The 144,179-nt window shown below is 40.5% G+C and overlaps 3 protein-coding genes across 3 annotated transcripts; all 3 read left to right on the forward strand.

The window, feature by feature from the left end:
• Positions 1-29,073: 29,073 nt before the first annotated feature.
• Positions 29,074-73,748, forward strand: DCN (decorin). The gene is made up of 8 exons (XM_073327563.2): positions 29,074-29,273; positions 32,847-33,087; positions 54,052-54,164; positions 61,855-62,068; positions 62,302-62,415; positions 63,696-63,789; positions 69,018-69,156; positions 72,196-73,748. Exons 2-8 carry the CDS (start codon positions 32,883-32,885, stop codon positions 72,388-72,390), a joined length of 1,074 nt encoding a protein of 357 aa, XP_073183664.1. The 5' UTR covers positions 29,074-29,273; positions 32,847-32,882; the 3' UTR covers positions 72,391-73,748.
• A 19,174-nt stretch (positions 73,749-92,922) lies between these two features.
• Positions 92,923-106,007, forward strand: LUM (lumican). The gene is made up of 3 exons (XM_073331041.2): positions 92,923-93,146; positions 96,008-96,917; positions 104,986-106,007. The coding sequence occupies exons 2-3, from the start codon at positions 96,026-96,028 to the stop codon at positions 105,138-105,140; spliced, it is 1,047 nt and encodes a 348-aa protein (XP_073187142.1). The 5' UTR covers positions 92,923-93,146; positions 96,008-96,025; the 3' UTR covers positions 105,141-106,007.
• Positions 106,008-136,270: 30,263 nt separating this feature from the next.
• Positions 136,271-142,781, forward strand: KERA (keratocan). The gene is made up of 2 exons (XM_073331055.2): positions 136,271-137,156; positions 142,612-142,781. The coding sequence occupies exons 1-2, from the start codon at positions 136,271-136,273 to the stop codon at positions 142,779-142,781; spliced, it is 1,056 nt and encodes a 351-aa protein (XP_073187156.1).
• The last annotated feature ends 1,398 nt before the right edge of the window (positions 142,782-144,179 follow it).

Genomic DNA, 144,179 nt, shown 5'->3' on the forward strand with positions numbered 1-144,179 from the left:
CTTCCTGAGAGGTCCTTGAATGGAAATTGATGGACTGCATACCTGGCAGGAGGTATTAAGAGCCATGCAGGATCAGTCCCTATGTGCTCCTGTATGCACTCTTGGGGTGAAATCCTAGCCCCATTGAAATCAATAGCAAAACTCACATTGACTTTAATGATGTCAGGATAACATCCTTGAAGATTTAAAGCATTGAAGAAATGACAAGAATAATTTTACAGCTTCATGGAGCTGAGGAACCTGAACACCTTCCAAGAGCATCTTGCAGAATGAGGTCTGTCAAGCAAGAATTGCCCTTACTCAAAGGGCCCATGGGCCTGATAAAAATCCTATTGAAGTCAATGGAAAAACTCTGCGGGCTTTGGATCAGGCATTAGTTAACAAACCCCATTTGGGAAAGTGCCTGAAATGGAAGTGAGACAGACGTAATGTCATTATTTAAGATATACATTCAGAGCTAGCAGAGTAATAAAAACTTTCGAAGTCATAACAACTTATTCTTGTAGCAAAGTTAAGTAGCTTAGTGAAGCAGTTTTGAAAGAAGGATTCTCAGATTCCCAGTCTTGTTTTAAGAAACAAGCTAATATTTGTAGGGTTTTTAAGCTTATATTTGGTTTCCCGGAAAGCGTTTTGGAAGGTTGTTTTAAAAAAACAAACAAACAGAAAAACCCCTCACAATACTTAGAGGTATATTTGCTAGGGAAAATTCAAAAATATAAGATAAGTGCAGAGGTGTCTGTGTCTTATGTGACCAACCCAGCACAAATCACACAAAAAACCCCACAGCAACATAAAAAATATTAACCAGGCCAAGTGAAAGAAACAAAAAGGGTGTAGCCTTAAGGAGGACGCATATTTCTGCCTTGAATGATGCCATTTTTTAAGAATGAAAGAAAATTGTAAGCACCCCTTAGAAATATATAGGGTGAAATCCTTGTGCCACTGAAGTCAATGGGAAAACTTCGCAGTTAACTTTGGTGGGGCCAGGATTTCACCCACAGTACCAAAGAAAAAACAGGTTATGTGGAGAGGAGGGGGAAACAGTACTTCACTAGAGATGGTTGAGTACTACAAAAACATTTCCCAAATATTCAGTAAGATTTTTAAACAAATATACTTTGAACCCTTTAATGTTAGCTTTCCATTAATATTCTTGAAAACAAGGAATGAATTCTAGTAGCCAGAAACTTTAAACTTAAATGCTTACATATTGCAAAACAAGCAAAATGTGAAATTATGTAATTAACAATGCAAATTTTCGAATTTGTAACTGGAGGATGTATAGTAAATAAGATGCTTCTGGTATGAATACATGAAACTTGGGATTTGTGAACATTTATGAATACTTAACAGTACAACCTCATGCATAGCAGTGAATCAAATCTGTGCTGTTTATTCATGAATACATTTACACATCTGTATGTTTCCATTATTTGACCAGCTGTATAAAAGAATAAATAGCAAATTAATGATATGGAATACATCTGTGCTTGAGTGAAGATGTCTACTAAATACCATAATGCTCTAACTTACTTTCTATCTCTAGTGACCTAGTTCAAAACTTGCTCATGAAAATGAGTGTTGTAGAGTATCCTATTCTCCTTCATACATATCACAAACCCACATCTGGTAGTTCCTGCTCAGAAGATATGTAGGTTTAAAATGATAATCTTTGGACTGAGATGTTTTGTATGAGCTATGTGAATAGTATAGTCACTGCCAGCACTATGCCTTGCACAAGGCAGTGCAAATCTGTGCAATCATTAAACTTTGTGGGCACTAATACTGATTCACTATATATAGAGAGGCAGTATTTTATGAATGGGTAAAGAAAGGAAAATAACTTGTGTTTAATTTACTTGACACTTCCATAAAAATCAATTTTTTGGACTTTCAAGTGTAAACTAATTTTAAAAACTGTTGTTTTGAAAAGAAAATGTTGCACTGACTAGTTCTTTTGATGAAGTTTTAGTTCAGCTACCAGCCCTAAAAGGAGAGTCTCAGACTAAATTAAAAAGAAAAGGAGGACTAGTGGCACCTTAGAGACTAACAAATTTATCTGAGCATAAGCTTTCGTGAGCTACAGCCTCACTGCATCGGATGCATTCAGTGGAAAATACAGTGGGGAGATTTATATACACACAGAACATGAAACAATGGGTGTTACCATAGACACTGTAAGGAGAGTGATCACTTAAGGTGAGCTATTACCAGCAGGAGAGCAGGGCTGGGGGGAGGGCGGGAAACCTTTTGTAGTGATAATCAAGGTGGGCCATTTCCAGCAGTTGACAAGAACCTCTGAGGAACAGCGGGGGCGGGAGGGGGGGAAAGAGGGGAGAATAAACATGGGGAAATAATTTTACTTTGTGTAATGACCCATCCGCTCCCAGTCTTTATTCAAGCCTAAGTTAATTGCATCCAGTTTGCAAATTAATTCCAATTCAGCAGTCTCTCGTTGAAGTTTTTTTGTTGAAGAATTGCCACTTTTAGGTCTGTAATCGAGTGACCAAAGGGATTGAAGTGTTCTCCGACTGGTTTTTGAATGTTATAATTCTTCACGTCTGATTTGTGTCCATTTATTCTTTTATGTAGAGACTGTCCAGTTTGCCCAATGTACATGGCAGAGGGGCATTGCTGGCACATGATGGCATATATCACATTGGTAGATGTGCAGGTGAACGAGCCTCTGATAGTGTAGCTGATGTGTCCCCTGAATAGATATGTGGACACAGTTGGCAACGGGCTTTGTTGCAAGGATAGGTTCCTGGGTTAGTGGTTCTGTTGTGTGGTATGTGGTTGCTGGTGAGTATTTGCTTCAGGTTGGGGGGCTGTCTCTAAGCAAGGACTGGCCTGTCTCCCAAGATCTGTGAGAGTGATGGGTTGTCCTTCAGGACAGGTTCTAGATCCTTGATGATGCATTGGAGAGGTTTTAGTTGGGGGCTGAAGGTGATGGCTAGTTGCGTTCTGTTATTTTCTTTGTTGGGCCTGTCCTGTAGTAGGTAACTTCTGGGTACTCTTCTGGCTCTGTCAATCTGTTTCTTCACTTCAGCAGGTGGGTATCGTAGTTGTAAGAACGCTTGATAGTCTCTAAGGTGCCACAAGTCCTCCTTTTCTTTTTGCAGATACAGACTAACATGGCTGCTACTCTGAAATCAGACTAAATTAGTTATTTTAGAAGGTTGGTTTTGGTGGGATATAATTTTAGCAAAAGAAATTAAATGATGATAATACACGTGAAAAGACTGATTATCACTAAGAATAAGATTTTGTCATGGAGGTCACATTTATTCACGCAATGGCACATAACAATCAGAGAAAACAACAAAAAGCCAACATTTCTGAGTCTTAACTAAACTTTATTCTTTCCTCGCAAGTTTTGGGCAAGTTCCACTCAGTCCAGATGCTCTGCTCCTGGGCTGCGAGCATCAGACAGCCCCTGAAGTATCCACTGGGTCTCTCTCTGATAGAGACTCATCTCCAGTCGCTGCTGCCCTACCAACACCCCTTTCATCCCTAGCCACGGACTTTAATGGTTTAGTATCCCTTTGATCCCAGGCTCAGGCCTGGGGAATATAAACCTTGCTAGCTTAGCTAGGGCCAGGCAAGTGGGCATTCCCCAGTTAAGAACTTCCCCAATGTTTCCTCAGTGACCCTTATATTTTTTCTGGCAATACCTTATCTTTGCTATTGTTTCCTTTCTTGTTTGTTTCCCCCAACAGCCTCTTTGGATTTAATGTAGTCAGCTGGGATAATATCCAGCTGGCAAACTGAGGTGCACGTGATATTCATAAAAAAATGCAGATAATGTGCAACAAAATACAAATAGTGTGCAGCAGGGTTGAACCCAGCAACCAAACCCTAACAACCATACAATCCACCTATTTGATGTGCTGAATGAGTGCACAGCTGATCTGGCACCACCTGCTCTCCAGTCAGGACAGTCCATTTTGTGGGAGTCATAGATTCATAAAGGCCAAGGCCAGAAGGACCATTGTAATCATTCTAGTCTGACCTTCTGTGTAACGCATGACACAGAACTTCCTCCAAATAATTCCTAGAGCACATCTAATAATTTCTGAAGCAGCCAGCCAGTGGGGATATGCCAGCCAGCTCTAGATCTTCTGGCAGAGTGGGCTAACAAATTTATTTGAGCATAAGCTTTCGTGAGCTACAGCTCACTTCATCGGATGAATGGGGGTTCTGTAACTGCACTCGTCTCCAGAGGGACTTTCTGCCTCCAGAAGCCTGTCACTTGAATTTGACCCGTCATATGCAGGGATCAGAAGACATTTTCATCTGAAGCAGCTTTTTCATCCAAAGAGTATCACATTACCCCTTACAGCATGGTTTCCCATAGGCTCTTCAAACTACAATGGCTCAGAAAATCCTACTAGATCTAGGACATTCAAAAGAATGAATATTGTTCTCATGCTATTAAGACACAAAACATCTTTGTATGGCAACAGACAATTGTTAAAACCAACAAACACCAGGCAGAACATGCACAGTTAAGGTTACTGGTCTATCCTGAGTTCCCATTTTTTTTTAAACAAAGCAGAAGTGTATGCTATTTTTCTGTGAGATTTTTTTCCAAGTGGATGTGTGATTGTGAAAGTTCAGAAAGGCAGCCAAGAAGAACCCAAGTTCCCTCTCTTTTAAATCACAGTCTAGGTGAACACAGAACTGCAGTCATTTCTGCCTGAATTGTTATCCCCTTGTTGACTCTAAAACGCCTTCAGCAACACCCACAAGGAAGTACATGGACTGTCAGTGAGTGGTTTAGAAAGGCAAGATGAGTGAGGTAATATATTTTATTAGACCAAGACAGAAGTTGGTCCAATAAAAGATATTATCTCACCTACCTTTTCTCTTTAATATCCTGGGACCAACACAGCTACAACACTGCAGAGGATGAGTGGTTTACTAACTCAGTTTCCATGGCAATGCAATCTTGGGCCTCTTATGAGCAGCAAATGCGAACTGCCAGATTCTGGGGAGTGGCTCTATTATTTTGTCTTCCTTTCTACCAAGGAAGAAATTGAGCTTGTGACCACTATACTCATTTGGAACATACTTGAACCGAAGTTTGTTTTCCACTAAATTAACCAGTCCTACTTTCCCTCAGTTAGTTGTATACCATAAGGACAGAATGTTAACCTTAAGCAGTGGTTCCCCAGGGAGATCAGAGCAAGGCAGTTGAGACTGGCAGCCTGAGCCCTGCCCCCGTGAGCACGGGAGCCAGCAGCTTGAGCTGCAGGGAGAGCGGGGCCGGGCAGTTGGGCCTGGCAGCCGGAGCCCTGCCCCCGTCAGCAGGGGAGCTGTCCACCCAGCACTCCACACGGGGCTGGCAGCCCAAACCCCAGGGAGAATAGGTCCAGGCAGTTGTGGCTGGCAGCCTGAGCCCTGCCCTTGTCAGTGAGGGAGCTGGCAGCCTGAACCCCAGTGCTCCGCAGTCAGTGGGACCTGCAGCCCGAGCTCAGTGGAGCTCAACTGACTGGGGCAGTCAATGGGGTCCAGAAGCAGGAGCCCCACAGAGTGCAGAGGAACTTTAAACTTAAATCCCTGGAAATATTCATTTTTAGGAGGGGGTTCACGAGATTTCACAATTTAGTGAAAGGAGTTAGCAGGCTGTTAAAGTTTGGGAACCACTGCCTGAAAGGGGTACTATTAGCTTAAAGTGTAATCACTTTCAAAAAATTAATGGAAAGTTTCAATCCCAACCAATTTTTTATGGTTTTGTAATCACATTTTCATATATTTTAAAATTGTTTCTTTCTCCTCCATTTGCTATGAAGGAAAGACTTTGATAACAACACATCAAAGGGAAATGGGCTCACTATACAAGGGAAATAGGGAAACTGACTATACACAAAATGATATCAAATACCTCCTGAGGTCCCTTCCAACCCTGATATTCTATGATATGCATATGCTTCATGTGCCCAGAATCAAATGCACAGAATAAATACATTGAAAATCATAGAAAAATATTTTGTCTACAATCTAGTCATAGTAATCTTGGGTGTGATGTGTACCACTAGAATATAAAATATTTACAGGGAGAGGAGTGATATTTAAATTGACACTGTGCATTTGAATATTAAGCAAAGAACTTTAAGGCACCAACAAATTAGCAAAAGTGGTTAGCATGTGCTGTGCAGCAATTACCCACCAAGGCTTCAGTCCTTTAGTTACAAAGTGTGGGCAGAACCCTGCATCTGTGTGGACCTAAAGTCAGTCAGTGAGGTTCACACATGTGTAGCAATAATTTCCCATCTGTAAAATGGTAGATAATATTAATTCCCTACCTCACAAGGTTGTTGTGAGGATGAATACATTAAAAGATTGTGAAGTGCTCAGATAATGCAGGAATGAGGGCCAAATAAGTACTTACTATAGATAGACATAAATATTAATATTGTGGCCTACATTTTTTCTTAATTACCACTTTACGTTGAAGATTTGAGAGTGCAAAAAGGACTTTTCTGGACAGAGCTCTCTAGTGTGGGTTTATGCATCAAAGAAAACTTAACACAGAGATGAAAGGACAGGTTCTAACAAAAGCTAAATAATCCTTTTTAGACTCTGCCTGAGTAAAACATTTATTTCATTTAGACTTCTTTTAAGGTTAAAGTATTTTCCCCCATCCCACTGTGTACAATTATAAATCCCTGAATGCAGTCACATTTATACAAAGGAAACACACATAATTGTAGCTTTGTGATAAATATTTAAACAATTGTCATAATGTTAGTTGTCAAAATTCCTTACTCAAATATTTTAACAGTTCCTTATTTTTAAGCTTTACCTTTAGATTTCCAGCTGTCTGCGTTCTATAAATATTTTAAACAAAAGCACACAAAAATTCTAATATATTTTATACCTGTCCACTAAACCCAAACACTTTCCTTCTATGGCCATTTACAAATGGTGTCCATATGAGTTCACTGGTCTTCACATCAAACATTGCCAAAGGCAGCTTTTAGAGGCAACATTAAACAGAACAATGTTATAAAGGTCTTAGTCCAGACGTCTTGTTATCCTTTATGATTTACCTACAGCTTTATATAAAGCATAATATTTTCTATGAAATCCATTTGAATGTATAATAGTCTTACCTTTTGGTTTTTCACTTCATCCAGTCTTAAAGATATTGGGGTTGTCTATAAAATATGTAAAGACACAAAGTGATAAAAACTAGCATATCATAAGTGAACTATAAAACAATCTAAATTTGTTTGTTAAGAGTAATGACTGTCTGGAAGTTGGGAATTAAGGCTCCCATACTGCAGATACTTACCATGCACTTTACTACTCATGCAAGTAGTATCACTGACTTCAAGGAACTCAGGATCATGACTCAAAGAATCGTTGTTTTCAGATTGAAAATTCTAGTAATTTAAAACTTTGTTCTTTAATTTAGTTCTAATCTGGCCTATTCTTTTCAGATTTAGATGTCTAACATTTAGCAACTGGGGCAAAATTTTCAAAAGTATCTAAGTGATTCAGTAGCCTAAGTTGTATTTTCAAAAGTGATATAGGGTCAGATTTTCAAAGACATCTAAAGATGCACACAGCACTTAGTGGGATTTTCAAAAGTGTCTACAGCAGTTTAGGCACCTAACTACCTTCGAAAATCTGACCCTACATCACTTTTGAAATTGTGTATTTTATATATCTACCATTCTCCCATCTCCATTCTGCTACTTTGCCTGTTTGTTTAAACTCTTCCAAGATTTCACCAAAGAAACCAGTAGCATTATACAAGGCAATAAGCCTAAACTAGTCCAGATGTTGTTGTCAGTTCATTAAGAAAAGACTGAATGAACTGTAATAGCGATTAAAGAGATTTGTATGGCTTGTGTCAGATATAAGAGAAAGAAATCCAGGGAAGGCCTAACGGGTGTTAGAAATCGAATACATGGAAGTACAAGATAAATAAGCACTGAGAGTTTGTTGCAGTTTGTCCCAATTCCATTTGGATTTGGCTATTAGATCTGAGCCCAGATCCAAACTGTAAATTTAAGCATGTCTAAACTTGTAAGAGTTCCAGATCCAAATCTTGATCAGAACTTTGCAGGTAGCCCCTCTTTCAGTAACAGGCCAAATCAAAACCCTGATTATGACCTTTGCTACTCAGGGTAACATCTGAGTCTTACGAAGAAAGAGACATGTCTTAAACTAACCAATGCTCAGTTCCTAAGGTTTTCAATACAAGAGTTGTAGAAATCCATTGGCAGGACATTTCCTTTGTTAAGCAGTCTCTGCTTCTGATAAATAGCTAAATACCAGACAGGCCGATTACAGTGATGAATTGCAAAATGAAGTCAATATGGACATCCATGGGAAGAATTAGGTTAAAGTGGGATAGAACTGGAGGCTTTCACAATGAACTCCTTATCTCTGGCCCTCATAAATAATTCAATGCATCTAATGCATCCCTGGTAATGGAATTACATCGGGGATGTATTTGGCTGTGTGTAGGCAACAGGAAAAATGCAAGTCTACGTTACAATTCCTTTTGTGTGCTGGCCTCTTACATTCATTGGTACTGACAGTTGGAGAACAGGATTCTTGTTTTGTGCTGTATTGGATTTGGCTTGCCCGTTATCGAGGATGATCACAATGACTTTTGTAATGACTCTGAATCAGTGCCAGTCCTAGTCCATTGGGGAATATTTTTGCCCATCCGCACTACACATACTAAAAAAGCTAACAGGGGGCCCCCTTGAGCTGCTCGGGGCCCTAAGCAATTGTTTAGTCTGTTTATGCCTAGTGCCAGCACTGATTCTGATAAGCAACGAATGAAGAGCTATCCCCATCAACTCCTGTCCCATTGGCCTATAACTTTCTAGGGTGGAAGAGCAGACCCAGTCCCCTGGCAGGAAGCAGAAACTCTTTGAAAAGGGACAGACCCAGGAATAGGCCTCTTTCTCTCTCTAGGAAGACAGCAGTGAAGCAGGATATGCTGTAGCTGAGCCATGTGGCAAGCAGGAAGTTGAGTAGGGAAGATGGAACTGAAGAGCCACAGGAGGGGCCACCTCATCCATGGCAAGCTGGGAGCAGAGAGGGGAAGTTGGCATTGATGTGAGGCATGCAGAGCAGGAAGCTGACCAAGGGAGCAGAAGCTGAAAAGTCATGTGCAGAGCAGGATGTGACTAGCATACACTGCAGCAGGATTCAGGCCTGTGCAGAGCCTGTGGCAAGTAGCAGAAACTGAGCAGGGGCCCTGCAGCCAGTGGGCTCCTAGAGAGGGACTGGAAGAGAAGGGGGAGGGATAGCTCAGTGGTTTGAGCATTGGCCTGCTAAACCCAGGGTTGTGAGCTCAATCTTTGAGGGGGCCATTTAGGGATCTGGGGCAAAAACTGGGGATTGGTCCTGCTTTGAGCAGGGGGCTGACTAGATGACCTCCTGAGGTCCCTTCCAACCCTGATAGTCTATGATTCTCAGGGTATGGCTACTCTGCATCTGAGACCTAGTGTCCCAGACTGGGTTCACAGACTTGTTTTAGTGAGGTTTGCAGTGGCTCTTTAAAAAGAAGTCATGCAGACGTTGTGACTCAGGCTGTACTTGGGCTCTCAAGTCTGGAGGAGGGGGAGGGGAATTGCGAGCCTGAGCCATAGCATCTACACAGATATATTTACCTCACTAGTGCAAGCGCCACTAGCCCAAACCTGTGGGCCCAGGTTGGGAGGCTCACCCCCAGATGTAGCGTAGGCATATCATCAGGGACACAGAGCCAGTGCCTAGCCCAGTCTTTAAAGTGGGGGAGGGATAGCTCAGTGGTTTGAGCTTTGGCCTGCTAAAGCCCAGGGTTGTGAGTTCAATCCTTGATGGGGCCATTTAGGGATCTGGGGTAAAAATTGGGGATTGGTCCTGCTTTGAGCAGGGGGTTGGACTAGATGACCTCCTGAGGTCCCTTCCAACCCTGATATTCTCTGATTCTATGAGAATGAAGACGGCTATTGCAAAGAAAGTGATCTGCACACTGGGGATTAGCCTGGGAAGTGCTCTGACTGGACATTGGACTCAAGAGGAGGGGTTACTGTCCTTGCAGAGATTATACACAGCCAGGAACTGTTGGGGAGGGGTGGGGGGAGGCTTCCAGCCTAGCTGTCACTACAGTTGAAGCAGACTGCAGGCAGGAACCATTCAAGAAGCACTGCCCTAACAGCTGGGGAATAACACAGAGATCAGGAAACCTCCAAGCTACCTACTTGCCTTTAATAGAGGGCTGGATTGGAGAGGGCACCCCAGGCATTAATCAGTAGGGTTGCTAATTTTGGTTGGACGTATCCCTGGAGGTTTCATCACATGACAATCTTTAATTAAAGATTCATCTAATTCCTGGAGACTCCAGGACAATCCTGGAAGGTTGGCAACCTACTAATCAGTGGAGGAACTGCTGTGTTTTATCATGAATTGTAACAGCTTAAGCTACTGTACCTGGGGTACTTCTAACCTTCCCTTTCTTGGTAGGCCTAGTGACAATGCCCTCTCTCTTTGGCCATGTGTCTGAGTACTTCTTGGACACACAAGCACTAGAGCCTCTGCGGCCTAGTAGTTGTAGCACCTTCAGCACTTGCCTGCTAATTGTGATCTGCCTGGCATGCTGCTGAGTCCTTTAAAAGTTTTGATGTATCATAGCACTGAGCAACTGTAATAATTACACCTGAAAGAAAAGATATAGATTACTTCAATTCAGTATTATGGTGCACTTCCGTTTGAAAAATAGCAGCTGTGGAAGGTCAAAGTTGCCTAAAGAAGGATTCTGACCTCTTGTGTGAAGGGAACGGAAAAACTGTCCATTGAGCAGTGTATCTACCCCAGGGGAAATCATCAGTACAAGTAACAGGAAGACACCCTACTTAGAGTAAAACCAGGACTTCATGATTATTAAAACTATAGGATACTTTGTCCTTAATTTAGATTCATGATCTGAGAGCCATGGATTATAAATAAATGATTAAGTTTGGCACTGTTAGGTAATAACACCAAAGGGATCGGTACAACATGGTTCTGCAGATGAAATAATAAATTATATTTAATTTTATTCCCATTATAAGTGATGCCAGTAGGAAATTGCTCATTCTTCACACTGGGAGTCCCAGGAGGTGCTCTTTTCAGTTTTCCCGAGACAAAATGCTTCCCAGAGATTCCTGTGTAGCATTGCAACTCCACCCCTGACTACCAGCTGTCCTAAATGGCACAACTGAACTCTAGTTAAATACTTCAGGATTTGGCCCTGAGACATTATTTAGTAATGAGGAAAATTAAGAACTGAAGCCACAGATAGGTCACAGCATCTGACAAAAAAGTATTTCATGTTTCTAGCCATTTTCTTTGTGGAACAAAATGGTTGTTTTTTATTTAAAGACGGTCTTTCCTGGCTCATATTTTTTGGTGTATTTCATCTTCAGCTCTATCCACAAGGTGTATCAAGAATTATGAGCATACATGGTGACCAGTATGTTTAATAATATTTACAATGTCATAACCAACATGTTGACTAATATTTATGATCCTCTTATAGGGTGTAATTTAATTCAGATAAAAGGAAGCAGTAATTTCCCCCCTAAGATTTTAGAGATTGCATGTCTTCATGATTCACATCCACAGTCCCTAACAGCTGTAAAAAAAAAGTAGAAAATATAAGGTTCTTTTGAGAATACCACCCACACCTGTCCATGCTTATGTATGTGAGAAAGCAGCATATGAGTGAGGGGGACATTTTACATATACACTCTAAGTAAAAAATATTTAAATTGGAAAGAGTTCCAAATTACCTCTATGACTAGATGAATACTAGGAAAAAAATATCTGCAAGCAAGAATTATAAATTACATTAGTTTTGATTTTGTTCAACCCCCTTGTAACGTTTGTGCATGTGTAGGCTTTTTCCATGTGAATTTTTGGGAAATATGTATATTCACACTGTTATATGTCTCCTCAGTTGGAAGCAATTCAAACAATGAATACATAAATAAACCTCACCATTTCTTTGGGGACAATTCATGAACAGAAATACAGATAAATTATTTGCTACTAAGAAGTCACCCAGCCCTATTTATTCCTATTATTTTCCTAGCAATATTTCCATCAATACCATTTTCCTTTCCTGAGCACAGCCTAAGAGGCCAGTAGAATAATCTTTCATAAAGATCATTTGGATGGAACATAAAACTAAAGTCTCTTGATCACTTGTGGCCATTAAAACTTCTATGGCATGTTATTTATTATTTGTAGTACTGTAGTGCCTAGGTGCCCCAACTGACATGGAGCCCTTTTTTATTACTGAATAAATATATCATAACAGACAGTCCCAGCTTCAAAGATGTTACGATCCATAACACTATCGATTTCAGCTAATGGATAATGTTGGCACAAGAACAAAAATAATGGCCATGAATAAACTTAGGCTGGAAATTGGAAGAAGGTTTCTAACCATCAGAAGACTGAGATTCTGGAACAGTCTCCCAATAGGAGTAGTGGGGGCAAACAAAACTAGTTTTAAGATTGAGCTAGATAGGTTATGAGAAGTTGTACATGATAGGGTTGCCTGTGATAGAGAGGACTGGACTCAATGACCCAAGACGTCTCTTCCAGTTTTATGTCCTATCTTCCTATGTCCCTGCTGATTCTAGTTTTTAGATTGCCTAAAAGTGTCCTTGAATATATAAACATATTCTGCTTGATTTTAACAAGAATACCAAGTGTATAGTGAAAAAGGAATGTTGCCAAGGAATTAGTGGGTGTACTGTTTGGCTAATGCACTGATATTTTCACACTTGCTATCTTGGGCTCAAAGCAAGAATAAACATGCCCAGTTTTTATGTACTTATCTTATAATAATTGAATCAAGACCATAGACATTTCCCGAGTTTGCTTATGAGAATGTCATGTGGGACTGTATCAAAAACCTTACTAAAATCAAGATATATCATCTCTATAAATTCCCCCCCATCTATCAGGCCAGTAACCATGTCAAAGAAGGAAATTAGGTTGGTGTGGCATGATTTGTTCTTGACAAATACCTGTTGCCTATTACTTATAATCCTATTGCCTTCTTGGTACTTTCAAATTGATTTGTTCCAGTATCTTTCCCAGTATCAAAGTTAGACTGACTGGTTTATAATTCCCTGGCTCCTCTTTGTTCCCCTTTTTAAAGATAAGTACTATATTGCCCTACTCCAGTCCTCTGGGACCTTTCCTGTCCTCCATGAGTTCTTGAAAATAAATCACTAACAGTTCAGAAATTGCTTCAGCTAGTTCCTTAAGTACCGTAGGATGAATTTCATCAGGCTCAGCTTATTTGAATACATCTACCTTATCTAAATTTCTTTAACCTGTTTTTTCTCTATTTTGGCTTGTGTTCCTTCCCCCTTGTTAATATTAATTGTGTTAAACAACTGGTCATGATTAACTTTTTAGTGAAGATGGAAACAAAATAGACACTAAAAACCCTTGCTTTCTTGATGTCATCTGTTATTGGCTCTCTTCCCTGCTAAGTGTAGGACACCCACTTTTCTTCTTTTTCTTGCTCCTAATGTATTTATAGAATCTCTTCTTATTTCTTTTTATGCCCCTTGCTAGGTGTAACTCATTTTGTGCCTTCGCCTTTCTGACTTCGTTCCTACATGCTGGTGCTATTCTTTTGTACTCATTATTCACAATTTGTCCACATTTCCACTTTTTGTAAGATTCCTTTTAGGTTTTCAGATAGTTAAAGAGATCCTGATGAAGCCATATTGGGCTATTACTGTTCTTTCTATCTTTCCTTTGTGTCGGGATAGTTTGTTATTGTGTCTTTAATGCTTGAGAAACTGCCCGCTTTCCTGAACTCCTTTTCCCCTTAGATTTTCTTCACGTTGGACCTTACCTATATGTTGCCTGAGTTAGTCAAAGTGTGCTTATTTGAAGTCCTGTGTCTTTATTCCGCTGCTCTGATGCCTTCCTTTCCTTTTAGAGTCATTAAATCTATCATTTTATGATCACTTTCACCCAAATGGCCCCCAGCCTTCATATTTGCAAGTAATTCCTCCCATTTAGTCTAAAATGACTGCCCCCCTGGTTACTTCCTCCACTTTCTGAAAAAGAAAGTTGTCCCCAGTACATTCCAGGAACTTACTGGACATTTTGTGTTTTGCTGCATTATTCTTCCAACAGTTGTCTGGGTAGTTAAAGTTCCTCATTACTACCAGGACTTGTGTTTTCAATATTTCTCCTATTTGTTCTAGAAATGCCTCATCCACCTTGATTTGGTGGTCTGTAAAAGACCGCATCATACCATAACCCCTGCTTTTTCCACCTTTTGTCTATACCCAGAGATTTTCATCTGATCTGCCTCTCACCTCTTTCTTGATCTCAGAGCAAGTGCATTTATTCTTGGCATATAATGCAACACCTCCTCCCTTTTCCCCCCTTGCATGTTCTTCTTGAACAAGCTATACCCCGTTCTTGAAGTCTTGAGATTTATCCCACCAAGTCTCTGTGATGACAGTTAGTTTATGTATTAATACTTCCAGTTCTTGCTGTTTATTCCCCATAGTCCTTGCATTTGTGTAAAGGCATCTAAGATGTTGAGCAGATTCCCCCACTGTTATCCCTCTTCTTGCTCCCATATTACTGCAGCTTTCATTCATCACCAAGCTCACCAGCTATCACCATGTCATGATCTAGCAATGGCATCCTACTGTGAGAAGATGAGAGACAATTGTTCCAGTTAATGGACATGACGTTCAGTTTACATGCCACAAAGTGTTACCAAACTCATCACATCAAATATCATGTCAGGTTCAAGGTTGGGTTTGCAACACTTTGTGTCTATAACTTGAACCACAACTTTTCTGAGATCACCCACCTATAAAACACACATGTGCATCAGACTATGTTAGCACTAACTAGTATGTTTTGTTTATCCTGAGTTCATAAAGAGATTATTATACTGAATGTCTGTCAGCCAGTGTTCACTGGGACAACAGCGTATCTATTGTAAATAGCTGACTAGTTAATAGCCCAGATGTGACTAATGTAGATGGGGGTCTCCCACATATGGCATTCTTATGGAAAAGTTCTATAGAATATAATAAGAACACAAACTTCTTGGTTTTGTAGAAATTACTCTAAAAACCTTGAGAAGATGAAACAATGAATGATACAGAGAAAGCCAATGAGTAACCCAACCAAGAAAGTGTCCAGTGACAACAAAAGACACCACAAATAAAATATTGTTTTGTTCAGAATCTAACTAATGGTAAGAACTCACTATCATGGAAGATTAGTGAGGTTAAAAGGTCATTTTTTTAATTTGATTGAATAACAGCAGCCACTACACTAGTTAGAACAAAAAACATATAAAAGGTATCAGGTATAAAAGGTTCTTGTGCTTCAGGACATAAAGTGATGGCTCCCAATGGTAAAAGAATGAATAATAAGTTGCATTATGGATGGGGTTCAATTTGCCATGGAGTGTCTGGCACTGACCATTTTGAAAATAGGTAACCAGACTGAAGGACCAATGGTAGGTTTGATTATATTAATTCCCAGAATCTAACTTTAGGGAAGATTTTTATGGTCCAGTGACTAATTACAAATCATTTTGGAATACACCAGCGATCTAATTTTCTTGCATAGTAACTCAGACTCCACAGCAATTGAACATGGTACAAAACCCTAAGACAGACAGACTGAGTTTTTAATTCTCTGATTCTACCTTGAAAGCAAAGCTAAATCTCAAGAATATTGTTATGCCTTGCTATTCTTTCCCGGTTTGCCACCTCCAGTTACTCTTCTTTTCACTCCTGCATTCCTGAAGCAGCCTAAATTCCCATAGGAGTCAGTACAATTTTTAATTCAGAGAATGATGCTACATAAAGTGGAGAACTGCCAAATTGAATAGGTTTTTCATTTTGGAAAATGCTATGTGAAACGTGAAAATCTTTATTTTCAAAGCATTTCATTTAGAAGTTTTTGCAGATGTTTGCTTGGAATCCAGTTTTAATAAAAGCGTTTGAGACTATAAATATATTGAGTCAGATCTTCAATGGGTGTAAAAATCAGCATAGTTTCATTGAAGCAAATACAATTATGCTGAGTCTCATTGACATAAATCTGACCTATTGGATCTACTGGTTCATCTTTATCTGCTATTTTCATAACTTTTTCAAGGAAATATAAAGTTAGATACAATTACCTCTGGAAGAAATAGGCCAAGATTTTCAAAAGTGATCAATGATTGTGGGTGTCCCAATTTTTGGATTCTCATCGTCAGATACCTTAAACAGGTCTCAACTCTTTTCACAGGATGGGTGGTCAACAATTTCAGAAATTCAGATTCCTTCAAGACATCTCAAGTTGGGCACACAAAAACTGAGGCACCCCAAATCACTAACCGCTTTTGAAAAATCTGTTTAATATACTCTGATTAATCAAATCTAATTTACATACAGGTTTATATGGGATCACTTATGCAAAAACCAAAAAACACCCCTTGCAATCTCAAAGGGTTTTTGTTTAGACTGGCAGGAAAAAATGGTAGTGACTGCTTAAAGAGTCCCTCCTCCCTTGGGGATTGGGAGGGTGTGGTGGCCAGGAAGGCATCACCTGGGTAGGTGGGAGGACTGGTGGGGCTGAGGTAAGCCCTGGGCCCTGTACAAACAGAGGAAGGCATGTAATTCCTGTCCTTCCAGCCTGTTTTTCCTCTCAAACCCAGATTAGCAGCTTCCACCTTCCCACTCATGGGTTTAACATAGGGCCAGGTGGTTTGGTCTGCTGTGGACATTTTTCTAGTCGTCTTATTTAGGAATGGGAAGGAATTTCTCCCTCCCCCTCCCCCGCCACCACTCACTGCCAGATTGGTCAGAGGGAGGTGGGGGAGTTTTGCTTTCCTCCATTGCAGTCCAAGGATATGCTGGGATAGGTCAGGAGGTGTCATAAATATAAAGGGAAGGGTAAACCCCTTTAAAATCCCTCCTGGCCAGAGGAAAACTCCTCTCACCTGTAAAGGGTTAAGAAGCTAAAGGTAAACTTGCTGGCACCTGACCAAAATGACCAATGAGGGGACAAGATACTTTCAAAAGCTGGGAGGAGGGAGAGAAACAAAGGGTCTCTGTCTGTCTATATGCTGCTTTTGTCGGGGATAGACCAGGAATGGAGTCTTAGAACTTTTAGTAAGTAATCTAGCTAGGTATGTGTTAGATTATGATTTCTTTAAATGGCTGAGAAAAGAATTGTGCTGAATAGAATAACTATTTATGTCTGTGTATCTTTTTTGTAACTTAAGGTTTTGCCTAGAGAGATTCTCTATGTTTTGAATCTAATTACCCTGTAAGGTATCTACCATCCTGATTTTACAGAGGGGATTTCTTTACTTCTATTTACTCCTATTACTATTAAAAGTCTTCTTGTAAGAGAACTGAATGCTTTTTCATTGTTCTCAGATCCCAGGGTTTGGGTCTGTGGTCACCTATGCAAATTGGTGAGGCTTTCTACCAAACCTTGTCCAGGAAGTGGGGTGCAAGGTTTTGGGAAGTATTTGGGGTGACAGACGTTTCCAAACAGCTCTTCCCCAGTAACCAGTATTTGTTTGGTGGTGGTAGCGGCCAATCCAAGGACAACGGGTGGAATATTTTGTACCTTGGGGAAGTTTTGACCTAAGCAGGTAAAGATAAGCTTAGGAGATTTTCATGCAGGTCCCCACATCTGTATCCTAGCGTTCAGAGTGGGGGAGGAACCTTGACAGGAGGTAAGGTTCAAGTTGTCTCAATTTAGCAGGTGTCCAGTGCACATACTTGTTCCATAGGAATCTGGTGCTTTGATAAACCAAAACTGGGAAGAGGACTTTAGGGAAGGCATCCCCTAGTGGTGGGGAATCAGGTTGGGGATCCTAAAGTATGGTACAGTGAGAAGGCAGCCCCCTTTCCTCAGCCCTGTGATGTTGCACTCCATATGTTTTATGGAAATATGCTTATGAGTGTGAATACAATGTAACTGGAATATGCTTTATGCGAAAGATCTCTTGTAAGGTATCATTACAAAGGTTATAACCTACTGAATATATTCCTCCTATTTGTATTCATGTATCATTCTTGTATCTGAAGCTAAAAATATGAAGTATAGCTCTGAGGCCCTATTGTAATTACACAAAGTGTAGGCCATTGATGGTGGGTTAGAATCTTGATGGCTCCCATTGAGTAGGTAAATTGGCTGTAAATTGTTTATTTACCTGCAAACCTTCCTGTGTACATGTGGGCCAATCCAGGAAGAATGGAGATTAGGAGCTTTACAGTGACATGTGACTATGTCACATGATACTGGAATCCAACTTAATCCATGTACTTTTCCATTGATGAGGCCGGGGAAGTGTGTGTTTGTGTGGGGGGACAAGCACAGACAAAAGATTCTGCCTTGTGCCAAAGCTATAAAAAGGGGGTGGTGCAGGACAAAGGGGCTGCCAGTCATGAGAAAACCCCTGCTTACCACCTGAGATGTCTTCTGGATCTAACAGAGACCATACCGGGGAAAGAATTGGGCCCAGACTAGGAAGGAGTCTAGTCTGTGAAAGAAGCTTATTAGAACCCCTTTGAGGGTGAGATATTACCTGTAATAAATTTCTTAATGTATTAGGCTTAGACTTGCTTGTTTTGTTTTGTTTTATTTTGCTTTGTGACTTACTTTGTTCTGGCTGTTATTATTTGAAACCACTTAAATCCTACTTTTTATACTTAATAAAATCTCTTTTGTTTCTTAATAAACCCAGAGTAAGTGATTCATACCTGGGGGAGCAAACATCTGTACGTCTCTCTCTATCAGTGATATAGAGGGCGAACAATTTACGAATTTACCCTGTATAAGCTTTATACAGAGTAAAATGGATTTATTTGGGGTTTGGATCCCATTGGGAGCTGGAGACAGGTAACCTGCTGAGCTGTTTTTAGTTAAAGTCTGCAGTATTGGGGGCGTGGCCCAGACCCTTGGGTCTGTATTGTCGCTGACTAGCATGTCTGGCTCAACAAGACCGAGTTCTGGAGTCCCAAGCTGGCAGGGAAAATTGGCTCAGAGGTAATTTCAGCACATCAGGTGACAGTCCCAAGGGGGTCTCTGTGACTGAACCCGTCACAAGCCCTTTAACTCCCAATACCAGGGGAGGGCACTGGGTTCCTAGCAATTCCACTGTTGGTCCCCAGATCATTGCTAGGAACCCAATGCCCTCCCCTGGTACTGGGAGTTAAAGGGCTTGTGACGGCAATGATTAAGGATGGTCTGCACTGTATGAGTATGCAAGGATGACTTGCACTGTATGAGTTACTGCTGGACCATTTTCAGCTGAGGTAAGTTAATAAAAGCTGTGACCTAATTAAACCACATCCCTTGCATCCTGTCTCTCTTTCTATTTGTCCGGAACGATGAGTGCAGATGTCTCAGAGTTAGTGTAACAACATTTCTAGCTTTGTCTGTGAGATGGACACCTTTTATCTGAAGAGTCCTGTTACATGTTTGGAAGAAAAAACACTATTCTGTGACTTGCTTCAGAGGGATAGCCGTGTTAGTCTGTACCAGAAAAAACAACAAGGAGTCCTTGTTGAGGCCAATTCAATCATCTCTAAGGTGCCACAAGGACTCCTCGTTGTTTATTCCGTGACAGTTCTTCATTTAAAAAAGAAAAGAAAACCACTGACAATTACATCTTGAGACTTGGACACAGGGCCACGGCCATTTGTCATCATGTTAAATGTTCTCCACCCTATTCCTGCTGTCTGTCTCTCCTCCATGTTGTCTGAATCATCTCCAGTGGGAGATGTTTCTCCCAAGTTCTGCTTTCAGTGGGGCAATTGCACTGGTGTTCATGTTCTGCAGAGTGGTTGCAGCAAGTGTTATAACAATTTAAAATGAGAAAAAAGTCAGGGGGAGGAGAGATTGAACAGGGTCACAGATGTGAACAGCTGCTTTAAAAAAAATTGATGGTGGAGGGAGGGAGAAGGGTTTAAAATATGTAGGACTTTGGAGTTCTGTAGAAACGTTCACAATCACAGGCTAGTTTAACATTTTCTAGGTTTTGGCTTGTATTTTTGTTTATATTGCAGCCTGGAAGTTAGATGCTATTTAGTTCGGAGTTTTCCTGTAATGTCTGCATTGAGTGTACCTACAGGATAGATGCTTCTTTGTTTGCAGACAGTCCACTGTGCAGACATTACACTTACTCTGGATCCTAGAGATGTTAAATTGTCCTTTTACCAAGAAATGGAAACCTGTGTCCTACTAAACACTGCATTACAGCAGGTACCATAGGGCCTGACTCTCAGTTATATTAAGGATCCTTTTCCCACTCTGGAAATGTAAACGTGCCTTAAAGAGGGTGTAAATTACATTTATCTGCCAGAGCCCTGTAAAGGTTTGAGTGTATAAGGAAAAAAAACCCAACTCTCTTCTAGGGGAAGGAATAAAACACAAGCAGCAGGCCTGTGTCAGCTGACTTGGGTTCACAGGGCTCATGCTGTGAGGCTATAAAACTGTAGTGTTGACATCCAGGCTCAGGTTAGAGCCTCGGCTCTGGAATCCTCCTGCCTCACAGGGAGCCAGACCTAGAGCTCCAGCCTGAGCCTAGGTGTCTACACTATAATTTTATAGCCCAGCAGCCCAAACCCCATGAACCTGAGTCAGCTGACACCTGCCAGCTGCAGGTGTTTTATTGCAGTGTAGACCTATCCTAGGGAGCCTTAATCCAGAAAAACAGTTGTGCCCATGCTTAGTTTTAAATAAGTGTGTAATCCCATCAAAGTCATCAGGATTGCTTATATACATAAACTTAGATTCATGTTCCAGAGCATTCTGGGATCAGGATCCATATGGTGTATACTTTATGGGCCTGATCCAAAGCCCATTGAATCAATGGTAGAGTCCCATTGATCTCAATGGACTTTGAATCAGGCTTCATATTCGTGAACTGATCATTGTCATGGAGAGAACTGATTAGAGAGCTTTCTTTGACTAGTTCTCAACTCCTTACTCAGAGCAAGTAGCTTTTTTATATTGTTTCTTTTTTAAATAGAAACTTTCAATGTATGTGTTTCATATTAAAGAGGAGAACACAACTGGTAGTGCTATCAAAGTACAAAATGTATGAAATGTTTCCATCAAGTTTGTTGGAGACAGTGAGATGTTTTTATATTTGTTAAAAATACTCTTTAAAACTTAGAGGAAGGTTCAGTTAGTCTGGGATGATTTTTTATGGATTATTTTGTGAAATTATCTCTGAGCATATTTAATAAAAAAATGAAACGACAATATAAACTTAGGTTTGTAATTAATGGTGGCGGGGGCTGTTAAAAATGAAAATTTACATTCTTGGATTTCAGGTCTAAATCTATTTTTAAAAAAATATTTGCAAATATTTTTCAAAGGAGAAATAGGATCATATTACTGCTTTGTAAAAAAAGGTTTGTACAATATTTGTTGGAATTTGAGGCTAGATTGAATAGTTGTCTTGGAATTGTTTGGCCTATTTGAAAAAAGTGTGAATTCTATCCCCTTTTCTCCATAAGAAATGATCCTGCCTGGTTAAATATTGCTGTACAGACAGAGGTCTGCCATCTTATATTTTAAAAATCAGGACTAGGGTTTTGTATGTGAGGAGAGACAAGCAGTGCAGTGGATGCTGGTCGAGACAACCGGAAATGCTGTGGAACCCTAAAGATCCCTGTGGTTGTAAACATTGAGTGATGCCAGCTGGCAATTGCAATGAAGGAACCAGCTTACTATAAAATGTAACTTAGTTTAATATGACCTTTCAAGCTATCTAGATGTTTTTCTTTTTTTAGATTACATTTTGTGAGCATTAAAGATTTTGGAAGGTACAGAACTTACAGCCCTGGAGACCGAAGCTTTTTACTTACTCAGAAAGCTGATACAACACATGCAGCAGCACAGCAAGTTGCTGACCCATTAGTGCGCCTCTGTCTAGATCGGCAGGACTAACCTGTAAAGGTAACAGGTTAGATTAGTCTCGGTGCTTATTTAGTTCTTGGCCTCTCTGCTTAGAGTGTAAGTTTTTCCCAATTCAGAGGTGTTTTTTTTGTTTTTTTTTACAATGCAGACACATGGCCACTGGAAACTGGGCTGAGACTACTCAACTCATTTTCATGTAGGGCACACAACAGCTATCCGATATCAAAAACTGTTGATCTCCATTTTCCACCACGCTGTGATGCATCTCCTTGCACAAATTAGAAGCAAAATGTTGTACATCTATTCCATTCCCAATACCCTGAGGCTTCCAGTCCCCCTACTTTTGGAAGTCAGTATGAGTTTACTGATACACAGCCTCTGGTGCAATTGGCAGGGTTCCTGTGGAGCCCCCAGGCAGAACGTAACTTTCCATGGTGGTGATCCTCACCTTACGTGCAATTACTCCTCACGTTGAGAGATGCAATTTACAAAAGCCTAGGCTCAGAAGCCCCTGGTTTTCATTTGAGCCTCAATGTACAATTTTGTTTCAACAAAAATTGCACTTGTGTCATCAGTGTCTGATTCAGAATTTTTTTAAATGAGCTCTGGTACCATAAAGAAGTCAAATAACCAGAATGAAAGCAGTAAGTTCAGTGATGGTATTGCTTACACCACCAAAGATCATGCCGTTCACAGGACTCAGTATAAGTGGATCCACTCCTGCAAATCATTAATTTCCCCAATAGACTGCAGCATGCACAGGTTATCATCCTAATATCTACCCACACAAGAACCCTACTGTAGGGGCACACTAGCTAGTCTGTTGGATTCAAAGGGACAGGGACTTAAGCATAATTAACTTCTGATGAATCAAGAAGTTTGCTATGACTAAAACTGAGGTCAGGGACTTGACCTATTGGTACAGCAGTTCACAGTTTTCATCATCTGAAATGAGGTTGTTAAACAGTGCATGGCTGCACAGGATGTGTGGCTCATTTTTGGACACTGGTTCATAACCCCTGACTCATAGAGGACACACAGGGTATGTTGCTTCAACAATTGCATGAAATTAAGTAACAGTCCTACAGAATGTATCTACAGAGCAGAGTTGGGATGACCAGGGATGTCTGGTTCAGGATCTTAATGTCACCAAAATTAAAAATAAAAGTTTTATTTTTAATCTGAACCTCCCTCACCCAGCAAGACCTGTTTGCCTCCGAAACCAGACCCTGAAATAAATAGCCAAAATCTCATGAAAACAGCTATTCTCCTGAGATTCTGCTCCTTTTGTCTGACCCTGACCTCTCGTTCTTTCTCTAATTCAGGCTCCCCAGACCTCCCTCCCCACCTTTTTTTCCTGGCTCCCATTCACCACTGCTGTTTCCTGATAAGGTGTTATCAGGTTTCCAGTCAGTCTGCCTGCTTCTCCCCAGCCTGCAGTGTCTTTTTGGGACAAAAAGAAAAGGAGTACTTGTGGCACCTTAGAGACTAACCAATTTATTAGAGCATAAGCTTTCGTGAGCTACAGCTCACTTCATCTACCATCCCCTGCTAATAGGGGATTTCTGAGGTGTTGACATTCACACGTGAGTCAGCTCAGAGAAACAGCATTCCCTCTGTCAGTAGCCCAGCTCACGGGAAACAGGGTACTACCTGAGCCCATATACAAGCAGCTATTTGCTTTCACATATGGATTCCTAGCTAACTAGAGAGTAAAGTGCTCTTTTGCTTGTCTCACACATACTTCTGCACTCTCTCTCTCTCTCTCCTGACACCACAGCTAGTAATAAGGAGAAACCTTGCTATTTGTGGATCGCTTGCTAGTCAAGGTTAGTTATACCTATCCACCCATGTTTTTGGAGAAGTGGCTAGGTAAGAGTCCTCTTAAAATGTGCAGTTGGGAGTTAAGTTATATTCTGGTAGAAGTATAAGGAGTGCATACTTTAGGTTCTCTCTTATGGGGCCAATGCTAAAATCAGGGAATTAGCAATCACAATGAGTGATGAGACTGTAATAGCTCCTCCTCAACCAGTGATGGCTGGAAAAAATAATCTGGCTCAGGAAAGAATCAGGCCATATTAGAGAGGGACTGAGGTGCCAAATACACTAGGGCCAGATCATGCCCTCCCATGGGAAAGGGTTCTGTCTTCTGTCAGGAGGAACTCCATAAGAGGCTCCTCCATGAGAAGGCCAGAGAAAGGATGATTTTCCTACCCCTCTGGTCCAGCCAGTCTCCACATGCTCCATCCACACAGACCCAAGACTCAGGGAGCACATGCTGCAGGGTATGGGGACATGCCTGGGGTTACAGGGAAATACCACGGAAAAGGCAGAGCCCCTGTTCCACAGAGGAGGAGGAAATCTTGGTCATAGTTTGAAAGGAGCAAGGCATTAGTTTCATTCAATTTTATTCAAAGTTTTCTCCATGGCTGCAGACAATACATAACCCTACTGTTGGCAAATGACCAAAATGGGAGACCTCAGCCATATGTGACCAGTAGAACTGTCACAACCTTCAGAAATATAGCCCTGAGATGACAGAACAGATGAAGGAACTCTTTACATCGAGAATATCCAATAATTGCAATTCTGTATCTTCAACTAACTTGTCATGCCATGCCTGGACAAATATATGTAACCCTTCTGCCCATCAGAGTTGGCAGCAACAAGGGCCAGGTTCAGTATCTAGGGGTTCCATTCCAATAACACAATGCAAAACCGGCTTGAGCCCCCAACCAGTGAGTGACCTGGGACAAAAATATACCACCCCCGCTGGGCGCCTCCAAGAGGCAATACTTCCCCTCTCACAAGCACATAGTCTGAGTGTAGCAAAAAGCCTTTTAATAACAGAGAGAAACAATGTGGCATTATGTTGGGGAAATACTACCAACAGGATTCATAACACAACCCATGAGCAAAAAACCCACCCCAGGCAAATTGGGGCGTGTCCTTTCCCTTTGGTTCTTGAGATTAGCAACCCAAAATCACCCAAAGTCCCAAAAGTCCAACGACCCAAAAGTCTCTGTTCCTGGTCAGGGCAGCCCCAGAATTTGAAAGTTTATCTGCAGAGTTTTACTTCCCAACCTGGGTGGAGATGGGGGGGGGGCAGGGTTAAGGGGCACCTTACACGGTCCAAAGCTCATTACCCCACCTTTCCATGGGGCTTCACTCTGCCAGCCGCCCCCATAAGCTGCACCAGGCATCCGGCAAACTGCTCTGCTCCACAAAGTGCTCCACCATATGTCTTCAGGTTCCCCCACTACTTAACACAACACTCAGTGATTTCAGCTCTTAGTCAGTTCAGCTCTTTGGTGATTTCAGCTTGTAGTAGGGGAGCCTCAGGGCTGTTGCACCATTAGCCCAAAGTGAATTCAGCTCAGTAGCCTGTAACTAGACTCCTAATGGAATCAAAATTAGCTCTGATATTCCACAGTGGAGGGAGGAGGAAGTGCAATTAGCATGTAAGGCCCTCACCAGGGGATCTATACCACCAAGTATTAATATCTATCCTCAGCCTTTCTCCATTCACTGGCTTTTGGAACCCATGACCCTTGCCTAGTGAGTGCTGCTTAGTTGATGGTGAGTCCCTCCATCATAACAAAAGGCCGAGTACAGTTCCACTGTCCTTGAGTCACATAATCAGGATAATAACAGTTTATTCCTGCCCCAATAACAGAGAAACTGGGGTGCCTACAGCAGCCAAAGTCACCATCTAGGCAGGGTGGGTGTGCCTATGCAAATGAGATCAGCCCCTGAAGTTCTTTTCCACAACCCACCATGACTCGCCACCAGATGTCAGGGTAGAGCTCATCCTGACTTTGCTTACATATAGAACCACATTTATTTCATAGGTACTTCAGTGACCATAGCTAAGAGCTACTTATTACACTGTTTGTAAGAAAACTTTATAGAAAGTTGCAGAACAGACAAGAGGAAGGGGCATATAGCTAAACCAGGAGGCAGAGGGGAGTGGGAAATCTATTCAGAGGTTTGACCATGGGGCATCCTTTTGGAACTAACTGACAATGGGAGAGGATATGAAATAAGCACCAAAAGACAATGCCCTGTTGTTCCTGCAACAGATACATAAAAAATATTCCCTGTCCATTGCCTATTCATTCTGAACCCTTTTGTTTATTGTACTCATAACCATTTCTTTGTCTTTTTAGATGATGTAAAATGATTTTGTTATAAGAAAATAACACTAAGGAATATTTGTCTAGAACCTTTTGGAAGTCAGTACTTAATATCTGAAAGTCTAGCCTCAGAGCAGAGCAAACTTAGCCATCTAGGTCTTTGGACCACTGACTCTTGTAAAAACCACTTATTCAAATCATGACCAAAAAATACTAAGCAGTGATTAACAGATTGGGAGGGGGAGCTCACAAATTCTGGTGGCTGTAGGTCATTATGTGTATTGATATATGGCAGTGACTTGACATTGCATCAACTTGTGTGATAGGACATGACACGGGGAAGAGAACAGTGATACGGAAAAACAGATATCAGAAAGGAGTCCATGTCCCCAGGTAGGCCCACAGCCAGTCAAGGAAAAGTGTGTGGTTGCACATCAGGGTATGTCTACACAGCACATTAGTGAGGTGTGTGCACGGCATGTGTATCTACATATTGCTGTGAAAATCAGGCTGCGTCCACACTGTGATGTGTAGCTACACATGAGTGAAAGGTTCTGGTTGGAGGAAGGTAGCAGGAAAAGGCTCCGACAGCAGGGAGGGACCAGCCCACTATCCAGGTAAAAATATTACATTGCTTGGGGATGGAGAGCCATGTAGATTCATACCCTAATGGTTCACATGTGTCGTTCTTTACTTGCGTAAGCCATGTCTCACCATCTACACTGCAATTGATACCCCTGCTGGGGGAGGTGTATGGAATCTATACAAAGCCGTAAGGAGTGTGCCGAGTAGATGTACTCTCAGTGTGGAATTGTATAATGGAGTGACTGTTGTGCTCCTAGCTATCCTCCCGACTCGGGCACCCCCTATGGAGTTCTAGGAGGGGAGAGGAAACTGGCATAGAGTCCAGAGAATGGCTGACTAGGAGAGAGGATGCCAGTATCAGGATTTCCATTTACCCCTGGAAGGAAGGAAAAACTGGAAGTGGTAAGCTCCCCCATTTTTTCCTTTGTGCTTCCTGGAGGGAACCAGCTGGGTCAGAACTTCCTGCAGAAGAAAGGAGGCAGATAGGGTACTCCCACCTTGGACAATTGTTTCTCTAACTGTGCCAGTAATACTCCACCTAAGGAGGCTTGGTACCCTATAAACTGTCCAGCCAGGTAACAGCTGGTCCTGCTACTCCTACTCTAATCTCCATTTCTCCAGCCAGTGAGGAGGACACAGCATGTTGCAGGGATCTCAGTTCCCCCAAAGCCTGGAGAGGAAAGGAAGGATGGGACACTTTGCTCCTTCACATCCCCCGCCTTCCGATAACAAGGAGAAAAGGCTATAACTAATTTAGTACCTTTCACCCCTCTAATAGTTATCAGAGCAATTGTATTAGGTTTTAGTAGGGGAGGGTGTAAGTTCACCCTAAGGCAAAATTTCAAGATAAGTTCAGTTGCCCCACTGTTGACCTGCTGACCATCAAAATCCTGCTTTGAAATGGTTGTAACTAGCTGATGCAGGTGGACAGAGATTTGACTAGTTAAAATTACTAAGATGCAGCCGAGATTTCGGCAAACCTAACAGTGACACCTCTGAACAGGATAAGGCTGCGTTATAAATGTAAAAAGCTGAGAGCAAAACTAATCTTGCATATCAAAATATTACAACTAAATCGTTACCAGTTATTGTGCCCTGTGGTTAATATAAGGAAGGAATTTGACTCCCTAAAGGTCCTTCACTGACTCAGATTTAGAAAGGGGATAAATGATCCGTACTTTACCAGTGAAATATGTAAAAGTAAAATATTTTAACATACAAATATCTGATTACTGCTGCTGACTGCAGCAAAAATCTATAAAGGTGAATTGTTCCCCTGTGTCTTTTTCTACCAAGAGAATGCAATTAGAAGATTTTTTAACAACATCTTCTTTTTCAATCAGGCCAAGAGACCGATTTTCAAGTGTTTATTGTGATTCTACAAATTCAAACTTCTTTTCAACATCTTTTCACATTTCACAGACTTTGATTTTAGATTTGCACCTGGTCACAGCCTAAGGGCAAACAGAGAGGGTACAAGTCAAAACACAGACATAAACCTGTAGTATTTAGACAGGAGAGCCAACAGTATAGTAAATTTACACATGTTCATGTTGCTTTTAGTTTACTAAATAAATATCAGTTATTGTATTTGGGCTCCCTTTAGTATATTGGAGTTTTAAAAACAGTACAGAACTGTATTTCAGCAATTGCTGTTATTTACATCAAATAAAGCTGCAGATTACTAAATCAACTTATAAATCTAAATAGTGAGCTGGACACATCATTAGTCACATTTGTGTTCTATTAAAGCCCCACTGTAGTACCAAAAATGAGGTTAAAGTAATTTCCTTTCTGGTGAAAATGCACTTTTAAATCTGTTTATATGAAACATTTCTGACCACAAATGTTAAAATCATTCCACTAATTAAAACAATAAGCAACAGGCTTTTCATATACATTCAGGAATACACTGCAATATTTTTAAAATGTATGGAATTATATTCTTTAGCTAAACTACTTGGTTCATGCAATGGCTGTACCATTTGCAGAGACAGGTTAGTATTTGTATAAAGAGTTTAACTTAAGGCTATTCATAGGTTTTTTTTTCTGCTGCTAATCTACATTTTGACTAACTCCAAGATTAATTTTATATCATTTCCTTGAGTTATACAGACTATAAACAAGAAAAATAGCCAAACTATTTTTTTCCAGTAAAGTCAATGATTCAGATAAGCAAGGATAAAACAGAAGAAAAAACTCTGGTAAATATATGTTTTAGGGAAGTTAAGAAAATAAGTAAGATGAATTACAATCAAGCTTCTGTGTTGTACTGTACAAGCAGTTTGGGATCCTAAACAGATGAAAAAGAAATAAAGCAAATGAAAAAAAAGGGGGCTGATAAAGATTTTGGCTACAATACAGGAGACATATCATTACCATATGATCTAATGTGGGTGTCAGCCTGGATTGTGTTCATTGAGGGAAACCTTATTTTTTAACTGTGCTGTGGAATAGAAGCAGGAGGGTTTTCCACCAAGTGACAGTCACTGAGCAGTAACCTACCCCCTCCTCCTTTCCACACCTGCAAGTCCTTTGCCGGGGCTGAATATTTAGTTTAATTACATCTCAGCTTTGAGAGCTCCTCTTGCAAATCCCTGGATTAAAAAGGTATGGCTTTCAATCATTGTCCTGAACTATGCTTCAGACTAATAAAACTTCAGTCAAGGCTAGAGCAAAAATGGTTGCATTTTACTGGGAGAAGCAAGAAAAAGCCTACTAAATGTTTAGTAATGTTAGTGTTGTACCCTGAGCTTGTGTTGTTTGAGAACATGAGAAGAAGAATACGTTCTCAAGGACTGAGTACATTTCCTATTGTTCATTTGATTTTTGCTGTCTTTTGTTTGATGTGTAGAAGTAATACGATATTGCTTTTTTCTTACTGTGAAATTTGGCAGCAGGATATTCTGTGTTTGTAGTCACATATTTAGAGTATATGATATAGTGTGTGGGAGAAAAATGTATGAGTAGTTTCAATTCTGGTTGGAAAAGACAGTGAAATTTTGCAGTCTTTCTTTCCATGTATTTTAAACTTTAGTAGGAATATTTTCAGTTTCAAAATAATGTGATGTACAGTTATACAGACTTGATGAATGTCTTTATAAAATTAGAAAGTGGTATGTTAACATATAGAAACAATGGACTACACCTCTGAGAGAAGGTGACTCTGAAAGAAAGAGTTGAAAAACAAAATTCCTAAAGAGCTGAAACTCCTGTCAGTGGACATTCGGGCTCTCTTTAAAATCCCAACTATTGTGTTCGCACACCTATTGTTTAGTATACAGAATAGGTAAGACACGTGGTCCAGGGATTTTTTTTTAATTGTACATTTCATTCAAGTAAAACTTTATGATATTATAAGAAACTCTTCGGACAGAAAGTGGTCATTTTTTCATTAGTTGTAATGTAGGGTAAAAAGACCACCACCAATACAGTGGTTTCTGGTGACGTGAAATGATGCAGCTTTTGTGGAAAAGTCTTCCTCATTGTGTACATATAATTAATGCAAATGTAAACAGTTTTGTGCTCTAAGCCCAAATACCACATCATAAACCATTACGAATTCAATTCAATCCGTCTTTCCCTCTTCCTTTCTAAATGAGGTGTGAACATTAATAGGACAATTTTCTTTTATATGATTTTTAAATGGCTGTTGTTTTGTTAGGAATATATATATATATATTCCTATCTTCTGATTATTTTTCATTAGTATGATTTTCCCCCATTGAGTCCTTAATGCAATATATATATATATAATCTAAGCCCCATAACATCCATTATGGCCCTAACCCTGCAGTTCTCACTCACGCAAGACTCCCATTGAACTCATTAGGGGTCTTGGCTGTGTAGTGACTACAGGATAAGGCCCTATGACAGTATTTAGTTGATATATGTCATCAGTATATATTAGTGTGCATGAGTAAAATATGAAAAGTGCCTCTATGTTGTTTGTCAGACAATTTATTTCCAGTAGAGGATCCTGACTCTGCTTTCTTTGAAACTAATGGACATTTTACCTCTGGGATCAATGGGAACAGGATCAAAATGTTAATGGGTCAAAAACAGTTTACTTTATACCCAGGAGAACCTCTTTAAATCAGCCATAGCATGCCAGTATCATGGTATTTCTCTTGTGTATCTGATTCACATGGCATCTCAAAGTTAATGTAAATTCAGAAAATTTGTCTTTGCTCTGCTAATATTTCTGTTGTTTACAATACAACATGCTAAGATAAATGGTAATAAATTATGACTTTTACCAAGGGACAGAATATTTTTGGAAACTGTATTGTCGTTTTACTACCCTCCACTCCAAAATTATCAGAGTGCTGAATTAGATGAAGTAGTACTAAGAAAATGGTAATGGATTAATGGCACTTTGTTATATTTTTCTTACTTTCTCTCATACTTATAATTGTGTAGTCTCACCACACTCAGTACCCCTTGTACCTGGAATACCCGCTATGGGGATAAATTGGATTACAATTGATGGCACACTACAGACTGTACAGGAAAAGAAAATGCTTCTAATTCTAATTAAAAGCCATATTGCAATACACATAATCACACTGAATAATACCTTTCTCCCGGTGAAGTCCCACTGAAGACAAAGGGATTATTTACAGAGTAAAATATCCTTACTCATATTTGATAGTATCACAATCTGGTCCTAGAATGGCTAAATTAGAGAGACTTTAGTTATAGTTTTAAAATATTTTAAAGTATGCCATATTTTGTATGGCAGACTTGTCATCTGCTTAAGAAAAAGGGTAAAATGTTTTGGGAAGTTGCATTCTGGGAGTTATTTTATGCAAATTATGTAACAGGCATAGAGCTAGATACATTCTAATCCATCTAGCCTTAGACAACCACCAGCTCTCTAACAGAAATTTGTAGATCTAATATTCTGAAAAGAGGCCTCAAAATTCAGTGCCTGGTTTCTAGTTAATTCATTTCAGAAATGAATTTTTGTATTGCTGAGTTACTAATTTAAACAATTAAATGAACATTTATTTTTGTATACAGTTATAACTGTACCTGGGACTACATTTACTAATGTAAGAAAAGGCTCCTAATGTGTCAACAACAATTCCCCTCTTCCTTTATGAAAAGGCCACCATTATTAATAGTTGAGCTCTTTAGACCCAAGAGGGATTTTTCAAGATAACTTTTTCTGTATATTGCATGTGGTAAAAAGAGAAAATATTCATGGTTAACTAATTTGTAATCATCTACCACAAAATATGAAAATTACTCTGAATATTGGGAGTTTGAATATTTCCCTCAACACTGAACAATGCGTGCCAGATACTCTAAACTTGCAGAAACTAACTTAGGGCCCAGTCCTAAAACACATATGTATGTAGCTTTCCTCTTTGAGTCCAGTGGGACTACTCACATGAGCAAAGTTGCTCCTGTGGAATAAAAATGTTTTCAGGATCAGGCCCCTAAGTCTCATTAGAAAATATGCTGACAAAAAATAAGTATAAACTCAAATGCTTATGCAGTGCAAAGCAAAAGATTTTTTTTAACACGACATAGTTATAAAATAACATACCCTAAGCCAAGTAATTGGAAAGGAGGCCAAGAAGAAACCAACATGAAATGAAGCTTCATAATGTTCTTTAAACTGGGAAATAAGTATAATTTAATCAGCTAAAAGTTTTTTGCCCAATCTCCAGATCTTGTTCCATTTCCCAATCAGCCTCGGTGGGCTATAATTTAGCACACACACACAACAGGCTGGCTCTTAAAAAAAAAATTACAAGACATGAAATATGCATTATGGTGGATTTGAGAATCTCAAGTTCATCCCTAAAGGAACAAACTCATAGCTAACAACTGGCAGTGAAAGCACACACTCAAACTGCTACGGTGGCTAAGTACTGACAAATGGAAAACGTGGCTTATTGTGTTGACTGTTTTGTTTAATAATGTTGACAACACTTCCTGTTCCTAATAAATGCAAACAGATGTGTTTACAATTACCCTAAACCTCCTCTGTAAAAAGTGTTTTTGACAAGTATTTAACATTCTCCTACCCATGTAATATAAGTGGCCTATCTGTAATGAACAGGAACACATTTATGTAATTGGTATATATGCTGTGTATCTCCTTAGGAAAGCAGCTTTGCAGGAATGATAGAATGCTACCATTCTTTAAACCTTTGATTTGAATCCTAGGTTCACTGGTTCTGTTCTGAGTAGATGAAGTAAACCATGAAGGTGGCTGTCTTCTTCCTCCTGCTTCTGCCAGTATGCTGGGCCAAACCATTCCACCAAAAAGGCTTGTTTGAGTTTATGCTAGAAGACGAAGGATCTGCTGATCTTCCTCCGACAGACAGTCCTGACATATACCTACCCGGAGCAGTATGTCCATTCCGCTGTCAGTGCCATCTTCGGGTTGTTCAGTGTTCAGATTTAGGTAAGCTGTGAAGTAGCTTCACAGAGAATCTGTCTATGCTTGTTTTATAGCTAACTGTTTGCAGGTACTTTAGATGGATGGCATAACTAGTGAGTCCTGCCACACTATAATTTGGTTGTTGTTGAAGACTCGCTTTATACAAAAAACCTTGCTAAGGTTGTTGTTAACTAGAATGAACTGTATGAAGGGGTCTATAAAGTCTAGGAAGCTGGAGATTTGTGGTGATGACCAGTGAAAGGTTTGTGCTGTATGTATATTTTCTTGCAAAACCACAACCTCTGCAAGCAAAATCACTTTTCTAGGCTCTATAATTTATGTATCTCAAATGAATCCAAGGGGATTAGATGGTAGGGATGGGAAAATCTTAAAAGGCTCTAAATTCTATAGGCCACTTTTTGTTATCCTTACTCACACAGAAAAACCATCCTATTTATGTTTATATGTAATAGGTGTAGGTATATTATAATACTTTTGTCTGTTGGCTTTATTGTATGGATGGCTGGGTGGTGTTGGTGGCTTGTGACATTCCAGAGGTCAGACAAGATGATCTGGTTGTACCTTCTGGCCTTATACTCAATGATTCTATGATGATTCAATGATTTCAATGGAACTGTGTGTGTAGTAAAGGCTTTATTCACTATGGATAAAACCGGACCCTTAATTAGACTGAAGCTATTTACTTGGAGAAAAAAGTTTACAAACATTTCAAAACATCAAAAAACTTTTAGAGCCATTTATAAAACATTTGGCTACGAAATTATTCAGGTCCAGATCGTGATACCTTACTTACAATAAGTAGCACCTTTAATGGCACTATTTATGGAGTAACTTTAATGGGACTACACATAGCATATTATTCAACATGAGTAGCGGTATCACAATTTGGCCCTGAAAGGAAATCAAAAGTTGTTTTCTCCAAGGCAGTTGGTTGGTTTATTGAGCTGATAATGATTTGATCAAACTCACTGAAGTAATAAGAAACACTTTCAAAACAATCAACAGCTCAGCTATTTCAGTGTATTGGTATGTTTTTATTGCTTTTCTATACTGCAGCTTTGTTCTTTATAGTTATCAATCGTTTCTAGTATGGAAGTGTACAAAGGCCCCACCCAGGATTGGGGCCCTCATTGTGTTGGGCATTGCACAAAGGTCAAAGAAAAGACACTCCCTTCCCTGGAGAGTTTTTTGAATTATTGAGCATGTCACATAATTATGAAACAGTGACAGTCTGGCAAAGAACCAGGAAAGAGCAAAATTCTCCAACCTAAGTTGCAGATGTGAGCACAGACTAAGAACCATCAGCATGTGCACCTCTCAGAGTACAGGTCCCAGCAGAAGAGCCCTAGCACCAAGACAACAGGTATCAAAAGTACTTTCTAAATTGGATGTTTCATGTGCCATGAAGACCTAAGGTTTCTCTACTGTTGTAAGAATGGTTAATATGAAGCTTGAATTTAGGGAATTTTGGGAACTGTGATCTCCCTCAACCTCTTCCTGCTCCATCTTATAAGGAGCCCAGGGATCTGCAGGAGGTTGGAGTCATTCACTCATAGGACCATGTCTGCACTTGTTCTGATGTCCTCCTGTCCCCTCAGTTTACTCTCTGGTGACATGGTTTCAACAGAGCTGTGCTACCAGGGACTCCCCTGAAACACAGCTGCTCCTGGGTCCTGTTTTTCTCCCACCCACCCCCAGCAGGTTCCTTGCTACTGAAGGATCTCAGTGGGAAAGGTAATATAGTCCCAGGACACATTACTTTTCCCTGATAATCTCAGCAGGCCTGATGGCAGAAGATGTGCATCCCCATCCCAGCTTGCAGCCCACATAGTGTAGATCCTGGGAAGGGTGAGATTGTGCTCTTGAGGTGGCTGACCCAACAACACACAACATCTTAGTTGAGAGGGAGGAGATATGCTCACAGAAGGATCCCTCTATGTGCAGAACATGGAGACAAAATCTGGCCCATTTTAGAGTTTAGTCCACATCCAGGGCTGGACCTTACCAGTGTCCAGGAAGTGCTGGTACAGCTGATGGGGAACTGCAAAGGAGCTGTATGCAGTTCTCCAATCCTACTACTAGATTTCCTCCATCTCTGTCCCAAGTGTCTTTTACAGCAGTCTCGCAGCCTCATCTTATAACAGCCCTTTAGGGTAGGGGAATCACTGAGCTTCGTGTGCACTGGCCATATCCTCTCCAGCTCCCTGTGCTGCAGGGAAAGGATAAGGGTGCCATAGTATCTGAGAAGCCCATTGTATGCTAACTAAGGAGTCCCCCATACTGGGAATCTGCCCTCAACTGCTCATTTATCTGACCTCTAATCTGTTCTCAGTCAACCAAGCCAATCAGCGGCTGCCAGATGAATTGGGTTCATGCAAACATTGAATGGAACTGAGGTCAGAGAAATAACGCATTGAAAAATCCACACTGAAACAATAAAACCTAACAATGAAAAATCCACCTCCACCCAAATCACTGTCAAAGAGTGCTAGTACTTATATAACAACTCTAGGCTTTTTCCCTAGTCAAATAAATTACCCTCGCATATTATCACATTTAATCATCTTCTCCAAAGGGAGTTTATACAGAAGGCCACAAGCAGTAATAGGATCTTTGGAAGAATATATTTAAGAATTAACCAGTTCCATCCTTGCCCACAGGGAAAGAGAATGTCTGGATCACATATACAACTAAATATTTGTCATGAAAGGAGAGCCATTAGAGAGCTCCAGGCTTGATTCATCCAGACCAGTGCACTAGCAGCCCTGCTGAGGAAAGTCTGCCCAGTATGGGAGTCACAGAGGCACAAAGCACTCCCAATCTTTGCTCCACCAGGAGATCTAAAATTTGCTGGGGGGAGAGCAGCAGTAGGTGCTTGGGGATGAACTGGTTGAGCTGATTTGCTGGATAGCCTCCATTGGAAGGCTCCTGTGGAACCTCGGGCAGAATTTAATTCCCCCCTCTCCACCCCCGACAGAATTTCTGAAGGTTGGCAAGGTAAATACTCCTGCCTGAGGATGAATCTGCACCTGCTGGGACAAGGCTTACAGCTTGCAAACCTCTGCCACAACAGGGGTTAAACAATCCCACCATCTGGATTAGAATATTGTTTTACACCTAAGAAGCAAGGAGCATGTATAGGGGAACTGTCAGAACTTGATCTATACCATATGGGATTCAGAGACCAACTCCGTCCTTTTTCCCAGTACATTTTGTGTCTACAGCTGAGCACATTTAAAACAAAAAATCCTAATTAAATAAATAAAACGACAAAAACAGGCATGGTGTTCCAACAACAATCGTGTCAGCTGTATTTTTTTTTGTTTTTTTTTTGTTTTTAAAAACCAGTCATGCCCTCATAAGAATATCCCCAGGAATTGATTTGCTCTGCCTCTGAGCCAAAAAGATGAACTGAGCTGTAAGCAGGTAGCTAAGTTTCCAAACTCAAAAATGGAGACGAGGAATGCACATCCATTTGTGACAAATGGCATATCAACAGTGCTGCACAATTAATGATTACCCAAATGCAACATGCCCCAGGGCTTTGAGCAGACAAGGCCATTTTGGTATCTCATTATATAGGCTCTGTACGCTCCAGAACCTGTCCTCTTGTCAAAAAGCAACCATAGCATTGCATGATAGAATAATCTTTGTCTCAATGTGTTGCATTCTATAAGACCTAGTCAACCTTTCCCCAGAGATTGGAGTCACCTTTGCAATTAGCATTTAATCAGGGAGAGAGGATTACAGCAGGGCCTGCTCTTTAGGTATCAGTGTGTGTGTATGTATATAGGTATAGAGAAGACATGCCTTTATCTATCCCTCCCTCCAGCTGGCCACTGACTAATACAAGATCTAGCAAGGGGGCCATTTAGAGTGTCACTCTCCAGAAGCTGCTGCAAGAGGAGTTCCTCGTAGGGCTCTCTAGTAGGCAAGGTGGCACACATGCTTATATTGCCCCCTCGGCAGGTACAGAATGGTCCACTAGCCCTTTCATAGGGGGACAGGGCCATGGCCCTGCATCATCTCTGCCTGTGTCTTGTACCCAGGTAATACATGGAAGGAGCAGTCCTTGCATCCTGAGAAGTACAGAAGATGCACTTGTGCCCAGCTGCCACACAGGACAAAACTTGCTCCATGAGCCCTCTCTCACACACGCCAATGGAGAAAATCTGGCCCTGAAATGAATAAGATGTACAAGGAATGAATGCTCAGTCAGTGGTTAAAGCACAGGAAAGCCTGAAAATCAGATCTCAGTTCTAATTCCAGCTCAGATTGTAGTGTTTTCTTGTACGCATCATTTAACCTTCCTGTGCCTCAGTTTCTCCATTTGTAAAGTGGAGATAATACCTGCCTCAAAAAGGTGTTGTAAGGCTTAATTCCTCAGTGTGTGAAAGACTCTCTGAGATCACTGGATGAAAAGCTCACAGAATTATAATTAGTATTGTATTTTTTTAAAAAAATATTGATACAGTTTCTCTCATAGAAATATATTAACTCTTTGACCTTCCAGTTTGTACCATAGTGCCCTGATACAAATTAATTTGTCTGCTTGTTTCAAGTCTTCCAGCAACACCTAAAAGTCCTTTCTATACTCATGGCTCAATGCGGGAATATTTACTCTGCTACAAAGGCTTCCAGCTGCATTGGCATGGATCTTGATTCAGACTTCTGTTTTCACTATACAATCTGTCATGAGGAATGATATCACCTTCCTTGGTGTTGAGCCGGAATCCGCTGTAATGGGAGAAATATTCAAATATGCTTTAGGTGATTCAAATCAAACAACTGCCACATTTACAGAATATTTCTAACTTGAAAAAGTTGTTTTCAAAGTCCAGATTTAGTTTGACTAGTTTAGGAGAAAATAAATAGGGTCATTTTCTGCCATGTATATTTAGCTTGAAAATCTCTACCTCTGTGCTTGAATTTTGACCTTCATTTCAGTAAAAGACTATTTCAAGACAAATACATAACCTGAATTTTCCCTGGGCTTTTAAATGGCATGCACACATATTCAGATAATGAGATTTTTTTAAAAAAAAAATATGGCTATTTTATTTATCTTCTAGCTTTTGAACTTTTAGGATATGCTTCCTTCCTGTTTTCAAGATTTTTTTTCCAGCATCAATAAGAGCTAGAAACTTACTCCTATTTTAAAATAAAGGCTGAAATTTTCACGCAATCCCCTGATTCCAGAAGCCAGGTTTTTAAGAAAAATAACAAATATGGAGAGATTCACAGTAAGATCATGAGAGTTGGCAGCACTCCAGGATAGTGATTTAATTGCTATCTAAATAGGTATTTGGAACAGACCACCAATGGTAGTGGTGGATTCATCATCTCCTGTGGTCTTCCTATTGAGACTGGATGCCCTTTTGGCAGATATAACTTTTGTTTGACCAAAACATTGGGGCTCAATACATGGGTAAATAGATTAAATTTAATGGCCCATAACATATTGGAGTTCAGACTATATGAGCTAATAGTCCAATTTCCTTCCTCCCTGCCCCCAGCCTTAAACTCTACAAATACGGTCTTGCAGAGATCTGTTGAACAATTGCATCGATACTAGAGACATGTCTGTGGGAGCTCAGTTTACCCTAAAACTGAAGAGCTACTCAGTGGATGATGAGAATTCACTGGAAAATGTGATCATGTCACGATATTTGTACAGCATGACTGGCATCACTAGCTGACCAGCACGTATCTTGCAGTAAATATACCATGGATTATATTATTTGTGGTGATAGCTCATAGAGATCTACACTGGGTAACAGTTTTTATGCATATCTTAGAGTTGAATAAACATAGAACTCAGAACATTCTAAAAGTTTCTGAAGTCTAGAATCCATGAAATTATAAAACTTCCTTGAAAATTGTCAAAACAATGGCTAGTGCTAGGCAAAAGTAAACTACGCCCACATTGCAGGAAACATTATCATCAGCAATGTCAATGTAGCTACAAAGCAGGTCTCATAGCTCATACATACTTGATTTGCTAATGTTCCGATTCTCCTGTTGATAAGCTTCTGCTTGAGAATTAATCTCTCTTTAAAAGTTAATTTTGTGTTAATTTTCTTGTTCAGACATGAGAGTTGCCATTTCTATGCATTTCCTGTGTCATACATGCGATTCTTGAGTTTTTTGTTTCAAGTTGGAAAATAGCGAACTTTTTCAAATATTAAGTAGAAGAGTGTGAAATCCCCACTCTACTGGGGTCAATGGCAAAAAAATCCCATTGACTTCAATGGGAGTCAGGATTTGACTTTTCCCAATTTAGCTGACAGTTTTTTGGATCACACTATATTAAGAATGTTTATAAAAATGTATATCACATTAAGAAATGTTTAATAGATATTTTAAGTAAAGGTTAATCAATTGTTATAGAATCCAACAGGACAAGTTTCTTATAGCCATGATTTAGCCATCAATAAGATCTTCTGTTAATAGTCTCATAACCATCTATAATGCATACTGCTCACGTGTGTAATATCTTACTGCATCTATTAATCATTTATTAACTCTTTATAAACTATATGTACTAAATATGAAGCATGACTATTTCTAGACTGTGCTACATAATGTCCTCCAAAGACTCCAAACCAATACTTTTAAATAGTCAAAGAGAAGCTACACTCAGAGAATCCATCTCAGTTTGTACACTGAACCCAATGCAAGCCAGGATGGGATTTTGAAAGTTTAGAGTCTTATTCTGGACCCACTGAAGTCAATGGTAAAGCACCCATTAATTTAAATGATGCAAGATGAAGTTTTTAGTGATTACTGGGTACTCACACAGCACGTAGGTCAGCAAGGTACTTAAACTGCGTAAGGTTGAGCACCAGATGAATACTGCCTTTGAAGGGAAACTCCGCACTTCCAGTATCTTCAAAAGGTGTTTGAACAAAGATGTTCCAACCCAGATATTTAGATGACAATTTGCTGGCTCATTGTATCCATTGAGATGTTTCCCAGAAAAGATCTTTAGGAGAGCTTGCTACTCCCACTGCCATTCAGCAGCGGCAGAACCAGGAAAAGACTATGCTAGACTAGGGGTTCTCAAACTGTGGGTCGGGACCCCAAAGTGGGTTGCAACCCCATTTCAATGGGGTCACAAGAGCTGGCGTTAGACTTGATGGGGTCTGGGACTGAAGTTTGAGCCCCACTGCCCGGGTCCGAAGCCGAAGCCTGAGCTGGCAGTGGGGCTCAGGTTACAGGCCTCGTGCCTGGGGCTGAAGCCCTGGGGCTTTGGTTTTACCCCCCCAGGGTGGTGAGGCTCAAGCTTTGGCTGTGGGCCCCTAACCTGGGATGGCCAGGCTTGGGCAGGCTCGTGCTTCAGTCCCCCCTGCTGGGGTTGGGTAGCAATGTTTGTTGTCAGAAGGGGTTGGTGTGCAATAAAGTTTGAGAACCGCTGATCTAGACCCACTGTTGCTCTATATGTCAGCTACTTTATTCAGAGGGCCGATATGCTCATGCCCACCAAGTATTCACAGGGAAGGGACTCAAAAGAGGGTAAGCAGGTAGTAGAGAACAGCTGTCTGTGTTTCATTACATCTGGTTTTGCCTTTTTCTGTAATGAAGTTCTCCAATAGTACAATGTTTGATTAGGCAGTTTTACCAATAAATACTTTTCTGTACACTCCATTTTTTTTAATTTAGGGTTTTCTGTGTTTGGCCTTGAAAACAGTGTTAAGACATGACAAAATTGCAACTCTCTCCAATTGCATCATATTTAAAGGTTTCAGAGTAACAGCTGTGTTAGTCTGTATTCGCAAAAAGAAAAGGAGTACTTGTGGCACCTTAGAGACTAACCAATTTATTTGAGCACAAGCTTTCGTCCATTCAGCGCACTGTATGTAAGAGAAAATGAGACCAGATTAGATGGAGTTGTTCTGACTTGATTGTCTAGACAGAGGGGAGAGAAATTAAGACACAGAACCCAGAGTACAAGGAAATCATTGTCTCATTCCAAGACAAATCATGGGGACTACATCACAGAGGCCCAATCCTGAGTCTTTTAGCGCCTGAGGCAGAATCCTTTATGCATGCACTGAATGGAGAAGGCACCTGGGAGAAAACTGTGTAGTTGTCTGTTTACTCTTAGATTGGATCAGTTTGGGTTGCTTTGATTTGCTAAAGAACTCTAATGAGTGGGTGCTGTCAGTTTCATTCCAATAAGAAGCAGAGCCCCATGGCCTATAACTAAAATGGGAAATTTACCAAAAGACAGGGAGTGTGAAAACTGAAAGCTCTTAACAGAAAGAGAATCATTGGCATATACATGGTATATAGCTACAGGCTGCTTCCATATAATCTCTAAATATATATATATGTGTGTGTGTATTTAGCACTTACCACCAGACAATCCGAGAGCCAACCTTTGCAACTCCCTAAGTTGTGGGAGTCAAGAATACCCTCATTTTTCACATTAAATGTGCTTGACTGTTGTCATTGTGAAGAGAGCCGAAAATATATACATTAAACACTGGGACAGAAAGCTTAGCAAAGTAATTTTTCCGAAAAGTTAAAATGTATTCAACCCTACCCGACAGAAAGGAAGAAAGAAAAAATGGTCTGGAGATGTATGGAACAGGACAGAGATAAGAAGGGAGAGGGGATAAAGAAATGGAAAATAGGAATAACCAAGAAAAAGAAACAACTTTCTGGTTACTGAGTTTATTTGATTTATGCTCCTTACATTTCCCAGAACCCCTGTAGCTAGAGTCCCAAGAGGATCATACCAAGGATGATCCTCCAGCAGCAGAGACCACCACATCTTAGGGAAATGACCCATCAATGGCTATTTTGAACATGTTTTCTCTGATATATTGTATATATCAGAGAAAACACCAGCTAATCTGGAGATCTATCATTAAATAGCTAAAAAAAAAAAAAAAAATAGCCCAACAACATACACAAAGCCCTCCAGCAGAAAAAGGGGAGGCTCCTAGTGGCTACTTACAATCCTCACTTTATTTGGAAAACTGTCTTTTGACATTTAGTAAAGTGTTGGTAAATGTGCCCATATTCCAGCACAGCAGTTTGCTTCCATTTTTCTTGCATTAGAATGGGCTGGTGATACTCCAGGGATCCTTCCCATTTTATGAACAATGACCAAGTTAAGTTTGGGAGCCCCTAAAAAACTCTACCAATGACATGCCTCAACACCTCGCCCCCCCCCCAAAAGTGGTCCTGTGCAGAGGAGCATGATCACAGCAGACAAAAGTCAGTGTGGTAGAAAGCAGAGGAGAACTTAAACGTTGTTATTCATGCCTGCCCCAAAATAATAATGCTGACTCTGGCAGAGCCTGTAGTAAAAGTTGCAAAACACTTTACAATATCTGTTTCCAGATGCTTAAAAAATGAGAGCTAAGCAAAGACTGGGAAATATTGTCCCAGCTATTCATTCCAATTTGGCAGTGCTCACATCCCAAACTGGAGTGCTCAAGCTTTACTAATGTAAATACTTGTAAGAAGGGTATTTTTACCTTTAACAAATGAATATTCTCACAAAATAACATCAACGGTATAAACCGTTGTCAAATTCAAATTGCACTGTCCTAGCTCGTTACAGGAGTCCTGTGATATCTGTTTCCTGAGTGGATAATTTATATCACTAGCTACCACCAGGCAAAATGAAGTACTGTCAGCTTTGGCACTTTTAACATGAGTCTTGTGATATCTGACTTTTCACTTAAAGCCCCAGCTCCTGGAAACAAATGATTTAAGGAAATCCGAGATTCTCATATAAAGTAAATTTCTAGCTCTCTTGGCTCTGGAGAAAACTTGAAAAATGCGACCCAAGTGAGACTCTACAGGATCAAAAGACAAAGAAAAATACCTCAAACCTTTTTTTTTTTGCAGTCTTATGATTTTTAATTTTAAGCAAATCTCATGGTCCCGACACGTCTTTTGAACACTGCAGCTGGCAATCCTGGAAGTGTGACTACTGTAATTACAGTTAAATATACATTCTGAAATGCACACCATGTTGGTTAGTTAACTCTCAGAGAAAAAGGTCAGGATCTGTCACGCCCTCACACCGGTGCATGAAAGTGAGAAGGGGCACTCAAGGCGAGACCCCCCCTCATTCAGAGCCTGTGCAAACGCCTGTATCAATTTTTATCACGGCAGTACCTGAGAACTTTGTATTTGACTGTGGCACATGTGCAGTTTCACCTTCCTCGGTCTCTGCGTTGGGAAGTAGCAACGGATAAGTAAATGCAGTATGAAAAAAAAAAAAAGAAGGGAATGCTATTGACAACTGCTTTAGCAGAAGGTGACGTTTAGTCTGTTGCACATGTTTTCCCATGGGGTGGCTCAGAGCCTCTATTCGTATTTTAAAAAATAAATCGGGAAACAATGGCTTTATTTTTGCCCAAACCAAAGTGGATCTTCGTGGACCAAAAGTCTCATAAGCTGAAAAGTGAACACACTTGAAAGAGCTTTGCTGGTCACCTTTACAAAGAAGATTGCTGGTAACACTCAGATATATTCTCAAGGGCGCGTCAGCTTTTTGGGTGTAAAACAAAACAAAGCCAATGGATAGTCTTTTTAACAATCACACTGTCCATTAGACTCTTAAGTCACTTCAGCACCTCTGCAGACATTACCCAATAGCACTAGTGACTTAGTAGCAGACAAGTGACATTTCACTTTTACAGTAGACAAGTATGGGAGGGGAGTTCTGGATATTCCTCAGAATAATTTCTTATTTCACGGATCACAGGAAGCAGTTAGTAAATTATTGCCATTTGCAAATGCCACACAGTACAGAACATATTTTCAGTACATTTTGAAATGCATCGTTTGTGAATTCAAAAATCATGAAGCAGACTTCCACCCCCAAAATAGCAATCTCCAAGTCCAACTATTTTTCCCAAGCTAGACATTCCACTCGCCTTGCTCCATTCCCCATCTCAAACTCTCAGTCCTCCAGACTCCACTTACTGCATCATTAAGGGGACGGGAAGTGCTGGTTAGCTCAGTGGTGCAGTCTTCCACATTCTCTCCCTGTTGTTTTTTTTTGCCAGAGCACTTATTGGCTGTGCATGTTCTCAAAGCCCAGAGCTGTGTGCACAGGAAATGCAAGCAGCTGCTGCAGAGACCTACTCAATCAGGAGAGCAGCCTCTGATGACTACCGCTGGGAATTACAAGTGGCTCAGCCCAAATTCCTCAGCTGTCTACAAGAGCAACATTTTAAAAGAGCCTTAAATTATGACTTTTGTGATAGTATTGTGACTGTTGGTAAAACTGACACCTGAACCACAACATTCATCTCTGTATTTGGATTTTGGCCTCTGCTAGAGTTCGTGGTAGAGAGTTTATTCAGGGATTTGATTCAGGCCCATCTCTGTTTACTATAGTGCAGTTTATATTATTAAATATATACAATGTAAAATACATCATGCACCACATTGCTCAGTTACAGTTGTAATAGAACTTTATGATCTGTACTGCCTAGGGTTGCCAATTTTGGTTGGACATATTCTTGGGGATTTCATCACATGACAGTCTTTAATTGAAGATGAATCTTTAATTCCTGAAGATGTCAGGACAATCCTGGAGGGTTAGCAACCCTAGCACTGCCTATATATTATTTTGAATATATGGTCTCAACATTGCAACAACAGAGTTTGCATTAAGACATTCATATACCAGAGAAGGCTCTGAACCCAAACTTCAGATATCAGTAATCCTGAACTTTGGCGTGTTGGAAATCCAGACCTGGATCTGGCTCTAATTGTAGCAAATAATGATGGTCCTTATCTTTATAATGAGCATAACCAACATCTTGGCTCAAAACACCCTGAATATTCAAAACCCACATGCTAACTTTGTTGCTTGAACCTGTTTCTAGCGTATCAGTATAACACACATACAATGTATATGATCTCTTATATACAATATATTTTTTGAAACATGCCATATGTCACATCAATGACTTCTGTGACTGCTACCATGACACACCCCTGAAAAGATGAGATTGAAGACCCTTTATAGAGAGAAAGGAAGGATGGTCTTGTGGTCAAAGTGCTGGCCTGAACCTTAGGAGACCTGGGTTCAGTCTCTGGCTTTACCACAAAGATGCTATGTGCCCTTGGGCAAGTCACTTAATGTCTGTGTCTTGGTTTTCTGAGCTGAAAAATAGAGTTAATATTTTTCAAAGCTCACAGGTGTTGTGAGGATAAATTCAGGAACGTTTGTGGAGTCCTCAGATACTATGGTGATAAGAAGTGTATATGTAAATAGGGGCCCACACAGACAAGTTGCTTGATCTATACCAACCCTCACAGACAAGAGCTCTGATCCCCTGTCCAGTTGTTAAGCCCTCCCCCCAGAAAATGATCCATATAGATTACTGAAGTGTCCATGGGGACTCACACACCTTTTGTTGCCCAGCACCTCACAAAGCCTAGGGTGGTCCCTGATGAGTTGTAGGAAAAGAATGCTAGTGATCTCCTAGTCCAGGAAAACATGCCTCAAACACATTTGATGACATTTATCATCACCAGAAATCTGTGATATCTTTAGAAAACAGCTGTATATTAGTTCCTCTGTTTACTTGTGTGTATAAATGTAATGTTAGGAGAACATGGGTGAAATGTAGTATGCAATGTTTGAGACCAGTTAAAAAAAGAAAGCAATTAGTGGTAGATAAACCTACCTATGACATCTTCCTAACGGTCACAAATTGGTGACATGAAAATAGAGTACCTGAGGTAGAACATTAGAACTTGCATTGCAGGAAAGTGGCTGAGTGGTTGCAGTGAAATAGGATTTTGATTTGACTGAGTTGTACTATATGCAGTACAACTGGGTACTATTTATTAGCAGTGCTCAGAGAGAAGGAGATAGGTTTCATAGCGCACCGCGTATGGCAAGCTGCATTGTAAAGAATGTACATATGTGCTGTGAGTGAGGCAAGGGGGGCTATGAAGTACTTATCTCATGAAAGGCTTAACCCTGCCAGTTTGACCCCATTTAAGTCAATGGGAGTTAAGGGCACTCTCCCCCCCAAGGAATTGCTCAGCACCTTGTGGCATCAAGTTCTCAAACCACATTGTGTATGGTGCACACAGAACGCACAAGGGCTCTACAGGATTTAGTCTCATTCACTGTGAATATTTTAAGGTAGGTTGTGAGATCTCCACCTCCTACGGATCTCGTAAATTACATGTGATGAGGGCAGACTAATGGTGTCTACCAAGTACTATATCGTTCTATAGCACTGAGTCAATTCTCATTGCTGAACAATTTAAAAGGGAAACAAAGTGAAGGTGGCACTGGTTACATGTGCATTACAATTTGGTCTTTAATTATACAATCATATACTCTCCCTCAAAGAAAAGGAGTACTTGTGGCACCTTAGAGACTAACCAATTTATTTGAGCATAAGCTTTCGTGAGCTACAGCTCACTTCATCAGATGCATACTGTGGAAAGTGTAGAAGATCTTTTGATACACACAAAGCATTTTTTCATGCTTTGTGTGTATCAAAAGATCTTCTACACTTTCCACAGTATGCATCTGATGAAGTGAGCTGTAGCTCACGAAAGCTTATGCTCAAATAAATTGGTTAGTCTAAGGTGCCACAAGTACTCCTTTTCTTTTTGCGAATACAGACTAACACGGCTGCTACTCTGAAACCACTCAGTCTTCAGCAATTCCAATTCTGGAGTCAGTAGTTGGCTGCTTCCTCAGGGTCCAGCGAGATAGGGAGTCTGGCTGTAGGACACAACTCAGTCCTGCATTATTCAACCATTGAGCCCATAGTGCTGCCTCCATCTTCCACTATTTATAGCCTTTTTTCCCCACTGTGCTCCAGCTGGCTGATCATGACCATGAATGTGTGGACCTTGGTAGTTTGCTTGCCCTTAATGAAAACCCTCTGCACAGCCCCAGAGACAACTATTCAGCATGCCTAGTAACTACCACCCCTCTAGGCATTCTGGGAACTTCTAAATGCTCTGTGCTGTTCTCTGCACATGCATACAGACAGAGGATTCAGCAAAAATCCCTGCTTCTTCCCCACTGTTTCTCCCCACCCCTTTAGGCTTTTTAAAGAAATAATTTGCTGCAGTAGAAGCATGTAGGTAACATACACTATACATTGTGTATACTAAGTTTAGTGTTTTAAGGGTGGGAATTATATATATGTCTATACATAATATATATGAAACAGACTTTTGATGTTACTGTAAATTTCTCTGTTTAAAAGAAAAGCATAGGAAACATTTACAAATTCATTTTTATATTGCTAGTGCCAAAATTACAAACAGATGTTTGATGATTGTACCAAGGTTTGCATCACATGTGTCACTTATGATTCATTTTAATTAATCCAAAACGATTTCCCATTTCTCATTCATATATGAAGCTTGAAGATGTGGGTCACAGATATTTGAAACTTGAAGTGTTCAGTCTAAAAATACACCTTGAGGTCTAGTCTCTAGCGAGTAACCCCTTCAGTGGTAATACAAGCATACATACTGAACATGTTCCCTGGGCATCAGATAATATTACAATTGTATTGTTTCTAGTGTGCCATACCTCCCTACCTTAACTGCTTAAATCACATACACTATTTTATTTAAAAATAAATAGAAGTCCTTTATTGGCAACTATAAGGTACAGATATTAATGGGAATACAAATGATTTAACCATTTTAATATTTGTGTAAAAACCTGATAAGCTCTTTGTTTTACAGTAAACCCCTCTTATGACAGAATTGTTTCAACTGAAAAGTGCTATTTTAGCACATGTTCATAGTCATCAGTGTTATCACAACCATGCCTCTGGCTGAAGGCAAATTTGTATATGAACCAAGTAACATGGCTAATGCACTGAGGCCCTGATCCTGCACCATAGAAATCAATATGAGTTTTGCCATTGACTTTAATGAGAGTAGGATCCAGCTCTAAGTTAGGGGTAATGTTTTTTAGCTGTGAAATGTGGAGAAGCTTATGCCATATCGGACAGTTCCATGCCCTGAACACAGATGGAAGAGTATATGATGCCAATTTGATTCTTACCAGTGTGACAGGGAGTGCTCACCTCCTCAGTGCCTCTTGTTGGCTGGGTGTGATGCTGGAATCTTTTTTCACTTACTGCTGGTGCCCTCTGTAGGTAGCTGACCTCGCTAGGCACATCTTCCGTGGCTCAGCCCTCTGGCTAAGTCAGACAGTCAAATGGATGAGCCCCTTGTAGGCTATTGAAGTCCAGAACAAAAGTCTTTCAAACCCCAGCTCAAGCTGGACTCAGCCCCTCCTTCCTGAAGGTGCCTTCTCTCTTCAACACCTCTAGACGCCTTTAAATCCAGTTCTCTGATCAGACTTCTAAAGGAGCCACTTAGGCTACTTCACTACTGCCAGTGGGGGAAACTCAGGCCCATCCACTACTCCAAGTCCCAACCCAGGGACCCTATATACAGCAGCCATATACCACTGCTTCCAGTTCACTGCTGCTATTCCCTGAGCCTTTTCCCACATAGCCCCTTTCCTTTCACCCATTAACTTAAGGTTACAGCTCTTAGGTTCTCTCATTCTTAGGGCCAGTAAATCAGCCCATCAAGCGTCCGGTCTAAGCCAAGCCCCCTTCCTCATCCCTCTTCTCCCAGTCAGAGACTGACATGCAGAGCCCCTACAGCTCCTTTTATCTGAGTCTACTGGGCTCTGATTGGCTGCATCTATGCAGTCTCTCTAGGCAGGCCTGGAGGACCCAACTTCACTGTTCTTTTCTTGGACTGGGGTGTAGTTGGGGCTCTCAAAGGGCCAGTTACAACCTGTCACAGCTAGTCATCTTGTTCTCAGAAGGTAGCACTCATAACTCATCTCAAGCAGGATGGTTCTGTTGTACAAAAGCTTTTGGATGTTAATGTAATTAAGAATCCATTGATTAAATGTATATTATGCTTAGTTTTGATAAATATCAGAGCCAAAATATTTAAACTTGGTTGCCTAATATTAGACAACTTTCATATGGATTTAAAAGCCTAAAGTTGAAAAGCCCAAATCTGAAAACTTTGTATCGGATGTTTTATGTTTCAGGTTGGCAATGATCAGACAAAGTCTTGATATATAACACAGGGTCTTTAAAAATAGTATGCTTAAAAGAAGACCAGGCTTAACAAAAATAGGTGCCCAAAATTAGGCCCCTAAATCCATATTTAGACACCTAAATAACTAGCCTTATTTCCAAAGTTGCTGAGCACCCAATAGCTGCCATGGAGGTTAGTGGGACTTGCTAGGTGTTCAACAGTTTTGAGAATCAGGCCACTGATGTCCCTACATATGGGTTTGGGAGCCCAACTTCAGGCATCTATTTTTGAAAATTTTGGCTAAAGTTTGTAATTAGTCCTATGTGGAACATTCATGGTAGTACAAGGATGATATACAGCTATGTGAGCCCCTCTATGATCTGGTGCATGCTGGATTTGTGAAAATAACTGACATTTTGGTTCATAGAGGCTGAAAGTGAAACATCCCTACCTTGTATGTTTGTTAAGAAGTAAAAGTTAGACAAAAAGGCACCTTTACCTGGAACATCCACAGGATCAGGGATTCCTAGTTCTTGTTGGCTATGATGGTCACCATTAACAGTCTATATTTATCCACAATTACTACAGCATTGCATAACCACAGCTTATTTTCCTAAGCTAAGAATAGGGAAAACTTGTTGTTTTAAGTTTAAGGAAATAATTGTGCTACCTCAGAAGGCACCGTTTGTGGTAACTAGTGTCTTTGTAACGGTGGCCACTCCATATGAATATCCATAGCTCATGTTCCATGCACTTTGGGACTGAGATTTGTGAACACATCAAACCCACACCAATACTGATGTGGAAACGCTGCACAGCCTTAATTCAAGAGTTAAAAGAGGAACATAGAACACATGAGATCTTCAATTATCTGAAACTCAAAAAAGAGTCCTAAAAAAAGTGACAGGTTTCAGAGTAGCAGCCATGTTAGTTTGTATCCGCAAAAAGAAAAGGAGGACTTGTCACACCTTAGAGACTAACAAATTTATTTGAGCATAAGCTTTCATGAGCTACAGCTCACTTCATCGGATGCATGCAGTGGAAAAAGTGGAAACTAGTCAAATTACAAACGATGACTATAAACAAAGAACACAAGTATGTAGGGACAAAATTAGAAAGGCCAAGGCACAAATGAGATTAAACTAGCTAGAGACATCAAGGGTAACAAGAAAACATTCTATATATGCATTAGAAGCAAGAGGAAGACCAAGGACAGGGTAGGCCCATTACGCAATTGGGGGGGCCAAGGGGGAGGGAATAATACCAAGAAATGTGGAAAAGGCAGAAGTGTTAAATGACTTTTTTGTTTTGGTTTTCACCAAACAGGTTTGTAATTATTGGACGTCTAACATAGTGAATGCCAGTGAAAATGAGGTAGGATCAGAAGTTAAAATAGGGGAAGAAAAAGTTAAAAATTACTTAGACAAGTTAGATGACTTCAAGATGCCAGGACCTGATGAAATACATCCTAGAATACTCAAGGAGCTGACTGAGGAGATAACTGAGCCATTAGCAGTTATCTTTGAAAAGTCATGGAAGATGGGAGAGATTTCAGAGGACTGGAAAAGGTCAAATATAGTTTCCGTCAATAAAAAAGGAAATAAGGACAGCCCAGGGAATTACAGACCAGTTAGCTTAACTTCAGTACCCACAAGGATAATAGAGCAAATAATTAAGCAATCAATTTGCGAACACCTAGAATATAATAAGGTAATAAGCAGCAGCATGGATTTGTCAAGAACAAATTGTATCAAACCAAGCTAACAGCCTTTTTTGACGGGGTAACAAGCCATGTGAATAGGGGGAAGCTGTAGATATGGTATATCTTGACTTTAGTAAGGCTTCTGATACTGTTTTGCATGACCTTCTCATAAGCAAACTAGGGAAATACAACCTAGATGGAGCTACTATAAGGTGGGTGCATAACTGGTTGGAAAACTGTTCCCAGAGAGTAGTTATCAGTGGTTCACAATCAAGCTGGAAGGGCATATTGAGTGAGGTCCCACAGGGATCAGTTCTTGTTCTGGTTCTGTTCACTATCTTCATCAATGATTTAGATAATGGCATAGAGAGTACACTTATAATAATTGCAGACAATACAAAGCTTGGAGGGGTTGTAAGTGCTTTGGAGGATAGGATCAAAATTCAAAATGATCTGGAGAAACTGGAGAAAAGGTCTGAAGAAAATAGGATGAAATTCAATAAGGACAAATGCAAAGTATTCCATTTAGGAAGAAACAATCAGTTGCACACATAAAAAGTTGAAAATTACAACGTAAGAAGGAGTACTGCAGAAAGGGATCTGGGGGTCAGAGTGGATCACAAACAAAATATGAATCAACAGTGTGACACTGTTGCAAGAACAGCAAACAATCAGGAGTGTTGTAAGCAAGACATGAGAAGTAATTCTTCCGCTCTACTCCATGCTGATAAGTCCTCAGCTGGAGTACTGTGTACAGTTCTGGGTGCCACATTTCAGGAAAGATGTGGACAAATTGGAGAAAGTGCAGAGAAGAGCGACAAACACGATTAAAGGTCTAAAACATGACCTGTGAGGGAAGATTTTAAAAAATGGGTTTGTTTAGTCTGGAGAAGAGAAGACTGAGAAGCGATATGATAACAGTTTTCAGTACATATGGTTGTTACAAGGCAGAGGGAGAAAAATTATTTGCCTTAACCTCTGAGAAAGAAGAAATGTACTAAATTACAGCAAGGATGGTTGAGGTTGGACATTAGGAAAAACTTTGTAACTGTCAGGGTGGTTAAGCATTTGAATATATTGCCTAGGGAGGTTGTGGAATCTCCATCACTGGAGATTTTTAAGAGCAGGTTAGACAAACCCCTGTCAGGGATGGTCTAGATATGAGTGCAGGTCCCCTCCAGTGCTACGATTCCATGAGGCTGTACATTATAGGATTTAGGTGTGTAGGGCACTCTAGTCTATTCTATCCACATATGCCCTCTGCCTCACCATCTCCACTGCTATTTATGCCTATGGTAGCTGGGTGTGCAGTGTGTGTACTCTACACATCAACGCAAGTGTAGATTTATACTATATCGGAATAAAGTCTCCACAATGGTTACATAAATTATTTATCTCTCCTTGGTTTCAGGCATGGTCACTCATTATCCAAAGTTTGGCAGGTAGTGCTGGAAATGTATGCAGTTAGCGAACAGAAACATTTTTAAATAACAGTGATAGTTATAAAGCTCAGTTAAATATATTACCAAAGGAATGCCTCTTTTGATAGTTTGCCATAATTCACCAAAGTAAACTCTCTCTCTCTGTGTCTACAGAGGGGGTTGGGAGTTATTTTGGTGAATTGCGGCAAACTATTAAAAGAGGCATTTCTCTCTATATAAAAAACAAGGACTTTTCACCCCAAAACTGGATTTCAGGATAGAAACACAGGCTCCAAACCTGCAAACATTTATGAATATGACTAACTTTAAGCGTGTGCTTACATGTTTACAGCATCAGGGCTTGATGTTGCAGAGTATTTTTTATTTTATTTTAAAAGAAAAAACATGAAAAGAAAAATTGTTCTTCATCAGTTTGCAAACAACATAATAGCCAGAATGTATCACCATATCGGAGACATACCAATAGAGTGACCTTTCAGAGACAACTCAGGACTGGGTCAGACTAAAAACATCCATCTAAGAAGTTCAAATCCTTTCTGAGGAGATTTCAAGTATATTTTATATTAGTTTACAGTATTACCGATAGAATGTCTGTCCTAAACAAGTCCAGAGAGTTCTACTTCTGTTCGTTGTGCATACAAAGACATTATTAGTATCTATAAATTATCTCTGCCCTCTCTCATACAATATTTTGCATTTTGTTAAAACCAGACTCATTAGTTAGGAAAGAAAATAGGTAACTTTATATCTGTTGTGAGGTTTTCATCAGACTAAGTCATAGCACAAAAGGAAAATTGGGCAAAGCTTGTAATATTCAACACTAAGTAATTTTATTTCCATTACTTCATCGGAGCTACATATCAGCTATTCAGAAAATGGTCCCAAAGAGAGTCTTTAATTTAAATTGTCCGATGTTCTTTTGGCATCCCTGCATTCTGACATTTCGGCATACTGAAACCCAGAGATCTGTTCTCCATAAAACTTGGATCTAGCTTCAGCTTAAAGAAAAATGTCTTTTTCTGTTTTGTTTTTTTAAGGTGGAGTTGAGATATTGTCATCTTTACTGCAAGTTTGTTCAAGTTTGTTCAATCATTCTCAGCTTCAATATTTTGTGTGTATATAGGAGTGATGGGGTGAAAATGAAAACTACTAGCAGCTTCTGAAGTTAAGTTCTGATTTTGTCGCCCATTAAAATCAAGGGGAGGTTTTGCCTTTCACTTGAGTGGGGGCAGGATTGGGCCCATCTAATATTTTTTGGAGACTTCATTTACTTGCAGTAACTGTAATTAAGCAAAGTAACTGTAATTAAGCATACCTCTAAAATCGAGCATAATCTAAGAGGTAGGAATGGTTTCTGTTCACAGAAGCCCTGTATGCAGTGAAAATAACAGACAGAAATCTAGGGCCTGATCCAGCTAATCTGATTCTTCAAGGAATTCGCTAAAGCCAGGGCAATAAATTGGATTAGAAAGGGTTTGCAAAATTGAGTCCCTTACACTGTATAGAATTATAGGTTTGAAAAATTCTCAGAAAATGGTGGAGTGGAAATATGAATAAATGTCTTTTGACATGACATGACAAAATGAAAAGCACGGCCCCCTTTTGACTGGATGGGGACTGAAAAACTCTAGGAAAGATCTGTTTAAAGCCGCTCAGAAAATTAATCCTTGAGAGGGCTGGTTTGTTGAAAAATTAAATGTTGCCAAGAAAAATCTTGGCCTTCTTCAAAGCTGGTTAATGCTTTTGGAGCTGATTGCTTCTCCTCTTCTCCCTCCACAGGCCTGGAGAAAGTGCCAAGGGATCTTCCCTCAGACACAACCCTGCTCGATTTACAGAACAACAAAATCACTGAAATAAAGGAAGGGGATTTCAAGAACTTAAAGGATCTCCATGTAAGTGAATAATGAATTGACAGTTGTTGAAAATGGGAGGAGGAGATGATGCATTTTAGAGCTGTAATTTAGAGAAAGAAACTTGAGATATGTTAATGCTGTATCTTCTACACTTCACACTTATACTGTGCAATCAAGCAGCAATACCCCCTTTGCTTCCCATTCAATAAGTTAGGAAATGCTGCTGCTAAGATCATATTCTTTGCCTGATCATGTCGGTGCCCCTCTTTGAATAACTGGACTGGCTCCCCCTTCTTCACCACATCAAGTCTGAGTTTCTTGTCATCAGCTTCAAGGCTCTTCAAAACTCTTTCTCCACCTGTTTAGCCAACATAGTTTCATTTCAAGTTGTTCTTCATCCCTTCTACTTTGCTAACAATGCCAGTGGTGATGCCCCATTTGTCCACAGCACCATCTCTGGGACTGCTTATGTTCCTCACAGAACACGTGTCTATGTGCTTTGCTGGATCAGGGTCTTACTGAAGTGCTCTACAAGACCCACTCCCTCTTGTCATTCGAGTTCTTTCTTACTACTTCTTACACTTCTGCCATGATGCCTACATAAAATAAACCAATGAACATATCCATTTAATAAAGAGAAAAAATCACTAGATAAAATCTTGGCCCCATTGACATCAATAGGGTCAGGATTTCACCCACCATCTTTGTTGCTGTCCCACGTTTTCTTGTAAAACCATCTTTATTTTCTTGTTTCCCCCTTGTTCCCACATGTCTAATTTAATTTGTAAACTCTTCAAGGAAAGGTTATGTCATCCCTTTAATTCTGAGAGCCCCCAGGAACACATTTGGGCACCAAAAGAAAAAAATACATAAAATTAATACTAACTATTACCTTAAATTGAGTTAGCTATTAATATAAAAGGTGGAGAACATTGTTATCCTTCCTGAAAAAAACAAACTAGTTATGTAATGTGCCTGCTTGAGCAGTCAGCATCATTACGCCCAATAAACATTGCTCCTCACCTTTGTTGGGCCATTTAGATTCTCTAGTTATAGATTTTCACCTGCTGCAATTACATATTTCTAAGGGTCTTATTAAAAAGGGTCTTATTAAAAAACACACTTGTCTACCTGTTGAAGTGTATCTCAGAGATTATGGTGATGACATACCTCTGTACAGCTTGTGGATCATCAATTATTTATATAGCCCAGATATTTCTCTAACTGTGATGTCTGGGATATACTGGTATTTGACTGGCTCTCGCCTCATACTTTATAGTGTGTTGTTCAAATGATGTTAGCACACTGCATTTACTGTATAGTAAGGACCCATATATACTACAGTCACGAGCTACATTGTTCCAAGGCCGAAGCAAAGCCACAGTCCCATGCAGACTACTGCATGAGCAAACCAGCTCTATTTAGATTGCAAGCTGTTTGGGGCAGGGCTGTCTCCTATTCTGATTGTACAGTGCCTAGCACAATGGGGCACTGTTCTTGGTTGGCTGCTCCAGAGTTAACAACTCTTGCAATTTTAACACAAGTCTAGGAATACTTGTTGCTTTTCTTAAAGCCTCAGCTCCTGGAGAGATGGAATTAGGTGAGGATCTCAGCATTCATTCAAAAAAAGGTTGTGAAGAAAAGTTTGAAAATGTGACCCGAGTGTGACCTGAAGACTTAAAACACAGAAGTCAGACAAATAAAACTCCAATATTATTAATTTTAAAAAAAACCCTCTTGATTTTGAAGCCATATCTCGTGATTTTTTTGGTGCCTGAATCATGAGTTTTGTATGCTTGGAGTTGGCAATATTGCATCTAGGCACCACCATAATGAAATAATCTAATAAATTGCTTAGGAAATTAAAGAACTTTCATCAACTTAAAAAACTGCTTTTACTTGTAAGTCCCCTAAGAAGGTGTTAGAGATTTAATATCAGATAAGGATACCATCATCAGCTGGCAAAAACAGCCCTGAATAATGTTATATTATCATTTATTATGGCTGATTATAATTTGAAGAACTTTTTACAGTCCACTCCTAATTTTAGTGAATAACAAAGAGAGTCTCTGAGATGGAAGTTTCTACATTGTTGTCACATCATATGTGTGCAGTTTGCTAGTCCACATTTTGAAAAAAAAAAAGGCATTACAAAAAATGAAAAATATTCCTAACATCTTAACCACTGCCTTCTTGCTCTGATCTTTCCATAACATTGCTAATAGAGAGGACAACTGAGTAATTTTCTTTGTTCTATTTCTGTGCTTTGTCAGAAAAAATTACTGAAGGACTGATTCTCATTTACATTTAAGACCCTTTACACCACTTTGCATGGTCCCAAGTATCAGAGGGGTAGCCGTGTTAGTCTGTATCCACAAAACCAATGAGGTGTCTGGCGGCACCTGGAAGACTAACAGATTTATTTGGCCGTGGGTAAAAAAACCCACTTCTTCAGATGCATCTGAAGTTTATGCCCAAATAAATCTGTTAGTCCTTCAGGTGCCACCAGACTCCTCGTTGTTGTTACACCACTGTGACAGTGTCCAGACACCCTAAAGTGAGCAGAAATGTAATTTACACTATCACCCATAAAACAGAGAAAATGGAAGTTTAAAATAAAAAAACTTTATGGGATTGCTTATTCTCTCAATGGCTGAGGTGAGAATCCAGCAAAACTCTAATGAAGTCATGGGAGTTGCTGTAGGTTTACATGCCCGTTCAATTGAAAACACATACTCTGTTTTTACTCATTTTAGGTTTGCTTTCTTTTTCTTGTTTCAGTGGACAGGATCATTATGAATGATTCATTTAGCTGTGACTACATTTAGGGAAACATAATACAGACATTGAAAATATTGTGTTTTTTTGATCCAATATCGGACATTGCACCTCACAACATTCATATTAGCATTGATAATAGCACTGCTTCCTACTGAAGTCTGCTGTTGGACAAGAAATCAATCTGCTTCTAGCTGAGCATCAGAAAGAAGAAACAATGAGAGGCTTTACGTATTATAATTAAAGCTAGATTGTCACCATCCAGCTTCCATTTTGTTTTCATGTAAAATTTGCACATGTGCACAGACTCAGTAACTGTTGACCTTATTATCTTATTTGTGTCTGAAAATTCCCATACATAAAGTGAAGGCAGTATAAGAATTTGGCCCTAAAGAAATAATGCACTCAAAAAGGTGCATGTTTGTTATCCACTCCTGAAGTAATATTACCTCCTTTCCTAGTTGGTAGTCTGTGCCTGCAGTGAAAGACAAAACCATCTCCTGCACCTACCATGGCCCACTAAATGGGAAAAGGGATTTATACAAGGAAGATGGTGATGGAAGCACACGGTCTATGACTTATATAGAGAACTGTTATAAATTGTCAGCCACAGTTAAATGGGTTTGAGGAAAGATAATTCTATCTTGGAAGTGTCTATGATACCAAGATTTATTTGTTCCTCTTTATTTTTTTCTCTCCTCCTGTCTCCTTTCGGCACTATTGATGGTCTGTGCTTAGGTATCCCAATGTCCATGCCAAGCCACTGCTCAAACTGGGCATTATGGGAAAGTAATGGTGTGCGCCAACTTTTTCTCTCACGTGTGTGTGTGTATGTTTAAGATTTATCTTTCTTTCAGACCAGCAATAGAAAGTGACAGTCTCACACAGATCTCACATAACCACCAATACCTCAACCTTGTTCAAGCGTTGCACTAATCAGTTACCTTTCTTTTTCCTTCCAAGTGGCTCCATGCTGGGCTAGAGTAGACCAGGGTCAGACATTTTCAGCACCTTGTCATGAAACCTGAAGTGTACCCATCTCCCTTCTAGCATTTTTGTTTCTGCACAAAACAGCAGAGTGCATTTGTGATTGTTTTTGAGCTAGATGGATATAATCCCCCATTGTGAGATTGATTCTTTTTCAGGCTACTTGGCCCATGTGGTGTGTGTTTGGACACCAACTCCCTCCCCATTAGCACTGCCTGCAGATGTTTTCCCTCGGCTTTTCTCCTTCAGTTCATGTTTTTACTGACCCCTAAACTCTCACTAAGTTATTTTTTTTTTAACTTTTGTTACAAGTAAACCATAGGAGGCACATTCAGAGAAAAGTCAACATTACCACTCCAAGGCTAATTACTTCTTTTTCTCTGAATCCCATGTATAATAGAGTTATTGTGACATGGAAAAAAACACATGGTTATGGCATTGCCAGGTGCCGTACTGGTATCTTAATCTCGGAAATTGTTGTTGCTCTGAGGCATGCCAAAGCTTCTGTTGCAGATTCTGTGCTGTGCTACGTAGTGAAAAATAACTTATGTTAAATGCCTAAGGCGGGGGTCTTCAATTGGGGTGCTGACCCGGCTGTCAGGGGGTGGTAACCACCCTACTTTTCCCTTCACTTATCATTAAATGGGGGGCACTAGTTAGTCTTTAAATCATGATTTGATGACTTCAGTAACTCAGCCAGGGGTTATGGGTCTATGACAGGAGAAAGTGAGTGAGGTTCTGTGGCCTGCGATGTGAAGGAGGCCAGTCTACCTGATCTTGATGGTCCCTTCTGGCCTTAAAGTCTATGAGTCTATGAGATGGGAGGCAGAGTCATGGTAGAGGAAAGGTCAAGAACCACTGGCTTATGGAATATACCTTCCACAACACCCATCTTCTTTCCCACAACATAAATTTTGTAAGAAGTGCCTTTTTATAACTAGTCTGATTTGTAAACTGAGAAGATTTTCTGAAAGTTTGCAGAAATTTCCCCAATAGAACATTGTCATATTCAGCACATCATTTTTGTAAGCAGAACACAGTTCGGCCGAAGCAATTTTGGCTACAGCCATTACTAAGAGTTCTGCTCCTTGGGGCTCTACAGATTCTGCTAATATCAACTAGATAGATAAAATCTGGGATAAAGAGAGTTACTGAACATTTTTGTAAAACTCGTGCCTGTCTAATTCTGGCCAAAACTACCTCCAGTACACTAACAGGGAATTTTAAAGAAGCTGATAAGGCTATAATTTAATTAAACAGCAGCAAACTTAAAACAGATTCAAAGAAGTATTTGACTGAGTGTTTTAGTAAACACATGTTACTCACTAATGTAAGGTAGGACTTCTGATAAACTTTTCAAAAAGCACCTAGAGGTACATCTTTACTGCACCCATCTTGTAGCGACAGGTAGTGTACATTCACCCATAGTCCCCTTTGCATGACATTAAACAGCAAGGTCGACTGTGAGGCACAGCTTCAATAAGTACAGTAAAGACATGCCTGACGGGTGTGGGTATATACTCGAGTACATACCCTACGTGGCTCTCTACTCGCCCAAGCTCTGCCTCCTTGTCTACACTATTTTTAGCAGTGTAGTCTCCTGGTGCCTCCCCACTTCTGGAGCCTTTCCCCTCCTCGGGAAAAGATTCCTCCAATAGGGAAAGGCTCTGCCAGATGGGAGGCAGCTGGGAAGGATTCCAACAGCTCCCCACAGCTGGCGCCTTTCCCCGCCGCAGGGAAATGCTCTGGCAGTAGGATGTCAGCTAGGAAAAGATTCATCAGTGGGGAGCTGCTGAAGCCATTCCCCATTGCCTCCCCTCTGCTGGAGTCTTTCACTGCCATGTACTACACACCACAGCATGTACTCAGCCTGCTCTTCACTACAGCATGTAGCCACACGTACCAGTGGTGTGTAGCGTAAACGTAGCCTTAGTGTGCCTTAGGGGCCTAATTTCCACTGAATGTCAATGGAACTTAGGTGCTTATACAAATATCACCATGGGTAAAAATCAACAAAAAGTGTACATTACTCACAATAGCCCTTGTAGTTACTCTGGTTATATTAAAAATGATAAAGGGCATTAAATCCTCATGATTCAGGGCATAACATTCACCACTAGCTGATACCAAGAAGTGTTGTTTCCCTTGTGCTAATATTGTGTTGTTAGCTGCATTATGCTGGGGATGGGATTTACAGCTTTCTCCAAAAATTGTGGCATTGGTTATTTTCAGAGAAAGGTCATTGTATTAGACAGAACATTGGCCTCTTCTACTTGCAGTTCTTCTGACTTATCAGTGTCAAGAGAGTAAGTGAGAATTATGACTATATCTTCTATATGACCATTAAAATTATTTTGGGAAAGGATTATTGTCAGTGAACTAGCCTGTTGAACTATGAGTGACCTCCTCCCAACAATCTGGTTGCTGCTGGTTAGTTCACAAAATTAAAGCAGAGATATACAGGTATGTGTGTACACTGTGGACCCAATATAAAATATACTACTCATTTTACTTAGGGTGAATTGAAAGGGGAATACATTAGGGAAAAATATACAGTGCACATACACACTGTTCAAAACTATCATTCCACTTTTCAACTTTCACCTTTCAATTTTCACTCAGAAGAGGTTGCTGCCACAGACACTTATATCCGCCTGGGCACTTATTTATTGCCTAACTGATTGATGAAAGACTCAAACATTCAGCTTTTCCCCATTAGATATACTGGTAGCTGACAGAAGTTTAACTATGGGAGGATTAAGAATTGGTAAGAAATATATTGGAATGGGACCAAAATATGTGGGCTATCAAAACATGTGGAGTGAAGGCATCTGTTTTTTTTTTTTACATTCCTACCAGTAATATGGTGCAGTAAGTGAACAAGAATGCCCTGGAACTGTGCTCTGCTAATAAATATAAAAATAATTATACTTTACATGTACATAGCACTTTGTATCCAGTACTCTCAAGGCATTGTACAACCATTAATTCGCTTAGCTTCATAACACTCTGTGAGGAGCATAAATAAATGTGTGGAAAGATGGAAGGAACCTCATGTGGATTCACTATAATATATAACATTCCTTATCCTTGATTTATTACAGTCCTCACATTAATGATTGGCATAGGAACTTCTTATCTATTTATTACATTATTGTTTGTTAAACTTCAACAGTGTGATCAGTGCTGTAAGGGTTACAAATTAAGACATGATCCCTGAACTATCGGATTTAAAAACCAAAATGCTGATCCTAGCAATCGTTACTAAAGTGAACTGTCCTTACTCATGTGAGTAAACCCATTGACTTCAAGGGCCACACTATGTGATTTGTGATTTGAGTCAGACAAAAATCTAACAAGTACAGACTGGAAGACCCAAAGGATAGTTATAATGTCAGACATTATTAGTAGGCTAGATTGTGCCCTTTCCTTATGCAGTCATCACAGATTTTCTTCCTTGGAGAGACTGGGTAGAATGTGGGGAGAATTGGCTGGCTGCATAGTGGTAGGGGCAAAATACTGCAACCCAAAATAGGTGTTACAAATTACTCCCCACTCCTATTCCCATCACATCCAGGGAGCCCTAAGTGACACGATTTGGCCTATTGTTATTATTACTACAGAGACTGAGGTGGTGATGCAGTTATGTTTATGTGAGTTGCCTCTTCCCCACTGGTGTCAAATGAAAGGATTATATTTTGTCCTTGGAAGTAGACATGAATCTTATGGACTCCAATAGGAGCTGCACATGCACCAGAGAGCAGGATTTGGCCATAAGTAGTTTTGTAGGTATTTTTGTAGTTATTTATCTTTTGCTATTATGATTTTTTGAAATTCTGCATTGCATTTCAACACAGCCAACACAGTAAATCAGTGTTTTTTTGAATTCTTCAGTCTTAATGCAACTTTACCCTAAATTTATGCCCACAATGGAGGTTACAAAATCTCCTTTATTATTTCACAGGCATTGATCCTTGTGAACAACAAGATAAGCAAGATCAGCCCTGCAGCCTTTGCTCCACTGAAGAAACTGGAGAGACTTTACCTCTCCAAGAATAACCTGAAGGAACTTCCAGAAAACATGCCTAAAAGCCTTCAGGAGCTACGTGCCCATGAGAATGAGATCACCAAGCTGAGGAAAGTTGTCTTTAATGGACTGAATAGTATGATTGTCGTAGGTATGCATCGTAAGAGATTTTTGCTAAAGTAACTTGATGTAGTATATATTTTCTAGATATTACTCTTAACCCACTGTACTTGAAATATCTTTTACATGGATAAGCCAAGAAGTGTCTTGATAGTCTACAGCAATTAGACAAATTATCCATGATTCACTGGAAAAAAATGCTCTTTTGTTTAATACTTATAAATGTAAACTACTGTACATGTCACAAACATGTTTTGTTTGCAGAACTGGGCACCAACCCACTCAAGAGCTCAGGGCTTGAAAATGGAGCCTTTCAAGGGATGAAGAAGCTCTCCTATATCCGTATTTCAGATACCAACATTACTAGTATCCCTAGAGGTAAGAATAGCTACGAGATTTTAGCAGATTCAGGCATGTAAAATACACTGATCAGTAAGACTTCAAGGCCACGGTAAAATTCCACCAGAAGACAATCAGAGCCTTTTGAGTTAAATCCGTGCACTTCCAAATCTTGACTGGACTAGTACAAGGGCGGTGCAATTTGATATTCCATTAATAGAGCTCTGCGTGAGATTCAGTTACAAAGGTAAACCAGTTTATTTGGGATTTCTTCCAGCTGAGAGAGGAAGTGGGAAAAATGTTTATGGGCCTGATTCTGATTGAAATTACAATGGTGTAGATCAGGAGTAACCCTGTTTAATTCAATGGTGTTAGATTACTGTAAAACCAATGTAAATGAGATGAGAACCAGGCCCTGTGACTGTGAGTGAGTGTGATCTTCAGGGTCAAAGAAGCATTCATTTGCAAAATGGAAACATTTGCAATTTTTTTGAGTAATTCATTGTATTCATTATACTAATAGATCTCTAGTGTAGCCTATGCAAAAAGGATTCAAAAATATACAAAATGGCTCCAAACTGCAGGAAATGATGGTAGCTATAGTAATATTTTGTCCAGCAAACTGTTGTGAAAATGCACACAATTTCAGAAAGTTAATACCAGAAGTTTTTTATTTAGTATTATTCTCCCACTCATTTTCTGTTATGGCTGTTCTTTTGTACATACTGCTTACGATAGTCAAAATATTGGGCCCTGGGTGTTTTTCTGTAATAAAAGGGATTTGCACACTAAGATTCATATTTAAATATGCTCTACACAAAAGTAAAAAACCCAACAGTAGTTTTCATTTTTAAATTAATTCTTTTGTCACTATTGCTAACTATCAAAGACATCTGGGTCCAAATTTAACACCTCCACACATAAATGTGTGCAGGCTGAAATTCACCTCTCTGCAGAGTCCCATTTAAGCTGTTTTGAAGATTTATGTGTGATTTAGTTGGTGAATATTAGCCCTCAGCACAGGGTTTCATTTCACTCAAAGTGAACTGCTATTTGAAAATCCATGCTTTTCAAGTTCTCCTCATTGTGAAAGTTCTTCTTTAATGTTTAAAACAAATACTTTTCAAAGTGCAAGTTGCAATATTCATGACTCTTCTCTGATGGGTCCATGCTCCACAATTAATTGGCCTGATCTCAGTTTGCTAAGGCTCTTTTATACCACTCTAGCAATATAAAAGACACATAATAGAACTGAGAATCAGGCCCATTTTTTATATTTGAGTTATACTGAAACTTTTTTGGGACATCTTCTATTTCAGGCCTTCCTCCATCCCTTACAGAGCTTCATCTTGACGGCAACAAGATCACCAAAATTGATTCTGAAAGTCTAGCTGGACTTGTCAACTTGGCTAAGTAATAACATTTTCACATAACTTACAAGTATTATGTAAAAAACAATAGCTGCAATACACACAATAGGAAGAAATCACTCTGTAGTTAAGAAGGGTGATAATCTTTTAGCTTGAGATGTGCCAAACCATTTAGCAGGAAAAGTCAGAGCTTGTCTACATGGTGTGGCAATGTCCATGAAGGGAGTGAGATTTCTAATGCACACTAATGTGTTGTGTGTTATTTGGCCCATATGGACCCTGCCGGTATGCACTCAAAAGTTCCCTAGTACACTTTAACATAGTGCTGTTTGAAAGGGTACTAAGTTGGAGCGCAATAGGGAACCATTAGTACGTACCAGCGGGGTCTACATGGGCCAATTCATGTGGAACATGTCAGTGAACTTTAGAAATCACACCGCCATAGTGTATATTACCCCCCATGTAGACAAGGCTTAGTGAGAACACCGGGACTTTGCCACTGAGCAACTCAAACAACTTTTTTGAAATCTAAGGAATTTACCAGGCAAAAACACTGCTACCTGGAATTAATTTTGAACAGACCTAGCAATAACCCGTTTTGGAAAATGGTCTCAAATTTTGAGGATTAACAATAAGGAAACTTTGGAAATTTAGGAAATCCAATGTTTGTGATATGTTGTGCAAAAATGTCCACTAGGGACTATTGCTATGATTCAGCAAAGCACTTACACCTGTACATCAAGGCTTTGCTGAATTGAGGCCTAAAGTAGGATGAGAGAAATAGATAGGAACATAGGAATTATCGTACTGGATCAAACCCATTGTCTATCTAGGCCAGTATCCTGTTTCTGACAGTGGCCAGCAGCAGATGCTTCAGAGGAAGGTGTAAGTAGGTTGATGTGGAAAAATACATGCCAGGACAATGACTCAGTGAACCGATTGAAAATATCATGTGCAATATTTTGAATAAACATTGTGCATATGATTCTCACCGCACTGTGTACTCATATGCATTGGTACAGACTGCATGCAAAGTAGGTGTAAAATGCTACACTTACTTATGGTTTGGTAACACTTTACACCAACTCTTCACTCACTTTACACTGGTATAAATGACTATACAAAGCTGAGAGAGTCAGGCACTGTGACTCTCATACTGATGCTGACGAGGGGGTTTGTGAGGTAAGTATTTTGCATTGTACTGCTCTGGGTCAACAGCACAATGCAAAAGAATCATACTCTGTGCAGGAAGGTGGGTTTTTTTCATCTTAATAATGGCATTTTGGGGTTCCTCTAGATGCAGGAAAATATAGGGTGATGTCCGGTCCTTCAGTCGAGGATGTTAATAAACCAGTAGAATTATTCCGTGGGTTACCTCTCATTAACCATCCCATCAGAGAGTAATATGGGCCCAGTAATGTGTTAATTATCAAACTGGGGCTTCTGAAGTTATAAGATTATGATATTTTATAATGCTTTATGAAGACGAATATTTAATTTATCAAGGCCTTTTTTTGTCCCTGAGATAACTTATATGTCTATCATTCGTCTGACTGACAGAATGCAGGCAGAGAAGAGAGACAGTTGGAAAACATATTAGAAGCTAATAGGAGCTGAATTTGCCTCTCTATTTACATTAGTTTGGCCTGGAATTAAATGCACTGAAGTAAATATAACTGGTTCAAATGAAGTTTCTTGGATATTTTAAATATGGATAGTCCCTTTATTCTTTCTTGGAATCGGTCTCTTGGAAAAGCTTTTGGGGGCTTGTAAAATCCAAACAGAACATTTCAGTACTGAAAATGTTCAGTTCTCTGCTATATGTCTCATTTTGTCACCATGTGTTATCACAGATACACCTTCACCCAGAAAGCCATACACAATGTTCTGATGCCTTATTTGGAAGGCTCCTGAATTTTTTGTAAGCATATGAGAAAAATACAATAACTTATGAATTAAGGACCAGGAAGCAATATTTTAAATGCAACCATTTAGTCTAAAGTTAGTGGCTTATGTAACAACCTTATAGAAATGAGGAAAAAGAACCCTTCCAAAACAAAAATCCTGATATTTTACTTTGAAGTGTGGGTCCTGGCATTCCCCTTTCTTCCCCACCACCGTTGAGCTTCCAAATATTTCCAGCCAAATCCAACTACACGTTCCAAATTCCTCATTCTGAAGAACTACCATTTTACCTCCTTTTCACACGTTCACTTCCGATGGGTGTGATTATGGCTTTGGACAATGAAAGAAGTGGAGAAGAGGCCACCACCACTTCATTAATCAGACAGCAAGAACTCTTATAGAGGGCAGATATCTTTAGAAAAACACTCAATTTTTTTCTGGGGCTCTAGATTAAATCTACTGGCTTGGGAAAAAGGTGGTGCCAAATTCATACTACGCAACAGCACGCTGCAGGATTATCAAACCATGAGGCTCAATCAACCTGCTTTTAAATTTAGATTAATTGCGAATTAGATTAGTGGGGATGGGGCAGAGAGAGGAAGGCTGAAGAAAGAGGAGGGAAAGGTAGGGCCATTGGGAGAGCAAAGGGGGAGAATCCCCACAGGTGTGTTGAATAAAATACAAGGGCCAAAAAACAACCAGAAAAAAAAAAAGAGCTACTTTCATTTAAGTGCCTAAATAAAAATGTAGGTAGCCACCCAGTTAGGCTAGAATTTGACTTCACTTCTGCTGGAACCTATCATGGTTAAGCAGTTTAATAGCTTCCTTAAGCTGCAGTTAATGTTTCAGACACAGGCCAGTTTAGTGTATGTCTGTGTTAGGACATTTTGGTACGGCACCTGTTCAGCATGATGCCTCTTCCTGGTTCCACTGTTTACGCTGTGGTGAATCCGTGACTACTACCGGAACAGCAATATGTTTTTTAAAGTTTACTTTTAAGTCTCCTAAAACACAGTTCACACAAAGCTACAGCAAAAAAAACCCTCTAACTTGACAAATGATTCTGTGGATTGTATATAGTATGGAGTTCCACAGGAGAGTGCGTGCATTAGGTACGTGACTGTACTAAGGGCTATCTCCCATTAAAAGTCAATGAGAAGTCTCCCATTGCATACAATGGAAGTTGTACCTGGGCCTAAATGCTAATATTCAGATTTGTGGTGTTTGTGTAGTCAATATGACAGCAACATGGGAAAGGGCCAGCAGAAGGGTTAGAGACTAAAGAAGCTGAACACATCCTTTTGAATTACAATATAGATGTTCATTTCTATTTTTATATATTTTTTCTTTCTTAGTCTTCACAAGTTATTCAGTGATGAGTCTAATACAGCTAAAACATCTGTAAATCATTTACAAATATAAAAAGCTATTATATAAAGAACCATTTCCCAGCTTCCTCCCCTTCTATCCCTACAGAAAAAAAGAAAGAAGATGAAAACCATACTGTGTTCTAACACTCTAAAACTATTGTATGCCACTTTTTCATCTCTGTCAGTATACAAAAATAAAAGCCAATTCTGCTGTTCCCATGGAATGCTCTTTATCTTAGACACGTCTGCTTCGATACTTGTATTTGTATCCAAATTATGTTTTAGATATGTGTTCATTTAGATTTTGTACAAAGTTTTGCCAAAATGACCATATTTTTGACACATCCCCAAACATCCTGTGTGATACACATTGCCAAAGTTTTCTAAATAATTCCAATACGTTATTTGCTCTTCAGGCCAAGCTAATTACATGAAATGAAATCCTGGAGTCTTTACTTAGTTTTTATGCACTGTAGTCATTGGGAACTTTGTTTAAGTAAGAACTTAAGTGAAGTTCTTAGGATTTGACATATTCTAGTAAAGGTAAGGGATCTTTTGAACTACATTAAGGTTGATTCTTATAGGAGTAATGTTACTGTCATATCAGTTATTTAGGGCTTAATCCAAAGCCCACTGATCTCAGTGGGAGGCTTCAATGGACCTTGGATCAGACCTTTAATAGTTTTGTCGTGTTATAGTAGTTTTGTTTGTAGTTTAAATCTAGTGAGTTGTACTAGATGTTAGCATTACTCTTTCTTTCCATGTTTATTTTATTAAAGACACTCTGCACAAGGGGTTCTAATCTTGACTGACATCAGTTCTGGGAACTTCTTTATGGCTGTAAAGTCTAATCAGATGCGTTCAGTTGTGTGGTTACATATTAGGTCCAGAATCTGACTTCTGTACCTGGTATAAACTATACAGCATTACCATAGCAGATTGTTGTGAAACTGCCAGTTTCTAGTAGTCTTCATCTATAATAAGTTGTACTGTTGTTAGAGGTTCTGATTACATCTATAAAATACTTGGGCTGTTGCTCAGAGTTGTAAAGTTAAGAAGTCCCACAACGAATATATTTTCCTGAAAATTAAAAAGCAATGCTTTAGGTTAAAGGATAAAGCAGACTCCTTCCCACTAGATATATTACAACAGATTATTTTACAGGATAGCATTCCTGCTGAAGAACAGACTGTTTTAACTTGGATTACCAGATCCTTTAGAGAAGGAAACTCATTAATTTTAGTGATTTCAGACATGAAGGGCAACAATATGCAAATACACATAGGACCAGATTTTCCAGGCTGGACAAAATTGTGCTAGTAAATCCAGAACGTGCATACTATTAAAAGGAAGGATGGTTATATGGTTACAGCCCTTGGCTGCAACTCAGGAGCTCTGGGGTCATTTCCTAGCTCTGACACAATTCCTGTGTTTTGCTGGGCAGGTCATTAAATCTTTCTGTGCCTTAGTTCCCCATCTGTAAAATGGAAATAAATATATCCATATCTCCCAGGGATGCTGTCAGGATAAACTGATACATGTTGGTGAGATGCTCAGATACACTGTAATGGGGTCACATAAATAGAAAGAGAAATTTATAGTCTAGAGCCTCAATATTCCACTGGTCATGCAAGAAGCTCGTAAGGTGAATTTTAGAAAGTCAGTTTTGATAGCCTGGTGACTACTGTAAATGTGAATATATACAAAAATACACGCTGTAGCAATAGTAAGCAAGTAACTCAGAAATACAAGGTGAAGTGGAAACAAATTGAATTATGCAATGATAATTCTGGTAGCTCAAGTCATGGAATTTCCTGCTCATCCAAATGTATTGTGGCTTTGTGATTCTGTATCCCATTAGCAATCCATAGGGCCATCCTGCCCCATTGTGTGATAAATTTGAAAAACCACATACTTTGTGAAGAACTGCAGTAGCAATCACCTGTCAGAATTTGTTGTTTTGCTAATGTTTACCCAGTGTCATTTCCTTTTGCAGATTGGGTCTCAGTTTCAACAGTATCAGTGCTGTTGATAATGGCTCTCTTGCTAGTATACCTCATCTGAAAGAACTTCACTTGGATAACAATGAACTTGTCAAAGTGCCTGGTGGGCTGGCTGAACACAAATACATCCAGGTAAAGTATATCTTATGGACTCAGATGTGCAATAATTGAAAGGGATTGAAAAACAGGTCTTTGAACTATGGATCTTTGAACATTACACAGTACTGGCCATCCTATCTTTTTCATTTGTGCCCCCAAACTCTGACTTGAGGCAAGCCTCATATCTACTGTTTGGCAGTAATTGACTACACCAGGGGTTCTCAAATTTCATTGTGCCGTGACCCCCTTCTGACAACAAAAATTACCACACAACCCCAGAAGGGGGGACTAAAGCCTGAATCCCCCTGAGCCCCGCCGCCCTGGGTGTGGGCGCCAAAGCCCAAGCATCACTGCCCCAGGCCCAGAGGCCAAAACCAAATGCCAAAGGCTTCAGCCCCAGGCAGGGGGCCTGTAACCTGAGACCAACTGCCCAGGGCTGAAGCCCCCGGACTTCGGCCCCAGGCAGTGAGATTCAGGCTTCAGCCCCGGACCGCAGCAAGTCTAAGACAGTCCTGGTGACCCCATTAAAATGGGGTCACGGCCCACTTTGGGGTCCTGACCCACAGTTTCAGAACTGCTGGATTACACCATTGAATATATGCTGACATGTAAAAGAAAGTACAGCATATTAGAGGATTGACATTTCATTTCTAATTTTGAGTATATGGACATGGAGGTACCTAGTCTCCTTACTGCAGAGGTCCATAGACCCATAAATGTGTGTGCAATGGAGATAATAAATTTGATAAATGTATCATGCACATTTTGCTGCTCTTTCCACACTGTCTCCCCAAGACTTCTTTTCAGATTCAAAACCTTTCAGCAGCTTTAGACAGTCATTTTTTTTATAACTGTCCCAGAAATGTTTGCCTTGGTCTCTCACAAAATTACACCTTCCTGAGGCCAAGAACAGTTCATATGCAGTTCCACACCAGTAACAGATATAAGCTCAGACATCTTCTAAGCCTGAAGGTCTAGAAATATGAAGTGAAATCCTGGCCCTATTGAAGTCAGTGACAAAACGCCTATTGATGTCAGTGGGGCCAGGATTTTACCCACAAATGTCAAATAACTGGAAAGGAAAGATTCCCTAAATGGGAACCAGCACTTGCATGCAGCTCTGGAAAATCCTGGAGATAGCAAACTTTAAAATTGTGACATTCCTAGACATAGGTAATTCTCAGAGGGTTTTAGAGCTCCCTCTGAGCCCTGTACAGTTGGACTCAGTATAACAAAGGCATTGCACTTGAAGAAAAACAAAAAAATAGTCCCTTTTGGAAATATAACCCTTTAAGATGTTTCTAAAATAGTTTTTTTCATTTAAAATGTGACAATTTACTAAATACATGATCAGGAGACAGCGTATAGAGGTTTTATCAGCACTTATTTGAGATGACCTATATAATAGTTGCTTTACCACGCAGAAAATAACTCAATTGTTAAAATAATGCTAATAAAAATACAGATACAAACTATTTTGTCCCTCCATATCCTGTATTTTGTCCTTCCTGTCCCTATATATCCAAGTGAGTTATCATTCTTAACCCCAGCTAGGTGTATCTTGTACAAGAGAAAAATATCATCAAGCTTGACTAAAGCATATAACATTTGTCATAAATAATGAAATTATACGTTGCAAACATTGGTGGAAAAAGAATGCCCATGCTGTAGTCAGCCTTAAAATCTTTATAATTGCTCTTGGCAAGGAGTTAAAATTATCACAATATTGATGATATTCCCTATATTGAAGCAAAAGGCCAAATAGAAAACAGTCTATGTTCACTTTGAAAAAAAACCCAAACACACACACTCTCTCTCCCTGTCTTGTCTATCCACTTTGTAACAAATATATTGGCCAGAGGAATGATTATGATTGAAAAATGTTTACAATCAATAATGATTATATCACAGTGCTAGTTTTGCTTTAGTTTTTGGGTTGTAGTCTCTTATTCAGCTAGATACTTAGGCACAAGCCTAACTTTAAGCATATGAGCAGTCACAAATACTTGCTTGAAGTATGGCATGTGCGTAAGTACCTTTCTAATTGGGCCCTTAGATTAGAAGTGACACAGCTTTATTTGACCAGTCTTCAGAAGTTATTAGCAGGGATCCTACAAATCTGTTTGCCACGGAACACGTGGAAAAAGCACAGACTTTGCATTTTTACAGAGAATCTTTAGTTTTTACATTTTGTGAAAAAATAAAATCGTATACAGTAGAACCCCATTTATCTAACCCTCCATTATGCAGCTTTCCGTATTAACTGAAGAGGGGCTGTCAACCCTGGGCAGCTGGGATCAGGCTGTCAGCCCTGTGCAGCAGGGCTGAAGCTCTCCAGATTATCCAAATTTTTGATTACCTGATCTGGCCCCAGTCCCAATTAGTTGAGATAAACGGGGTTCCACTGTATCAATAAAACATTGCGTTCAATATATATTGTATCTAGGGAAACTGAAGTTCAGCATTTCATTTTAAGTGTGGAAAAATTTGTCTTTTTATGTTTTTTTAATCAGATAATTTTGTTTTGCTTTTTAATCACAGAAAACTAGGATTCCTGGTTATTAGCCATGGCAAAGTTCAGTTAAATTTTTAGGGCTTGTCCTCACTCCCTACTGGATCGATGGGCAGCGATCGATCCGGGGGGGGTCTATTTATCGCGTCTAGTCTAGACGTGATAAATTGACCGCCGAGCGCTCTCCCGTTGACTCTGGTACTCCACCGGAGCGAGAGGCGCAGGCGGAGTTGAAAGGGGAGCATCAGCTATCGACTTACCACAGTGAAGACACCGCAGTAAGTATATCTAAGAACGTTGACTTCAGCTACGTTATTCACGTAGCTGAAGTTGAGTAACTTAGATCGATCTCCCCCACCTCTCCCCCAGTGTAGACCAGGCCTTAGTAGCTCAAGAAAATTAGCATAAAGTATCAAATGAAAGTGTATTTAGAGAAACAGGTAGATTACTGTGCTGTCATGTACTGTACAATGTTTACTGATGTTCTGAAATATCCAGATTACTTATGCACTTTGCCATAGTAGTCTGATTTCTCACTGAAACAATTGTATATATTTCAGGTAGTCTACCTTCATAACAATAAAATTGCTTCTGTTGGCCCCAGCGACTTTTGCCCTCCTGGATACAACACCAAAAAGGCTTCCTATTCAGGTGTGAGTCTTTTCAGCAACCCTGTACAATACTGGGAAATCCAGCCATCTACTTTCCGATGTGTCCATGAAAGTTCAGCAATACAGCTTGGAAATTACAAATAGAGCCACAGAGATGGAGCTCAGTTGTATTTCAGCTACAAATACCTGTTGTCATAAGCCTGTTTAAAAATTGTTAACAATTAAAGCCAAATACTGGAAACTTCACTGAGTGGATATCACCCATTGATGTAAAATTACTGATTCTTTATAAGTGTATAAGACAAAACACACCATCAAAAGAATTGCCAGCTGTACTCTATTTAGACTTATTTCAGCCTTCATCTTGCCAGAATGCTTTCTGTGGTATCTTTCAGTTAGCTGAACACTACAGGTTTTCACATTCCATTGTATATGAGATTCGGGGTAAATATTTGTCAAATCTTTTGATATTAAAAACAAATGATAATGATTGAGGGTTGTTGGGTTTTTTTGTTTTTGTTTTTATAGCCACTCATGGAAATTGGTAGAGTAAAAAGGAGATGAGACTCTATTTTTTATTCTTGGGCACAGTTAGCCCCTTTAAACTTAAATCAAGCCCTGGAGGTTTAAAAATATCTGCTATAACATGTTTAAAGCCTGTTTCTGAATGTATCTATTTAGCAAAGGCAATATAAATTGTTGCTAATGTCATTATTTTGGTAAAAAAAAATAAAACAAACTCATATTGTATACATATTTCCTTTTCTAAGTGTTTACAAATCTACCTGAGCAATTCTAGTCAAGGTTAGCAAATAAAAGTTTTGTTGGCCTAAAAAAATAAATAATTTGCAGTACAAGACATTTGTCATATATTCACTACTTTTGGATCATGATGACTACCATTATCTGGGGCAAATCCAGCACACCTTAATCACATGAGCAGTCTCATTGTCTTCACTGGGCCTACTTGTGAGAGTGAGGTAATTATGATTTAGCCTTCTATATTAATCCACTTATAGATATAAAATCTAAAAACTTCAACATTCTTCACTGATTCTGTATTGTACACTAGTCGACTCTCTTCACTGTTTTCAGTTTTTAACTATTTTTTTTAAAAAAGACAAGTAGAGATATGCAGCCTGCCTATCTGAAGAAATGGAGGTATTCGTGGGTCTTGGAATATCAGCTGACTCATACTTCTGGGAACAAGATTAAATCACTGGCCAGAACTGGGACATCATTCTTGGAAATCTCTTCTTCTTCTAAGAGTGGTTTGAAAGCAATCCATGTATTTGGGTTCTACAGTTGGTATGAGAGGGTAATAGGCATGGCAAAGGAAGGCTGCACATTTCTACTTCCGTTGTCTACAAAGTTCTTTTTATACTCATTCCAGTTGTCATGTTAAAAGAACCTTCTGAGGCCACTTAATTCTCCAAGTCAATCTTTTCAATTTGTAAAACTTGTATGGCTTTTATATTAAAGAATGCTGTAATACAGGCAAACTCCCAATTCCTCGTCTTTATTATGTAGGTTATGTAATCAAAACAGACAAATTGTCAGAATTATAATCCTGGATGGGTCCACAAAAATAAAAACCTTCTATACTCAGTGACAGCTAAAATGAGCACACATTGTCTCTTATTCCCCAAAGAAATTAGAAAACAAAACAAAAAAACCCACTTTCCAACACAGCAGTCTTCTACAAATTTCTTTTCATGAGAAAGAAAATGTTCTTTTTGTAGCTGTCACTACTGTAACTAGCAGAAATTATAAAGACCCATAATATTCATAAGAGATGTGGACAGAATTTAATTGCATACTTATTTCATGTCTTTTCCATTCATTCAGTCAAATAATCTCCTTATTTAGTTCTGCGTATCTGGGAGTTTAAGATCAGAATCTTTACATGGCCTGTCATGTGGCAGGATGTCAGCCACCAAAGTGAATTTTTTCTATAGGATCTTTTGGGAAATTTGACATAATTCACTGGGGAGAAGTAGTGTAGAAAACTACACTAGAAACTAGAAACTAAACTAGAAAACTACAAAAATAGCATTTTAGCAAAGGATACAAGTATCATCAACAGCCATAAAGAGTCCACACAACTAATATGTACACTGTTTAAATAAATGGCCACAACTTTTATTAATGTATTACTTAAACATCTAGATCCAAATATAACCAAAATGTTCCATTTCTCCCTACCTGGCAGTAGAACTAGTCCAATGCAGTACCTTTCTTTCATGCTGTGGTCATATGTCTCATTTGGCCGAGATCCTGTTATGTGGTAGATATGTGGTAGATTCAGTCCATACTTCCCCTCTGTGTACAAGGAACTGGGTCCTTACAAGATGAATGTATGATCAATGTTAAAGCAAATGCTGTCCCCAAAGACTACATCCCTCGTACGATCCAATCACTGCTAATATAATGTGGTCTCACTGCCTCTCAGACCTGTTCTTTAAGTTGGAATAAATAAAGGCCATGATAATACACCCTCACTCTAGTGGGCTCATGCCAAATTAAAGCTGGTCCAAAATGAGACAACACTTGACTGGTGTATCATCAAATATATGCAAAAAGAACAGAAGTACTTGTGGCACCTTAGAGACTAACACATTTATTAGAGGATAAGCTTTCATGGGCTACAGCCCACTTCATCGGATGCATAGAATGGAACATATAGTAACATATATATACATAAATATAAGTTGGAAGTTACCATACAAACTATGAGTGGCTAATTAGTTAAGATGAGCTTTTATCAGCAGGAGAAAAAAACTTTTGTTGTGATAATCAAGATGGTCCATTTAGACAGTTGACAAGAAGGTATGGGGATACTTAACTTAAGGAAATAGATTCAATATGTGTAATGACCCAGCCACTCCCAGTCTCTATTCAAACCCAAGTTAATGGTATCTAGTTTGCATATTAATTCAAGCTCAGCAGTTTCTCATTGGAGTCTGTTTCTGAAGCTTTTCTGTTGCAAAATTGCCACCCTTAAATCTTTTAGTGAGTGGCCAGAGGGATTGAAGTGTTCTCCTACCGGTTTTTGAATGTTATGATTCCTGATGTCACACTTGTGTCCATTTATTCTTTTGCGTAGAGACTGTCCAGTTTGGCCGATGTACATGGCAGAGGGGCATTGCTGGCATATGATGGCATATGTCACATTGGTAGATGTGCAGGTGAACGAGCCCCTGATGGAGTGGCTAATGTGATTAGGTCCTATGATGGTGTCACTTGAATAAATATGTGGACAGAGTTAGCATTAGGCTTTGTTGCAAGGATAGGTTCCTGGGTTAGTGTTTTTGTTGTGTGATGTTTTTTCTCCTGCTGATAATAGCTCATCTTAACTAATTAGCCTCTCACATTTGTATGGTAACTTCCAACTTATCTGGATAGATAGATAGATAGATAGATAGATAGATAGATAGATAGATAGATAGATAGAGTGACAAAACTCTGTCCTTGCCTCCGTGGGTCCCGCATTTCCTGGCGGATTTTGCTAGCCTCAGAGGCCCACTGTGACCCTGCACGTAACCCTTATTTCTCTAGAGACAAGGGTCACAGTCTACTGATCCATTTTCATCATAAACCAGCGAGGGAGGTGAGGAGAAGTTATCCTTCCTTGCACAGTCTCTGTTGTCTCCCAGTCTCAGTGATTAATCAGAGGGCAAAGGTGTGTGTGTGGGGGAGCCCGGGCCCACCCTCTACTCCAGGCTCCAGCCCAGGGCCCCCATTAGTATCAGCTATGGTAGCTGACCTTTTAGAAACATAACATGTACAATTCCCTGGACTACTTCCCCCACAGCAGCCCTCACTTCCTCAAGCTCCACTTCACCCTTACCTCAGGGCCTCCTTCCTTGTGCCTGATATGGTGTGTACTACTCAGCTTCTCCAACAGCGCAACTTCCTCCCACAGCTCCTGACATGCACACCCAGCTGACTAACTGGGAGGCTTTTAACTAGTTTCAGCCAGCCCCTGATTGGCTTCAGGTGTCCCAATAAACCTAGCCTTCTCCCTGCCTTCTGGAAAGTTCTTAATTGGCCCCCGGTGTCTTAATTGACATGGAGCAGCTGCCATTTCACTTATCCTGGTACCAGGGATTTGTTTAGCCTGGAGCTAATATATCTATCTCCCACTACTTTATTATAGCCATCTGGCCTTGCCCCATCACGATAGATAGATAGATAGATAGATTAGATTAGATTAGATAGATAGTGACAAAGTTCCTGCTCTACCTTGGTGGGTCTTGCGCTTATTGGTGGATTTGCTCACCTTGAAGCTTCATGGCAGCCCTCAGCTTGGCCATTTTTCTGAACCCACAGTCCAGGTCGACTCCTCCTGTGTCTGACCAGGAGTTGGGAGGTTTGGGGGGAACCCGGGCCCACCCTCTACTCCGGGTTCCAGCCCAGGGCCCTGTGGAATGCAGCTGTCTAGAGTGCCTCCTGGAACAGCTGTGTGACAGCTATAACTCCCTGGGCTACTTCCCCACTGCCTCCTCCCAACACCTTCTTTATTCTCACCATAGGACCTTCCTCCTGTTGTCTGATAATGCCTGTGCTCCTCAGTCCTCCAACAGTCCACGTTCTCACTCTCAGCTCTTAGTGCCTCTTGCTCCCTTGTCCTCACACGTGCACCACAAACTGAAGTGAGCTCCTTTTTAAACCCAGGTGCCCTGATTAGCCTGCCTTAATTGATTCTAACAGCTTCTTGATTGGCTGCAGGTGTTCCAATCAGCCTGTCTGTATTAATTGTCTCTAGAAGGTTCCTGATTGTTCTGGAAACTTCCCTGTTACCTTACCCAGGGAAAAGGGACCTACTTAACCTGGGGCTAATATATCTGCCTTCTATTACTCTCCTGTAGTCATCTGGCCTGACCCTGTCACAATATATATGTATATATCTATCTTACTTTATGTTCCATTCTATGCATCCGATGAAGCGGGCTGTAGCCCACAAAAGCCTATGCTCTAATAAATTTGTTAGTTTCTAAGGTGCACAAGTATTCCTTTTCTTTTTGTGGATACAGATTAACACGGCTGCTACTCTGAAACCTACCAAATATACGAACATCCCCAAACCGTTCTATTTCACTGGCCAATGGCCCTACTGGGCCTACAACAAGCTGAAAATAACCGCGAACACCATGTGGTTGTCAGCCTGCAATGAGGAAAAATTCTTTACTGACCCCAAACCATTGGGAAGCCCAGCACTGTTAAAGCACTGTTTTTCCATACAAATCAAAACCAGGTTGCCTCACATTAGAGGAAATGAAAAGAAAAAAACATAAAGCTATCAGGCAGAAGTGAGGGAGAGAAATGGGCAAGAGCAGAATGCCTTCTGGCCAGGCAGGACAATATAATCTCCTCTAACCCCTCCCCACCCCCAGCATGAATTGTGAAAAGGTAAGGTAACCCATAGATAACCTCTGGGATTCAAGCCCACTGGTAAGGGAAGAAAATCCATGTCTCCATGGTGCAACTACAAGGCACGTCTGCCCTTCCTGGCAACTGTATTCCGTGGAGAGGTGGGTTATAAGAAAACACTATGATCCTCTCCTCAGGCAGACCTGCAAAAGCACATGATGTTACAGTGGAGGGCATTCTTAGAGAATCAACAATGAAACTATATGCTTACAATTGCTTTCATTTGCCATTTCAAGCTGGGTGAAACAGCAATACTGAGGGGAAAAAGTTTAGCGCCAGATCTTCAGCTGGTGGAAATCAGTGTAGCTCTGTTGAAGTCAAAAGAACTACACCAATTTACACCAGCTGCTTATTTCATTCAAAATTTTAATTAAATAAAATCTGGCCACAAAAATCTATAGTAACCTCATTGTCCTTGCTAGTCTCTTTCTCTCTCTCTCTCTCATATAGATTAAAGGAATAGCTATATTGAAAATCTCCCTAGAATCTTGCAATGAACAAGTTGTAATAATATAAGTTAGAGATACAGCAGGCCTTTTGTATTATCAGACTCTAACAATGGTCATGATTCAGCAAAGCCCATAGGCACACACCTAAATGTGAGCACATGCTGAAGTGCTCTGCAGAAGAAAGGCCAATGTTTCCTGCTAACTTTTGCAATCATGGTGCAAATATATATTAATTCATCTCCATTCATAAATTCCTGTATAACAGTTAATGAAAAATCGGTGTAAAAGATTGCTATATTCTCCCTTTGATTCATACTGAATCAGCAGTGAAAGCCTGGAAATAAGAAAATTGCTATCTGTTACTAATGTTCTTGCATCTTCCCAAATACTTATTTCAGTCTCTGTTGACAATACTGTAAATCTATTCCATTGCTTCTGTAATCTCCTTCCAGTAATTTTTAACTATACCTCATAGGTCTAGGATTTTCAGAAAATACACACACATTCTTTCTTAGCAACAGCAAATATCCACAGAGTGTTGCACTTTGAATGTCAACTATAGTAAGTGGAGAGTAACTGAAAAGAAAAATAACCAGTTAAAGATACACAGTTTGTAGATTGTAAAGCCAGAAATGGCCATTATGATCAGTTGCAGAGCTGATTATTTTCTCTCAGAGTTTACCAGGTCATCTGCAGATGATATAAACTTCCAGGCTGATATATAAACAATATCGACAGTTCTAGTCTCGGAGTCTCAGGAAAGGATCAACTCCAAATTCCCTGAAGTCAAATCAAGATACTACACAGACCATGCTGTTCCAATTTCCAGCTTCTGAAGACTTTCTTTAGTTCCCCTTTGATTTTTAGTCTGTGTCCACAATCTTCCAATCTCAGAGTCTGGCAGCTGATCCTAGTCCCAAGACCTGCATGTTCTGACCTGCCAGTGAACCTTTTCTCTCATAATCTTTCTCCGTTTATGCTTTGTTTCTTTGCACAGATAATTTTAACTAGTTCAGACGTGCTTATTAGACACAAATTAATAGAGCAATAAAGAGCTAACTTTCTATTTTCGATTAATGTTAACTCTATCACTGTAATATCATTAAAGCAACCACGAAAGATTCCCAAAGGGTTCACGGTCGCACAACTATTCTGAGGTGCCATCTACCGACAGTGAGTGTTGCACAGTCTTTTCCTTACTCTACTTCACCTCCTGTTAATCCAGAAAAAAATTAAAGAAAAAAGGGCTGAGCAAAAGAAAAAAAGGCAGCAGTGACACAAATTAACATAAAAAGAACAGGAGGACTTGTGGCACCTTAGAGACTAACAAATTTATTAGAGCATAAGTTTTCATGGGCTACAGCCCACTTTATCGGATGCATAGAATGGAACATATGGTAAGAAGATATATATATATATATACATACAGAGAACATGAAAAGGTGGAGTAAGAGGCTAATTAATGAATTAAGATTAATTATTATAGCTCATCTTAATTAATTAGCCTATTACTCCACCTTTTCATGTTCTCTGTATGTATATATATATATATCTTCTTACCATATGTTCCAGTCTTTTCATCTGATGAAGTGGGTTGTAGCCCATGAAAGATTACGCTCAAATAAATTTGTTAGTCTCTGAAGTGCCACAAGTCCTCCTGTTCTTTTTGAGAATACAGACTAACACGGCTGCTACTCTGAAACAAATTAACATACTTATTCTGCTCACTGTGTGTTGACATTGTAATCAGAAAGCACAGCTAGGAAAAACTCAACGCCTTCTCAACACCTATGTTCAGATATTCAAAATGTGACCCTTGATCTCTATGTTCTTTTTGTCACCCAGGATTTTTCTCATTTATAACATGATTTGCACACAGAAATTTGCACTGCAATCTCTGCTCTGATAGCAGGGATGAATTACACTCTCCGTCATTTCATTAAACATTAGCAGCTATATTTACCCAATGGTCCATGAGAAATGATTCAGTCTTTCCTTCCCATTTTAAAGGATGAACAAGTGCATTAGCTGGCTCTAACTTGCTCACTCCTAGGTATCCAATAATGAGCAAAGAGAAATTAAAGCAGTCGCATCACTGAAAAGCCAGCACAGCATTTGAGCAGGGGAAGTGTGGCATTAGGAAAGTGAACATTAAGTGTACCCTCTTTATGAACAAACATTTTTACACAGAAGGGGGAAGTGAAATTAGTTGAGAAGCATGAGCCATAAAGACAATTGTGAATGGAAGACATCCCCATCATCTCACAGGGTCAACTGGAACAGAGGAAGAGGACTGTGTGCTACCCCACTGGCTCTGGAGAATGCCAACCGCAGTTTTAGAAGCTGATTTAAAAAGGAATACAAATAGTTTGCTTCATCCATACAGTATGTTCATTTTAAAAGCCATGGGACAGATTTTGTCCTCCTTCCCTTCCCCCTCCCCGCTGTACAGCTTGAGTACTTTATAAGGCCTGTTAATACTCTGCAAGAGGTTGGGGAGCAATCTTGGGGTGAGTGCAGTGTAAGGCTGCTTATTGTAGCTCTACACTGGTTCCCCTTATAAGCCTCACTCTTCTGTGTCTGAGAGGTTTCAAAGGGTGGTTCTGGAGGACTTTTGTGTGAGGTTATTCAAAGCTGCCTTGTCACTTCTCTTATTCAACATGTTTATAAGGCCACTGGGGGACATACTGAGATGATAGGAATGTGGTGCTAGTAATATGTGGATGCCCCTCAGCTTTATGTCTCAGAATTCAGCAACCCCAGATGCTGCACCATTAGCTATTTCTCGTGGCCTAGCCAAGACTAGGACTTGGATGAATGAACCTGAGCTGGCTGAAGTTTATTCAACAGAAGATAGAAGTGATGCAAGTGAGCTGGAAGAGGGATTTGAAGGGTATAGCAAAGGCAATTCCTGCCCCTGTTTATTGAAAAAGTATTGTCACTCTTTAAAAATAATTTTACTAATATATAATACAACAAGAGAAATTATACAGTATCATAAATATTAAAAATATAGTATTACAATAACAAAACCAAGGACTATATGCAGACAAGAAAAAGGGACATTGTGACTCTGAAATCCATATTTAGAGCTGCACAAAGCAAAACAAAATACCATTGCAGGTGATCAGATTAAATATTTTAACAAAACTACAAAAAAAACCTCCTTACTTAGGTCTCAAACCTGCAAACATTCTTGCATGTGCCTAGTGTCACTGATTTCAATTAGACTATTCAGTGTGTGCAAAGTTACTACTGTGCATTTACAGTTGCAGAAACAAACCCACCCATTCTTTTCCTTGTCGAAAACTAAATGCAACTTTTGAAGGGGAAAAAACCCCTGTATCTTCACTCGGTCATGACTGAAAGCCTATTGAAGTCAATGGGAGTTCTTTCATTGACTTATTGCCTTTGGATCAGGCCAGGGCCAAGGTAGGAGAAGACAGCAGAGACAAAATGTTACCATTTTTGTCATAAAATGGGTGAGATCTTATTTGGATAAGAAAATTGGTCTATGACACTTTTTTTTTTGTCATTAGATGTTCGTGGAAATGGCAGAAAGCATAAATTTCTCTCCTTTGTACTAATTTGCACGTTTTCCAAGAGTGTGCTTTCACACATGACAATAAACCAAACTAAATACTAATGCTTTTGTTCAGCTCTTCCTGCATTATTGATTTCCCATGATTAAAATGTCCATCTTATCTTTATATTTCATATTTAGCCCAAATAGATACTCATTTTCAAATCAACTAAATGTATTTTTAAGAGAATTAAAGAAGAAAACTGAGGATTTTGCTACTATTTTGACAAAATTCAACTTTGGACAAATTGGATTATTGCTTCCATATAGAAAGTTTTAGTGAAACCAATTAGACAAGTGTCTTTCCATGTTCCGTCCTTTAGAAAAGGTTCAAATTCCAGCAAATCCATATAAGCACTGAAAATAGGGACCATATGTGTCTGCTACTAAATGCTAGCATGTATTCTGAAGGCACTTTTAACAGGAAAACACTCAGGAGAACCTATTAAGCTTATTATATAGTGTTCTGTTGATGATTCCTTTTATCTTCTTTTAATTGTAGAGTAAAGCTTTCTTTCAGAGGAATCAAAAGATTAGCCTGGATAAGCTGAATTCCAGAGCATAAAGGAAAAAGATGGGGTTCAAAAATCAGTCAAGTATGAGTCTACATCAAAAGGAAAAAGGGAATCATGTTGAATATTGTTTATATGTGTAGGGAACTTCAGATAACTGTCTTGTTTCGGAAGGCTCACTCCTGAAAATATTTAATCACTCAGTTTGTCAATGCACATCTTTCTAATGTGCAGAGAAGTCAGTATGTTGTAATGAGATCTCAAAACATAGAAGAGCCTTTGATATTTCTGCTACTGGAAACAGTTTCACAGATCCCAAATCTCAAGGCAATTTAACATCACATCATAGCCTCAAAATTAAGCAAAAGTGTCAACCCATTGAGTGTCCTTTCCCTCCAATCCCTCACTGTTCATACTTAGAACTTTTAAAACCATGCCAACCATTTTTAATGACTCACATTCATATTCGGATGTAAAGTGTATCCTGTACAGTACGCTAAAGGTCATGTGAATTCTCCTTCAGTGGATGTATGTACCAGGGAACAGGTTGTAAGGGATTAAATGGGAAGGGCCCTCATTACTTTCTACACACTGACTTCATCTTTTTCAGTAAAAGGAATGTATTACGGGTAAAGGCAATATTTTCCACCTGTAGAACTCTGAAGCACAACACTGAGAGGATAATTTTGTTCAACTTTTAAATTGACGTGTTTTGTTGACACCAAGGGCAAATACAATTGCACAACAGGTTTAGATTATTTTATGTCAGCCAATACTTTTGTGGTAAAAAGCAAACATTCAGAGACTGGGTTTAGTTCAGGTGAGATGCAAATATTTTGAAAGCTTTTCTGAAAGTATTCAAACAAGAAAATTGGTATTTTTGTGTTCAGTCACTACCTAAGGATTTAATATGGCATGCCATAAAGTGCCTGAGCACAAGATAGCTGGATAAACTGCAAATTATAATATCTCATTTACAATATTCCCAACTGCAAGCATTCAAAAATCATCTCAGGTCCTCCAAAATGAAAAGATTGACTTAAAAATTATGAAGGTTTTGTTTTTTTAATATATTTTGGGTCTTTTTATTTTCCTTCTGAGCCTTTAGGGTTCACTTTTCCTACTTTTTTTCTGCAAACATGAGGAATAGAAACTTACTTTAAAAATACAATAAATAAAAGCTAAGATTCTCACTTAATCAAAGGAATTCCGAAGCTGGTACTTTAAGAAACAACACCAAATATCATGAGACTCTTGATAAAATTGAGAGAGTTGACTACACTGGCATTAGTTACATTTTTTCCACAGTTCAATTTCTACAGCCAACTGCCATAAACTAGCATCCTCTTTAATGAGGAAGACACATTACCAACTATTTACAAAAAGAAAAGGAGGACTAGTGGCACCTTAGAGACTAACCAATTTATTTGAGCATAAGCTACACGAAAACTTATGCTCAAATAAATTGGTCAGTCTCTATGGTGCCACAAGTACTCCTTTTCTTTTTGCAAATACAGACTAACACGGCTGCTACTCTGAAACCCAACTATTTACAATCTGCTTAATTAAGGCTCAAGCACTCACCCCAGTAGGCCACTGACTCTGAGCCCCTGGCCCTCTATGTTTAATTATTGGCAAATAGGGAGTAGACAGCCCCCAAACTTTCAGGACAGGGGGACAACAATATCTTCCTCCTCCTCCCCACGCTGAGCCTAGGCAGCGGAGAGCCAAGGAGGAAAGGGAAGGCCAGTTGCAGCTCCAGAAGTGCTCCTGTGTGTGCAGTGAGCAGCAGGAGACTCCCCCCTTCTGTGAAGCTGCCGGAAAGATAAGACAAGAAAAGACCTTCACTCACTACCTGAAAGGCAGTGGCAGCACCAGACCCAGCCAGGAGGGGGAAGCAGAGGGAAGACCCAAGTTTCCTCCTGCTGGTAGCGCTCAAAAGTAATGTGTGTGTGTGTTGGGGGGAGGGGAGGAATTAATCCCTTCACCACAGGCCTGGGGCTTGTGGGAGGAGGCAGAGAACACCTGCCACTCCTCCACCCAATGGAGGGAAAGAAGATATTGCTAAGTGGGGCCAGAGAACCATCTGAGACAGGCACAACGTGTGGTTAGGGTGGGACACAGAGTGCTCTATAAACATGCACAGACTCACACGGGCATGGAGTAAAATTTTTGAAAGCACACACACTTTGCCGGGTAAATATAGGACATGGTGCAAAGCAGGGGCTTTCAGGTGGTGAGGATTGCACTCATCTGTGAAACCAGCTGCTTGTCCTCCCTCCACCAAACTTCGGGTCAAAATGACTCCACTGCCGTGATGTGCCCCACCACTACACACACACACTGCCTGGCAACATAACTCCACTGGTGCAGCATAGTCATACACTCCCCTGGGACTCCCGAGGACCCACCCCAGGATGCTCTAGTGCAGAGGTGGCTCCTTGTAAAAGAGTACAGTTTCTGGTACTATCAACTTTCCTCTGATGTTTGTGCTGTGTTCATGAGAGGGGGCTTCACAAGTGCACACCCCATTCTCACCCTGCCACTCCTTCCTCCTATGCATGACTTCAATCTCGTGGAGAGACTTCTGCCAGTCCCAGGAAGGGGGAGGAACAAAGCTGCAGAGGAGAGGAAGAGTAGCCTCTTCTGCACAGGAAAGGAACAGCCATACCCAGAGGAACCCCTTCACCGAGAGAACAAGGGAATTCCAATCTGGCCGCTGATGGCAGAAAACAGTGCTATCAGCTATGCTCAGTAATATTAGATCACCACCATGCCAAAAACTCCTTAGTAAATGCAAAGTGTTAACTGTTATCTGCCAATAAAAACGTAAAACAAAATCAGGTTGACAAGCAAAACAATCTCAAGAATACAAAGACTAGCTGCAGAGTGAGAAAGAACCAATGTGCTCTTGTAAGATATGCATAAGGGATTTTATTACACCAGCACTGGCTAACCCAATGTTAGTTGGATCATCCTGTTAACATTATCCGCTATAGACAATCAATTATGAGTTAAATGATAGTGTTTCGCATTCATGCTGCTTTAGTTTTATCAGCATTTCTTTGAAAAAACATAATTTTCATTTGAAAATTAGCCCTATGTTAAAATCTGGAATATGACATCTCAGTTCAGAGATATTAGATATTGATTGGCTCAACAAATAAATCCAATTCCTTGGTTATTGCTCTAGAAATATAGTCCAGAGCTGGAGGAAAGTCGATTTTATTAATTTGTTTATTTATATCCTATAACTTAAAAACAACAAAAACAGTGTGACTCAAGTTTTACATTGTACTAGTCTATATAACCATGTATTGCTAATTACCCTCATCCTCCCTCCCTGTTTCTCACCACCAGCTCTAGTATCTTAGCTTAGATCCTAAGCTTTTTGTGGCAGGGATGGTGTCCTTCCGTATCTTTGAACCACATCTGGCACAATGGGGCCACATCCTGAGCATGACTTTTTGGAGCTACTGTAATAAATATAATTAGTAAGATCAGTGTCTCAATCATTTAAGCAGAAACCCATTGCTCTTGTATTAATTATTCTTTTATTACTTTCTAAAATAAGTAAAATGTGCTTGGTTCTGTTCAGAGATAAAAAATAAAACAGGACAATGTGACAGAGAATGCAGAACAAGCATGAAAATATACTACTATATGTAGGAGCACAGCAAACGGAAATGGATGCAAGAAAAAGACGAATGAAAGTTGTATAACTAGTGTTGTCGAGCTCTGAGTGTTTTGTGCGGGAACAGTGGGTTTCTCACTCATGCCAATTCAGCATAGGGAGTAAGAATAGGTACAATTCAGGTTGATTTCTTTCTTAAACAATTTGTTTAAATGTAAAGTTCCAATAAATAAGGTAGATTAGAGGGCACGTCTACACAGCAGTTAAATACCCCAGGTTGGCCTGGGTCCGCTGACTCAGGCATGCGGGGCTCGAGCTGCAGGGTTACAAAATGCTGTATAGATGGTTGGGCTTGGACTAGAGCCTGGGCTCTGGGACCTTCCCGCTTTGCAACCACTGTAAAGTCTTGGAAGAAATGCTGTATTATTAGGGTTGGGTGGCAGTTTTCTTTTGCAGGGAGAAAGTTTGCTGCCTGCCTTAATCTCTCTAAAAAAAATAAACTCTTGAGGTAGAGTTGCTCCCTGGCAGCTAAGGACTGATGTTTTGGTTGAGATTCTTGAACAAAGGTTTTATGGGCACAGTGTTCGACCACCTCTGTTCAAAGCCTAGTGGATATAGAGCAAAATATAAGTTACACTAAGACAATACCCAAACACAGCATCAGTGATTTCTCCTCCAATGGAAAACCAACCTGCAAGCCTCCAAAATCTGCAACCAGTTGGTAGAGGGGTGAAAATAATATAATACTGCAACTAGAAGGATTTTTCTTATGAAAACACTGCTGGTTGCTGTAATGTATAAGGAGCATTTCATGAACCTGTGACAATGTCATCACAGTACAGTCTTTATTTTAGGATTTTCTATGGTGTCCATCACCATAGTATCTAAGAATTATATAGGTAAATTAGATCTACATGAGGAGCTCAAAGGTTGGGTTTTCTCAAAGGTCTCTTCTACCTTTTGTAATCCCCACCCAGGTCTTAGGAAGACCTGCTAGATTATATATATATACTGTGTGTGTGTAACAATCTGGACCTGATCCAATGTACACTGAAGTCATGGGAGTCTTCTCAATGACTTCAATGACATTGGAATGAGGTCCTTGGTTGGAAAGCCACAAGACACATGGTCTTTTTTTGAGAATCTCTGTGGGACTAAAGAAGGAATGATGTGTACCCATCTGCTTCCACCCCTGACCTACCACACCCATCCCAGCTCACCCAATTCTTCCCACCTCGTGTGGATAGCTGTCCTTCAGAGAGGGTGCTGTGAGGTCCATAGGCCGGTGGAGGACAATGCCACAGAAGTGGTTGATTCCCTTTTTCCATGTGGGCAGAGAGATCTGTGTGCAGCTTGTCTCTCCTTGTACAGATGTGAAGGGTGAGAGCAATCTGGGTCTGAGTGTGTTCTCTGGTATACCAGTGCATCTATGGAGTTATTCCAGTAAATCTTGTGATGCAAATCTCAAAGACCTTCAATTGTCCTCTATTCTTCTTGAAGACAAACTCCTATTGAAGACTATGAAATTTTGCTTGAGTAAGTACAGTGTAAAAACAGAGTGAAGATGTCAGGATTTGATCCAAGGAGAGCGGAAAATTGGCCTCTACATTTTAATCTGACCTTTAAAAAAATCTATTTATAGTTTGTTTTTTATAAAAAGAGAACAAATGTAACATGTTTTACTGAGTAGTAATTTTAGTTATATTTGTTTTTTCATATTTTGTCTGGTGCTGTTTCTATGCTATTTCCTTTCAGACACGGAGCTAGACACTCAGTTGACATATACTGGCATAGCTCCATTGAAGTAACTGGAGCTAAGACAATCTAAACAAAGTGAGGATATGATCCCATATATTTATTGTTGCAGCTGATGACATCAGGAAACAGTTTAGAAGCTTGCCTCTCCCATTGTGCCCACAAACTGTGAGAGCTCTTGTGCCTACAATTATTTGTGGGTTCAGTTAATGTCTCCTGGACAATGAAGCACTTGATTGTACTCACACCTCAGGTATTTATCTGCCTACATTAACTGTACCTACAAATAATTACAGACAAAACCTCTTAATCCCTGGTTAAGGCTGCACTGAAAAGTTGATCTTCAATGTGATGCTTCCTGATTTCTTGAAAATAATTTCTCTCTTAAATTCAGCAGAACTGCAACTGGTGACATTAACCAAGACTAAAACAATTTTCATACTTCTGTTCTGCCCTTAATCACTCTATCAGTTAACTTCATCACTTCCTTTTTATACCAGTGTATGAGATGCAAAACCAAAGAGACCCTTACTTCCAGTAAAGAGATCTCTCACTGCAGAGGTAAAATATATTAGAAGGAGCTTTCTCCCTATTCAATCACTGTTACAAATACTCCTCTTAGAGAAGCAGCACAGAATATCACTGCTGGGTTCTATTTCTGGCTCTGCCAACCTGCTGTGTAACTTTGGGTAAGTCACTTCACCTCTGTGCCTCTTTTGTCCCTGTAACAGAGTAGATCTACCTCTCAGGAATGCCCCCTTCTGGTCAGGTGTGTTTTCTGTCTTTTCTCGATTTCCTCCGCTCATTGTGCCCCCTGTCAGCAGCTGGGTTTATCAGGAGGGTCTTTGGTGACTCAGCCCTCTGGCCAAGTCACACTGTCCATATGCGAAACAAACAAACCCCTTCCCGGTACACAATCTAAAATATCCCCAGTGTCCTACAGCCCTTCCTGGGCTCGGTCGTTTAACAGTCCAACAAGGCCCATCACAATGCCCTGGCTTGGTCCGGCAAGGTTGCAAGGTTCCTACTCTGGAATTGAGCAGCACCCTGAGGGCTTCTTGCCTCTACTTGAGTCATCCGTGACCCCAGCCTTCCTGATAAGCCACCCCTCTTGGACTCAGTTTGCTGACCACAACTCCCTGCTGAGTCAGTGTCAGTGCAGCCCTCTCCCTTAGAGTGCGACAACTTTAATTCCCTTCCTTAGGGCATAGCCACTTCTCCCAGCAGCTGGTTGGAGGGACCCAGTCCCACCCCCTGCTCTGTGTCCCAACCCACAGACCCTTTAAATATAGCAGCACATGTTGCGTTCCTTTACTAGCTGCTGCTTTACATTTCCCTGGACCACTTCTCCGTAGCCTGTCTTAGTTGAGTCCCCACAGTCAATCAGAAGCTATTCTCTTGCTCCCCGGTCCCTGCAAGCAACTGATCTGCCCAGCCCTTTCAGCCCCTGCAGCCAGCCAGGAGCACCTCTTGCTCCCCTGGTCCCTGCCAGCAGACTGAACTCACTCTGACCCTGCAGCTTCTTTTATATGAGCCTGCTGGGCCTTGATTAGCTGCTCCCTACAGCCCCTTTCTTGATTGGCTGCATCCTATGCAGCCACTCTAGCAGCTTGAAGGATCCTCTCCACTGCCGTTTTCTGAGGCAGGGTATGGCAGGGCCGTGAGGCCTCCAGCCGGGGACCTCAGGGCCTACCCCACCCCTTCACAGTCCACTTTCACTCTTTGATTCTTTAGCCTATAATCTCTTTCAAGCAGGAACTTTCTCTTATTCTGTGCTTATGACACACTTAGCAGAATGAGTCCTGATTTCAATGGAGGCCCCAAGGTGTTGGTGTAATAAACATGGATAACAAAGATCCCACTGATAGATCATTAGACAAAATGGACAGTAAATTATCTCGGGGAAGTTGAAGACTTTCATGTGGGGTCCGTGGTGAGAAGAAGAGCTGGACTCTATTAAATGGATTGTGGTTGTGGACAAGGTTCTACTACTAAAGAATAAGTGAAAGATTTATATTAAATTCCGCATTCAAAAGCAGTTTCCCTTTACACTTGCTTACTGTTGTCGTTACTCCAACTCCACCCCTACTTCCTAACTACCATAGCCTGTTGTTTGTATCCGTCATTTTATCTGTCTAATTTCTATTATAAGACCTTCAAAGAAGGATTCTGTTGTCCTATGTCTGTAAACCATGTTGCACACCAACAGTAATATAGAAATGAATAATTTTGTCAGCTTATGTGATATAAACTGCAGTTTATTGGTTCACAATCCCATAATTCTACATCTAGCCATGGATCTTAGTTCCTGTATGAAAATTATTTTCAATTTTTTTCCTTTTGCATAGTTCCAGAGTAATTTTATACTTGTATATACTGTACACACATATTTATAAAGCCCTTTGTTAAAAGCTAATTATAAATTCACTAATAAAGTATACCTTTTGAGCTGCTGCTCAAGTAACGTAACAAAACAAAAAGAAAAGGAGTACTTGTGGCACCTTAGAGACTAACAAATTTATTAGAGCATAAACTTTTGTGAATGTACTTATACAAGATCATCACAACACAACACAGGTTGCAGGCTGAGTTAAGGGCTATTGAAGTGTGAATTTTCCCACTATAAAACACAAACATCTGTAAGAAATCATTTGTGTTGATCCAATAGGAAAAATCAGAATGACAAACAGCCCTGAAATTTTCCACTGTTTTCAGGTAAGAGAATATTCTATTTGCTGCATCTTAGGAGCATGACAATGGGTGACTCCATATTGATATCCATTCTGGTCAATATCTATATAATAAATTCAGATGGTTCAATACCCATGACCAAAGAACTTGGAGCAAAGAACTTAGAAAAGAGTAACTAAGAACATGATTTATGGCAAATTAAGGAACGTACCTATACAAATTTGAACACGGGCACAGATACACACAGCATCCTGCACCATTATACAACAAAAGACATGTGTAGGCATACAAAATAAATAGGAAAAAAAGGAATCTTGAGCTTTACCATTAAATTGCCTCTCATATGTAAAGGCCCTGCTTTCTCAGACTTTCAAAACTGTACATAGGGATGGTCAGAAGTTTCAACCCTCCTACCATCATGGACCACAGAGACACAGAAGTCCTTCAGGTAAATAGGTTCTATATTATTTAAGGCTTTCAGTACTAAGAATCAGACCTCAAATTGCTCTTGAATTGCTCAGTTATAAAGTACGCCTGTTGCAGAGTCAGTATGCACAGACTCAGACAATGGGGAGATCCTACTTTGCCTCCCTTCCGCTGGAAGAAGTAAATGTTACCAACTTCCAAATACTGTCAAGTATGAAGCAACACAAAGCAGCGATTCATTTTTCTGACCCTCAGAAACAAAGAGTCTGACTCCAAGAAAAAATGTCTCGTGCTCTGTTAATAGGGGGGTACCACCAGTACTGCCATTTTTGTAAATCTCCAAAATGCTGTTTCCTTTTTAGGAGAAAGAAAAAAAAAAGAATCGGATTACCACAAACCCTGTAATGCTCATAATATGCACCCCAATATTTTCCATTTGAATGTAAGTGCGGGGTAAATATTGGACAAGCAAAATGACACGATGAAAGCTTTTAGTTGAAAAATAATGAGTGCCTGCAACACCAAGGATCTGGAGCTGAGTTGTTTTTAGTGGAACTGATTTGATATGAGTCAGCATGAACTAATATTTTTAAAATGTTGCAGGGCTTCAGAAAAAACACGCAATTATTATTGAAGGCTTGAGCTAATGCCATATGTTTCTTCATTCACCATATATCGGCAGCTAAGAAAACCTCATGCCTTTTCAGTCACTTACAGCATGCACTGCAAAAGCCACTGACATTAAGTTGCCTATGCCTGTGACACAGCCAGTGCATTTGAATGGAGATTTCAATTCTCTCTGCTTCAGCAAAAGTAGCACAGCAATCAAATCAAGCAACATTAATGTTACATGGACTTCAATGAAAGTTGCATCTGCATAGCAAAACACAGAAAATGAGCCCAGAGTATTTAATTCAAGATGAGTGAAAAATGCATACTCAATCCACACATTTTATGTAGCAATGCAAAAGTTTCCATTGCCCTTGTATGTAGAGCGCCACACTGCCCAGACCCTGTTTTGTGACCTGTGATATGGGTAGCTTCCCTACTCCCCTGCATGGGCACGTAGACCAGTTTTGGACTGGACACCAAGTACAACACATGAATGGCAGATTAAAATTCTGAACAAAATCATTTATCCTTTACAAGTGATAGCAAGCAACATAATCACCGCTTCTGGAATAAAATTCAAGTGTATTTATTGCTTCATATCTGACCAGCATGAAACCTTCTATCACAGAATCTTTCAAGATGCCTTGTCTATACTATCCATAGACACATTTGTTTTTTCCCTCCCTCACACAACTCTTTGAAAAGGGTTTGCATCCCATAAACACATCTGCAAGTTTTCTTATGGAAATATTAAGACCCAGAATGAACAGTTATGGTTCTGCCAATGATTTTCTTTATTATATTATGTTTTGGGATTGTCCAACTAAAACCAACATTCTCATCCAAGCTTTTGGATGCATTCTTGAATGATATCCATGAAATAAGAAACAGAAAGCATAGCTGAGTGGTTCCAGATTCTGAAGGGTAGAAGAGTGTTTTGAGAACTAAAAAGGAACAAATGTCTAAAGTGAGTTTACAACTGCAGAAAAGTCTTTATGAGACATTTTTAGTATGAAACATACATGTATTAGATCAATTGGATCACCAAAGAAAATTTCCAAACCTAGTAAATTACTGTCTGTATAAGGGGGAAAAAAACATTGGAGTCAATAATTCAATTAAAATGTTCTGGAGAAAGAGTTATAGTATAGCACTCTAGCAAAACTCCTCGTGTGTTTTCATCTTTGATTCTTCTCCTCAGTTAAAATTTTTATTACATTATTATGGAAATAATGTGATAGAAAGAAAACAAGACATAAATGAGTGAATGACTTGGCTTAAAATATATAAAACTACATTGAGGTTTGAATGTTTTTTGTTAGATCATGCCTAGTGGTACAAAATAAACTGGGAACCAGGAAAGGTCTGTGTGTAATTTGTATTTTATTTAAAGCATTTTTTCCTCTGGAATACTAAAATTCCTTGTGTAAGGCTGTGGTTCATAGTCTGAACTTTCTCAGGTTTGTGAAACACTTATCTTTTCCCTATTCCATAAGGACTGCAGATGGGTTGTCCTTGTACAGTATACAGTATCCACCTGCACTTCATTAGAGAGCAGCATTTGTACATGCCACACCACAAGATCATCATGATGACATAGCAGCTTCAGAGAACAGCGTGACTAGGGTTTTTTTGGTTTGGGGTTTTTTGGGGGGTTGTTTTTTGTTTTGTTTTTTTTAGCTCTTGTATCACAGAGGATCTGGCAACCAGTTACCTCCTGACACTGTTTACAGCATATATTGGTTGATTCAGTCCTTTATTGCATCTGCTCTGGGAATTAAAGAAAGCAGCTTCAAGGCAGTAAGGTAAGTGCTGTTGCATGTTTTAACTATAATGCTCAGCTATTTAAATGTAGCTCTAATGGGGACATGAAAAATGTCAGAACAAGTTTGCCAATTTGTAAATTGAACACAAATCAGCAGTTTTGGTGTATTTAATTTCAGAGTTTGCTTACAATAACCTTGTGTTGCATGCATTAGTGGTGAACTTTTTGTACAATATTTGGGAAAGCAAACTTCATACACAGTAAAAGGAAAATTTAAAAATACCACTCATTTCAATTAGCCCTCCAGCGGTCTGTTAGTAACAATGCCTTATCAGTCCTCTTGATGTGTTAAATGATTATTGTACTATTTAAACAGGAGGATACAAAATAGGAACATTTAAATCATTAGTTTGGCTGTTGATGAAAGGTAAAATGCTAGATAGTTTGAAATTTTAATTAAGTTGTCATTTAAATTGTTGAATACCCAATTAAATATTTTAATTTCCTTTTATACACCATAGCTAGCAGAGTGACACTGATACTGCCGAATCACACTATTTTTAATATTGAAGATATGTAATTGTTTTCATGACAATTAAACAATATAATTAATGTAGTCAATTTTCAAAATATTTTAAAGAGTTTTTATCACTATCTCTATTCCACCCTGATGAGGTTTTTCTGAAGTTTGTGGAGATGCAATTTATCATTGCCTGCATTTGCTGTGCAGCTTCCCTACTGTGGGCTCAGGTATTTTACAGTGAAACTTGTAAAATAACAAACAATAATTTGTTCAAAAAATGTTTCCAGAACAAGACTAGCATGTCTGAACACACTGTGACCTAATAATTCACAATCATATGGTCCAGGGTAACATTTTGAATATATATAATGATCACATTTTTTACATTTTTGACAGACACAATTTTTAGATCCGCTTATTAAGAATCTGACAATAAGCAAGATAATTGTTCTACATAATATTTACTTTATTGTGGAAGCCATATATGTGTGTGTGTGTATACATATGCACGCGCACGCACACACACACACATGCTTACTATATAATATTTTATACAGATATACACACACATTCATATGAATCATATGCCACCCCCCATTTTTAACATTTAGTTGATGACATTAATCCATATACATTTAGTTTAAATCTTGACATTATTTCTAGTGTTTTGCATCATATGGAATATTGCATGTTCTTTGAAGCAAGTGTTCTGTATATGAAATTAAGGGGAAAAAAAACAACTAAGAACCATTAAAAGTACAAATTAAAACCAGAAAAGCAATGAAATATACAGTTAAAGCAGATTATTCATTCTCCTATATTAATAGGCTTTTACTTTTGCCAAAAACAATGCAAACATGTCAGAAAATATTACTGTAAGGCCAAAGAGTGCCAGTCCAAATTGTTGGCAATAGCTCTGACTTTCCATGCTTGTAGGGAAATAGTAAGACCTCCCATCTTGAATGGGTTTACACAGGGGGAATCAGCCAAATTTTCAGCTGATGTAAATCAGTGAAGTTCCATTGACTTCAGTGAAACTGTGCCTGTTTACACTGGCTGGGGACCTGAGCCATATTTTGCATTTGATTTAGTATGTTCTCAGACAATAGTGGCTAACAGACAAATAAAACCATACTTGTAACTCACATTTGAAAATCTCCCCAAATGGCATGTCTACCCTACTGTATCTAATTAGGTAATATTGATTGTATAAGAGCCTAATTAAAGATATTTAATAGATCTCCCCGATCAAAAGCTTAGCATACTAAGGCAGAGCAGAGAAACTTAAATTCGTTTATCGGAGACACCAAAACACCACCTTAAAAACTCTCACATTCTGTTGGAGGGTAGATTAACAGGAGCTGCTTGGAGATATTTTAATTCAAGGATTATTTGCCCACAAGAATATAGCATGGCTTTTAGGGAGCCAACAAAAGCAAGGAAACAAACTTAAGGCATATGTGCTGTTCTTAACTAAATTGAAAGCACCACAGGAGTTCTCAATTGTTTGTGTAGCTCTGAGCGTATTGTCACCAGATAAATAATAAAAATAACCATAACAACTCATTTTATTCTGCTGGAGTTTTCCATGGATCTTGGATCCATGTCTGATGCTATTATGCATACCAAGTTGCATATGGATATTCTCTGAAATTACTTGGGAACAGGAGGACAATTTAAGGTTGAATTTGAATGGTTTTTTTATTGCTTTTCATCACATTCTGAACTGTAGTTAAAACACACTGGCCCAGGTCTTCAGGTGGTGTGACTCAGCCTAGTTTTGCTGATTTCAGTGGTGCTACACTATTTTACATCAGATGTGAGTCTGACCCACTGTGTGAATTGGCAGTGGGATTGTATGTGTAGATACATGCTTATCTAAATATTGTAAAACACTAGCCAGTTAAAAGAGACCACCCTTATTAAGCAGTTTCCTACCTCAAGACCCCATCCCAAGTACACTGGGAACAATTTTGCTTCACCTGGATTAGAAGACCACCTGTGTTAAGCAAGTGGCTTATTGGATCCTTGAATGGTTGCTTAAAACAAGTTTTACTGTGTACAATATTCATTTTTATCTAAGTGTGAAAAATGGGAATCTGCAAGGTCATTTACATTAGTCCATGACCAATTTATTCAGTGTATAGATAGATAGATTTTCAGTGCCAGCTGTTCTCCTAGGCCTTCCAAATATGATGTGGATTTGTATATAAGTTTCCTATTCACAAACCTAGTTGGCACTTTTATAAAATTAACTTTAATTAACTCAATCTTCCTTTTCAGTTTTTGTGCATAATTTTATATTGTAAAATCAAAAGTAATATCAAGGAAAACAAATAAAAAATTATAACTGTTTCCCCCCCACCACCACCATATAGGGACAAGACATTTCAAAGATGCATCTAAGCTCTCTACCTTTCTTACTGGTATTGATCAGTGGCATTTTCTGCCAATACTATGATGTGGGATATTTTCCAGACCCAGATTACCCTTATGTTCATTCAATGATGGGGCCATCTACAGCGGTCTGTGCCCCAGAATGTAATTGTCCTGAAACCTATCCATCTGCAATGTATTGTGATGACCTCAAATTGAAAAGCATCCCATTTGTACCTTCTGGAATAAAATACCTTTATCTCCGAAACAATATGATTGAGGGCATTGAAGAAAATGCATTTGATAATGTAACAGACCTGGAGTGGCTGATCTTAGATCACAACCATTTGGAAAATTCAAAAATTAAGGGAAGAGTCTTCTCCAAACTGAAGAGTTTAAAGAAATTGCATATCAATTTTAACAATTTGACTGAAGCTGTTGGACCACTTGCCAGTACCATGGATGATCTGCAACTTAGTCACAACAAGATCACAAAAGTCAGCGCCAATGCACTGGAAGGGCTGGTGAACCTGACTGTCCTTCACCTACAGAATAACCAGCTGAAAACAGACTCTGTTTCTGGGGCTATGAAAGGCCTGAAGTCACTTTTATATCTTGACTTGAGCTTCAATCAACTTACAAAGCTACCGAAAGGACTGCCACATGCTTTACTCATGCTGTATTTTAACAACAACCAGATCACCAGCATTCCTGATGAGTACTTCCAAGGTTTTAAGGTCCTGCAATATTTACATCTGTCTCACAATCGGTTGACAGATGGTGGAATACCAGGCAACGTTTTCAATATCTCCTCCCTCGTTGAGTTGGATCTCTCCTTTAACATGCTGAAGAGCATCCCAACAGTCAGTGAGAACCTAGAAAATTTCTACCTCCAAGTCAACCAAATTAACAGTGAGTCACATTTGCATATTTTAATGTAATGAATAATACAATTAATGCCACTCCCTGCCTAGGCCACAGGAGGTCCATAGATAGTGACACTTCTATCAAAGCTGGGCATGTTCTCTCCCCATGTTTACCAGCTTTTACTGGTCTAGGTAAAAGAGAGAAAGCCATAACAATAACAAAAAGGTTTCTCTTCTTTGATTATTCCCCCCTTTCAGTCTCCTCCATCTTATTTTATATAGAGAGAGAGCCTACAGCAGTCGCTCTGAGCAGTTTATATATATATATATATATATATGTAAAATAAGATGGAGAAGATTATATATATAATCTAATATATAATATAGCTAATATATATAATCTTTATAGGTTTATATAGATATATTCTTTATCAGTTTTTGTATTTTTCCATTTTGATACCCAAATTATTTTGGGGGGGATCTGGGGAGGGGTAGGTTTATCTTGTTTTGAACTGAGCTGAAATTAATGTATCATGCCAACAGTCATTTTAAGCACTGAAAGAAGGGGTCAGATGGAGAAGGGGGGAAGGTAGTGATACTCTCCTGTGGGCAACTTACAAAATAGACTCCGTCCATTTGAGTCACCGAAATGGGCACCACTCATACTGGATTGTGCTCCCTGGGCTTCAGTGTGTTCCTAGAGCTTGGCTCCCCTCACTGGGGCTTCAGTATGTCCTCAGACTCTGCTTAGTTTCTTGGGCTTGGCTCTTTCTTAATTGGAGGGTGGGTGGGGGAAAAATGAACAATGGAACTCATCCAAATACCATCCTCTTGTGACACCAAAATGAAATCTCACTCACAGTAAATTCCTGAGATCAGTGATTTTCTCTCTCCTTTCTTATGTGAAATAGTTAACAAATGTTGGCATTTAAATTGTCATTATTGGGTATCTGAGTTAACACCTCATTGAGTTTACACTGCTCAGAGCGACTGCTGTAGGCTCTCTTCAGTTTCATGTAGACATCTCTGTGTATAATTTTCATAATCAGGTCTCCATTGTGCATTTACTATGAATTACTAATTAAAAGATTAAGGCCAACATTTTCAGAGATTTGCATCTGTAGTTGAGCCCGTAAATCCAAGCAGGACCAGCTTTCAGATGTGCTAAGCACCTGTAGTTCTCAATCCATGAAGCCTGACCTAGAGCTGAAAGTGTTTAGCTCTTCAGAAAGTTGGGCCTACAGAGTTTAGGCATCCAAGTCAAAGGGGCCTGATTTTCAGGAATGCCGAGCACTCACAGCTCCCACTGAAGACAATGAGAGTTGTGTATTCACTTGGGCCTTTCAGAGCCAGCTTCCCTTCCACCCTGCAGCCCATGATACAGGTAGATAGTGTAAGAGAGCCTTGCACAGGCTACTGATGATCCTAAGTATTAGATAGAAAAAACAATATTTGAAAACTGATGGACTACATTTCAAACTATACTTATGTTTTTAAAAAATGTCACTTATATTGAGACCCAACATAAAACTATTTATGTTGTGTCCTCCATTTTCTGAGTCATATTTAGCAATCAGACAATGTTTGTATTAAATGTTGCTTTGTCTCAGAGTTCATCTGTTCTATGCAATTGGCCCTAGCCCTAATGTGAAACCGTAATACTGGATGTGACAGAGTAAAAATAATATTAATGATAGGTAACAATTAAACAGTGCTTTTTACCTTCTAAACACTGAATAATAATTTCCACTAAATGATTGTGATTTGATACCAAGATTAGACATGGCAAGAGAGCTGCTAGGGAGTGTGTGTGAAAGAGAATCATTTTGAATGCAAATTCTTGCTACGTTACCAGAAAGAAAACAAAACATTTCTCAACATTAGTGTCTTCAGGCCTTTCTCAGGTCACTTTGCACTGGCAGCCACATAAAATTGTCTGAAAGCATATCAGAATTCCCCTGGTATAAGGGAATCCTAAATTGGTATCAAAATAGAGTAGCCTGTTAAAAGCTGATGTGGACATATATAGACACACAGCAATTCTGTAACATAGACAGCTTTATACTAGCTAATCCTGTCCCCACCCCACTGCATGGAACATGCTGTGGCCATCTGTAGGCCAGGAGTGAGGCATTATGAGATGACAACTGAGTGCAATGAATTCCACTGATCCCAGGACAATGGAAAAAGCCCTACATGGCCATTTTAGCTGGTCTAAATTAATAGCTAGGGCTTCCAGTTAACATAGGATCATTGGAGGCTTATAGGCACCTTTGTCTCCTCTGGTTCTTAAAGTCAGTGCAGCTGAGGATTGAGCCTCCTTAGTATAAATATCCTATTTTTAGCAAGGTTGCTCCAGTGTGGATATTCCTGTTTAACCTACGTCACAGTTTGTACCCAGTCTTTGCTATGCCATCAGGTTTCTGAGTTAGTCACTGGACCTGCAGTTTGGGTAGAAACAACCTGGGAGCATTTCACATTTCTTTGTGTTAACATAGAAAAAGAAATGTAATTTTTTAAAAATACAAAATGTATTCAGTAAACGAAATATAATAAATCAATTAAATCGAGTTAACTACAATCATAGGGCTAGATCCTTGGCTGCAGCCCACTTCAACTTGGTGCAATACCTTGGAAAGCAAGAAGTGGGGAGACATGACTATTTTTCACCTTTACGGCCCCTCCCAACTCTCCCCAGTGTTACATCTGGCCAGGGCCATTCCAGCCCCTGACACGTGGTAGAGCAGCCCTGAGATCAACATCAGCCCTGAGATCAACATCTTTTCAGCCTCTTTTTCGCCAGCCAGGCCCCCAATATACCTCCCATCACTTGGGGGCCACAAAGGGTGGTGATGTAGAGCTGAAAATGCTGGACCCAAATCACTGTGGATTCTCATATGCCAAAGTGTCTTTGAGACTCCATCTGTGCTGCAGCCAAAGCAGTTCAGTGGTACAATAATCTAGCCCATAGACAAAATTTCCATATGTCATTTTTTATTTGCAAAACACTAACTGAGATTAACTAAAGCCCTAGTGATCAGACTATATGTGCAGTGCAGGAAAATCAACCTCTGCACCAGTCTATTAACCCTATGGGCTGAATTAATAACTGCAGCCTCTTTGTGCTGGTTCTGCATGGAGTGAGTTCTGGGGCCACTTCATTTTGTGTAAACACTGGTCTTCCCATGGTCCATTCCAGGCCTGCCCCCAAAATGATTTTGCACAGAGGCCTATGCAAGATTGGTTCAGACACCATTTCAATGGAATACAGAGGCAATCCTGCCTGGCAACTTGGCCAGCCAAAACCCATCACCCATCACAACTATGGCTCATCAGAAAATAGTTTTTTATACTCCCATTCCCCATTTTGGGCTGGTGAGTACAGAGGGCATGCCATAGAAGTACCTGGTCATGAAGTATGATGGGAGATGTAGTTTGGCCAGAGAGCCCAGTCCATAGGGGAGATTGGGAGCATATGTCACCTAAAATACAACCTCCAGACACTGCAGTGCCATTTCAAATCAAAATATTTTGGCTTTCTGACAAAAACTGAAAAAAATAGATTTTCAGACAACAGGTATTTGGATGAAATAGCTAATTTTTCCATGGATAATAGACACTTTTGTGAATAATTTCATTTAGTTGAAAATCCAACTTTCTGTCAACACACAGTTTTCATGGAAAATGTTCAACCTGTCCAAGTCACTATCTCTATGTAGGGCTTCAGTGCTAAGGAGGTGAATTTCACCTTACTGGCAAAATTCCAGGCACATCTCCATGCACAGGGATTCAAGAAATTCAAGGAGAGCTATGCTCATGTAACAGTCACAACTTTTTCCAGTAGTTACAATATACAAATGTTTTGATGTTTGTCTGGGCAACTTCAGAACATTTTGGGGATTTCCAGAAACAAAACACATTGGAACATTATTGGAGAAGTTTTTGCAATATTAGTCTTTGTGATATTGTTAATGCACATGACTACGTTAGAGTGGTCTTATACTAAAGAGTGACTAATTGTTATAGATGTTTCATAAGTAAGGGAGGCAGGTGCATTCAGAAAACCCCCAGTCACATAACGACAATGGAAAAGTGAACACACTGAAAAAGCCTCCCACAATTTGACATTTATGTGTACTGTATAGGACATCTAAAAATGTAGAAGCTGTGGTCCAGGAGCCTGATGGAAGTCAACAGGGGCCTTCCCTTTGACCTCAGTGAGAACTGGCTTGGGCCCCAATTTTCAAAGTGACTTCAGTCTTATCCCAATACTACATACACCATTTTGTATGCAGTCATTCACACATGCAAATAATACAGTATGAATGTACATATGATAACGTTTACAAGCACACCTGGGGTTTGAATATGCAATCAGGTAGTTAAATATCTATGCACTAATACATGCAAATCTTATATTACAACCAAGTGGCAGTCTTTGTGTTCACAAATGATAATGTTGAAAACTCTAGGTTCAAATTTAAAAGCCATTTTTTAAAATTTGTCCCTTAAAATCATTGACTGCCATTAATTTTGCTTCCCTAAACAAGAAAAAATGAAAAGATTAGCTTTTAAATTCTTGTATGTGTTTAGCTGTTAAGTTTACAAACTACAGCCAAATTGTCTACAGTTCAGCAGACCTAATCATTAGAACATATTGTAGAAATTTTAGACTAAGTGAAGGAATAAGAACTCTTGGGCAGTTTTGTGTATTCTACTAATAGGTGCAAATTCAGTAACCAGGCAAGGTTCTGGACAGATGCAGGAAGGAATCCTCTCCCACAAGCCAGGAAATGACCTTGGATTGCTCCCTGTCTGTAATAGATTGAGGGTCCTTTCCTGGTCCCTGACTACTTTTGGGTAGGAAGTGGGGCAGACTCCTTGCATAACATAATACATCCAATCCCTTCCATGCACAGTAAACTGCACTGATTCCACTTCCAAAGGTTCCTTCTTAGCTATGGAGGAAGTGGCTGGATTTGCCCCATGGTTTCGATTGCCTTGACATGTATTTAACTGCAGTCACAACAGTATGAAAGATCAAAGTGATACCTACTGTTTCCATAGTTTATTTAGTGTCAAATTTAGTAACAATCTACATAGACCCAATCCTACAAGTATCACTCATGCAAATGATTGTTACTTATGCAAATAGGCCTATTGACATCAGTCAGTAGTTCATATCTGGAAGAATATCAGAATCAGCCTGTAGAATCATAGAAGCGTAGGACTGGACGGTACCTCAATAGGGCAGTCCAGTCCCCTGAACTCAAGGCAGGACTAAGTAAAAACTGGACCAATCCTGGCATCTAACTTGTTCTTAAAAACCTCCAATGACAGAGATTCTATAGTACCCCTAGGTAATCTAATACTTAACTACCCTGACGGTTAAGAAGTTTTATTTTTCCTAAAGTCCAGCCTAAACCTCCCTTGCTGCAATTTAAGCCCATTGCTGATTGTCCTTTCCTCAGAGTTTAAGGACAACAATTTTTGACCATCCTCCTTGTAACAACCTCTTATGTATTTGAAAAATGTTATGTCACCACCTCAGACTTTTCCTCTCCAGACTAAACAAACCCAATTTTTTCCAATCTCTCCTCACAGGTCATGTTTTTTAGACCTTTAATAATTTTTGCTGCTCTCCTCTGGACCTTCTCCAATTTTTCCACATCTTTCCTGAAATGTGGTGCTCAGAACTGGACACCATACTCCAGTTGAGGCCTCATCAACATTTGATCCTATTTACTTCAGATTATTTCTCCAGTTTCTCCATTTTAATCCTACTGTCCAAAGCAATTTCAACCCCTCCAGCTTGGTATCATCCACAAACTTTATAAGTGTACTCTCTATGCCATTATCTATATCATTGATGAAGATATTGAACAGAACCAGATCCAGAACCAATCCCTGCTGGACCCATTCAATATGCCCTTCAAGATTAAGCATGAATCACTGATAACTACTCTCCAACCAGTTATACACCCACCTTATACTAGCTCTATCTAGGTTATATTTTCTAGTTTGTTTATGAGAAAGTCACGTGAAACAGTATCAAAAGCCCTACTAAAGTCAAGATCTGCCACATCTACCACTTCCCCCCGTATCCACAAGGCTTGTTACCCAGTCAAAGAAAGATGAAAGGTTGGTTTAATATGATTTGCTCTTGACAAATCCATGTTGACTGTTACTTATCTTCTAGGTGTTGACAAATTGATTGCTTGATTATTTGCTCCATTATCTTTTCGAGTACTGAAGTTAAACTGACTGACTGTAATTCCCTAGGTTGTCCTTATTTCCCTTTTTATAGACGGGCACTATATTTGCCCTCTTCCAGTCCTCTAGAATCTGTCCCATCTTCCATGAGTTTTCAAAGATAATCGCTAATGTCTCAGATATCTCCTCAGTCAGCTCCTTGTATATTCTAGGATGCATTTCATTAGGCCCTGGTGACTTGAAGACATCTAACTTGTCTAAGTAATTTTTAACTTGTTCTTTCCATATTTTAGCCTGAGATACTACCTCATTTTCACTGGCATTCACTATGTTAGATGTCCAATTGCTTCTAACCTTTTCAGTAAAAACTGGAAGGAAAAAAAAAGGCAATTAGCACTTCCACCATTTCCACATTTTCTGTTATTGTTTTTCCCTCCTCATTGAATAATGGGCCCACCCTGTCCTTGATCTTTCTCTTGCTTCTAATGTATTTGTAGAATGCTTTCTTCTTACCTTTTATGTCTCATTATGTCTCATTTTGTGGTTGGCCTTTCTAATTATGTCCCTACATACTTGAGTTGTTTTCTGATATTCATCCTTCATAATTTGACCTACTTTCCACTGTTTTCCACTATAGTTTATATATTACTCTACACTCCAATATGGGGCACCTTTAGCCACATAAGAGTATCCATTATCTCTCCCCCTTCAAAGAGAAGGCTGTACAATATATAACAATAGGGAAATTGCCAGTGGCAGATTAAGGCAGAATGAAACGGAACTGCTGAGGTAGGTCCCACTTTCTATAGTAAACTCTAATTTCCTAAAAAAACCAAACCAACCTTTTTAGTCTGTGAATCCCACAGTTTTATGTCTCCATTCCTTATAAATGACCTAAGCTTCCATGTTTTGAAGAGACTCCTAAATCATGTAGGTGCAGTGCGCATATGTTTGGTTCATACAAGCCATATTTTGCTAATGACAATGGAAGATTCTAATGAGCAGGAGTCTCCTTGAGGAGTCTCCTTGAAGTCCAAATGGGGATATCACCTACCATATTTTTCAGATCTCTTTCTGTCTTCTTTAATACTCCTCCAGGAAAAAGTTGTTTCTTTTTTATCTACAAGGTGCAGCAATTTTCCTAGGTGACTTAAGGGAGGACAGCATTAGTCAGCCTGAAATAAGGGTTAGAGTGGAATTTTCAAAAGAAATGAATTTCACTTTGAGATATAATAAACAAAAAATAAGATATTTAAAAGATAATCCCTAACACAAAGGCCCATTGGCCTGCATCCATCTGCCAGCATACCCCTTGTCTGTTTTCACCAGTACATTTCTGTCTCTCTTCATATGTACGCCATGTAGCATTTGCTTTACACCTCTCTCACAATTTATTCAGTACAACCATGCCTTCCTCCCAACACACCTGCCAACTGGGTGCTGAGATCTTTTGAAAATCTGGCCAAATGGGAGCTGGACTCTTTTTAAAATCTGGTACCAATCGTAGGTGCTGAGTACTTGAGAAATCTAGCTCTGAGCTACTTTGAAAATCCAGCAACTAAGTGTGAGCTCCTCATCTAATGTAAATCCATGGAGCTCCGCTAAAGTCATGAAAAGAAAAGGAGTACTTGTGGCACCTTAGAGACAATTTATTTGAGCATAAGCTTTCGTGAGCTACAGCTCACTTCATCGGATGCATACTGTGGAAAGTATAGAAGATCTTTTTATACACACAAAGCATGAAAAGCTAAAGTCATGGGAGCTATCACTTTACTCCAGCTAAATATATAGCCCATTATGTACAAGGCCACAGATACTTTCTGGCATTAGTTATAGTTTCAGATTATTGTGTCAAGTAAACTATTATTATGATTAATTATCATCATTATTTTGTGTTTCAGAGTTCCCACTGAGCAGCTTTTGTAAGGTTGTTGGATCACTAGCCTATTCCAAGATCAAACATTTGCGTTTGGATGGAAATAATCTCACTCGAGCTGACCTGCCACAGGAAATGTACAACTGTCTTCGTGTAGCTGCTGATATCTCACTGGAGTGAGGTGCCTCTGATTTCCTTATAAGGGCCATAACTATACTGCAGATTTACACCAACATAACTCTTTAAAATTAGGATGTCTTAACCAAAGTCAATTTGCATATTATCTATTCTGTTTGTTAATATTTAGCATGAACCTGGTGATCCTAACAAAACATGCTTGTGCATAGTTTTACAAGTAATTTCAATTGTTTGTTTTAGGAAACAAAAAAGGACCCTATTTAGCCCCCTTCCCTTCCCGACCACCAAATCTGGCTTCCAAGTTGGAGGAATATGATCATGATTGTAGAAATCTGTGTGCATTCACACACATGCCCACAAACATTGGTGTATGCATTTTTGCTCAGGTTCTCATGGAAGTCAGGTGTGTTTTTGGTAGAGTGCTGAATGGTAATTTAGGGCTGAACTGTGTTTGTACAATATTCACCCTGGTCAACATTAATATTCTAAATTATTCATGCCTTTGATATATTTTTAGAAATTGCAAAAGAATAGCATAACACAATTTAGCAATATAAATATGATCAAATTTGTATGAAAATACATTTTCAGAGCCCATTTCAATATTAATGAGACATGAAAGATTATGAAGAAACGAACATTTTTCAGGATTTTTAAATTGTTTGTTGTTGTTTTTGTCATACTTACCTATATACTTTCATGGAGAGGTTGTTGTCTGCTACCAGTAGAATTGTTATTTCACAGTAAATCACATATACAAGTATTTTTATTCAATTACTTGCATGCTACGTTTAACCAGACTGTAGAAAATAAAACATAGTAAATAGCTCTGTTGTGTCCATATCATTGTCAAATATGTTGCAGTCTTTTATAAACTTGAAAAGGAAGTTCAGGTTAAAACAAAAAATTCTAAGGTATTATATTTTGCTGAATTTATTGTAAGGTTAAATAAACTGTTTTCTGTACTTTGTAGTTTCAAAATGTTTTCAAACATATCATCTAATTATATCCACTAGCATTTGTGTTTACCATTTTGTCCAGGCCTTGTGCACTGAGAACTGCCAGGTGAAGCATCTCTGCTATAATGAACTGTTAAGTAATAATTTGACATTTATTTTTGAATTTTGTGAACATGAAAATGAAATGTATCAGATGTCCCAGGCAGTAAGTGTAAGGCAGTGTTTATCCCTTCTGATACAAAGAAACTAGTGCATGCTACATGGGAATGGGAAGTCAAAGTACTGTGTGTCTTGGAACACACACTAAAATAGACTTGGCATTAAATAAAAGCCATTATGATAGCTTGCTTGTAAACAAGTACTGTCCCATGGATACTATCTGTCTTTTGACTCCTTGATTATGAAAACTTTAAATAAGAACTATCCTATTTTTTATGGTAGAATCATTCACTCCACGACCACCACCACCCAAAGAGATATCCCTTGAGTACTGCCATCCTAAACTTCAAAAACCATGCAACAGGTACTCAAAATCATGAATTACAAATTTTTTTTTCTATTTGCCTTCTTTTTTTAGAGCCTTTGATGTTTGTGATGTCAAGCTTTTCTCCACAACACTGAGGACTAGAAACTTACTTAAAAAAAAATTAAAGCTGTTTTTCTCATGTAATCACAGGACTCCAGCAGCTGGGACTTTACAAAAACACCAAATATTGCAGGACACACAGCAAAATTTTGAGAGTTGACAACATAGCCCCTTTGTGTAGGATTTGAATTGGTGTATATTATTGTTGTGATGCCTCCTGTGTTGGCTGATAACTTAAACTATTTCTGCTATACTTTTGTGATGACCACCATCTTGATTGACACAGGGACCTCCAGGGCTAAAAGCATGAGGCTTTACAGCTTAAGTTAAATGACAATTCCCTGTAGGTCAGAGATGTAAGACTCATATCCTCTGTGGACTGGGCACTGAGAAGGACCTGTAACATACACTGAACAGTGGGTTATACTGGCTCTTTCTCCCATTATTATTTTCCATATTTCATTAGTTATCTACCACTGTGACTGTCTGGCATCATTACAGGCTACTGAGGGGTAGAGGGCACCCCTCTATAAAAAGAAAACAATATAGCACTGATGAATCCCCACAACCACTGGAGAATAGCCTCCTTTCCTCCTTTGGAATGAGAAATGGACAACCACCTTCACAGCAGAGAAGGTGGCTGTGGACAGCAGGTACGCACCATACTGTTTACTCTCTACGCTTCATAGAGCACTGTCCTGCAGACCTCCAGCACAAAGCTTCCCATGGGGCCCCAAGGGGGTGAGGTTGATGATGCAGAACCAGTAATCACCTCTCACTCAGAAGATCTGCCACAATCAGGGTTCCTGCAGCTGGTGAAAGAAAAAGGAACTATCAGCCTCCTTGTTTTCACATTCTGGTCCTGATTTTCATAGAGTGAGGAGCCAAGGTCCATGTGTATTTTTGTGCCGCCTTTTGCATATGCAAATAGATCTAAATACCCATTTTGCACAAATAACTGCCCAAATTGCACACATGATGCAAAAGCAGGCAAATAGAAATTTGTACTGACCCTGGGCTTCATTTTACAAAAACTAGGCCTTGCATATAAGTCAGTACTTTCCAGACATTGAGCTAAAATGATTGTGTTTGGGAACATTTAATAGATGATGAAAACCTTCGAAAACTTGTCACTTGAGCTTGGCCCATCCACTCTGACTGGATGATGGGTTTGTTGACCTTGAGGACGCAAGACCGACCTTCATGCTACTTCTGAATGCTTACCCACAGTACATGCCTCCCTGTCTCCACCTGATCTGCTGTGATGTGTGTGTATATGTGACTGAATAAAATATATGATAGATGTACGTGTGGCTGTTTGTATGTTGCTTACTATTTCTGTCCCTGTCTTCTCTTCACCAGTCAAAATTGCCAACAATGTTTGCTATCACATTTTAAGGTGGAATTTCATGTGTGTGAATTTGTACAATCAAGACATTTTGATTTGATGTGGATTTTGAAAGCTGATATGCAAAAAATGTGGGCACTCAATTTCATGAAGAGCAACATTACAAGCGTTCAGGAAATACACAAAATTAACTGGTGAAAAGTTGCATATGGAATTTCAGGAACTGATTTTCATCAATTTTATCCAGGCTTTCACAGCGGGAAATGTGATTGACCATCAAGCTATCGTTTCAAACAAATGTATTTCTTAATATAAAATATATTTTCATATAGGACTAGATTTACCTTATAGACACTACCCAGTAAGAGGATATGTGGAGCCATGACAAACCCAAGGGCACACTGGGAGCAAAAAGCTTTCATGCTCTCCACCAATTTTATCTTCCCCTATGCAGCTGGCAGACACAGCACAAAGATAGTCCCTAAATCAATGAGCTTACAATCAAAGTATACGATGAGAGACAAGAGGTGGATACCTGAAACAGGCAGGAGAGCACAAGGTAATGGCAGGTTTCGTAATGTGCAGTGCTTCAGTGATGCACAATGAAGGGGAATATAATTCATTAAAAATTAAACTGTTTCAATTGAAATGTGGTTGTTTAAGGAATATTTCTATTGATATTAGTTGTTAAAATCTGTTTTTACAGAAGCTCAATTTTGGATCTAAATTGGCATGTGTCTATTAGGTTGTGATTTTCGGAGGGAGGGAGGGAGGAAGGAAGGGGTTCAATTCCCACTGATTTTCAAATGCCAGCATTTACCACTAAACTTCTTCTAAAAAGAAATATGACAATATGTGGGATCTGCCTCTAGAGTGCACAGGTTCTGTTTAAGTTCTCAGTGGAGAGCTTACAGTCCCTAAATAAATTGCTTCCCCCCCATCATAATAAAGTGCTTATAAGACAAAAGATGTACTGGGCAGTCCATATCTGAATAAAACTCAATTTCTCTCTGGATCTTGTTACATAAAGGCTTGATATTAAATGGCCAAGCCACATAATCAGAATTGGCAGTTCTCCTTTCTGTCCTGCTTTTGTTAGAGGTAGGACTGAATAGAGCATAAGGGCAGGCTATCACACAGGCTTTCTCTCTATCCAGTGGATTTTCCTATTTAAGGAGCCATAAGTGTAGCAAACTGGCCTGTGATACTTGCTGTAAAAGATCAGTGGTTATCACACAATTGGTACAGAGTAGCTTTCTCTAGCTTTCCAGACACTTATGGATTAGGAAGAATTAACTACAGTCGTTTTAAAGATAAAGAATGTTATCAGCATCCACTGCCATTCTTCCCAGTAGTAGTAGTCAAGACTGAAATAACACTTCCATTACCAACTTGTATATTCAGTGCATTGTAATAGCTCCATAGACAAATGTTGGCAAGCCTGGCCTCAGTCCAGAAATTCATTTCCTATGTAAATAGACCTATATACATATTTTCAGTCATTGAAAATGGATCACATTTAAAGATACACATATTTTTGATCAATTTGCACTTTTTTGATGCTCCCTTTAAGAGGGCAGCATTAAGAGAATGGAATCATTTCAATGAGGCAAAGCTCCAAATGCACAGCTTGTTTCTACTTCTGCTTAATAAAACAGATTCCCTTTGGCGTTAAGGACAGATACTCTTGTTATTTATATTATATAGGAATAAAGACACAGTACAGGCCAGATTTATCCAGTCCATGCACAGCAGGTGCAAAGTAAGGAAAAAGGCTTAGTGGGACAATAGGAGTACCCAGAGCTAGCACCAACTACAAGGATTAGCCATTCAAAGGGAGCGGACAGCAGGAGGAGCCATGGCACTAACCAGAGGAACTGGTCAGATGATGATGGGAGATCATGTCTACACTCTCTAAGGGTGGTTCAATGGCTGTGTTCCCTGGAAGTTCCATGAGACATTGTGCATCTCAGATAGTTATCATCATGCCACGTATTCTTCCATCAGATATGCACAAAGATCCACACAGATATTTTGATCATTATGGACCAAATCCAAAGACCACCAGAGTCAACACAGGGTCTTTCAGCTGACTTCAGTGAACTTTGGATTAAGCCATTTTACAAAGATGTCAACATTTTCCTTTCACTTCACCATCTCAGTGGGGTTTGGAATTTTGCAGGGAGCTGCCGGTTAATTTCTGCTGACTCACTTTAGCCAGCAGGGTTCTTTGGACTCCACTCTGAATGTTAGAGAAGTGAGAATAGTCTTCTGGTGGAGGGAGCAGATGTCTGGAGAGAAGAGTTAGGCTGGGGAAAAGAACTGTATCATCAGTCAAACCTATGAAAAAGGCTTAGGTTGGGGCACATATAGTGTTATTTTGGAATTACCTTTCTTGTTCGGTTTCAGAGTAGCAGCCGTGTTAGTCTGTATTCGCAAAAAGAAAAGGAGTACTTGTGGCACCTTAGAGACTAACCAATTTATTTGAGCATAAGCTTTTGTGAGCTACAGCTCACTTCACTGGATGCATTCAGTGGAAAATACAGTGAGGAGATTTATATACACACAGAACATGAAAAAATGGGTGTTTATCATGCACACTGTAACGAGAGTGATCACTTAAGATGAGCTATTACCAGCAGGAGAGCGGGGGAGGGGGAGAAAACCTTTTGTAGTAATAATCAAGGTGGGCCATTTCCAGCAGTTAACAAGAACGTCTGAGAAACAGTGGGGGGGAGGGAGGGGAATAAACAAGGGGAAATAGTTTTACTTTGTGTAATGACTCAACCACTCCCAGTCTCTATTCAAGCCTAAATTAATTGTATCCCATTTGCAAATTAATTCCAATTCAGCAGTCTCTCGTTGGAGTCTGTTTTTGAGGTCTTTTTGTTGAAGAATTGCCACTTTTAGGTCAGAAATCGAGTGACCAGAGAAATTGAAGTGTTCTCCGACTGGTTTATGAATGTTATAATTCTTGACATCTGATACCTTTTTGACTCTACAGTGAGAATGTAACTTTTGTTTGTAGTTTTGTGGGGTGTTGACCAATTTATAGTCATCTGTTGCAGGTTTTCCATTGCAAAACCATATCCATAGGATATTTATGTCAACACAATACTTTTTGTGGGAAATATATGTCTTAGATATCTCAGTGTTGTCTGTTTACCTTTACCTCAAAGAGAATGGAAGAAGGAGATGAATCTATCTACTCTGCCTGATGTTTTGGAAACTATATTGCAAAATGTTATAGAGCCCCTCAAATCCAAAGCAGTCTAACATTTCATCTACACTTTTTCAGCTCTGGGGCTTACCTGCTCAGTTTTACCCAAAGAGAAAGGAATAGTTTACTGCCCAATGTAACCCAAATCCTTTGGGAAAGGAGTGTTTAGAATGTACTCAGCACAGATTTATACCTGAGTATAAAATGCTTAAGCAAAGACACTCCAGCTAGCAACAATTGTTGTGGCGATGATGGAAAATTGAAGAGGTTGATAATATAGCTATAAATATTTTGCCATGTATCCCTCAAGGGTTTATCTACAGCTCTGTCATTAATCTTTGTCGCCACTTAGCATAATTCTGTATGCAGTACAGAAAGCTTGTATGAGTCCAATACTGAACAAAACTGCTCATTTAAGCAAATTTGCTGTGGGGCCTTTGGTACTGGAGAAAATGGTCTGGTTGTAAATGTACAGAGCACATTTAACTAGAAGACAAAAACTGATGGTGGTTTAATCACACCATCTGTTACTGAAAGTGAAACAAACTTTTGAGTCTTACAGGAAACAGCTATTTTTTAAAGCCAGCTGGTAATTTAACATGGTACACAGCAGCACTGAAGTAGCCATGTCAGCATACAGCGCACAGGAACTGGTTAGTGCAATAGGAAAAAACCCTTTAGCACATTTAGTCATAACACTGATTAGAGCAGTGCAAACTTTTCAAAGGAAACCTGAAACTACATTAAATTCCATGTTAAATCAAATTAAACCCCATTCTGAGTTTCGATTTTGGGGTATCCAATTTAGGACACCTTAAAGGGATTTGATATTCAGAAAGTGCTCCCTGACCTCTTTTTTTTTTCTGGTGTAGGTTCTATCACTCCCCCAAGGAAACAAGAGAACAACTAATTTTCCCCCATCCACATTTCCTCTCCAGCCATGCTTAGAGAGATACAAAGTTAAAACATCACGTTTGTTTTTCAGTGAAAAAGTAATGATTTTTTGATGTGTAATCTCAGAGGTGTTACTGAGATGAAACCAACTCAACCTCCATTAGAACTCTCCTCTTCGTGAATCTCAGCAGAACAGATTAATCCTCCCTCACCCTGCCACCACCACCCCAAAAAAACCCTAGTAGCATCACAAGGAATTTACTCTTTATTTTCCTGAATGCATCCGATGAAGTGAGATGTAGCTCACAAAAGCTTATGCTCAAATAAATTTGTTAATCTCTAAGGTGCCACAAGTCCTCTTTTTCTTTTTATTTTCCTTGACATCCTGAAAAGTGTTGCTTTTTCATTCCCATTAACTAAAGCTGCTTTATCGCAGGATAAAAATGAAAGAAACCTGTCAAAGTATTTTTATAAAAAAGCAAGAAAAAGTCCCAGGATGTTACTTTTTCTTTATGAGCAAAGCTTTGCCACATACAATAGTTTTATAGCTTCAATCTCTGTATTGAGCTTTATAGCATCAATGGATCAAGCTGAGAGAAATGCAGCAGCAAGTATACAGACAGCAGGCAAGATGTGAACTGATGTAAACCAGTGTGTCTCAGTTGAAATAAATGGAGTGACACTGATTAAATACAAGCTGAGGATCTGGCCCTTTATAAATAATTAAGAATATTTTACATTTACTTTTTAAATGTCTGTCATCGCATAAGGTGTTATTCGTAACAGCTTTATTGATTATTTATTTATTTAATGTATGGGACCAAATCCTGAGGTCCTTACGCAATTTTCATTTAAGCAAATCCCTGAAGTTAACAAAAGTTTGCTTCAGGACTGAATAAAATCTGAATAAGGATCTCAAATATGGTCCATGGTTTGTAACCTCAGTGTGTAGTTTTAGCAGAGATAATCAAAACGTTTGATTTTCACTCTGTGGGCAATTCTGAGATTTTGAAATTTGATATTGTCCTGAAGCAGGATGAAAAGTGCTGCAATATAAACAATTCAAGTGCACACAAAGTAACATGTCAAACCCTGCAGTCCAGCTATCCTCCCTCATCTAAAACACCCCCACCAAAGCTGTCTCTCTTATGTAAAGATAAAATCCAAACACCAAACACACATTCTATGTTCGGATGCTGAGAAATGAGTTGCAAAACCCCCTCAGTCTTAAGTGCACAAATGTTGGCTGCCTTGTAGGTCATATGGCCTGTTGTCTTGCAGAAGGGGCTCCAGTAATGGGGTAAGAGAGAGGCTCCCCCAAAGGATGTAAGATGTTGGAGGTCTCACAGGAACCACTGAGTCTCTGGCCAAAATTTAAAAAAACAGGCATCTAAAGTTAGCAAAAGCCATATTTAGGCAGATCCATAAGTGGCCTGATGTTCAAAAAGTATGCTGTAGTTCCCTCTGACCTCCCAAACTTCTTTGTACTCTCTCCCACCCTTGGGGAAAAATCACTAGATTTTCTTTCATTCAAAAGACTCGGGTGATTTTTTGCCAACCTCCATTAGCCATTTTTAGAAGAGAGGAGCTCTTTTTGTTATAGCAATTGGAGACAAAACCAATAATCAACTCAGAAGGCTTTGGGGGAGTTCTTTTTCCTACAGTCACTGTTGCAAGTGGGTTTGATGGGAAAGGTGGGGAGAGCTCACAAACAAAGGACCTCTACTGATTAGTATTATGTAACATGTTAATTTCGCATTTCATCCCAAAGAGTTTTAGAAGCTATAGGTCAAAGGGTCATCTACATGGGTTATTCTCACTCATGGGACTCATCAGTCTGGACATTATTCTTTATGGGAATGTGGGTTTTTCCTCTCCACCTCTCCAGAAAGGGAAGGGTATTAGATCCCCAGAGCATGAAGCTCTCCTGAGAGCCAGAAACCAGGGGCATTAGCACCATGTCTCTACATTGACTCCTTGGCCCCTAGCAGAATTCTCCTTTATTTGCTCTATTGCACCCACAGAATCATGATATCATGCCATAAGAGTGTGCCCTATGGAGTGGGCATCCCCATTTCCTGTATTTGTCCTCTATGGACAGCAGCCAGTCAGTATACATCACACTGCAGAGCAGTGGGGAAAGAGGGCTACTGATGCTTGTATGATCAATTTGATGAGTTCTTTAATACCCATGCATGCCAGATAGGATCTTGCTTTTTAAGCTTTCAGAAGACCCGTATGCAGTAAACTGTAGACAACTTTAGCTCAGAAGGATGAAGGGATGAGTCTGTGCTGGCAGGATTTAGAAGCTTGTGGTTTGAGGGAGTCTAACTATTTCAAGTATGATGCTGCAAGCATGAAATGTCTCTTCCAGCACACTTAGCCATAGGGGTTGTTGTTACTGAGTAGCACATGCATTTTCTTCTCTCACTGAAATTGAGTACACGACCTCTCCAGAAACCCATCTCCTTGCTACATTGGAGAACAAGACTGTAACGGGAACTTCCCCAGGGCTGCCTGGTTTTTCCTGCGAATGATCTCCAGTAGATTCTGAGTTTGCTATGGATTTTTATTTGCTGGTTTTGTTTGAGACAAAGGATAGAAAAGATTTCAGAATACAGATACTATACCACAAAGACATTGTGTTAGGCAAAAGTACATGCTAATTCAGTTATTCCTTATGGTACATTTTCCAGGCTTGGGTAATGTTTTCAAAAGAGCTCAAAGGTCAAATTTGTAAAGGTATTTAAATGCCTAAGGTGAAAAGAGGCACTTAATGGAATTGTCAAAAGAGCCCCTCTGCCTCTTTAGGCACCTAAATACCTTTAAAAATCTGGCCTTATGTACCATTTTCAAAAACATGACCTAACTCCTTAGGCCCAGATTTTTAAAGGTACAGTAAAAGCATTTTTATCCAGCATGTTGGGGGAATGGGGGGTGCCGGTAAGTGAAAAAATTCTGGTTAACTAAGAGGGAGGGAGTTTGGGTGTGGGTGGGGGTTTGGGGCAGGGGCGCAGGAGGGGGTATGGGGTGCTGGATCCAGGGGGCGCTCACCTCAGGCGGCTCCCCACAAGAGGCAATCTGTCCCTGCTGCTCACAGGCGCAGGCAGGGGTAGGCAGCTCTGCACACGCTGCCCCCGCCCTGCCCTAAGCATTGGCTCTGCAGCTCTCATTGGCTGGGAATGGCGCCTGCAGTGTCACTCCTAAATCAGTTAGCCATTTCAGTGCTGAGCACAGCAATGCCTACATACCTTCTAAAAATCTGGGCTTAAGCGGCTAGCTTCACAAAGGGGACCTAGGCATTTGCAACTCATTTCTCAGCATCCTAACATAGAATGTGTGTTTGGTGTTTGGATTTCGTCTTAACATGAGAGGGACAGCTTTGGTGGGGGTGTTTTGGATGAGGGAGGATAGCTGGACTGCAGGGTTTGACATGTTACTTTGTGTGCAGTTAAATTGTTTATCCAGCCCTTTCTTACCTACAGATTTCCACTTTCAGGTTCTTACCCATAATTAGTTTAAATAAAACCATTTAGGGTGATCTGCCCAGATTCCGAGTGTTTACTGTGTGTCCTGTATTGTCCTAACATTGCACCCATTAAGATAAGTTCATTACTCTGACTTTCCCTGTGAAGTTTTCTGGAGCAATTAATGTCTGCACTCTGGGAGTGCAGACTGTTTCCTGAGTGAAGTCATTGAACACCCTTCAATCTGGACATATCCTCCTGGATAGTCCCCGCACCCCCAAAAGTCTCTCTTGACCCCAGTCTCTTAAAACCTGAGGACCTCTGCCCAGAAGACAACTCCCTTGCCCAGAAGGATGTATTATATGGAGAAGTGATACTGATATGCTCCAACAACAGCACCATTCAGTCTTTTTTACCTGAAAAGAAGGTGACTGCAAAGTTGAGACTCAAATGTGAGGAAAACCATGGACTCTCAGATTCACAATATACATACAAAAACACTTTTTTGGGGGGAACCATGGCAGGGGGACAATTAAAATAACAATGGATCACAACATTATATTCAGTCAAATACACGTCAAGCCGAGTCAGACAAGCCATGTTCTTTTGTAAGACAAGGTTTCTGAAAATAGAATTTTCAAATATACAGGTAGATAGTTACACGAGGCAGAAGAACAACTCTGATGTTTCCTTGAATTTGAAGGAGTGCAAGGGTAAGCAAAGATGGAAATGGAGGCAGCATTATACTTATCAGCCTGCACATGTCCAGTCTTGGCTACCCCAAAATAACAGTGGCATTTTTCTATTATATTGAATACTGCATGCAGAAACTCTTCTTTACTGAAGATAATGCTTTAGCTGGAAAGCTAATAAGACTACAGATAGAATTTTTGGAAGTTTTATATCTTACAAGCAATGTCTGTATTGAGTTCTCATCAAGATAAGGAAGACCAAATGCAAACTTTTGAAATCATGCCTCCTTCATGAATTTTCCATTATAACATCCTGCACATCTGTCACCCATCTAGCTCTACTGGCTGCTTTCCAGATTTGATAAGCAATGTTTACTGGACTTCATATTCATATTATTCATATTATTGGGACCATTTTGTGGGATAATGTAATAAAGCCCCGTGGGCTCATAAATATTTTTAACGCCAACAAAATAAATTTAAGGACCAGCATTTTCAAATCAACATGCCTAAAGTTAGGATCCTAAATCCTAAAAATAGCAGCAGCGCCCATTAACTTTAATAGGAATTTGTGTTTATTCAGCACATCTGAAAATAAAGCCAGTTTTATTTAGGCACCTAAATATGGATTTTAAAAGTACCGCAGACTGGGATTTTGAAAAGCACCTAAGTGACCTAGGAGCACCAGACCACTGACTTTCAATAGGACTTCTGCTCTTAAGTCACATAGGAGCCAATCTTTTGAAAACTGTGGCTAAGGTTTTTAATCCTATATTATGCAGTATGATTTTGCTAAATATTAGTTTCCTGCAAAAGGATTTTTATTATCAGTCCTATGTAAACTATAACAAAAGCAGTAGAGAAGAAGATAGAGGAAGGACTGGATTTACATGATCCATGTTTTGTCTTTTTCTTTTTTTATTTTTAATGTCCAGATGGACCCTAAGGCATTCATTTATATTTGTGATGAAATTTTGTATCACACTATCCACTTGTATGTACCAATACCCAATGTGTATGTGCAATCATGGGAAATGAAAGTACTAATTTCTCTCTATTGGTCTTCACATCCAGGCTATGTCTAAATCTTGCCAATTCCTTCTGCGTAACATCTCTAAGATTAGAACTTTATTATCCATCCACGCTAAAAGTTCTCATTTACTCAAGATAGTTAAGTCCAAAGAAGACTGCAAATAGCTACAAAGGGATCTCACAAAACTCGGTGATTGGGCAACAAAATGGCTAATGAAATTCAGTGTTGATAAATGCAAAGTAACACATGTTGGAAAAATAATTCTAATTATACACAAAAAATGTTGGGGTCTAAATTAGCTGCTATCACTCAAGAAAGAGATCTTGGATTTATGGGGGATAGTTCTCTGAAAACATCCACTCAATGCGCAGTGGCAATCAAAAAAGCTAACAGAATGTTAGGAACCATTAGGAAAGGGGTAGATAATAAGAAAGAACGTATCATAATGCTACTATATAAATCCATGGTACTCCCACACCTTGAATAGTGTGTGCAATTCTGGTCGCCCCATCTCAAAAGAGATATATTAGAATTGGAAAAGATACAGAGAAGGGCAACAAAAATTATTAAGGGTGTGGAACTGTTTCTGTATGAGGAGTGATTAAAAAGACTGGGACTGTCCTGCTTGAAAAAGAGATGACTAAGGGGGCATATGATAAAGGTCTAGACAATTGTGAACCATGTGGAGAAAGTAAATAAGGAACTGTTATTTAATCCTTCACATAACACAAGAACCGGGGTCTCACATTGAAATTAATAGGCAGCTGGTTTAAAACAAACAGAATAAAGTACTTCTTCACATAATGCACAGTCAACCTCGGGAACTCATTGTCAGGGGATGCTGTTAAGGCCAAAAGTATTACTAGGTTCAAAAAAGAATTAGATATGTTCATGGAGGATAGGTCCATCAATGGCTATTAGCCAAGATACTCAGGTATCCAAACCCATGTTCTGGGTGTCTCTTGCCTCTGATTGCCAGAAGCTAGGAGTGGATGACATGGGATGGATCACTCAATGTTTGCCTGTTCTGTTCATTCCCTCTGAGGCACCTGGCATGGGCTACTACTGGAAGACAGGATACTGGGCTAGATGGATCATTGGTCTGACCCAGTATGACCATTCTTATCTATTATGTTCTTATCCAGGCTTTTATCATTTTGTGTCTCAATTACTGCAACATTCCCCTCTCTGGCCTTGACAAATGCAATCTTGACCTGCTTATATGCATTCAGCAGACTGCCCCGAAGATCACTTTTCTAGCCTATCATTTTGGCCACGTCACCACTCTCTTTGCATCCCTCCACTAGCTTCCCCTTTTCTATCACATAAAACATAAGCAGCTAGTATTTATAGTTATTCCACATCATAACCATCATAGAATCATAGAATATCAGGGTTGGAAGGGACCTCAGGAGGTCATCTAGTCCAACCCCCTGCTCAAAAGCAGGACCCATACCCAATTAAATCATCCCAGCCAGGGCTTTATCAAGCCTGACCTTAAAAACTTCTAAGGAAGGAGATTCCACCACCTCCCTAGGCAACGCATTCCAGTGTTTCACCACCCTCCTAGTGAAAAAGTTTTTCCTAATATCCAACCTAAACCTCCCCCACTGAATCATCTATCATTCACTTTCAAACAATAGATGCTCATCTCCAATGGGCCCATGATGCCAGCCTCCATTGCCCACTTGTTAAATTTGCAGACAAGTACACATGCTGCCCCTCATGCTTGAGGGGTTCTCCTCATAATTATCTGCAAAACTGCCTGCTCATCCATCTTCCAAGCCTTCCTCAAAGTGTTCCAGGCCATGAGGTCTATAAAAGAACCTGACAACTGTTAGGCTGCTGGTGTGCAGAGACCACTCTGCATCACACTGACCATTAGAGTCTCATAGAACCACAGAAATTTAGGGTGGAAGAGACCTTAAGAAGTCATGTAGTGGATCACCTGTGCTGCAGCAGGACCAAGTATACATAGATCATCCCTGACAGGTGTTTGTCTAACCTGTTCTTAAAACCTCCAGTGATGGAGGTTCCTCAACCTCCACTGGTAACATTTTCCAGTACTTAACTATGCTTATAGTTGGAAAGTTTTTCCTGATATCTAACCTAAATCTCTCTTCCTGCAGATTAAGTTGATTACTTCTTGTCCTACCTTCAGTGGTCGTACAGAACAAATGATCACCATCCTTTTCAGAACTGTCCTTAACTTACCAGGTATCCCATTAAACCTTTTCCCCCTCAAGTCTAAACATGTCCAGTGGTTTTAAACCTTTCCTCATAGGTAATGTTTTCTAAGCTACTTATTTTTGTTGCTGTCCTCTGGAATCTCTCCAAATTGCCCACATTGTTCTTAAAGTGTGACACCCAAAACTGGGCCCAATACTTCAGTTGAGTCTCACCATTGCTAAGTGGAGTGGAACTATTTCCTCCTGGATCTTCCATATGACACTCCTGTTAATACTCCTCAAATTATATTTTCTTTTTTACAGCTGCATTGGTGGCTCTTGTTCAATTTGCGATCTACTATAACTCCACATCCATTTCAGCAGTATGGGTTATTCCCCATTATGTATTAGTTTATTTGATTTTTCCTTTCTAAGCATAGTACTTTGCACTTGTCTTTATTGAATTTCATGTGGGTGATTTCAGTCCTATTTCTTGCTTTGTCTTGATTGTTTTGAATTCTAATCCTGTCCTCCAAACTACTTGCAACTCCTCCCAGATTAGCATTATAAACAAATTTTATAAGCATATTCTCCATTCCATTAACCCATTGTTAATGAGAATATTGACTGTTACCAGACCCAGGACAGATCCCCATGGGAACCCACTAGCTGTGTCCTCCCAGTTTGAAAGAGAGCCATTGTTACTTTTTGAGTATCGTCTTTCAACCATTTGTGCATGTACCTCATAATAATTTGATCTAGACCATCTTTCCCTAGTTTGCTTATGAACACATGTCATGTGGGAGTGTCTCAAAAGCCTACTAAAAATCAAGATATATCACACCTACTGCTTTCCCCATTCACTAAGCCAGTCACCCTGTCACAGAATGAAATTAGATTGGTTTGTTATGATTTGTTCTTGAGCAATCCATGTTGGCTATTACTTATTATCCTCCAGAGGCTTGCAAATTGATTATTTAATATTTTGTTCCAGTATCTTTCCATGTATCAGAGTTAAGCTGACAGGTCCATAGTCCCCTGGGTTTTCTTTGTTCCCTTTGTTGAACATAGGTGCTATGTTTGTTCTTATCCAGTTCCGATAGCTTGCTGTCCTCCATAAGTTCTCAAAGGCAATCATTAAAAGTTCCAAGATTCCTTAAGTACCTAAGGGTGAATTTCATTAGGCCCTGCTGACTTGAGTACATCTAATTTACCTAAAAATTCTTTAACTTATTCTTTCCCTTTTCTGGCTTGTGTTCCTATCGCTATTACTTGTACTGTCCTATCTGTCTGTGTCAATCTGTTGTTTCTTGTCTTAACCTTAGATTGTATGTCTCTTGAGGAGAGACAAGGGCTGTCTTTTTGCTGTGTGTTTACACTGTGCCCAGCACAATAGGTTCCTGGTCAATGATCAGGGATCCTAGACACTATTGTGCTAATAAAAATAATTATTACATCAATATTTGCATATAAAGTTATATACCTGACATTTTAATAAGCAGGCCCAAAGAATTTACCATGGACAGACTCTCTTCAATATTGACAACATTGACAAAGCAACCAAGTGCTGATTGCTTAAAGCATGAAGGCAAATTGAGGTAACAGATTTATAACAAGATTCACGTAGCAACTTAGTTAAAACTAGCCAGCCAAGACAAATTCCATTCTCAGTCCCTGGCCCAGGATCATGGAACTTTTGTGAAGTCACCATGGTGAAGAGCACAGAACAGAGAAGACGGATGGACAGCCAAGTATTTCCATAATGAAGCACATTCTGCCATGCTGAATACTTCATGTACAGGGCAAGCACTTTCTCCACAGTGGCTAAGTATACACTGACTTTTTCTCTTCTGTACTGTGCTAACCCAGAAGAATGTCCTACTGTAGAAAGCTCCAGTTCCATTTGTGAGGAGCAGGGGTAGGAATAAATGGTATGCCTTGAAGATTTTGTACCTATTGTGACAAAGTTCCTCCTCTACCTTGGTGGGTCTTGCACATATTGGCGGATTTGCTCACCTCAGAGATTCATGGCAGCCCTCAGTTTGGCCGTTTTTGTGAACCCACCGTTCATGTCAACTCCTCCTGTGTCTGATCAGGAGTTGGGAGGTATAGGGGCATGGAGGGATGGGGGGAACCTGGGCCCACCCTCTACTCTGGGTTCCAGCCCAGGGCCCTGTGGATTGCAGCTTTCTACAGTGGCTCCTGTAACAGCTGTGTGACAGCTACAACTCCCTGGGCTACTTCCCCATGGCCTCCTCCCAACACCTTCTTTATTCTCACCAGAGGACCTTCCTCCTGGTGTCTGATAATGCTTGTACTTCTCAGTCTTCCAACAGTATGTCTTCTCACTCTCAGTTCCTAGTGCCTCTTGCTCCCAGCTCCTCACATGTGCACCACAAACTGAAGTGAGCACCTTTTTAAACCCAGGTGCCCTGATTAGGCTGCCTTAATTGTTTCTAGCAGTATCTTGATTGGCTGAAGGTGTTCTAATCAGCCTGTCTGCCTTAATTGTTTCCGGAAAGTTCCCGATTGTTCTGGAACCTTCTCTGTTGGGAAACGGAACGTCCTTTGCTTGCTCCTCAGCTATCTGCTTTCTATTCTTTTCTAAAGCCCCCTGGCCTGGATTTTTCTTACTTTTTGAACCTGCCTTAGTCTCCCCCCCCCCCCCCCCGACCGGGCCAGACGCTTTTTTTGCTTTGTTTTGATTCTTGTTATTTTTTTCTTCTTGCCGTCTACGTGCTGGTTGGCCCTCAGCTTGCCGCCAGCACCCGCCCCCCCCACGCCTGCTTTCGGGCGCAGCTATTTGTCTCAGCTGAGCTCCCGGGAGGAGGGGGGGGAAGATTGCCGATTTTGCTGTCCGGAGGGGGGAGTGGAAACCCCCAGACCCAGCCGTTTTGCTGGCAGCTCGGACTTTACAACATTCTCAGCATGCCAGAAGCCTTGGAACACAGCCAACACAGCTGGAGAAGAAGATTTCAGAAGACAGGAGAAATAATCCAGGAGAGCTATAAATCATCGTGAAGGGGGCTGTAAGACTGAGTAATTTTCTGAATTATACTCTCGTGGGGGGGAGTTTGACTGTGGTCACTTGCGTTTGTGGCGGCACAGGGGGTGTGGCATGGAGACCCCCCCTCCCCGATCCATCGGTGCCCCCAACTCCCCCACCCTTACTACAACTGTCACGGCCCCCCCGCCGTCCGTCCCTGCTGGCAACCTGCCATCTCCCTTCGGATCCAGCTGTTCGCTTTGAACTTTGCCTTTCGGACCGGACATAACAGCTGACCAACCGAGACTCTTTGGACAAACGTGTGTGGGTCTCCACCCTCCGGGATTGCTTATCCCACAGCTTGCCCCTATTACTGGACCCCAATTTTGTTTCCCCCCCCCCCCAGTCCAACCCCCTCGGCATTCCCCCCCCGCCTGCAGCCCAGCGGGGAGGAGCGGTTACTTTGCTTCTCCCTCCCCCCTCCTCCTTCCGATGTCTCCCCGTCTCTCCCTGCTCACAATGGTGGGGAATGAGATGGGCGAGGCCCCTTTAACAAAATCAGTTGTCCCTCCCCCACCCCCCACCCTGCCCGACCCCCAAGGTCCCCCCCACACCACTATTGTTAAGATACTTGCCACCCCCCCCCCCGCTGGGGCACCGGCAGCAGGAGGCACCGGGGTGATCACTGCTGCTGCTACGCCCACAGCCCCCCCAGATTCTAGGAACCCCCCCCCCAGCTGGCCGGAAGGGCCAGGGCGGGATGAAAGGAAAGGGCCCCGCTAAAACCACTAATCCCTCCATGGCAGGGGCTGCCCCCACCGCTGTGGCCTCATCATCAACCATGGCGCCCCTCCCTGCGTTTCCCTCCACCAGCTCTGCGATTGTCCCTCCCCCGGCCTCCAGGACACATGCCCAGGTGGTGACGGGCTCCCCCCTGCCTGATGCCTCGTCATCTCACCCCCCCTGCCTCTGCCACCATCACCAGCGGCCTTGGCCCTTTCCCCACCTTGACCAGGAGGCACGGTGTCCGTTGCCTCCTGGTGCCCACCTCGACCCACGTGGAGATATACGTGCAGGCGTTGGCGAAGGTGGTAGGACCCACGGCTATTGTGGCGGCCTCCAAGATGTATGGGAAGGTCGTTTTTTTCTTAGCTTCAGAGGCTGCCGCCCAGGAGGCGGTGGAGAAGGGCCTGGCAGTGGGGGGGATGTTTGTCCCGCTAGAGCCACTAGAAGACCTGGGCGTTCGCCTCATCCTCACCTCCGTTCCTCCCTTCTTACCCAACGTTGCCCTGTTACCCGCTCTCTCCACTCTGGGGAAACTTGTCTCTGTCATCATCCCTCTCCCGTTGGGCTGCAAGGACCCCACCCTCCGTCACGTCCTTTCGTTCCGCCGGCAAGTGCAGATTCTACCGCTGGCAGGGGCGCGTGACGGAGAGGTGCTCGAGGGGTCTTTCCTAGTCCCCTACCAGGGAGCCCGCTGTCGGGTCTTTTACTCCACCGGAGAGGCCCGGTGCTAACTCTGCCGCTCAGCGGGGCATGTCCATAGAGACTGCCCTTTGGCTTGGGGGGGAGGGGCACCCAAAACCGCCGAGACCTGGCAGGACATCGGCCCCGTCGCTGCCGATGCCCCTGGCTGCCTGGCACCTGAAACCAACCCTCCTCCTACTTGACCCATCGCTGCTCCCATCCGGGCCCAAGAGATACCTTCCCTACAATGCCCGGGTGAGCAAGGGTGTTCCACCTTTGCTATTACCAATCCAGCAGAGCCTATGGAGGAGGGTGTGGCAAGGATACTACCGGGTATAGGAGAGGGCCCGCCCCAAGGAGAAACCCCCGCCCCTCATGCTGCCTCACCGCTACCCCCCCGAACCCCTGAACCATCGCCTCCGCCCCCCGACACGACCCCTGCTAACCAACCCCCAGATGATGCTATGGAGGGCTGGACCCCAGTCCAGGGGAAGCGAGGCAAGCGGAAGGCTCGAGCTCCGCTGCATCCATCCAACATGGAAGCCCCCCGGAAGACCAGGAAAGGAGGCACTGATATCAAGCCTCCCGCCGCGGCCACGAGTGAGATCCATCCGCTGGTGTCGGGAGGGGAAGACGGACTGGTATTGGAGGGCAGAATCCCCCCTCCATGGGAGACCTCCCTCTCCGAGACTCCTGAGGACGCCCCTTCTGCCTGGATACCACCCGAACCCCCCGCGGAACCCGAGGCGACCATTGAGGCGGGCCCTAGAAGAGAGGCCCCCGGGGTAGCAGGAGCTGTATATGCGGAGATTGAGGCCCTAGATTTGACCCCGGTCACCCAGGGAGAGGACGATCTACTGCCGGCTGGCCTCGAGCTGGGCAACCTTACCCCAGCCCCCCTTTCCCCATGCTCCTTCCCCCTAATTGCCTTCCCGGGCAAGCACCCTGCAGAAGGTGGTCCACCACCTGATGCCATGGCAGCTAAGACCACCATGGAGCCAGTGCCTAGCATTATTGGGAGCCCCCTCCCTTACCCCTTAACCCTTGACTCTGCTCAGGAGGCACTTTCCTCCAGCTGCTTGCCTCCTCAATCCCAGAGCCTTACCCCTGCCCCTGCCCCCACCCCTGTCCCTGCCCAAGTCCCCTCCTCCTGCAATGCTAATGCCACCCCTGGGGTTATTTCCTTCCCGCCTTTCGCAGATTCCCCCCAGGGAGCAGTCTTTGCACTTTCTAGTCGCGACCCATTAGGAGTTGCAATTTTTTTCCCTGCCATCCCCCTCCACCCCAAGGCGTGAAATGAATTTAATAACCCCAGCCTGTCAGGCGCCCCGTCGGTGGTCTGCACCCTATCTACCCGCCTTAGCGGACCACGAGGCTGTATTAAGAGTCCCACCAGGGAACACCCCGGAATTTGTAACCCCACCCCCCCATGAGCTGCGGCATGCACTATGGAAGTTCCTAGAACACACCCATGGCGCCCGCAATAGGGTACAGCTGGCTCTTCAGCTATGGGGGGACTTTGACCAAATCCTCCAGGCCACAAGGGCCCTTATAAAGGAGGGCAGGGGGCAAGAAAAGCGCGGTGCTGCGGCCTACGAGCGGACCCGTGGCTTCTGAAAAGATCTACTCATCCACGGGATGGGTCACGGGTTGCTGCGCAACCTGCCGGGGGCCACGAACACCCCCGCCAACAAGAAACCACCCCCCCCCTGCCCTCCGCATGACGCCTCTCATTATTGCAACCTTGAACAGCAGGGGCTGTAGGATGGCTCTCCGCAGGTCCCAGGTGCTCTCTTACCTTCGGGAAGGGGGGTACTCTGTAGCTTTCCTGCAGGAGACCCATACAGACCCGGTCGCCGAGGACAGGTGGCGGCTGGAGTGGGGGGACGGGGTATACTTTAGCCACTTCGCGACTTGGCAAGCTGGAGTGGCGACCCTATTCTCCCCGACCCTACGGCCCGAGGTGCTAGGGGTCACTGAGGCCATGTCGGGCCACCTGCTGCACCTTCGAGTCCGTATGGAGGGGCTCGTGGTCAATCTTGTTAACATCTATGCCCCACAAACGAGCCCAAAGCGGCCACAATTCTATCAGCGGGTGTCCGACTTTCTCGGCACCCTAGATTCACATGAGTGCCTGGTCCTGGGAGGGGACTTTAACACTACCCTCGAGGAACGGGACCGCTCAGGGGCCGAGCCGAGCCCGGCCGCCGTGAACATTCTTTGAGGAATAGTCGAATATCATTCCCTAGTGGACGTCTGGCATGACCATCACCCAGATGACACTTCCACGTTCACCTTTGTCCGGGTGGAGGCCCTTCGGTCACACCACTCTCGGTTGGACCGTATTTATTTATCCCGTTTCCATCTTTCACAAGCCCACTCCTCCAACATTCAGCCGGCCCCATTTTCCGACCATCATCTAGCCACCATAACAGCCTCCCTCCGTGCAGAGAGGCCAGGGCCGGCCCTTTGGCATTTTAACAACAGCCTGTTGGAGGATGAGGTCTTCGTGACATCCTTCCGGGAGTACTGGCTGGCCTGTAGAGAGCAGTGGCCTGCCTTTCCCTCGGCGCAGCGATGGTGGGATCTAGGGAAGGTGCGCGCCAAGCTCTTCTGCCGTGACTGCACCTGGGGTACCAGCCGACGGAGAAATGCAGCGATAGAGCAGTTGGAACGGGAGGTCTTAGAGATGGAGAGGCATCTGGCCGCCAGCCCCGAGGACCCATTCCTCTGCAGAGCATGCCGGGAGAAGGGGGAGGAGCTCCGGGCCCCCGAGGACCATCGGGCCCGAGGTGCCTTTGTTCAATCCCGCATCCGCCTCCTTCGGGAGATGGATTGCGGCTCCCGTTTCTTCTATGCCCTGGAGAAAATGAGGGGAGCCAAGAAACATGTCACCTGCCTTCTAGCAGAAGACGGCACCCCGCTCACGGATCCGGTGGAGATGTGTGGGAGGGCTCGTGACTTCTACACAAGCCTTTTCTCACCGGATCCGACCGATCCTGGCGCTTGCAGGGTGCTCTGGGAGGAACTCCCCACGGTCAGCGTGGGCGACCGAGACCAACTAGAGCTGCCTCCCACCCTGGCCGAGTTTTCGGAAGCCCTCCTATACTGTCCCGGGTCGCAGCATTTTTGACAACCTATTTCTAGTCCGAGACCTTTTGGAACTCAGGCGGAGAGATGGTCTGTCGTTCGCCCTCCTGTCTCTCGATCAGGAGAAGGCGTTCGATAAAGTAGACCATGGGTACCTCCTGAGCACTCTGCAGGCGTTTGGATTTGGACTTCAGTTTGTGAGTTTTCTCCGGGTGCTGTACGCCTCCGCAGAGTGTCTGGTTAGGCTCAACTGGACCCTGACCGAGCCTGTCAGCTTCGGGCGAGGAGTGCGGCAGGGGTGCCCCCTCTCGGGCCAGCTGTATGCTCTGGCGATCGAGCCTTTCCTCTGTCTCCTCCGCAGGAGGTTGACAGGGTTGGTGCTGTGGGAGCCGGAGCTGTGGCTGGTCCTGTCGGCGTACGCCGATGACGTACCCCTCGTGGTCCAAGACCCGGGTGACTTGGCGCGGTTGGAGGCTTGCCAGGCCATCTATTCGGCAGCCTCCTCCGCCCGAGTCAACTGGGTCAAGAGCTCTGGCTTGGCGGTGGGGGACTGGCGGCAGATGAGCTCCCTCCCTCCTGCGCTTCAGACCATCCGGTGGAGTGCGGGTCCACTGCTCTACCTAGGCATTTACCTTTCTGCCACGCACCCTTCCCCGCCGGAGAACTGGCAAAATTTAGAGGGCGGGGTGATAGAGCGGCTCCAGAAATGGAAAAGGCTACTCCATTGTCTCTCCCTCCGAGGGAGAGCACTGGTGCTTAACCAACTAGTCCTGTCCACGCTCTGGTACCGGCTCAACCCTGGTTCCAGCCCTGGGTTTCCTGACCAACCTCCAGACATCGATTCTAGAGTTCTTTTGGTCAGGAATGCACTGGGCCCCTGTTGGGGTTCTTCATCTACCCCTGAAGGAAGGAGGGCAGGGCCTGAAGTGTCTGCACACTCAGGTCTGTGTCTTCTGGCTCCAGGCCCTGCAGAGGCTCCTTTATAGTGCAGGTAGTTCGACATGGAGCATATTGGCGCACGCCTTCCTGCGGCGCTTCCAAGGGCTCCAATACGACCTGCAGTTCTTTTATCTCTGTCCGAGAGGTTTTCCGCGAGACCTCTCCGGGCTGCCGGTCTTCTACCAGGACCTCCTCCGGACCTGGAAACTGTTTTCAATGACCAGGTCCATGGCGGCCGCCGTGGGAGCAGATCTCCTCACGGAGCCCCTGCTACACAACCCCCAGCTCCATGTGCAGGTGGCGGAGTCCCGCTCGGTGCGCCAGAGTTTGGTCCTGGTGGAAGTCACGAGAGTCAGAGACCTCCTGGACTACGACCGGGGAGACTGGCTGGATCCCCTGACGCTCGCTCAGCGCATGGGGCTCTTCAGACCTCGTACCCCCCGGCGCGTACTTCAGGAGGTGAAGGCCCCTTGACGCCCGCTGCTCGGGCTTATCTCAACCGAGCCCTGCGAGAGGGCGGACCCCGCCCACTCTCTACCCCAGGCCCGCCGGACCTTTCAATTGGGCCCCTGCCCCGTAGATCCCAACAAACTCCTCACCCTTTCACTGCGAGCTGGCTGCATGAACTGCAGCCGGTCAGTTTTCAAATCGCGCAACGGAAATATCTATACACACTCACGCTTCACACCCTTCACGCTCACACCCTGGTGTCCCACCCCATTACAAAGTGGCGGGACCTCCTGCCACTTTTGGAGGGTGAGCAACCCCGGTGGGCCAGCCTGTATTCCACCTTGGTCCCGAGGCCCGTCGGGGACATTAGTTCGTGGCTCCTTCACGGAGCTGTGAGCACGGGCATGTTTTTGACGCGGTTCACCCCTATCCCGGATACTTGCCCTTTTTGCAACGTGAGGGAAACCCTGGCGCACGTACACTTAGAGTGTGCCAGGCTGCAGCCCCTTTTCCGGCTCCTCACGAATATTTTATTACGCTTTTGGCTACACTTTTCCCCTCACCTTTTTATTTACACACTCCCCATCCGTGGCCCCACAAAATCATGAGTTAACCTCCTCCTAGCCCTAGCTAAAATAGCCATTTATAAAATCAGAGAGGGGAGGTTGGCTAATGAAGCGTCCTGCGATTGTAGGGCCGTTTTCTGATCCTCAGTACATTCACATATCCGGGCGGAGTTCCTCTGGGGGTGTCCACTGACTCCCTTGATGCCTTCGAGGAGTGGTGGGCGCTGTCCGAGGTTCTCTGCTCGGTGACCAGTCCGGTTCCCTCCGTCTGACCCTTTGATTGAGGGGAAGAGCGAGAGATCCCAGCCCCAGCCGTTGCCGCTGTGGATACCATCATCACTGTCACCTAGGAGGGGTCCTATCACATGTGGGTGTACGTCCCCCACCTCCCCAAACCACCCACCCCGCAGCCGTGTCCATCTTGTCGGGCACTCTCAGGAGAGGAATAATCGGTGACACTGGGCGTGGCACTAGGTACCTCGAGGGGGTGGAAGACCATGAGTGTCGAGGAAGCCCTCCCGTTCTAGGCCACCAGGTAACTCAGGAGGGTGGAAGACCACGAGTGTCGAGGAAGCCCCCCTGCTCTGGGCCCAGGCTAGCCTGAACACTTCTCCCTCCTGAAGGCTGCTGTGTTATACCTTGTGTTTGCTTTTGTTTTGTTGCATAGTTTTGTTTTATCCTTTTTGGTGATTCTTTGTAAGTGTTACACAAATAAAATTCTTTTCTGCTTCAAAAAAATCACTCTCCTGTAGCCATCTGGCCCGACCCTGTCACACTATGCATATGCTTAACTGTGTTGTGATCCATGAGGATAGTGAGCTAGCTCCTGGTTTTGCTAGTAATGAGCTTTGTCACATGTTTGATGCTGATCAGGCCCCTACTCAAGCAGAAATGTCAAAGTAAGCCATTTTTCCCTCTGAGCAGAGGTTCTTAAGGCACTCCCAGTTCTTCAGATCTTCTAGCTGCTCAAATGCATGTGCATTTTGGGTCTTGAGCTTACCCAACTCTGAGCTCAAAGAGATGTTGCTCGTCTCTGTTGACATCACTTTTCTTAACTTATTTATTTGATTAGGCATGGATTATGATATACTGGATAATGAAATGCTAAAGCTAGGCCCTGGAGTAAAACCCTAATGTGAGTATTTAATAGTCTCTAACACTATTAATTGTTAAAATACTGTCAACAGCATCTTTTTTAAAATAAAGCCCTTGGGATGGGCTTATTGCTAATAAATACATACACCAGATGTTTATATTTGGTTCTCTTCCCTTTACTGCCCCATGAGCCCCTTGTGTTTGTTACTGCTTCCTATCTTTGTATCTTAATTTAAGTGCTTAGGAGCAGGAACAGTGGCCAAGATTTTCAGAAGTGACTGTGATTTTGAGTTCTTTGTTGTTTGCTTGCCCAATCTCAGATGTGTTAAAGGGGCCCAAGTTTCAGAAAGTGCTGAGCACCCACACTCTGAAAATCAAGCCCTTTTATATAGGGTCTCAATTTGGCCACTCAAAATTGAAGGCACCTCAAATCACTTGTCATTTTTGCAACTTTGGCCATTGTCTTTTATTGGTCTGTAATTATCTATGCCCATTTATTATACTGTTTAAACAAGAAACAGTAACACATGAGGGGGGACAAGAAAAACATGTACATGATGAGGAATTTTAGAGTAATGAAACTATTTAATATATTGTAGATTTGTATTTGTACAGCTTTCAGTATCTCCTTCATCTAATTTTCACAAGTCACCAATAATTTGTTAACAGCTTATTTGAAACACTAAAACCAAGTCCAGTGCAATAGATAATTGGAAAATTACCAAAGTTAGGATTTTTCTCACAAGGGGAAATTCTGGCAAGTTAGAAACTGTATGCTGAAAACTTGAGGTTTAAACAGCCACATTATAGCCCCTGCATCATCCCCTCATTGAGGCCAAGATATCAAACTGATGGAAAAGACAAGGAGCAGGGCTGTAATGCCGGGGGATTTACTGCAGGTGATGGCTACTGAGCTGAGCCCCATCATAACACATTCCAGCTTTACCCCTGAGCACATGGCCATGTTACATGCCATGCTACTGTTGGATCCTCCATTGTGAATGCATGTTACTACCCCTCCCATGGAAAGGTTAATTATACAGAGCAGGAGATAATAATGATATAGTTCAACACTGACCTTCTACCTATCTCAGATGCTTACATAGCCCCCATTACCATATTATCTAAGCACCTTGTGATCTTTAATATATACGTCTTTACAGGACCTTTGCAAGGTAGAGAAGTATTATTATCTCCATGTTACAGATGGGGAACAGAGGAACAGAGAGACTAAGTGACTCAAAGTCACTCAGAAGATCTGTGATAGAACAGAAAATTGAACAAGAGTCTCCAAAATTTCAGGCTAGGGACTGAACTATCCTACCTTTCTAACCTTGAGGGCTTCATGAAAATTGGTCTCTTTTGTAGGGGACTCAGCCTGGCCACCACCCAAATCCTTGTAGTATCCCAAGCAAATGGTGGTCACACGGCAGTTTCTGTAAAATACTGAGTGCCTACATCAACATGGAATATATTCACCACTCAGTCCATTTGTGATTCTGAAGGCTTTTCTATCAATTTTTATGCTCCTGAGTTACACAGTAGAGGGGAATGTCTGGCTACAAACTGCTAAGGGCCAGATTGTGCCCTCCTTCTCGCACTGATGGGCAGTTATTCACACAACTGGTCACGCTTTGTTACAACTTGGCCCTGTGATGGGTGTATAAACCCCTAGTTACCCAGTTTGGAATTAAGGGATTATTTTGGGCCCAGTCAGCCCTGCCCCACCACACCTACAGCAAATGCTCCATGGGGTGGAGGAATTAAAAGGCAGGGAGACAGCTTATTTGGGGGCAGACCTGGAAGACAGTAGACCTGCATCCCACTGCTCCAGCAGCACAAAGCAGAGGGGAGGCTGAAGTCTCTGACATAACTGCCCCAAAGGGGAAGGGAGGACCCAGAAATACTCAAAGGAGGAAGTATTCCCCTCTCTCCTGCATGTAGACTGGAGATTGGTAATCCTCTCTTATTTTATTGATTGGACTCCCCCAGCACAAGAAAGCCTTGGACCATTCTGAGGCAGGTAGGGGGGAGACAAGAAGTAGCCCAGGGAGGGCAGCCTTAGTTGCCAGACCACTGTTAGCCCAAAGGGCCCTGAATTGGAGCCTGGTGGAGTGGGAGGGCCCGGCCTCCCCTACCATCAACCCCACCTGCTGGTCACAGAATGCAGGCTGACCACTAAGCCACGCTTCCCAACCAACCCCCGAATGAGAACCAGTACAGGCCCTAACAGTCTCACTGCTGTTATAAAATTTTGCAACAATACATAATAGAAGCCTGCAAATGATTAGCAAGCTAAAGGTTACTTTCAGACGGATCCCATGGAAAGCATAATACAACAGTCAATCTTTCTTTTCTTCTAAAATGTACCACATCTGGCAGGTTACTGGCTATCACAATAGATATTTGCCTCCAGGACTCTCTAGTGTGTGTCTCCATAGTAAAGAGATTTTGATGTTCTCAGTTCAGTAGTGAACAGACCTCTAACAGCACAATATCCTTCCATACATTATGCAAAAGCTTTCTACAAAGTCAAAACAGATTTACATTGCATTGGCTTGCTTTTACAATGCCCATGAACATACCTTTCACAGCAAATAGCCCCCAAACATAAAAAAAAAAAAACCCTGGTAATAAAATACAATACATACAACTATATTTCCAACTCCTCAGGGCCTTTCTCCCATTCATTGCAATGGTCAAACAACTCCTATATTTCTTCTCTTTCAGAGGAATCCATGGCAATATTATGGCTGTTCACGGAGGTCAGACTAAACATTGTAAGGCTTAGATATTTCAAGTGCCATTCATGGTGACGGGAATAACATGGTGTATTCAGTTACTGTAACCTTATACATCCTCCTCCTTGCTAGATATTTAAAAGAATTTTAATGGTAGATCTAAATATACAGCATGGTGTGCATGAAAGAATACGTATAGGTATGAGACTCAATTTAGGCTACATCTACATTACGAGCTAGGGGAACGATTCCCCTGCTCATGTACTCATTCATGCACCAGCTCTCATTAAGCTAGTGCGAGTATAAACAACACGATAGCTGAAGTAGCATAGGCAGCAGGAGCAAAGGCGTGTCTGAGCTGTGCAGCGTACACACCCACCTGAAATAGGTAGGAATGAACTCGGCACAGCTCAGCTGTTTCCACCACCGCTACCTTTGCTGCCTCAGTAATACCCCTATTTACGCTGGCATTAGTTCAATGAGATCAAGCACACGTATGTGTACACGAGCAGGGGAAATCATACCCCAGCTCATAGTAGCCTTAGAAAAGATTAATTTTCTGTGAATAACTGAAATACCTTGAAGAAATCTGAGCCCTGATTAAGCAAATCACTTAAGCTTGTGCTTAAAATAAAGTATATGCTTAAGTCCCAGTGAAAAAAATAGGATTGAAGCATTTACTTTAATGTTTAGCTGAATCAAGGCCTTGAGCACGTTCTTAACTTTAGGGATGCACGTAAGTCTCATTGAAGTTAAGCACATATTTAATATTTTGCTAAATCAGGTTGTCCTTCCTGTGTTTGCAAGATGAAGTGAAAAAATGAGGGTTAAAATTTAATTATGAACCTTTCTGTCTATTTTACTACTAGGTTTCTTTCTATTTCATCCTATTTATGAGAGACAAATATTTAGTGTTATAAAAACATTATGTTTTATTGAACCAAATCAGATAAAAGTAAAACGAAAGTGGTATTATATCAGTGAGACTTCTCTAAAACAAAGCTTTATAAAGATGGCAGAATGTATTTTATGTTGGCAGTATTTCACATTAGCTTTTCTCTTAAAACATTTTTGTCATTACATTATCTTTGAACGTGGCTAATTTCCCTGAAATCAAATGGTTACTTTGAGTTTGCACTTAAAAAGGAAGACAATGTGAGAAGCATGTATCTGTGCTCTGGATAGCATAATGGATGGAAAACACTTGTTTAAAACAAATTAGAAACAAAACACTTTATTGGTCCAATAATTATTTAAAAAAGAGCTCACAGCAGGAGGCACAAAGTCTAGTCTAGCAGACTACATAATCTCTGTAGAAGAGCATGTAAAATACCTTTGTTAAAGAAGAGGTCAAATACATCATCTAATTCTTATAGAACTAAAAATATATTTGATTTAAAAGTTCTTATCAAGTGGTTTTACTATCTGTTTCTCCTAAACAAGTATTCGTAGCTTTAAATGGCATTCGTGCATCTGGTTTTCATCAGAATCAAATAAAAGACTTCCGTAGGACCAGATGGCACTGGTTTTAATTCTTTTTGCCCTAATTTAGGTATTCTGAAAATGAAATACGATGTAAGCAAACTTTATATATAAAGTATCACTTCACATAATATTGTGAACAAAGATGCATTTTATATTACCCATTTCATCTAGATCAAACCTGTCCAGTTTTAAAAATCTGAGCACAGACCTAGTGAAAGTGTCCTTAGTACTGCTACTGCTTGATGTTAGAGTCAGGATTTCCTGTCTTTTTGTATCTAGGTGCTGAGGTGCCTTAGTTATTTTAGGGGTTAAAAGTTGTAGGCACTGATGCATATATATTAGGCTGTATTCATAAAACACAGCGTGTAGCCTGAGTCAAACTATTACAGTCTAACCACAGTGACCAATAGAAAGAGAAGAGCCAAGAAAGCTGAGGTAAGCTAGATTCTGAAGCACTGTCAAGTTAGAAAGAATAGATAAGGTGTAAATGGTAATGTATCAGGGGATGTTGGTGTGTATTTTAGGATTTATATGCTAATAATTGTCCGGAGGACAGGATCCAACAAATTGCTAGCAGCCAAAGCTTTGCACAGTAGAGTGATTTCTAACAGGCTTCAGATATCTGCAGTAACTTGACTAACAAGGTAAATTATTTTAATTACTTTTTAAAATATTTTAAGGCTATAGATATTTTTGTAATAGGGGGATAACATTTCAATGTGTAAATCAACTATGACATTCCCTAGAAATCTTTTGTTTGTCCTCTTTGGAATTCTTCCAAATATCCAGCAATTTCTGAGGCTAGCAGATCTGTGGGAATACTGCACTTGCTGCTTCCAGCAATAATAAATATAATAAAATAATAATAATAATAATGGAATAGCAATAAATGATCACCTTCTACACACAAATAATAGAACCCTTAAGTTTACTCTTGCATCAGTGACAAAGATATTCTTTCAATCTAAATTATATTTTTGCCAAAGTAACTTTTTTGTATTTCACCACAAATTTGTGCTGCTGATCTTTTGTCCTTATATTCCAAAAATGCTATCCAATCATTGCCAAAAATCAGAAAATACAGCAGATCCTATGAGGCATTGTTACTATGCTACACAAAAATTATCTGTAGGAACAAATTATCAGTGATTATGTCTCTTTCATTGTCTAATAGTGGAAAGCATCAAACTCAGAATGGAATTGGATACAAAACAAGTGAATTTGTATATTGCATGGAACAGGATAAATCCTTATAATGGACCTATTCTTTAAGTAATTTACCAGGAGGTGAAGGGTGGAAAGGGGAGTTAAAGAAGAAAAACTGTAACTTGGGGTAGGGGAGAGGGAGGGGAATGGGTTATTCAAAAAGATTTCTTCAGGCTTTTTTGGAACATGCCAAACAGCTGTTAAAATACTTTGATCTTTCTTTTGTGTGTGATGAGAAAATCTGATCCAAATGCCTTTAATAATTTAGGAGTGAAAGAAGTAGGAACATATGGCTACTTTCAAGGAGGCTCACAGTAGAGTACAGCTCATTTGCAGCTGTCTTTACTGTGATGCTGTGTGTAACCTCTAGTTTATATGAAGTGGTTCTACATAGGAAACATTATGTGATGCTACAAATAAATATTTTCAGATCTATAGGAATCATTGTTTTAATGAGTAGTATTTCTAGATTCTTGGAATGATCACCCAATGTGAAATCTAACTTGAATCAGGAATATATTGTGCCAAGGTGAAAATCTGTACTATTTGACATCTTTAATATTACTGCCAATTTTTCCCTCGTATACATAGTGATCTCATAAAGCACAGAAATTGGCCCTTTATAAAGAAAAAATAATATTGTTTCAGAAATAAGTTTAAAATAGCTAGTGTGCTGTTAAAGAGTATAATTATTTATATTTGGCTGAAATATATGATTTGGTATAGGCTATTATTTTGATAGAGATAGCTAATTGCTTTTCTTCCTTTGTAAGGCAAACAATGACTGTAAAAGTCTATCCCAGCCTTCTGATATTATTCCTGACCAATACTGTGTGGACTCGGAATGTGAGACAAGTCTATGATGTGATGGATCCAGAGGATTGGTCTCTCTTCACCTTTGAGTGTCCACAAGAATGCTTCTGTCCTCCCAGCTTCCCCAATGCTTTATACTGTGATAACAAGGGACTTAAAGAAATACCTGCAATCCCAGCAAGAATCTGGTATCTCTATCTGCAGAACAACCTGATTGAAACAATTTCTGAGAAGCCTTTTGTGAATGCCACTCATCTGAAATGGGTAAATTTAAACAAGAATAAAATCACCAGCAATGGAATTGAAGAAGGTGTGCTCAGCAAACTGAAGCATCTGCTTTACTTGTTTCTTGAAGATAATGAGTTGGAAGAGGTGCCTGCTCCATTACCGACAAGCTTAGAGCAACTGAGACTGGCTAGAAACAAAATCTCCAGGATCCCTGAAGGGGTCTTTAGGAACTTGGAAAACCTTACAATGCTAGATCTGCATCATAACAAGCTGTTGGATAGTGCTCTCCAGAGTGACACTTTCCAGGGGCTCAACAATCTCATGCAACTCAACATAGCAAAAAACTCCCTCAAGAAAATGCCACTAAGCATTCCAGCTAATACAATGCAGCTGTTTTTAGACAACAACTCTATTGAAGTGATCCCAGAGAACTACTTTAGTGCAATACCCAAAGTGACTTTCCTTAGACTGAACTACAATAAATTATCTGATGATGGCATCCCCCCAAATGTGTTTAATGTTTCATCTATTCTAGACCTACAGCTGTCCCACAACCAACTCACTAAAATTCCACCTTTCAGTGCTCATCTTGAGCATCTTCACCTTGATCACAACAGGATCAAAAGTAAGTGTATATTGTCAGTGTGGGATCACACCAAGGATTACAATCCTATTAAATATCTCTTCACCAAAAAAAAAAAAAAAAAAAAGCAGCACTTCGCTGTCTGATTATGCACAAGAATGGCTATTTTCTTAAATTCAGGAGTCTTTGAACTGGTTAATTCCTTTAATTTCCTGAGAGGTTTAAAACATATTTTATATCATCAGTCTTGACAGTATTATAATCAACATGCAAAGAAAACAAGAAAAAATACTTCTTTAAAGTAAAAAAGACTCAAGAATATGCTATAAAGAACATTCTTGCAAGAATAATGAATAAGATGATCCATTGGGCCAATTCCTAAGATTTAGACTCGACAATATGCCGACAGAATATGTGCACACACATGATATTGTATGTACAAAATCTGCATTTGTACACACAGAGCATTTGGCATGCAAATCATATAAATGAACGTATTAAAGTGTACCTGGGCACTCACTTTCCCAGGTAAGCAGGTAATTAGCCGTTTTATGCAATCAAATGCAGAAGTTTACATACAAGGGTTAAGATTTTCAAAATAAATGAGTTGCTGAGCATCCAATAGCTCCCACTAAGATTAATGAAAGCTGCTGGGTGCCCAGCACTTCTGAAAATCTGCCCACTTATTCAGATACCTGAATATGCAATCAGGAGTCTAGCTTCAAGCACCAATTGTTTAGTAACTGTGGCCCTGATCTCTGTTTATGTGAATAATGACATATTAGGAGCTGAATTTTGAAAATCTGATTTGGTCTTCTCCAGCTTTTGGATTATGTGAGCTAAATCCTGCGATCTTGACTCCGTCCTTTTTCATGAAAAACTTCCACTGACTTCACAAAAGTTTTGTCTGAGTCAAGATTTTAGGATTTTGCTCCCTTGATCTATTTAATGTTTTCATATTGTATAAATAATTAACACCATATTTCATTCCCAAGACAATTTAAGTTTATCATCATATCATCATGCTGGTTGCAACAACCTACTTCCAGCATCCATTCAGACATACTTAGGATCTGAGGAGCACTTATGCCATCAAGGTTTCCCAACCAAAAAGTCATGCAAAACTAAAATTACCTCACTTAATATCATGCAATTAACTTTTTTGCACCATTTGTGCTATGAAAACCAAAAAGTGATCACTTAGTAATAGCTCTTCACAAAAGAAACTAAACAAATAAAAGCCAACACATGTTGACTCATTCATACTTTGGTCTGACATATTATACAATTCATTTTCTAACCTTCCTGTCACCACTGAAATTCTCTCACAAATGAATTAGTCCTTATTACTACGTGATGTCACATCTCACAAGTGTATCAAAATTAACAGCTTGATTTCTGGGAATGAGAGGATTTAGTAACCGGTGCACATTTAACTTAAGATTAATCTGATTATTAACAATCTGTTTGATTAAATACTATTTCACTGCCTGTACGTACAAAGTCAAATGTATAAACTTTTATATGAGTGTGTTAGTTTTGCATAGTTTGATGCCATTTAAGTGGACTATAAGAAAAATGAAATTTAATTAGTACTCATGTCATGTGTCATTACTAATCAGATTCACTGCTCACTGTTTGCAAAGGGATTTATCTTAATCTTTCCACTGCTGGACTTCAGGTGCACACTTTATCTGCTGTCATTTTAAATGGACACAATTGAAATAAGTAGAATGTGAGCAGTTATGTATCTGGTGTAATAGGTAGCAGTGAAGTCTTTAAATAGCAGCCATGTTATCTTTTATTTAAAAGCAAAAAAGATCAAAAGGTTAAATTTCAAGAGTGCCTAAGTGATTTAAGAGCTTAAGAACCACTTACAAAAGAGACATACCCCCTAAGGGCCCAGATCAAACGTATTTAGGTGCTTTACTCTCACTAGCGTTAATCACCTAAATAACTTTGAGGATCTGGGCTTTAGGAACCTAAATCCCAATAACTTGTAATGAGACAGGCTCCTAATTCAGTTATAAAATTTTTGTATTCAGTTTGAAATTTTTACACTTAACCTTCATGTTATTGAAGTTTGGAAGATTAATCAGTTAAATATATTCTAATCCAATGTTACTTCACCATTAAGATTATAAACAGTAACATTAATTACAATAGAAGACCAGTACCAAATCAAAAGCAGTTAATACATGAGACAAACATGTGAACATTTTACTACTGCTGCTCAAGATGCAAGTGACACAAACATTCTACTACACTAGACGCTCGTTCGCTATCTAACATCTCAGAAGACTTTTAGGATCAAAGGTCAAAAGACAAAAGAATGTAATTTTGTCTGGCAGAAGTGATGGGAATTGACATCAGATCAGGCTATGGATCAGTTTTCCCACTTACAGAAGATAAGTGATTAGTTTAAAGAGGTGCTGACAGAAAAATAAGTTCTAAAGCTTGGATATAGTTTTGTATCAAGAGATTCCAAAGTAAGTTAGCTTTTTCATATACAGAATTATTCCTCTTCTTTACTCAAGAGATAACTGAATATCCTCACATGCTTGCCAGTACTGTAGTGTCTTAGGTAGATGGCTTACAATAAAAGTAAGAGGATCTGTAGGTGCTCAGACTCCAATATCACTTTTTATGGAATTTGCTTGCTTATTGTTTATTTACTTTATTGTTACACGCAAATGCCCCAGACACCGTCTGAGCCCATTTGCTAAGAACTGTATAAACATAGGATGACATAGGGTGAAATCTTGGGGTTAAATTGGAGAAATCAGTATTGGAATAAGAGAGGAGGGGGGTCGAGGGATAGAAACACAGAAGAGAACGACAGTGGCCAGGAAGAGTGGTTGGAGAGGTGAGAGAAAATCTCTCTCACAAAAAACAAAAACAAGATCCTCTGCAGCTGCTGGCCTATGAGTGTTCAGCAGGCCGGTCTTTTTATGCGTCAGTGGAGGCTATTTCCTATTCCAAGGGAATACTTCTCCCAGGGTACTGGCTCCATATTCCCAGTTTAGACATTACACAGTTTCTCAAGACTACCATCCACATAGGCAGATGGCCATGTATGACAATCAGGAAAATGTCAATACAAGCACCAGGGACTGGCTTTTCCTTAAGAATTCTTCAGCCAGGTCAGAATTTTAAAGGGGTCAAGTAGACTGAAGACATTACTTTTCCAACTCATTGATGTTGCTTCTCCTGGGCTGGAAACTCTATTCCAGAGCTCTGCCAGGAAAGAGGAAGGGGTATATGAGCATAAAGATTTCACTCTTTTATCCCACTCTAAAAACTCAGTGAGGATGGGAGTCCCTACAACAGCATGAGGGAAAGTGGGGAGACATTTTCACCTTATTGGTATCTAGGGGCAGGTGATATTGATTAGAGATGGGACTTGGGAGATCCTAGTAGGGGAGGTATGAAAGATGCCCTCAAACCAGGCAGCGATCAGTTCTTTTTACGTGGTCTGTAGTCTGGCATTTTTTGTTCTTTTGTTGCCGTGTCCTAGGGTTTGAGTAGTTAATATGGTCTTTGAAGCTCAATGCAGAAAGATAAACTTTGAAGGCATGGTGGAGCATTTTTTGTTTCTTATTTTGCAACCATTCTGTCTTGTATCTACACTGCCCTGTGTCACTAGCCTGAAAGGACAGATATTTTCTGCTTGACAGAGCTCATTCAACATCACGCCTTTTAGTAAAGGCTTTCATAATGAAATATCACTCTAGGTCTTCCAGTTTCTTAGCCTGAAACATAAATAAGCTTTATAGAAAGTCAACGGCTTTTTTATACAAATGAAGTAAATTGATTGCAAGACATACACAGAGCAATAATATATATTATCATATATAATTCTTATAGGTAAGGGTTGGCTTTCAATACCCACTTTTCTGAATATAATTATAAATAAATAAATATGAATAGATTTTTCACATCTGTAGCACTTTTCTTCCATGAATACTGAGAGCTTTATGGGCATTAAAGAAACTTCATAACATTCCTGTGAGGTAGGCCAGTGTTGGGGTATATAGTGAAGGAATCAGATCTTGGCCAACTTAATGTATTTATCTAGCTCTCATGAGAGATTCATATTCTTCAAGATAAAAACCTTCATAAAAAAAAAGGGTTTCTGGCCCTTTGTGTTGTGAAGATAAAGTCCGAATACCAGCTGATGTTACAGATGGCATTTTGGATACAGCTGTTCAGGAAATCATTTTTTTCCCTTTAAAAATACTGACAAAAACTAAAGTTGTTTTCATCAAAACTTATTTTCATAAAAAAATTTCATTGACAATTTTGAGGCTTTCATCAAAAACCAGAAATGCCTCAAATCAAAAATATTTCAGGTTTTTTGTTGCCAAAAATCAGAAACTTTAAAAAAAGATTTAAACAGAAAAATGTTGCCCTGGGCTGCTTAGAGAGTGTACTTGTTTCCCTGCTACAAGAGGCTTCCTCAAGCTCTTTTCGAGGGGCGTACAGTAGCCAGCAGCAGCCTCAGGTACTCAGGCTAGTAACTGACTGCCACAATTTGGCCCAATGAGTTTAGCGCCCTTGATACATACATATATAAAAAAAATCACTTCAGCCATCATTAATCTGAAGCCATTTATAAGCTGAAACAGAGCACCTGCTGAAAATCACTTACAATAGTTCAAGACAAGACGTATAGAATACTTTACCCAGCTGAAACTGCAGATAGAATTTAACAGGGAAGATTTAAAGAAGGTAACACCCCTAATTTTAATTAAAATAATGTGATTTGAGCCACAATTTCAAATCTTTGTCTGAAATAAAACGAGATACTCTATCTATTGCTTATATATAACTGCAGTTATTACGTGTAAAATAGGAATGGTAGCACCCCAGTGCATCAGTGATGTGAAATTTGATGAAGTCATTGTTCAGCAGGATAGGAGAACTGGGGAACTTATATAGTAACATTCTAGAAAGGACCCTTGTAAAAGGAGTTCCTCTGATCAATATTCTTAGCCTTTGAATGTCAAATAGAATGAATTGGACAATGCTTTTTTTACTGCTGCTAATGTGCAGACACTCAAATTGGGATTTTCAGCAGCGCTCAGTATTAGCCTAACTCTGCGCTCATTGAAGTCCTATGCGAGCAAAGTTAGGCCAACACTGAGTATTTTTGAAAATTTCACTTTAGCAGTTAAATGTCTTACTCTTCCAGCTGTCCAAAATATATTCATACATTCTGGTACCTCTCTAGAAGGTAAATTGATAGTAATCATGACAAGTCATTTACATTTATGTTTATATTGTCATTTAATCATGACAAGTCAGAATGAATTTGATTATACTATCTTAGCACACTTACTCTTTTTGAACTGAAATTATGACTAATTCAATACTTTACAGTATTGAAAAGAACAGCTAAACACTGTATAAATATTGTTAAAATGCACTTTAAAAAGTTAATCTCCTTGCACCTTTTTCATACAAATTAAATAACATAGTTTATTTGTATTTATAGGTGTCAATGTCACTCTTATGTGTCCCACCTCCATTGCCATAGAAGATCATAGTTCCTATGGTAATATGCCACATCTCCGCTATCTCCGCCTGGATGGAAATGAAATTCAGCCTCCTATCCCATTGGACATCATGATATGTTTCCGGCTTCTTCAAGCTGTTGTTATTTGAAAATATCTCACTATCACATTTGGATTTACAGAGTTTAAGAAGCAAGTTTTGCTGGCATGAAACTTGTTCTAATTCATAAATCAATCAATAATTTTTCCTTTTACTCTAAATTCCTACTTGCTTGTATCATTTTATATTTGCAAATATTTCTCTTCCTTCAGAAAAGAGGTTCCCAAATCTATATGCAATGTGGTTTTTTAAAAAATTCCTAATGCAAATAATGTATTTTTAATGTTCCTACAGTCCCTGTGCAAGTTCGTCTACTCTTCGCCTATCTTGTTAAATTCTACATTAAGTATGAATTCCACTAAGGGCATTTTTAGGTCAAATTATAGTTTCCTTACACTCTATTATAATGCACAGATTTATGAATTCAGGTACACTTGGTCTGATATGTATTATAAAATAATCAAGTACTATACTGCTATTAGTTATCATACCTTACATTCTCCTTTCTTAAAATTGGCACTGCTGTAAGTGACAGTGAACAGCCTTTCATAGTCTGAATAAACTACACCAATTTCTTGTTTGTTTGTTTTCTTTACAGATTGAAGTCTTCTAGTGATACTTCCTTAGCTGCATAGGCATGACATTTATTAGACTCTGGGTACCATAGCACTTCTAGGGGTACCACATACATTGAACTATGCATATATAGAACTGGACTACAAAAATATGAGATGTGAAATGCAGTGTTCTGAACTCAAAACCATGGATAAGGAAATCCAGGCTGAAATCCCTGACTCCATTGAACCTTTTGCCATTGACTTCAGTAGAGCTAGGATTCCATCCCCAATGTTCTAATTCTGTTTCCTTCTGTGGCCTTGAGTAAGTCATTTAACTAATGTGTTTTAGTTTCCATATAGGTAAAATGGGGATAATACTGTTTACCGACTTCACAGGAATGTTGTGGGGAAATAGTTAATGTCTGAAAAAACATGATAGCACACAAAAGCCCCAAAATATGTCCTGCAGATACATGACAACGATGTGTCAAAATATGCAAATGTTTTCATTGAAAGAAATGTAATTTTTAAGGCAAATGTAATCAGCTCAGTGTAATATTTAATATTCTACTGACCCATGCAAAGAGACTGGATTTTAGCAAAGTCCAGGTACTTAAACATGGCACATATAAAATCCATTAATAATGGCAGTACCATTGGGATATCTTTCTATGAAGTCTTTCTTTCCTTTTGTTATAGTAAGTTATGTCAATAGCAGGGGTTCAGTACACAACCTGAATATTAGAGCGCACTGGTCACTGGGGGAAAATATGAAGATTTTAGCTATTTCTGATATTTTGTATTAATTACCCACCAATCACATTGTTTTAGTCTCTTTTTATCTGTAAGTAGAAGCAAATAGTTGATGTTTGATGGCCTGCATCTAATTCTG

Source organism: Lepidochelys kempii, chromosome 1, assembly GCF_965140285.1.
Source record: "Lepidochelys kempii isolate rLepKem1 chromosome 1, rLepKem1.hap1, whole genome shotgun sequence".
Taxonomy (NCBI): domain Eukaryota; kingdom Metazoa; phylum Chordata; order Testudines; family Cheloniidae; genus Lepidochelys; species Lepidochelys kempii.

Coding starts and splice junctions, on each gene's coding strand:
- LUM (XM_073331041.2), top strand. CDS start 96,026: ATGCATCTAAGCTCTCTACCTTTCTTACTGGTATTGATCAGTGGCATT. Junction 96,918..104,985: donor CCAAGTCAACCAAATTAACA/GTGAGTCACATT, acceptor TTTGTGTTTCAG/AGTTCCCACTGAGCAGCTTT.
- DCN (XM_073327563.2), top strand. CDS start 32,883: ATGAAGGTGGCTGTCTTCTTCCTCCTGCTTCTGCCAGTATGCTGGGCC. Junction 54,165..61,854: donor AGAACTTAAAGGATCTCCAT/GTAAGTGAATAA, acceptor ATTATTTCACAG/GCATTGATCCTTGTGAACAA. Junction 62,416..63,695: donor CATTACTAGTATCCCTAGAG/GTAAGAATAGCT, acceptor CTTCTATTTCAG/GCCTTCCTCCATCCCTTACA.
- KERA (XM_073331055.2), top strand. CDS start 136,271: ATGACTGTAAAAGTCTATCCCAGCCTTCTGATATTATTCCTGACCAAT. Junction 137,157..142,611: donor TGATCACAACAGGATCAAAA/GTAAGTGTATAT, acceptor TTGTATTTATAG/GTGTCAATGTCACTCTTATG.